The 144,179-nt window shown below is 41.4% G+C and overlaps 3 protein-coding genes and 2 long non-coding RNA genes across 10 annotated transcripts; 2 read left to right on the forward strand and 3 right to left on the reverse strand.

Moving 5' to 3' along the window:
• The first annotated feature begins 2,487 nt into the window (after positions 1 to 2,487).
• On the forward strand, positions 2,488 to 22,054 carry KDM1B (lysine demethylase 1B). Its single transcript, XM_082234981.1, has 20 exons — positions 2,488 to 2,935; positions 3,628 to 3,752; positions 4,425 to 4,514; positions 5,637 to 5,748; positions 7,094 to 7,210; positions 8,797 to 8,835; positions 9,437 to 9,641; positions 10,105 to 10,283; positions 11,047 to 11,223; positions 11,686 to 11,760; positions 12,404 to 12,541; positions 13,253 to 13,424; positions 14,931 to 15,058; positions 15,141 to 15,272; positions 16,292 to 16,366; positions 16,841 to 16,957; positions 17,479 to 17,604; positions 17,972 to 18,094; positions 19,056 to 19,208; positions 20,134 to 22,054. The coding sequence occupies exons 1-20, from the start codon at positions 2,816 to 2,818 to the stop codon at positions 20,173 to 20,175; spliced, it is 2,445 nt and encodes an 814-aa protein (XP_082091107.1). The 5' UTR covers positions 2,488 to 2,815; the 3' UTR covers positions 20,176 to 22,054.
• Positions 22,055 to 22,689: 635 nt separating this feature from the next.
• DEK (DEK proto-oncogene) lies at positions 22,690 to 37,681 on the reverse strand. Its single transcript, XM_082235026.1, has 11 exons — positions 37,544 to 37,681; positions 35,750 to 35,884; positions 34,152 to 34,253; positions 33,612 to 33,721; positions 31,525 to 31,619; positions 30,082 to 30,202; positions 28,416 to 28,601; positions 27,550 to 27,685; positions 26,497 to 26,645; positions 24,726 to 24,794; positions 22,690 to 24,345 (listed from the first exon to the last, which is right to left on the reverse strand). The coding sequence occupies exons 2-11, from the start codon at positions 35,871 to 35,873 to the stop codon at positions 24,334 to 24,336; spliced, it is 1,104 nt and encodes a 367-aa protein (XP_082091152.1). The 5' UTR covers positions 35,874 to 35,884; positions 37,544 to 37,681; the 3' UTR covers positions 22,690 to 24,333.
• Positions 37,561 to 113,008, forward strand: RNF144B (ring finger protein 144B). Of its 6 annotated transcripts, XM_082235032.1 has the most exons (10): positions 37,561 to 37,674; positions 39,260 to 39,379; positions 41,195 to 41,323; positions 81,544 to 81,731; positions 96,615 to 96,719; positions 103,959 to 104,019; positions 104,762 to 104,966; positions 106,262 to 106,406; positions 107,643 to 107,732; positions 107,843 to 113,008. In XM_082235032.1, exons 3-10 carry the CDS (start codon positions 41,308 to 41,310, stop codon positions 107,981 to 107,983), a joined length of 951 nt encoding a protein of 316 aa, XP_082091158.1. In that variant the 5' UTR covers positions 37,561 to 37,674; positions 39,260 to 39,379; positions 41,195 to 41,307; the 3' UTR covers positions 107,984 to 113,008. The 6 variants fall into 6 exon arrangements, with proteins under 6 accessions (XP_082091158.1, XP_082091160.1, XP_082091163.1 ...); XM_082235034.1 differs by lacking the exon at positions 37,561 to 37,674 and having other exon boundaries at positions 41,195 to 41,292; XM_082235035.1 differs by lacking the exons at positions 37,561 to 37,674; positions 39,260 to 39,379; positions 41,195 to 41,323 and adding exons at positions 79,801 to 79,937; positions 80,050 to 80,280.
• LOC309539177 lies at positions 75,332 to 79,643 on the reverse strand. The gene is made up of 2 exons (XR_014222739.1): positions 78,781 to 79,643; positions 75,332 to 76,153 (listed from the first exon to the last, which is right to left on the reverse strand). It is a non-coding gene; the product is annotated as an uncharacterized lncRNA (long non-coding RNA).
• LOC309539185 lies at positions 82,329 to 91,834 on the reverse strand. The gene is made up of 3 exons (XR_014222753.1): positions 91,763 to 91,834; positions 83,997 to 84,051; positions 82,329 to 83,284 (listed from the first exon to the last, which is right to left on the reverse strand). It is a non-coding gene; the product is annotated as an uncharacterized lncRNA (long non-coding RNA).
• Positions 113,009 to 144,179: the final 31,171 nt, after the last annotated feature.

Raw genomic sequence — 144,179 nt, forward strand, 5'->3', positions numbered from 1 at the left:
ATTTTCAGGTACAGGAGCACTTCTAGAGTGGACTAAGCCTTCCAAATTGCAGACAAGTAGGTCTGAGGCTTTTAGTGCAGGAAGTAAAAGGGATTCACTTTTCCCCAATCCATTATGGGGTAGAGAAGTGGGGTTTATCTCTTGATCTCTCTTGAAATAATTTGTGGGTAAACATGGCATATTTTTGCCTGTACATTTTTTAAAAAGTCTGTGGCTTCACACATCTCTCTCTCTCTCTCTCTCTCTCTCTCTCTCTCTCTCTTTCTTTATGGTGATTGCTTGTGTCTGTGGAGTCCTGAAGAGTTCTGGGTGTGTTTTGCTGAATAAAAGCAACTTAGGAATAGTATATATATTTATATACATATATAAAAACTGCACCAGCCAATCCTTTTTTTAACAAAGCAAGAAACAAAAAAGCAATTCAGAATCCACCAGCGTTCCACAGGCAAAATTGTAGGACAGCCTCACTTTTTGCAAAGTCCATGGATCTAGAGAAACACAGAGATATAGGAAAAGATAGAGCTATATGGGGTGGAAAAGCAGAGTGACATGAGGCTTTTGGGGAGCCTTGATCTGGCTTGGTGTTTATAGACATTGTGCTTCAACTTGGGAGGGGAATTTATCTCATGATCTGGCCCCCACTTGGAGCCAGTGTACACCTCTATTGTTTGCCTGGTTATACATTAGACAACTCATGTCTAGTGGGAAGCCTCAGATCTCAGATGAAATGATTATATATGTCCCTTATGCAGGATTTAGTTCTTGACACACATTGGTACACACTGGGGGGGGGATGTGTTTTTATTCATGTATATGCTGAATTTTGCCTTATATGCATGGGTTGGAGAGTTGTGTGTGCTTTTCAATAGCTACTACCATGTGTCCAGAACCTTGTTTATCTCACTGGTAGGGCAAACCTCTTGGGTTAGTATGTTAATAGGTTAATAGTTGCAGTTGTTCTTAACTTAAAAGCAAAGCAAAACTAGTAAAACCTAAGGAATTAAAATGTTTAACCAGAATAAGCAGAAGCAAAAAGAGAAGTGAAATGGAATCTCAATGTACATTGTTGTTGTTGTTTTAAAATCTGCTGTGATATTATGCTTATACTTTGTTTTTACATATGTAAATGGTTTCCCTAAATTTCAGTATCATTTTCTATTTGAATATTTTTTTCTTGAAAAGTCCTGCATTTCAAAGTAAAAAATTATTGCTTTACCTTCTACGCTTTTCAAATGAGCCCTTCCTAGCACGTGAAACAAAAGTGCATTTTAATGGGTTCAAATGATCCACTATCCTATGAAATATACCATCAAACGTGTTAGTTGCTGCCTTTTGGAATGAAGAGATGTTTGCTCTTCCTGTTATCTGAAACCACCACTAACTCCACCCTGCAAGTATTAACAGCCGTTTAGTAAAGATGAGCAATTTAGGCAAGATGGCAATTGTCAGCAGATCTTGCATGCTTTATAGTTTTGACTGGTTTGCATCCCTTCATTTTCTGTGTGTGGGCAGGGCAGCTCCCAGGCTATTGACCCTTGTAACTTCTTTCTGGGAGGGAGTTTCATATCAAAATTGTTTATTCCCTCACCCATCCTCTTCTTTCTTTTCTGTTTGCTTCGCCTTACCTGCATTCATAGATGTAGCACAGCCTGTATTATGTTTTATTTCTTTTGATTTGTATAAAATATTTTAATGTCGTGCTCAAAGTGAGGAATGGAAGAGGGTCCCGTCCCCCCCAATATTTGATCTGTATGCTTGGAAATGTAAACAGCTTGTTCTCACTTCTCACCAGGATGGATAAGCAGCCGTGGGAAGGTGTGCTGAAACTGAGAGACAATTTGCTCACATATGTCTGCTGCAGCTGTGCTGTTAAGGTCCCAGAGCTACTGTTTTTACTATATAGTTCATTTGAACTATCAGAAGCATAGCTGAATCATGGCCTGAATTGTGCACAGTTCTGGGAGGGGCAGTTTGGCTAAGTTTCTCACAGTACATACCTATGCACATTTACACAGAAGTCAGCCTCTGTGTGTTCAGTGGGGCTTGCTCCGAGGTCAGCATGCATAGGATTGCAACCTTAAAACTGTAGGGTTGGAACCAGGGAAGCACATAGGGAAGGGGGCTGGTGGAAGATGACTTTCTCACCCATCCCAGTTTTGGGGGGTTGCTCTCAGCAGCCCCTGCTACAGACCATTCAGCAGGACCCCTCTGGGGTAGCATTCCAGTATGGGAGGCTGAGGGGATCCCTGAAAATCGCCTGGAGGCACTTTTGGTGAGTAGAGTGGAAGCTGCCTCTGATTGGGTTTTGGGGGTCCCCCCTTAGCTATCCTGTATCACAACGCCGTCCTCTTCAGTAGCATCCCCTGAACCCCAGGAGATATATTTTGGAGAACAAGAGGAATGCTCGGAAAGGAGACGGGGAGTCAATTTTCTTTGGCTCTAACCCAGGATTATTTACTTACTAAATTTATATCCCGCCCTTCCTCCCAAAAGAAGCCCAAGGAGGCAAACACACAAATGATAAAACTGTTAAAATCATCTAGAATATTAATGAGCTGTTCTCTCTTCCTCCTTTCCCTCCCTCCTTTCTTTCCTCTTTTTGCCTCTTCTTCTCACGTCTACCATTTTGTCTAGTTCCTCACTTTAATTTCCTTTGTCCAAGATCTGGAAAGAGAGCTGGTTCAAACAGTGAAGCCACTAGTCTGCATGGGTGATGCTGGAAGGTTTAACCAAAGGGAAGCTTCAAGCTTGTTTATTTCTCCACCCCTCTTTGTGTGGGGAGACTCTCTGAACTTTAGTGTTGGAATACTGCCTAATGTCCTCCTGGTTTTTATCCTGCAGCGCCATGTCAACTGGGAGGGTCCGAACAAAGAAAAAAACACCTCCTGTTGACCATTCTCCCGATCATCTTCCTCTGAGAAGTTCAGGGAGACAGGTACCTTTCATCCATTTCATTCACAGGGTTGCAAGCAGGGTTGTGTATTATCTACTTAGGAAATGAAGAGTATTGCAGTCCTATGCATATTAGTCTGCAGTGTCCTGTTGATTTCACAGCCAGGCAGTGATCTTACTTACAAGTTGATGTGCATGACATTTCAGCCTTAATGTTGAATGCACTGTTGAGTTTTTCCAAGCAAAATTGGGGCTCATCTTTGGCGCCATGTAATGGGCTGTTGTTTTGGACTCTTCCTTGTTTTGGACTGTTCCCTGTTCTCTGTGTGAAGCTAGTTATGACACTTCCTTGGTTTTTATTTTTTTTCTGCATTTCCATGTGAATGCAAGTTGCATGCAATATTGCTATCTTTTTGAAGGATTTCCCCACCATCCCCGGGTCTAGATTTATTTTGTACTGGAATACCTTTCTATCATGGATTGGAAATCCATGCCTCTCCAGAAGCTCAAGTTTCCATCAGTTCCAGCCAGCATGGCCTGTCGCTCAGAATTATGGGAGTTGTAGTTCAGCAACATCTGGAGGGCCAAAGGTTCCCCATCCTTGTTATGTAGGAAAACACAATCAGTGTAACTGTCCTCCATCACTATTGCAACAGAAAGCCTCACCAATAAAGACTGCTGAATATATCATAAATCTGTTGTGACCTTTTTGTTCACATAGTTGTGTTCTTTTAGGTGAGGAGGAAAGCTGCAGAGGCAGCCGAGGATGATGAAGATGCCTCAGAGAAGAAGTACAGAAAATGTGAAAAGGCAGGATGTACAGCAACATGTCCCGTTTGCTTTGCCAGTGCTGCTGAAAGGTTTGGGCTCCTCTGTCTTCCCCCTTCACAGTCCCAAGGTTTCAGAAAGTGATCTTCAGCTTGGTAGATTTCATTTCTGGTTTGTCTGAGTGAATTCTTGTGACTATTATTAATGGAGGGAAGTGGATGTACGCTCCTAGGGGAAGGTACAATAAAAGCAGCTTAAAAAGTCGTTAGAAACCAACCAAACAAAAAATCCCAGATATATATTTTAAACCACACACAAAAGATACAAAACAGGCGGAGACCCATTTATCCTCCTGGGAAGTCTTGTTGGAACATTTTCCACCCCCATCAATCAGCCCAGACACTGAGGTCCAGCTCCGAGAGCCTTCTGGTAGTTCCCTCACTGCCAGATTACAGGGAACCAGGCAGAGGGCCTTCTCGGTGGTGGCGCCTGCCCTGTGGAATGCCCTCCCATCAGATGCCAAGGAAATCAAGGAAACAACTATCTGACTTTTAGTAGACATCTGAAGGCAGCCCTGTTTAGGGAAGTTTTTAATGTTTGATGTTTTATTCTGTTTTTAATATGTTGGGAGCCGCATTATCATCATCATCATCATCATCATCATTATAAACTGCTGACGTGTGGCAGTCTACAGTATTTTCAAATTGCAGGACAAAGCGTATCCTTTCGATAAATGTAATCTTTTCTGATTTATTCTGTTTTAGGTGTGCTAAAAATGGCTACACATCAAGATGGTATCACCTCTCCTGTGGGGAACATTTCTGTAATGAATGTTTTGATCATTACTACCGAAGGTATTCTTTCTTTTTTTTTTGAAGTAATTGCTTTTTTTAAGGGGTGGGGACAGGATGCAACCAAAAGTGTGTTAATTCAATGGCAAAGCATTTTAATCTTGATCTGGTTAAAGAAATAAGATATGGAAGGTAATATACATAATTGCTGTGCTTTGCTACCCATTGTAATTTAATTTTGAAATGAGGCTGAAAACAACAGTGCTGCATTTATAAAGGCTATAAATTGCAGGGGTTTGAATTTATCAAGAAATGTCAATAATGTCTGGGGGATTGATACCCGCACAATAACCTAACAGCTTCCTTTTCAAAGCAACTCTGGGCAAAGGCAATGAATGCTTGAAAAGGCAGGGATGGGGGAGTGTATTCTTTTAAAAGGATATACAGTCGTGCCTTGGTTTTCAAATAGCTTAGTTCTTGAACGTTTTGGGTCTTGAATGCTGCAACCCCAGAAGTGACTGTTCTGGTTTGCGAATTATTTTTGGAAGCTGAACATTCAACAGGCTTTGTGTGGCTTCCGATTGGCTGCAGGAGCTTCCTGCAACCAATCAGAAGCCACACTTTGGTTTCTGAACGTTTCGGAAGTTGAACGGACTTCCGGAATGGATTCCGTTCGACTTCCAAGGTATGACTGTATTGGCTGTTTGTAGAAAGCTGGACCAGCTAAGTATCTCATGATGACTTTAATAGGCCTTTCTGTCTGTTGTGAACTGCTGAACATTTTGACAAAATGCTCTTAGCTAGAAAATATGCAAAGCAACATCAGTAGACTGGGCAAAAACGGTTTCTTGGAACACAGGCTGTCTGCTAAAGCCAGGTTGCACAGGGAGACCAAGTTTTGATGGAGGGAGGGAAGCTATTCCAACAGTGAAGCCATTGTATAGATTTGGGTATCCATAATAAGTACACCTAATGTATCAGATTAAACAAAATAAGAATCATGCACAATATTGCCTTTAAGTTGAGCTTTGCAACTTCTATGCTTGCTTAGGAAAACAAATACTGTGGCCAGGATCATGTTGTCTTAATACCTATGTTTGGGATGAACTGTCTATTAAAATATACCAAACCACGTGTAGGCGATTCCTTCCCTCTACTTAACATTTCCTTTGTCCCTCCTTTTAGTCATAAAGATGGCTACGAAAAATACACTGCCTGGAAAAGGATTTGGACCAGTAATGGAAAAAGTGAACCTAGCCCTAAAGCTTTTATGGCTGATCAACAGCTCCCTTACTGGGTGAGGGCTTTATTTATGATGACATAACACTGTGAAAGTAGTGCATGTTCATTTTTTATTTCCATTCGCAGTAAGTGTGTTTGAAGGAAGTGTTAAGCAATGGATTTGATTATTTTTGTTATTGTTTCAACCTTGGGGTTGAAAGTGAAAATAATATGAAGGAAGCATACAATATTTGGCGGCAGGCCACATGTCTTGTGTATGCTGAATGTACAGTGGTACCTCGGGTTACATACGCTTCAGGTTACAGACACTTCAGGTTACAGACTCCACTAACCCAAAAATAGTACCTCAGGTTAAGAACTTTGCTTCAGGATGAGAACAGAAATCACGTGGTGGCAGCAGCGGGAGGCCCCATTAGCTAAAGTGGTGCTTCAGGTTAAGAACAGACCTCCGGAACAAATTAAGTACTTAACCTGAGGTACCATTGTACCAGGTTCAAACCCTGGCATCTCCAGGTGAGGCTTGAGAAAATCATCTGTCTGAAATTCTGGAAAGTTGCTACCAGGAGACGACACTGAGCTAGCCCATGAAAGAAACAAACCATACCTGGTTTAGCATTATGCCTAAACCAGGGATTTTCACTTATTTCAACTCCAAACAGACCACAGAGATAAGCAAAGGTTTTTCTGGCTTACTGATTGTGATATGTTTGGAGCAAAGTGACCTCTAGTCTGCATGTAACTTTAAGCCAGAGATTGTGGTTCATTTCTCCCCGGTACTGGTAGGATGGACTGAAGCAGTCATGATCAGGTATAGATGAAGAAATATAGGTTATATGCTGATTATTAGAAAAGAAGGGGTTTTTGATTGGTTGTGGAGCTAACAGAACCTCAAAATGATTATCCTTCTTTCCTGAGATGGGAGTGGATCATGGGGTTCCAAGAACAGTTAGGATTTCAGTTAGGGCAGTTGGAAGCTACAGGCTGAGGAGAGAGAATCAGAAAGGTGAGGGAAGGAGTACAGTACTTGCTTAATAACCTATATGAATGTAGGATCTGTGCCTTGCAGTTTAGGGAAGAAAGGCTTTCATAAATTAGAAGGCAACGTTTTGTCTACAGGCTGATCATCCCAACAGTTAGCTTTTCACTTCCTGCCGGATGAGCTGCCATGCAGTCCCCCCTTTTGGGGGAATCAGTTGGTTCTGATTTACCTCTCCTGAGAAAGGAAGGGTAGGTCAGCTCAAAATGCACACTCATACGAAGCTGATGGGGGAAATGTAGGCACGCTTGCATGTCTGCTGCTTAAGAAAGTCTTCCTGAAATCTTGAGAGACCTGTCTCTGATCTTATTAGTGTGCTTTTGTTTTTTGGATGTACTGAGCATCTTTGTCGTTTTATCTCTAGGTTCAGTGTACAAAGCCAGAGTGTGGGAAATGGCGGCAGCTGACAAAGGAAATCCAGCTTACCTCGCAAATAGCCAAAACGTACCGCTGTGGCATGAAACTGAACAATTCCACCAAGGTACCTTCAACCCTCAAATGTACTGAAAATCCAGGTTGTTTTGGTTGTTTCTAGAGGCCACCGGGAGCCCCAGGCTTAGAACAGTTGTGCAATGTTTGTCTGGAGACACCCTTGTACTGCTGCAGTACACACAAAATATTTACATGCATTTAAAACTCTATTTAAGGTAGATAAGGACAAGATGAAATTATACAATTGAATATAAACATAGATGGGAAACGGCTATGTATTGTGAGTACTTATCTACTTTTAAAAATTTCCACCTATGATCTTTTTCTTTTACTTCTTTATTCTTTCTTTGTTCTTTTTTCTGATATCTTATCTTTCATTTCACTGCTTTATTGTGAATAGCATTTTATAGAGGTATAAATAACTGCAAATATGAAAAGAGACAAAATATTATCTGTTGTCATGGGCTCAGGCACTGAGCCACAGGGGAAGGAGGAGATGGAGAGCGAAGGGGAACAATCTGAGGGGAGTTCAGGAGGGTATGCCAGTGATCAGAGAGATTCCATGAGTCTCTCCAGCGAATCAGAGGATTCCCAGAAAGGGGCCCCCAAAGGCAGGGCAAGGGGGGCCAGTGGGGAGTCTCCAAGCGGCAGCTGGAAATCAGGGGTAGCTTCCCCACCAGAGCGTAGCGGGGGGGAAGAATCCCAAGGGTTAAAACAAGAGCCTCCTGCAGAAGGAGAGAATGAGGCTGGACTGACCACGCCTCCGTCAGAGAGTGGAGGGGCGGAGGGAAGAGCAGGTCCGGCCAGCCTCCCTGAAGGAGAAAGCAGTGGGGGGAGCAGTGTAGCCGTTAGGAGGAAAGTAGGCAGCTGGGCGCGCGCGCCAAGTTCAAATGTGGAGGCGTGCGGGCCAGCAGAAAACCCGGATTGGGAGCCAGGTCCTAAAGCCCGCCGGAAGGGTGGGGCGGAGTCAGAAGAATCCGCTTCTGAAGAGAGTAGGAAGGAGGTAACCCCAGAGGGCAGGAGGACCCGGAGGAGAAAGGAGCAAAAGGAGGAGAGGGATAGGTGGAGCAAAGCTTGGCTCTTGAACTGGTGTATGAGCGGGGAGGAGTCAGACGGAGCTTCGCCGGTCTAAGGACTCAGATGTAGCGCTGAGCGCCACGGATGTCAAACCAACAATGAACCACAATAAAGACTTTTGTTTATAAAGAGCAACTGGCGTTGGTCCTCTGTGAGCTAGGACCTGAGGCAGCGCTGACATCTGTTTTTTTTCCCCTTGGTTAGATGTATTTTCTTTTTCTTTTGCATTTTCTTTTGTTGTGAATATGTATGTTGTCTAATTTGTACTTAATAAAAATATTTTAAAAAGAAAATAAAACTCTGTGAGGATGGCACCAGAAAACTGGCAGGTGGGTGGAAAAGCTTGACACCTTCTTCCCTGGCCACTTTTCCACTCCACCCCTTCCCAAAGCTGCCTTTCTCTTGGGGTTTTTAAAACATGCCATTGAGTGGAATGTGTAGTTTGGCCCTAAGTGTCATGGCTTTTATTAACAGAAGTCCTGTCATTTCTTCAGTCTTCCTCTTACATGCAAGTCAGAGAAGCTACCCTGTTGTCTGAAAGTGTGGTATTTGTTTCAGGTGGAAGGCCCAGACCATTGCTCCATGCCTGAAGATCTGGTAAGCAATGTTTTAGGAAAGTCCTGCATGTGGTATCAGAATGAATTGTAACTATGAGAAACACAGAGGTGCAGGCTTAGTAGTAAATACTATTTGGGTAGCATTCTGACTTCAGAACTGAAGACTTTAAGAAAGAGCCTAGCTGTTGCCTAAGGAAAAGGCCAAAGACATCTCAAGCTATTCAACTTATTACGGTTGATGTGATTACTGGTTTAATGATTGGTATATTAGGGTGTTTGTGTGACTAGAATTATTGAACTGTGTTCAAACTGTGAGGAGCACCTGTATTTTATTTCTTTTTTTAAAAGGGCAAAACAGAAAAGCTCTACCTACCTTGATAGTTGCCCTTGCAAAATCTCAGCTCTCAGACCTACTGCTGTTTTGTTAGAGCCACATCACCTAGTCCCATATTAGACTTCTGACCAATTAGAGTAAGCTACATTGCTATGGGAAAGGCATTTCCATGTAGAAGCTTCCCTACACTCCTGGTACAGCAGTCAGAAATGGCCTGTGTCTTTTAAGTGTCATTGGGACCTGAGAGATAATATGATAACAAAAGCTTTAATTCTTCTTCCTGATTCTTTCCTCCACTCCTTCATAGAGAGTTGCTGAAGTTTCAGATCACTGGTGGTATTCCATGCTCATCCTTCCACCTTTGCTGAAGGACAGTGTGGCTGCTCCTTTGCTGTCTGCATACTACCCAGACTGTGTGGGCATGAGCCCCTCTTGTACCAGTACTCACCGGTTGGTTGGTGAATCCAATGCAATAAAAATGGAGCACTTAAAGACTCCACCTACTATAGCTGGTAAGCAACGAGTACTTTTCTGCCTTCTTCTAGTAGCTATTGATAGCCTTATTTTCCATGGTACGAGAGTACTTTTTCTATATGAACATTAATTAGAATGTCTTGTCTTCTCAAGAATGAGACTGACCATCAGCCATGTATACTTTATAACATTTGTGCCGTTTATATTTGTGAGCATGCAGTATAAGCATATTCTTCCTGTAAGCAACACTTTGGTGCATATGCTCAAGGTCCACTAAGGAGTTTTGGGCACAGAGGAGATATGTAAGCACCATAAATAATTGTTGTAAGCAGAAGCCACGGTTCTTATACCCAGTATTATCCTAGTATATGTTGCAGGCACCTGTAATTGAGTTCACATTTGTTTACATGCCCTAGAGCTTTGTGCTGTTTTATTAAGCTACCGTGATGGTTCACGGAGATGCTACACGCAGCTCATTCTGTGTTGTATGTTGCCTTCCAGGGATGAACAAGTACTTCCAGCCTTTCTACCAGCCCAACGAATGTGGTAAAGCACTGTGTGTGAGACCAGATGTAATGGAACTAGATGAACTCTATGAGTTTCCAGAATATTCACGAGACCCCACCATGTATCTAGCTCTGAGAAACCTCATTTTGGCTCTGTGGTACACAAACTGCAAAGTAAGCCTGGCTGAATGTTTGCCCCCAAAAGATTATCATCTTACTTTAAAAATATATCAACCTAAACTTCCCTTGTCCTGGTTTCCTTCTCCCACTTGCTCCATAGACAAGACCTTCCCAGTCATGATGGTTTTTGCTTTTCAGTGGGGGAGGACCCCCCAAACCCATCCCATTTCAGTCCTGCTGGCCCTGCAGCAATTGGGATTTTCTAGAGCAGGGATGGGGAACCCGTGGCTCTCCAGATGTTGGACATCTGTCTGTCCAAGCCAGTATGGCCAATGGTCAGTGATGATGGGAGTGGTACTCCAGCAACATCTGGTGGGCCACAGGTTCCTCATCCCTGCTCTAGAAGTCCTGCTGCAGCGGGAGGGTGGAACTCTGCTCATGGTAAGACAAAAGGTTGCAGTGACTGACCAGGCCGTGCCTTTGGAGCAGATGAAATAAAACATCACAAGAAACCCTCCATCTGCTGAGGAAAACAAGGCTTCATGGTGAGGCCTGTGTTCCTTTCGTCCCTCCTTAAGTACGCCTTCACAATGTGATCCAGATTCCCAGGTGTGCAGATGGGGCTTTTCCATACAAAGCTGCCCTGCTTCATGCTTTTCAGTACACAGGTACATGACTGGAATGGTTCTCACTTTGTTGATCTGGGAGATGTAAATTTGCTGTTGAGCTTCACCATCTGAAGGACAGTTTGCTATATTGTTCCAGCAGCAGTCAAATCCTTGCCTCTCCTCCTTCCCCCCAATCCTTCAATGCACAGGAAGCCCTAACCCCTCAGAAATGTACGCATCACATCATTGTTCGAGGCCTTGTGCGCATTCGCTGTGTGCGGGAGATGGAGCGAATACTTCATTTTATGACCAGGAAAGGTCTGATTAACACAGGGGTCTTGTCAGTTAATCCCGACCAACCTCTTCTGCCCAAAGACTACCATAATGTAAGTATTTTAAAATACAGAGTACTAATAAACTGGTTCTAGGAGATTCTGATGGGACAAGGAGGGTGAAGGGAGAAAGGACTCCTTTTAAGAGTAAAAAGTGAAAAAAGAATAAAAACTTTTAAGAGTAAAACTTACTTTTAAGAATAAAAAGTGAAAGAGGGGTTGGCCTTCTAGGACCTCTTGGTCAGTGTCAAAACTCTTCTCAAGAACTGTCAAAATCGGCACAGACAAAATCATCTGCTGTCGTTCAGCTCAGGCTAGGATACTTTCTCTTCCCTGTCCTCATTTTTGGTTGATATTGTAGCCCTTGCTCAGCTTCTCCTAATGAAACCCTTCAGCAGTAACAGAATTTTATCTGAACAATGTTTCAAATTGTTCGGAGACTTGCTTAGAAAAAACAGTCTTGCTAGTCTCAAAAGAATGCTAGCAACACTAGTTTACTTTTCTTCTTCATTTAAGAAATCTGTCGTTGTGGTTGGGGCTGGCCCTGCTGGATTAGCAGCTGCAAGACAGCTCCAGAACTTTGGAATTAAGGTAAGACTTTTTCAAATAAAGTATAGCATTTCAACATTTCTGTCTCCTCCTCTTCTGGCAGATCTACACTTTGCTGCTGCTACCTGAGTAAGAAAAAGAAAGGGCCTGTTCTCAGAGTCCAGATGTCCTGGAAAAGTGCCTTAGTTTGTGTCAAGGCTGAGCTTGAAATAATTATGAGGCTAGGGTTTGTTGCATGATTTGTTGCAGCTTATACACAGTGGAACGCCCTCCCATCAGATGTCAAAGTGATAAACAACTACCTGACATTCATTTTTCATCTTTGTTGGAAGCCGCCCAGAGTGGCTGGGGAAACCCAGCCAGATGGGGTACAAATAATAAATTATTATTATTATTATTATTATTATTATTATTATTATTATTATACAGTATTTGGGCATGGAGAATGGTAGGCATAGCTTGTCTGCTCACAGTATCCACCTTTTAAGGAGGAACTTAATGTCTTCACTTGGTAGATGGATTTTCTGCCTCTGAGGTTTAGGATTCACCAATTAAAAACTTGGTGAACTCCTAGCATAATGTTCTATTATTGATTGACCACCTTGGCATTATTTGGTTAACTGTGGAAAGATTTTTGTTCCATAGCAGTGTTCCTTATCACCACTGCTCCTTTTGTATGTTGCAGGTTCTTGTGCTAGAAGCGAAGGACAGAATTGGGGGCCGCGTGTGGGACGATAAGACTTTAAAAGGGATCACTGTGGGAAAAGGGCCACAGATAGTGAATGGCTGTGTCAACAATCCAGTAGCGCTAATGTGTGAGCAAGTGGGTTTGCATTTTTATTCATGAAAACATTGTCCTTCTGAAGCTTAATATACACTGATTCTTGTAAACTTAACTTTCTTATTAGAGAGGTTTTTCAGGCAGCTCAGAATCCACATCCCACTCAAGCTACAGGTGTATTGGGTCACTTTGGGAAAGTGACTGTTCTTCAGCTTTGTTTTACTATTTGTGAAAGAGATACATTAAAGGTCTAATTGTAGGGTTGTAAAGAGGAATGAGATAATGAAATGTGGTTACCATCCTTAGGAGCAGGAAGTTCTACAAATAACATTTGAAAACTTTGCTAAGTGTTTCAATCAGGCTTTATGTTCATACATTTTTCTTCTTCTCTCACATGATACTTTGCTTGAAATAATACAATGAGTTACCTCACATATTTAGGGAAGCTAGCAATTTGATGTAAAGAACAGAATAATAGTCTTTTCAAGCGCTAGTCCACTTACTACTTAGAATGGTGATTCTTCAGAGTTGATGCTTACTATAATAAATGAAATAATTCTGAATCCTGTAATATAAAACCCTCACTGAAGATGTTTAGCTTTTATTGGTTGGTTGGTGTTGACATCAATGAAAATTGCGGTCCTTTGGGAGGGATAGAAATTTAACAAATAAACAATAAAAATTAAGGTTTGCATCCCATGACAGTAACTGATTATCTACTTCCCCCACGTTCAAAATCCCTGTCTTTTAAAGCTGGGCATTAAAATGCATAAAATTGGAGAGAAGTGTGATCTGATCCAGGAAGGTGGAAGAATAACTGACCCTACTATAGACAAGCGTATGGACTTCCATTTCAATTCTATCCTTGATGTTGTAGCAGACTGGAGAAAAGACAAAAATCAGCATCAGGATATTCCTCTTGGAGGTAAGTAGAAACAATGAAGAGCCACACGACACATAGTGCAACGGGGATAAAGGAGCACCTGTAGAAGTCGTCTCAGATATTTGTGCCAGCTCAGCTTTCAGTTCTTGTATTTTGTTGCATTTGAATGACCTTTGACAGAAGATTGTGGGCTGCTCAGAGCAATTTCATTAGGCCCAGGGGGCAAACAGGATTTCCTGGGCCTAGTACCCTGTATGTCGCTATTGGCAGTGACTGTTCTTCTGTTACTAATATGAACAGTTATTTTTAATACATGGAAATGATTTAATAAGCATTTATTTAACAGATTTTTAGCCTGCCTTTCTGAGTTCCTGCCCTCACAAGGCATTTTGCAGCAATTGCAAATATTTCAAATACCATAATTATATAACAGATAATTATGCAGTAAGTTTAGAACATTTATGTAATGTTAACAGACAGCAGCAGCAACTCAAATGGGGGAAATAGCTTTACGTCCTTTATGAACAATATCTCCCTGAAGAACAATAGCCAAGTGACAGCAGTAGATGTAGTGACATCATAAAGTGAATAAATTACTTGGAATACATTTTCCTCAGTCCCTGTTTTATTAATATGCAAACTAATTGACATTTTTAAAACTACAACCAACCAACCAACTTGGATTTCTTTAACCAAGTGACAGTCCCAGAAGAGATTATCCCAAATTGCACACAATTAGCAACATGCAGGAATTATTTCTGAGTATAGAATCTGGGAGAGTTGTAAAGAGTGTGCTGAGCCCTGAAAATAAAGTGTCTTGCTGTGGCCTAGCAGTGGTGAAGTTAATAGGCTGGTTTGCAGTCACTTTAAACCATAGTTGTGAATGAATGTGCAATGTGCTGGTGCACAGAATGAAAATCATTGCTGCTTAGCATTATTCCTGCTGCTGCTGCATTGCTGGCAGCTAATTTGACCAAGCATTTTGTCCAGATACTCGTGGTTTCTCTCTCTCTAAACAAACAATGAACTGTAACCAAGGTTTGTCCTCTACTTACCATTTAAGTTTTGTTGAGGAGGAAACAAACCATGAGCCTAGGTTCAGATGCTAATGTTAAGCCAAACCATGGCTTAGCTTCCAGCAGTTCAGCAGAAACAGGGGAGGAATGAAGCAGTCATGTTTTTGCTCCGTGCCCCATCACCCTTTAAATCACAGTGATGTGCAAACCAGGCCAGTGTATGAGTACGTTTGCTGGTAGCCCACATGTTTGTGAGAAAAGTGCTGCCCGACAATTAAGGAAGGACAAGGACTTTAAAGTGCTATCAGTTTCAGTGGAAAATACGTTAAGCATGCATTCAACTCTATTTTGAAATAGTTGTCACTTAAAAGTGTGGAACTTCATGCCCATAATATTTATATTTTGACAGGAGCAGCGGGAAATATTCTGGTAGAGCTTCATTTTAAAATTTAACAAGAACACTTAAAAGTAGGGTGAAATTGTAAGGAAAAAATGATTATTTATTGATAACGATTGGATATATTATTTGCAGATAAAATCCAGGAGATCTATAAAGTTTTTATTCAGGAATCTGGTATTCAGTTCAGTGATCTCGAGGAAAAAGTCCTTCAGTTCCATGTCAGTAACCTTGAATACGCCTGTGGCAGCAACCTCCATGAGGTGAGCATGGGATGGACTTGTGCGACACTCAGGTGTTGAGTGTTCAAACTGTTCAGTGAAAAGAATTCTGTTCTCCTTACAGGTTTCTGCGCGCTCCTGGGATCACAATGAATTTTTTGCTCAGTTTGCTGGAGATCACACGCTCTTAAACTCGGGATACTCAACAATAATTGAAAAAATGGCTGAAGGCCTGGACATTCGGTTAAAGGTTCCAGTAAGTAACTAAAAATGGACGAGAAGCCAGTTTGCTTTGATGTACCTTGGAGTAGTTCATCTTCCTAGTGTTTGGCTTGGTTCTCTTTGTCTTGGAACATACAGATGGTACTTAACCGCTTGAATTTTCCAAAGTTATTTCCAGTGGTGTCTCATTTATTAATCTGCTTTGGAACATATGAATGTTTCTTCTTATTGCTTATGCCTTCACACTAGAACATTTTCCACATTCAGCATACTCAGTGTGTATTACAATATATCTATTGGATTTTTTATCTCAGGTAGTCAGAGAGAGATATGCCAAAGATGACTGTATGAACTAGGTAGGATTTAGAATGCAGGAGCAAAACTTTAGAATCCATAATGCATAAAAGCAATGGAGTGAGTTTCAGCAATGGGGTGCTCAGATTCCCACCAGTACATAAAAATCTCTAGTGGAACATTGCTTGCATCATTCTGATTGATCCTTCACATAATGCATTTACTCATGAGCAGTTAGCTTAACACTCCTTCCCCCATGTCTTTCATTGAGAACTCTTCTACTATGAAGCTTACGCTAATGTCTTAGTGTTATGGATGATATTCAACACTGTGCAGGTGAAATTGCCCTTCCTGTTCTTCCACATGCACCCCCATCTCCTCATCTGCTCCAAAGGGTCCATCTTCAGAGCTGATTTGAGGAAAACGCAGGGGCTATAGGTGGAAGGAGAGGCAGTCCTTTTGTATAAGCAGAAGTCTGTTCCACTTGTAGATGAGGCACCACCATAGACAAATACAGTGGTACCTCGGGTTAAGAACTTAATTCGTTGTGAAGGTCTGTTCTTAACCTGAGGTACCACTTTAGCTAATGGGGCCTCCCACTGCCACTACACCGCTGCCATGCAATTTCTCTTCTCATCCTGTAGCAAAGTTCTTAACCTGAGGTACTATTTCTGGGTTAGCAGAGTCTGTAACCTGAAGTGTCTGTAACCCGAGGTACCACTGTGTGTCTTTCACAACTCTGAATTGTCTTCTTGTCAGGTTCGCAGTATAGACTATACGGGGGAAGAAGTCCAAGTGACTGCAACCGACGGAACTCTCTGGAAAGCACAAAAGGTGACGTGTCTCATCTTTCTCAACTTCTGCTATATATTTTCAAACATCACAGTAAACATCTTGTTCAAAGTGTTGTGTACAACTGGCTTTTTAAGGACTTGATGCCTCATGTTAAGGGATAGCTTTCGCTGCAGCAGCTAAACAAGGGGTGGAAGTGAAGTGAGTTTCTCAACTTATCAAGCAGGACAGAGCTATTTATTGTGTTTCAGATGCCATATCACCAGCATACCTGCTTCCCGCATCCTTACAGCTGTAATGTGAATTCTTGACACATCTTTACATTTGTGCTAAGGAGCCGGTTGTGGGCTGAGTGCTGGGCAGGCGGTGAAAAGTGTGGGACAAAGTATCAAGTTGTCTTAAAAGCATGAAACTGAGGTTTTTATTACCTACCTGGTGCCAAACCTTCCCAACCTGCCTGTGTTATGTTGAGCTACTTCAACTGTAGTATAATTAGGACTACTTTTCTCCCACCAGGTTTTAGTTGCTGTACCTCTGACTATTCTTCAAAAAGGCGCCATTCTGTTTAACCCAGCCTTGTCAGAGAGAAAAATGAAAGCTATCAATAGTTTGGGAGCTGGAGTCATTGAGAAGGTAAGAGTGCAACTTTTATATGACGATGTGAAGAGCAGTATGAGTGGCATTTGGTTTGTACCCTATCAGATTTGCTTTCCATAATTGGATCTGCTCAGAAATAATGAGATGACAAAGCATGGGTACATAGCAGTCCTTCATAAATTGAAATAAATAATCTTCAGGGTTTGTGATGGGTAACCAAAGTCTGCCTGTCCACCAGCTCTTGCAAAACAGATTAAAATTATGCCCCATTAAAACTGAAAATTTCCTCCATTTTGCCAATTTGAATCTCGGGTCTTCCATCACCCAACTCCTCATAGAAAGAAATGCAATTTAATTTTGTTTCCTATGATTTGCACAGACTATCTTGACCACAGTCTACCTACTATTAGTTTACAACAATCAGTAATAGCCCAATCCTATTTATGTGCAATTGCAATTATATCCTACTAGGTTCACTGAGGCCTACTTCCAAGTAAGCGTGCATAGAATTTCAGCCCAAATCAACAATGAGGTCATTCTTGTCTTTTTTCCTCTAGATTGCACTACAGTTTCCATATAGATTCTGGGACAGCAAGATTCAAGGAGCTGATTACTTTGGCCATGTTCCACCTAATTCCAGCAAACGTGGACTCTTCAGTGTTTTCTATGACATGGATCCACAGGTACACATTACCTGAAGACTTAACACTGACCCTAATTGTTCTTCAAATAAGGAAACATGATGAGCTTTAAAATCACTTCTCTTCCCCTACCACCCTAGGAATTCGCCACCATTTCATAGTGCGATTAGTTTAAGATATATTTCTGGCAACTTTATCATTTTTTTTAAAAAAAACAATTGCTCATTACAAGACAGAAGCTTTGAAGAGTGATTTGATACACTCAGTCAAGGAGAAACCTAAAAGGTGCCAGGAATCTTTCTTGTTCCATGGGTTGGCTAACATTAGTTTCAGAGAGGCTGTTAGAGAGTCATTTAGCAGAACTACAGTAGATAAAATGTAAGTGTCCATGTTTGTGTCTTGTTCTCAGCGTAAATGCAGTGTTCTAATGTCTGTTGTTACGGGTGATGCTGTGGCAACTATGAAGAATTTAGATGACAAGCAAGTGCTGCAACAATGCATGATTGTGCTCCGCGAGTTGTTTAAGGAACAGGTAGGTCTGTTTGTTTCTATTGACTCAAGCATAGATGAGACACCAGTTTCAAGTCTTTCACACTTAACTGAATTTATTAATAGTTGTAAATGGCTCTGATATTTGCATTATGTGGATATATTTATTAACTAATAAATATAATGTATAATAATTATAGTAAATAACAGATAGCAACAAAAAAAGATTCATGATGCGACTAAGCGTATTGTCAAACTAAGTCATAGGAGTAAAGCAACTGAAATAGACTTTGTAAATGACTGTACTTGGTATACGACTAACATTGGATATCACTCTAAATGTCATTAAATAAATCCGGATTTATGTATTCTAAACAAGAAATAAATATTAAATAGGATGAAAGAAATGAAACAGCAGCTTGCTGAATTTTCAATAGTTTGCCTGGGAACCATGTTTGTTGTGGCTTCCATACACGGAAACATGCTTAATTCTGCATCAGACCACTGGTGCATATAGAAGCAGTTTTAGAATAGAATCACAGATTTGGAAGGGACCCTGAGGGTCATCTAGTCCAACCCCCGCAATGCAGGAATCTTTTGCCCAACATGAGGCTCAAACCCATGTGCCTGAGTTTAAGAGTCCAATGAACTGAGCTTTCAGATAGGAGTTTTTTTTCCAGTCTCTGGAGAAGCCAGGAATTGAACTTAGAACCTGTTGCATGCAAATTCATGACACAGGATTCTACACGAGGATCTACAAAACTGACTACTTAAAAAAGGAGAGAAAACTGTCCTGACATGTTTCACATGGCTAGGCCCCCTAACCAACACTTTGATTCTCTAGCTGTTTATAATGGGACTGTCCATTGACTTTAACAGAACAACTTCAGAGCATGTGACCAGTCACTTAGAGCATCTGTGTGTGTTGACCTGGTGAATATATGTGTTCACAGATGGGTTGTATGCATTTCATAAGTAATTCTTTGCCTATTGTTGTAATCCAGGAAGTGCCAGACCCAGTCAAGTACTTTGTTACACGATGGAACAAAGATCCTTGGATCCAAATGGCATATAGTTTTGTGAAGACAGGGGGCAGCGGTGAAGCTTATGACATCCTAGCAGAAGACATACAAGGAAAAATATTTTTTGCTGGAGAGGTGAGATCTTGATTATGTACACTAAAAAAATTGAATTAAAATTCTTCTAAAATAAGATACAAGCTAAAATAGGATGGAATGTATTCAGGGGTATGTTCAACTTAGGTTCTATTCAGAATAGACCCACTGAAATTAATAAGCCTAAATTAACCGTGCTTACTTCAATGAACCTACACTGAGTAGGACTAGTGCTGGCTACAATCCACAGTCTCTGAGGAAGCATTGTAGAAAACCAGTGAAATCCAGTTACTAGTGTGCTGATCTGACTTCAGATCATTTAAGAATATAAACAGCTGTTAGACTGGTTGTTCCGTCATCTGAGTGGCAGCAACTCTTCAGAAAAAAAACCTATGTAGGGGATTATACCTAGGACTATTATTACAGAGAGAGAGAGAGAGAGAGAGAGAGTGCGCGCGCCATATCAATCTCACTTCAGGCCTTGGTTGTGGGGTTGAAACTGGTTTTGTTGTGCTGCTGATGACATTCACCATGATGTTCCTGTTACTTCTCCTGGAACTCTTGAGGCGCAGGATACTACATACAGTGGTAGTATGTGACTGGGCAAAATAATAATCTCTGTTACAAAAATTCCCCAACATGGAAAAAAACATCATCATGGGCCGTGATTTATTTTTAAGGTATAGATACGCAGACTATTTCACATGTATCCTTGGTAAAATATTGACACTTCCTGTGTGGGTTTATACCAGGCTTCCTCAACTTCTGACCTCCAGATATTTTTGGCCTACAACTCCCATGATCCCTAGCTAGCAGGACCAGTGATCAGGGATGATGGGAATTGTAGTCTCAAAACATCTGGTGGGTCAAGGGTGAGGAAGCCTGGTTTATACGTATTATGTGTCTGATGAGTGTAGTTCTATGTTCATATAAGAATCCCTCACATTATGTTTCTCTTTTTAAATAGGCCACAAACAGACATTTTCCGCAGTTACTGGAGCTTACTTGAGCGGTGTTCGAGAAGCAAGCAAAATAGCAGCATCTTGAATACTACACTACTGTTTACAGATTTTCTTTTAACTACTTCCTCAAATTCAAAATTCAAGTTTCAGGGTTACTATTATTGCTCAAGTGGTGCTTAATTCTTTGGTACCTAGAGACAATCCTTTTTTCTTCCACTTTTTTCATCTTTTCCATGATGCTGATGTTTTATCAGCACAGCATGCTAAAGGAACTGTTATTTAAAAACACTACCAGCAGATATTCAAGCTCATTAACCTCAGAACTTCATTTTTGTGACCTTTTTGAGATAGATGATTTATATTGTCAAAGGGTAAACATGTGCTGCAAGGACTGTTAAATAACCCATGTTTTCAGATAGTGGGTCAACAAGATGGCAGGTGACTCCAATCATGTTTTGAAAAATGTATTCTTTTTAAACTAAATTGTTGGAAGTGTTCACAAACAATCATTGGGCTTGCTGATTTTTTTTTTTTAAATGAAAGAAGATATAGAAAACCAACCCTAACCATTACTTACCCAGAGGAAATGTCACAAAAGCATCTCTTAATGTGTATACTAGGATGAGGGCTTAGTATTTGCTGATCATGTAGATGAACCAGAAAAAAATGTTCGTTTTGTGGCTATTTCCTTTTTGTGTGCAGTGAAATTTCTAAATCATAGCAGCTGTGTAGGTGCAGTCATTTATATAATTGTGAAAGCATGTTGAAGGTCAGGTAGTTGAGCAAACCATTCAATTTTCTTGCTTAAAAATGAGGTCAAATGATTACTTTTTATGAAGGGTTAAAATTATGTAGCCTCATTTTAATGGGAAAGATTTAAGTAGACTCTGAAATCAGTGAGACTTGAAAATACTTAATGAGGCTGGGTTGTACCCATAGTTGTGAAAAAGATGATTTAACTAAATAATTCAGTTTTAAGTAGTTGAAGATACTAATGTATACACATAGTTCATTCATCAGCTAACTTTTGCTTTTCATTATCAAAAAATAAGAGTGAGAATTTCAATATGGAAGCATGGGCAGTTTTACTTTCTAAAGAAAGCCTCAGAAGATGTGTGATTACTACCCCTGTGTTTTGCTATAATGATGATATATGGCCCTGAATATCTTACTTTGTAACATCATATTGAGAAAGATTTAAAAGTTATGCTGTTAGGAAATCATCAAGCTTTTCTTTATAGTTGCACTGCTATTATTTCACTAAGCTGCTTAATAGGAAGTATAACTCTGAGAGCTTATAGTAAGAAATGTAAAGTATGAAAATGGAATGCTGATTTCCCCCCATCATTTACTCTTCTTTTCAAACACTGAAAACATGAATACCTAGCTAAAATAAGCCAATTGGCCCATAGCTAGATGCACCAACAAAATTAGTTTTAGATGTTGTCTGAAGTGCAATTTTTATTTAAAAATGGAAACTTGTGCTTGGGAATAGTTGAAGGCATGAGTTTGAGCAGAGATACTAGTCATGACTGTAAGGATTTTGTAGTAATCAGCATTAAGACAAGATGAAGAGTCATACTGTAAATGTGAAACCATTTACTGTATAAATACCTGTAAATTATTACATTACAGAAGTGTTTAAACAGCAGGACCTGTTGTCCATTAGAAGAAAAAGCTTAGTTAAGATATGGAAACTACTTTTTTTACATTTATTTAAAAATGTCAGAGTTGGTGGGTTCACTTTGAACAATTGATCCCAAAGAATTAAAAAATAATCATGTCAAGCTTATTTTTTAAGCATGGTCATTTTCTATTGTGTATATACAACTTATGCCTTGTACATCTAGGGGGGGAAATCTCCTTGCTGTGGAGCATGATGTTCAAAGTGACTTATTGGTAATGTAATAAACTGGAAAATGCTAAGTCAGTTGTGTTGCTAATTTCTAATCATACTGGAAAATGCAGAGGATGTCAATCTCAAAACAATTACTTCAGCATGACAAATGTCTACTCCACTGCTTCTTTCTGACGATCCTTTCAAAGCAATAGTATTCTGCTAGAGGGAACAGACTTTAGGGCCAACCACATTTCCTGGAACAGGTGAAGATTCTATGTCAGATGGCAGCAATATTCCTCAGCAAAGTTCACTTCCTTCCAATCTGATGGAAGAAGGTGGCAATAATTCTGAAATTGCCTTCCACACTTGTTCCCAGCCTAGCAGGCCATCACTTCAGGCCCACTGGGCCTTAAATACCATTCAGTCACATCCATTGCCACAGCTCATCTGCCACTTCTGAGAGTTGGCAGTGATGAGCATGTGTGTGACTGTGCGTCAATCGGACACACCTAAAACGGTCACTGCCTGTATAATAATCCAGCCATACATCTGCTCAAGGTTAAGTAAGGGTTTGATGTGTTCACACCTCTAGCACAGATTACGCCTCAACATTTGGGTTTGGAATACTCTTGTATCTTATAAAGCAAGGTGATACACAACAGGCACCTTTGTTTCTGTATCATTTTTTTACTGTACATGTATTAAAATATCAAAATATACATTTTTCTTAAAGACATTTATTGAATACAAAACTTAGTTACACTCAGCCTTAATATAAAGGATCACATGCAAAGAAAGCAGTAAAAATGATAGATTGATCAGCTTACTAGTTGCCAACTAGTTTCAGAACATAGGTCTGTGACTTTTGACTCCTGAACAATACATTAGCAGAACTTATAATCAATACAGTAATGGAGGGGGTTAGTTACATTTCACATTATGACACATACTTGTTTGGCATTTATTGAGAGCTTTAAGTCATGATCATGTGTGCACATTAACAAAAAGTTTCATGAAACTTTTCATTAAATAAAACTTCATGAACAATTGTCTGCAAAACTGAGGTTTTAAATTTCAAAGCTTACACTGAATCAAAGCAGCAGGTGTCTATTAATACATTTAAACACCTATTCATTTTTCAATATAACCTAATTTTGGATACAGACACAGGAAACCTATCCAGTGGATACCACAAAGATCATGAAGTTATTCCTTACCATAAGGGAGCTTGATTTTATAGGGATTCTAGAACAGCTGAACACCAAAAATTGCATATGAACTTAGCTCATACCTTCAGAGAAGATTCTTATACTTACTGCAATTCTCAAAGCTTTTTTGGTTTTTCCTATGTATTTATTTCAATATGCAGGCTCAATAGAACTGTTGGGAAATGTACTTCAAAGTGAAGGCTACACCTTTACCTGCCTCTCACTTGACATCAGTTATGTGTGGGGCTGGGCCAGTGGGCATAATTTGGAAGCAGTCCCCTGCTGGGCCTAATTAGACCCACAGGGTAGAGGTTTGCCACCCTTTGGTGTAGGGTATCATGTCAAGCCTTTGGAACAAAATTAGCTGTAGTCCACTCTAGCAAGTTAAACACTGAAAAATATGAGTGCAATTATTCCCTTATAAGGCAAGAAACACCATCTTTTTAAATGCTAGTTAAACTTGTTTCCTAATTAATTTCAGCCTCATTCCTGAACACTGACACTGGTCATAAATCTTCTAAAACACACTGATTTTGTTTAAAAAAAACCAACAACCTGTTTTTAAGCATATATATACAAACAGAACGCTTTTAAAAGTACAAAAATAACAATTTGCAAGTTACTATGCTCTTCACAATTCTTAGATATCTTACACATGCAAGATAGTATAACATAATTTAGAGCATTCATGATCAGGACATGTGACTTCTTCCTGAATGAATGGTATGTATTCAAATTAAAAGTAATGCCCAATACTGCAGTATTTGACAGTCTTAGCATGTGTACATACAGATACAACAGTTTTCGTATCAACTGATTTTTAAAAAATTCTCTACATTACAATGCACTAAAACCTACAATAGCTATATTAAATCTGCTTGTACAAAGAAATTCCATGATGTACAAAGTAAAAGCAGGGAACATTGATGGCCATGCAGAAACCTAAGAATTGCATTAAATCCAATTTTTAAAAGTTAAAGTAATTTCCATTAACACTCAGAACATTAAGCCAGTAGAATCATCCCTGACTAAATACTATGTTATGCCCACCCAAAAGGGCGAAACAAAACAAAAATTAAAAAAAGGTTTTGCTGGTGTTTGTAAAATATTTAAATCCACGGGAACAAGTCTGCAGCATTCGTTTTCTTCCCATTAGATCATGAAATGAGCTAAAAAGAGAAGAGTTTGTGTACTTTTAATCTTTAACCTACTTTGTAAATCCCACTTCCCACAAACACATTGCTAAGGCTGCCATTTTAACAGCTTGCTTGGAAGGAAGTTCCAGGGGAATTGATGGGACTTACTTCCAAGTAAATATGGCTAAGGATGAACTACAGGCCTTTAAGGGTACACTGTGAAACGTTAGATAAGGGGGACTATCTTAAAGTTACTTTAAATTTACTGAGTTGAAACTAAGCATAATAAATGAGTAAAATTTGGGTGGAATTTCAGGAACAGAGATCTTCCTAGGTACCCAACATTTCCAAATTTAAAGAGCAGCTTTTAATATTTGGTTCATCACATGATATTTCATGGATCAAGTATTTACCTCTTTCACAGTCTTTTTGATGAAGACTTTTCTGTCAGACAAGTCATAACTGGGATAGCTTTCATACACCTGTAACAACCAATTTAACACAAAGGTAAGTCAAATAGTACATTCCGAACATTCTCCCAATGACTAAGGGTCAAACTGGTTGTACCACAAACAGTATCTCATTAGTTTTTTAAATACATTGAGAGCAGGCATGAAAGGTATGAATCTGGATTGGGACTACTGCATTTGGGGAGGCTGCTTTTTAAAGACTCATTAAAATTGTTCCCTCCCCCAGTTTGCACCACAGAAGTCAAATATTCAAAGCATAGTTAACCATATCCTTTGTATGTCGTGTCTGACTCCACTCCACTTTTCCAACATAACATAAAGACTTATATACTGTACTTACTTGCAAATATTTCTATTCTCTAACCTGACTCTCGCCATGCATGTAGAAGTGTATAATACACCTTTTGCAATTTAAATGTGAGTACCAGAATGGAGAGATTGCTTGTTTATTAAATTGAAGCATCTCCCTTACCTTTGATATTGCAAGGGAGGTATAAAAGGTAGATATAATATCCAAATAGACGTTTTTGTGTCAAAATTAGGACTGAGAAGACCCAGAGTCAGTTCTCTGGTCCATCTTGAAGAACCCTTAGATCACTCACAGTTTTTCAGTCTACCCTTCAGAGTTTTTTTGCAAGGACAGACTAGGGATTGTTTATTGCCCTGCCCTGAGCCCCTTGGAGGCAAAACAGGATCTGGAGAAACTAGGGGGTGACATGGGACCTATGCTAGTTATCTTTCAGGGGTTAACCTAAATATATTTTACTATGTTTAGTATAATTATACCATACTGTGATAATGGGATTATGACTGCCCCCAAGGAAAATAGACAGCATAAACTGAGTTCACTTGTCTTTTCCTGCACCAACAAGAAGCATAAGAATTTATGAAATGTGCATGCATTTTTACATTTGACTCTAAAGGTTTCTAACTGCAAACCAGTGATGGGGGGGGGGGGAGAGAAATCTTCACCGCTTCATCTTTCTTCAGATAATTAACAATGTGAAAGTAGCAAATAATGGATACTAACTGCAAATCAACGTTAGGCAAGGTTGGCAGTTTCGTGTCTATATAAAATGCAGTACAGTGGTATCTCGGGTTAAGAACTTAATTCATTCTGGAGGTCCGTTTTTAACCTGAAACTGTTCTTAACCCGAGGTACCACTTTAGCTAATGGGGCCTCCTGCTGCCGCTGTGCCACTGCCACGCGATTTCTGTTCTCATCCTGAAGCAAAGTTCTTAACCCGAGGTACTATTTCTGGGTTAGCGGAGTCTGTAACCCGAGGTACCACTGTACAAGGAAAACTAACATGGCAAATGAGATCACTCCCCAGGTATCTCCAATTTACTCTCCCCAGACCACATCTTCCTCTAGTTCTTTTGAATGTGTCCTTGAAATGTTATAATGTCCCTTGCTTGCCTGGATCAAGATATATGAGCAGAAACATTTGAATTTTGTTTGGACAGACTGTACCCTATACTTCTGTACAAATATAAAATTACATCTATTGCACCATCCACCACTGGCAAGTGGCCCCCAGAAGGGAATATGGCCCTTTGCTGAAAAAGGTTCCTCATTCCTGCTTTTAGGGCCACAGGGAGTTTTCCAAATTTCCCTAATTTGCAAAGGAAAACTTTCCAGAAAAATCCACATTACTGCTGTAAGCTGCAAGCAAAACAACGAAAGTGGAAAAATAATGTCATAAATCTGTACCTCTTTACAAATTTGTTTCATCGTAACTTCCTCTAGGTTTGCATTGGCCAGAAGCTTCTTCACTGTTTCTTTCAGCTCTTCATCTGTAGGTGGCTTTTTCAACTTTTTAATTAAAGGCTCATCATCCGAACTATCCTCTGACTCACTTTCTAAATGTAAAGATATTTTCCAATTAAAATGTGGATAATGATTTCTTTCCAATTAAACATTTTCACCTGGACCAAAAAACTGAATGACTTAGTTGTGTTCAAGCACTTTTGAACTTGGGCTTTTCAAATGGCAGCTGCCAAGACCAGCTAGCAAGCTTCTTTGGAAATGGAGAGAAGTTTCAAAAACTATTTATGGGGTTGTGGTTTCCCTTCTCTCTGCTCACATATCCCAGCATATCCCCTATTTGTTACATTTGATCTCCCAACTCTACCTACCACTAAAGGTCTCCTGCTCCCTTAAAACCATTGGCCATTTCCCTGTTGTTGCTGCCACCTACCTCCTCCCTGGGGTCCCTACAAAGCCATGTCCCAGGGAGGTCACTAGATCAGTCACTCAGCTACTCTACTGAGTCCAGGCTTTCTATGACTAAGTGCATGCACACAAGGTATGTAGGGTGATGTGTATTAACCTTAAAATCCAACCAGGCCAGAACAGGCAGTTAAAACACACATATATTATGGAACATAACAACTAGAAAAAGCAGCCACTTGATATAGAACACTCAGTTCTAATGCCCTATCTTAAGAAAACTCTCTTCTCCTTAAAAGCCATGCTAACTCTAACCATTTCTTTCCTCTCATTTCCCCCTTGTCTCTTCAGCCACTCTTTTTAAACTGTTGTTCTCAACCGACGCTCTTCACCTGCCGCTTGCTCTCACTCCTCCCAACATTCTACCACAATGCCCTGCTGTCAAACATTCTTCCATTCACCTTTCTGTCTTTGTTACAAAGCATCCATCTTTATGGCCCCCCACACTTTATGTAAGTATGTATAATTGTATTTGCATATACTCTTCTGTTCTTGTCCCTGTCTGCTTGCAGGACCCCAGAAAGATAGGTTCACCTTTTTTGGAATTGTTCTGATTCTTCTTGGTTGTGCTGCTATCTGCTTTCTTGACGTAAGCATTCTTTGTGCCCTTTTTGCTTTTCACAGCTGACTTTTGCTTGGGTTTTTCTTTTTTGGATGACTTTTTAGGTGGCTGTGGTGTGATAAAGAGAGCATCAAAGTCTATTACAATATAAAACACTCCTAACACTATGAAGCTTCTTGCTAAAGCATAGTTTATTGCTAGAAAGCACTCTTTGCAGCAAAGCCAAAATACACATGCAAGCTATTTGTAACTGCATTATTTGTATCTAGTTCTAATAATGCCCCTGCATTTTAAGAGAACATGCCTTTCTGCTTTTGCAGGGATACAAAAAGTTACCTTGTACCTTGTGAAGGTGGTGAACTGGCTATGTTTGGCCTGCTAACCATTTTTTTGTCAAACCCCCCCCCCCCAAGCCATCAGCAGATAGTGACAGTGTCCCATTGCTAGTATGCTGTCACTGTAAGGTTGCAATGGGTGATGAAGGTGTGAGGCTGAAAGGCGTTAGCTAGTTCTGTTGAGAACTGTACCTTTGTTTGAGGCGAGCACCAAGCATTTTTGTCCCTAAAATAACAAGTAATTATGCGAAGAACAATGAATCTATGGTACATTCCTATCAACACTTCTAGCAAACAAGTCTTTGTACTTTATCAGCATCTAGTCACTACTTTCAAGTTTAAGTCTGTTGATCACTAAGCAAATATCTTAAAAGTCAATAGGTCTATGGAATGAAAATATTTTTCTCTATAACCCTATCATCTTCAGCTCAATGCCCTTTAAGCAAATCAGAGAGCCTACTGTAGCTGGCCTTCAACATGGATAGTTTGCAAATAGATCCTACCTCCTCTTCACTTTCTTTATCTTCTTCAGATGATTCTTCTTTCTCTTTCTTTTCATCTTCCTCACTACTGGATTCATCTGACAGGATCTCAGGACATTTAGTGCGCTTGCCTTTCCGTGCTGTTCCAGAGCTACTGCGTTCCTTTTTCCCACTTTTGTTAGGTGTTCTCTTGGATTTTGGCAATGGCTATTAAATATTAAAAATTGAGGCAAACAAAATAGTTTTAAAACTCTCTATTTATAAGACTCTATAGGGGATAAGTAATTGCTTAGACCTTAACCACCTTCAAAGTGTTATCCTTTACTATGGTCATTTTGAAAAGGTACCATGAGATTACAGGTTTCTTTTAGAATGAAGTTATAGACATTACATACATGTATTATTTGAGGGTAATTATTCAATTGAAGGTATTTCTTCTATTAAAGATGGTCATACTGTGAGTTCTATTTCTTACGTAGCCAAAACAGTATCATATCTGTAGAATATGAGGAAATAGCAGATCTGGAGGGACTCCAAAGTTTGCATAAGTTAAAGTTGCCACAAAAGTTGTTGAGTTTTTTATGGGGGGGTTTAAAGTTGTTTATTTATATACCATCCTTCATTTGAAGATCTTTAGTAGGGGAACATCCTCCCAAAATAGCCCAATGAGGGGGAATGGAATTGCACAACAGCACTTGCAATGTTTTCTTGCAGATTCCACTTTTTATTTTAGCTATCAATCAGCAGCTTGAATATGGAAGACTGGCAAGTGCAATGCTGCCATTGAGTTTTTGTTTCCCATGACAGGAGCCATGTTTGATGCCAAATATATGGGTAATACCTTCCATAAATGTGGTTCCAGAGGAAAATTCTGGAAAGCAGTGACAAACTCAGGAAGGATTTCACTCCCCATTTGAAGAGTCTTATTGCAGTATTCCTGGCAGTGCTATAAATAAAGACATCTTTTTCTCTGTTTGTTTTCAGATGCCAGCCTCGCTGACTGTTGGTGTCTGTCTTTTCCAGAGAAGCAGAAACACAAAATTCAGAGACATTGCTTTTCCATTTTTAATAAATTGTTAGGTAATATTGCCTAATACTGTAAGGCAATGAGAACATAATTTGTTATTGAGCTTTTTACTCCAGGTTGAATGCCTCAGTCTCAAAACTCGTGGAAGAAAACTTGTGTTTTCATATACACAGTTCAATAGAAATGGCATATTTGTTTTTAAAAGGGCCTCCGCTGTAACAAATGTTTAATAGCTGCTGGGCATGGTCTCTGTATAAAGAACCTCAGAAGAGATACTAACGTGCAATCAAACCCTAGTGCTCTTGTAGTACTCCTTGTAAGGAGAATGCTACGGTTCATTTTCCCCTTGAGCTCTGCCTTTGTTCTGTTTCACTGTCTTCTTCCATCTCTCTTATTTTCCACAAGAACAACATATAATATATAATAAAGAAGCTAATAAGATGTTCACTAGTGGCTTAATAGAATTGTGGTCATATTACTTACATCTTCAGGAGCATATATGAATCAAGCAAAGCATATGTGTGATTTTGTGGTGGCGCAAGCCACACAAAACTCAACAACTGTTTGACATGGGACAGCAATAGCAACTCTACATAAAAAGCATGATCACCACAAAGATGATAAATGTAATCTAAATATAGCTTCATTATTATGTCTTACCTTGCCTGAAGGTTTTGGATGCATTAAGAAGTTTAGGATTCTGGCTACCAATTCACTATTAACTCCTGATCTTTCCAAATCAAGAACTTCACATATACTTTTCAGCATTGCATTTCTGTACCTAGAGAGAAATACCCTTTATTAAACATAGCTGATAAAAGTTGATCTTAATACACAGGAGCAAAGAGATAGTTTAGTTGACTATCTGAGCTTTCAACTATATCTTACAAGCATACAATTGATGAATTTATTATTTATACTCCACTTTTTGATTTTTCAAAACTCAAGGCAACTCACAAAAATTAAACAAACCACAGAAATGCAATCAATATTTTGACAATATTTCTTCAATGATTGCATGTCCCGTCTTATTAAAACAGTACTTGTAATAAAACTAGAAATACCAACCAGGCAGGTAGGAAATATTTTACAGCTAAGGACAGAATTCAAAGACAGAGTTCAAAGGGTATAGGGATTCATTTATTTAAACACCTTCTCAAATTTTTGTCAGTAGAAAGAAGCCACAGTATAGCTTTTATAGTTTACGCAAAGATCAATGGTGCAGCAACTGAGAAACCTGTGCAGGCCCTCAGGGAAAAAAATCACTCTTCAGAAGTTACAGCCAACCCCTATTTACCAACATGATTATACCACCATTGTCTAGAAGAGTCTGCGTGATAATGGAAGGAAGGGCAGCTTTTATGGGTTGCCATCTTTACCATAAGTCAGCCTAAGTACACTGGTAGCAGCTTATGCCCTCTCCATAGAGGGAAGTGCTGGAAATTGCACTACACTGGAAATTGGAAATACCAACTGCCAGGAGGAAAAAGACATTGCTACATGTGCAACCACAGATTCTGAATATCGTAAAACACATCACAAAATACAGTATTCCTTGTATACTTTTTATAACTGCAAATTTATTTTGGATAAATTTAAGTTCTACAAAAGTTCTGCACAAATATTAAGGTGGCAGAGAATTTTAAGTTTGAATTAAATGTTGGGGGCACAATTTAGCCAAAGGTATGCAAGTTTAAGTGCTTTTCATTTCAAGGGGGAAAATTAAGTATGTGTAACTCAACTATTAGAAAAATCACCAATATTTATGTGCTTAACTTTCACAAGACCATACCTCAAGTTTGTGCATGAAAATAGCAATATTTTATTGAACAAGATACTCACTTGTATCTTCAACTAAGTAAATTAGAAAAAATTCAGCACCAGTAAACCCATTCATTTTAGACATAAAATGTTCACATGTGTAATATAAAACTATCCTTCAGTAATGTTTATGGATATGGTTTGAAATACACTGAAGTTACTAACTCAAATGTGCAGGGATAGCAAACAGGGCTTAAAGCAGTTGCTCTGCTCAAGATTTAAAATGCATGTATTAACATAAATAATGAAACTTGATCATACTAAAAAGTTTTAAAATGTTACTTTTTCAACATCTCTTCCTTTTTCTTATATTGGTCACTTCCTTTTTCAAATGGAAAGCCACTGAACTGGCCCACATTCTTCTTTAATGAAGCAACCTAAAACAGAACACAATAACATGCATTTTAGAGTGGTATTTGCATTATACCAGGCAGGTCTTGATCCAAAGCAGTTCAACTAGGGCTTAGAATAAGTTTTCGTCAACAGAAAATTCAAGAGAAACAGGGTGCAACATTTCCCAAAAACAAACTGAGTTTACTGTCAAAGGTGTTGCTTCTCTGCCTATTTGCAGCTGCAATGATCACAATTTTTCAGAAGAGTCTTCCAGTTACCTAGGCAACACTTTTCTATCTTTGAAGACCACAGTGCAGTACAGTAAGGAAAGAGAGGAAAGTGTCCCTGCATTGTTGAGGCAGTTGTGCTGATCTTCTGACACATGATAATTATGGAATCAATTCAAAGGTAAAGCTGGGAAGGGTCCTCAGCCAGATAGCACAGTGAACATTAAGTTGCCGCTGAAGGAGCACTGCAAATTTGTAGCCTATAAACAAGGCTACAAGATTAGCACATAAATTTTTGCTCACCTTTGAATATAACTACCTAATTATGTATGAAATAAATAAGAGCAAATGTTAAAACCGCTCATATACCCTTATTTGATAAGGAATTTTTCAGGAAGAACCTCCCTCAATTTCTGTAAGACAGCAAGCTGCTACATACTGCAAATAATCACATTCATGAGAAACAAAAGGTACACTATTTTAAAAAAAACCAAAACACAAGTAAAAATATGTACTGAAATATTGGTAAGTTTGTATGGAATATGTTGTATAGAAGCTGTTTTCTATATAGACAAATTTGGATTCAATTGACAAATTATACAGGTAATTAAAGTATCTAAAAAGCAATTCATAAAGTAATTTTGCTCTTCATAACCAAGATAAGCTTAAGCATGTTACAAATAAAAATGTTAGAATAGTAATAGACAAAGTATATTAGAAGGCCTGTTATATCCTATGTATATAAGCCTTTCTATGCATGAGCAAAACAAACTTGCTTTCAACAAGTTCAACTTCTTCTCTCCCCCTGCATGACCTCAAAATCTCTGCTCCAGAGACTTGGAGGACAACCCAGAGCAGATTTTAGGAGGGGTGCAGGAGAGAAGGAAGCTCAAGTGTCCTTGAGGAAGCAGAAGTCCACATGTGCAGTGCTGGATAAAGCCCTTAGCAAAATAATTCTTCTTGTAGATTTTAATGTAGTCAAAATGGTATTATTAATGCCCAAGAGGGAGGTATCAGCGGGCTTGGGAAAACCAAGGTCTACATGCAAACGTGTGTGTGCAAAAGCAAGACTCCAAAACAACCCAGTAACCATAGAATGCTGACCACTGGGAGGTGGTGGTGGTGGTAGAATGCAAATCTGAGGGAGGGAGAATAGAATGGAGTTTCCTGGAAAGTGATGTGGCTGCAACCCTGAACAGGAGCACTCCACAATGCAATATTTTGTTACAGGGCCACTTGTTTTAGCAGCAATTTCAAACAAACCAAGGATGGAATGTGAGAATCAAACAGGCTTAAGGCCCCGAGCAAAGACAGGATTGTGCCAGTAACTTCTAGCACCAGCAGACTCTACATTTATCAATCTCAGGATTATTGAGAAAAAAATGAATATTCAAAGGGGGGGGGGATGGACAAATTAAAGTATAAAGACTTCATTCCAAAGTCCACTGGATAGGATCCAAATGACTACATCCAGCTTTGTAAGGCAAAGAGCTATTTGGATTCACTTTATTTCCACTGTAACCACCACATGGCAGATTGTTTTTGAAGAGATGGGAGTTTCAAGTACCCTTTGTATAGGGTCAAAAGCTCAAAGAAAAAAGATAATATAATTAATAATTCCAGGAAGCACAAGTAAGGCCTGGAAATGTAGTTTTCAAATACAAACCAGCTATTGGAAAGCCCACTCCACTGATTTAAATGGAATTTATTTTCATCTTAGGACTTTAAAGAGTCTCAGCCTTCAGAAACAAGGCCATTCTGTATTTCATGACATTTTCCAAAACAAATTTGATAGTTTTCTAAGCTTACTGTGCCTGGTCTGTTGTATAGAAGTTTGTGCAGATTTCGAAGTTCATCTGTTTTCTTCTTGCTTAAAAAGTACTGTATTCTTTCAATTTCACAAAGTTTTTGTCCCTTTCCTGAAAGGGAAAATGTATTACATTAGTCTATTTAGCAACATTAATACTTACTAATAGTTACTAGATTACACTTATGAGGTGGTTATAGTTATCAGTCAGATATATTTAAATGATTGTTGTATAATTTTTTGACAGGGGCTGTGGATATGTTTTTGTTTTTTGTTTTAAATTGTATGGGTCCTCCTTAAGATTACCTAACATGTTTCTGCTTGAAAGGCCATCAAGTGTTGAATTAAATTTAGACAATAATTTCAACATTTTGAAATAATGGTTCCAATGCAATCCAATCAGATGGGTGGTATATAAATAATAAAATTGGTATTATTTGTATTTGGAATTATTTGGAACAAGATGAGTTCTAAGTGCTTGCTACTTAAAAACATGTAAAGATAACTCATGCTCAATATACAGTATGCAAAAAATAACTTGCCTGGTGTAATTGTAAAAGGTTCTTTCTGTAATGAAGAAACTTGCATGGTCAATCTTTCTACTTTTTTCTTCTCTCTTTTTCCTTCAACAATGAGACTCTTTTCTGAAATAGACAATTATATATAAAATTTTGAAACACAGTTAGTTGCCATATAGAAAAAACAGACCTATAGATCAAAAGTACATATTTAATATTCTAAGAAACATTCTGGGAACACCCAAAACTGTAGCAAATTAGGCTTGGACTACAGATCTGCCATGGAGATCTATAGATCTGCCACCACACCTGTGGCAATTTACACTCTGAAACAGGGAATTCCAGGCTGGAATATTTCTGAAGGTTCGCTAAATGTTGTACTTATTTTACTTGTTAAAATAAATCTACAACAGCCCTTCTCTAGTCACGTAAGAAAACACAAACTCCTCCAAGCACTGTGAAGTATTGTAACTGAGAAGAGTTGTAATGGCAACTTATGAACAAGCGTTCAAGTTTGGCTCTGGAAAGGAGACTTTACATACATACCCGACTGACTCAACTTGATTCCTCATTCTCCACCTAACAAGAAATATTTGCTAGTTCCCACAGAAAGTATATGTTAATAAAATATATACTGACCTCAAAAAACTAGTCCCTCTATGAACAAACATGTCTACAGAGATTCTAATTAAAATTGAGAAACTAGATAGGAATAGTATCAGCAAGCCACTCATCATACTTTTCAATATCTGAACCCTGAAACAAAGGAAGTAACCATCAGAACTGGAATAATGCAAAACACAATGAGGAAGAGAAACAGCCCAGGTCACCTTTATTTATGCACAGAACTATTTAAACTCTAATTATCTAAAGCTTACAATCCAGTAATATATATGTATAAAGACTGTAAAATGACTATCAAACCAGATTATTGATTTCCAAATACTAAACTCACCATTTTGCCTAATATACAAGTAAATAAACAAATCATGTAACCTAGGTGCGTTTAAAACCCTACTCACATGCAACATAAAGTTCATACGAACAGATCACTGTTCCTATATAAAAATAAGAGGAAGGTGAAGAAGTGCTCATTCTCCATCACCTATACAAAACTGTCCACTTTATCCTACTTGTACTTCTTGGCTCTCCTACCTTTTTCTGAGCCCCAAGCACATCTGTACTCTCTGCAGAGCTGCCCATAACTTATTAATGCTCTAAATTACTAGAGAAAAAGCAACCCAAACATCTTCTCAGAAGGTTACAGTTTGATCTCAGTTAGAAGAGCTATCATTTTTTATTATCATTATTAAAAACAGAGTGTGCATATAATTTTACAGCATACTCAAAGATTGTTTTTAACTAATTTTCCATAAATGCATCCGTAAAAATGTTTCATCTCCAGTGTCATCTAATACTGGACATTGAGGGGAAAGTGCTTTTTCTTTCCAGCTGCAGCTTTTCACATTATGTTGGACTCCATTCTAGAGTGTTTTTGCTTGGATGGGGGCAAGGGACTACATCTGGAGAGCTTTCTAAAATGTCCTGCTGCACATACATCTTGACCTAAATATTTAGCTTAGTGCAAGTTCTAGTGTTGCTTCACATTAGCGTTTTTCTACCTTTTTCCTCCTCCTCGTCCTCCTCCTCTTCTTCACTATCTTCAACTTTGTCCTCAGTTTCCGGTTCTCTTTCTTCTGTTTGTTCAGCAGACAGTGAACCATCTTTTTCAGTTACAGATGACATGGTTGGTTCTTCTGCATGAAAACACAGGGGAAATATAATGTCAATATGACTGCTATAAAATAACATTTGACCGTGTGCCCTTCCATCATTCTTGCAACATAGAAAGGAATTCTCCTTAACAGCAAGTTCTCATATACCACATTATTAACAGTTGTGTGACTGTTTTACTATAAGTTTACATCAACAACATATGGCTAATAAATATGCCGCAAAGTAAAAGCTAGGGCTGAAGGACAAATGAAAAAACATTTACGGAAGTTGGGAGTAAGCAACTGCTTCTTCTGAGAAGGAATTTTCCCCCATACAACTGATTATACATAACAGTGTTTAATCCTCTGCAATTTTACACAAATCTAGCTATAGCCTCCTTTGTTAAAAATAAACTTTCTAAAAACTAGTTTTAATGACATAAAAATACAGGCAGCATCTGAAGAAGGAAAGAGTCAAGTTCCTGTGATCTGTATGGCTACTTATTCCTCATGGTCTTCGCACGCTTTTACACCCACACTTATTACCTGTAATCCAGTGAAATAGTTCTGGGGGCCAAGTTCAGAAGTATGCAAATATTGGACACTGACTGAAGCATGCAAGCTGAACACGTGCTTGCAAAATAAACTGTATACACTTTGCATAAATTATTTTGAGCTTCCTAGTTATAAAGGATTCCTAGTTATAAAGGTCCCAAGTGACTTAAACATGGCATGTCTTTTTAACAAGATTTCACAAAAGGAAGGAGGTAAACAATCCAAACAACTTGGAAATCTGCTATCCTACACGGTCACACATTATGTTAATAGTGTGGTGCAGGCATAATTTGATGCCCCATAAATAAGGTATGTAGTAGAATGACAACTTTCTTATGTTTCCATGCACCAACACTAACTTGGATCATATCCCCACTTCAACCAAAAATATCTGAAGCCCACCCAGAGGTCAAAACAAAACATGCAGCAGACAGTACTGTACTGTTTTTCACCCCATTATGTGAAGTTTCTATTTAAACTTTTACATACACCTATAAAAAACCACCAGCACACGGAAGCCACTTTATGCATCCGAACAAGTGGGCTCTAAAATCCATTCAAACTCCTGCTGGTCTTTCTAGGACTGCCGTTCTTTCTTCTTCCTAAAACAAATTAAAGCAGTGACGTTTTTGGAATACGGGTTGTTGTTGTTGGGGGAATGTTTCCGTTGGCTTTTGCTTTAGCACGACAGAAACTCCGAGCAAAACGGAACATTTTGAAAGAATCCCGCTGGCAAAACAAACGCGACTCCATGCTCCAACCATCTCTTCCTTAAGGATTTATAGGCTCCAGGATTTTCTGGACCGAGGCAGAAGAAGACAGAGAAAGAGTGGTAGCCCTCATCCCGCCCCCCACCCCCTCCGTGTTCAATCTGCCCCTCACTATAAGTAAACGGTTAAGCCCCCCACAAGGGCAATAATGTCAGGCGAGAGGATTCCGGCGGGAAACGCTGAAGAGACGTCAAGGCCGGGCGGAGGGAACAGAAATCCTGTCAGGCTCCGAGCAAGGAGGCTCCCTGCCGCCTTAACCGTTTCCCACAGAGCGGGCTGCGCGCGGCAAACGTCGCTTCCTGGGCGTTCGAAACCGCCACCCAGGCCGTTAGGACCTCGCCTTCGACCGTTATCCCGGGAGCAACGGAACACTCACCTCGTCGCGAGACGGACACCTCGGGGCACTTCTGAGAAAGTGTCAGCAGCAGCGATGGCGCACGGCCACGGTTTTTCTTAAAAAAGAGAAAGGAAAGATAAAGGGGGGGGGGAAACCTCACCACCCCTCAGGTAACAAGAGCAGCGGCTGGTAGAGACTTAAGGAGGGGGGCGGGACCAGACGTGAGGCTGTTGCTCACTCTTCCCCAGGAAAAAAAATAAAAACCAACAACGTTTCAAAATGGCGGGTTGTCAAAGGGGAAGAAGGAAGCGGGAAATCTCTGGCCAATCGGCGCTCGGGACGTCGGGCTTGGGAGGCGGGGTTTTGAGAAAGTGACGGGCAGAAAGGAAAGGCCTCGCGCCGCGAACTGGGTGAAAGGGAGGTTTTGTGTTTGGCAGGGGGAAAGCTCCACGGCGCATGCGTGCAACTGGGGGCGGGGGCGGTTCGGAAGTTGCCATGGTGGCGCCCTCGAGCATGCTTACTGCTGTGGTTGGGGGGCCCGTCCGAATGGTTTTTTTTTTTTTTTAAGCGGCCGTAAGACGAAAGCCGTAGGACGCGGGTGGCGCTGTGGGTAAAAGCCTCAGCGCCTAGGGCTTGCCGATCGAAAGGTCGGCGGTTCGAATCCCCGCGGCGGGGTGCGCTCCCGCTGCTCGGTCCCAGCGCCTGCCAACCTAGCAGTTCGAAAGCACCCCCGGGTGCAAGTAGATAAATAGGTACCGCTTACCAGCGGGAAGGTAAACAGCGTTCCGTGTGCTGCGCTGGCTCGCCAGATGCAGCTTTGTCACGCTGGCCACGTGACCCGGAAGTGTCTCCGGACAGCGCTGGCCCCCGGCCTATAGATGTGAGATGGGCGCACAAACCCCAGAGTCTGTCAAGACTGGCCCGTTCGGGCAGGGGTACCTTTACCTTTACCTTTAAGACGAAAGCGCATTTGCAACTCCTGAAGGGGAAAGGGACCAGAGTGCAGCCCAATGAGAGCTCTGGTTCTTCTGCCAGCTCAGGCGCACTAAGCATAGAGAGAAAACCCCGTGTCCATATTGCCACCGATCTGTAAAATCTACCAACAACAACAACAATTTATTATTTATACCCGGCCCATCTTGGCTGGGTTTCCCCAGCCACTGGGTGGCTTCCAACAAAATATTAAAAATACATTAAATACTATGCTTCTCCTACAGCCGCGTTCAGGATTGGAATCAACTATTTATTGTATTTCTATTTAGATTTGTATACTGCTTTTTTACCAGAATCCCCAGTGTGACTCATAACATTAATAACATATTTCCGTTGAAAACCTTCTAGTTTCAATAATAAAAGACTACAATACAGTGGTACCTCAGGTTACATACGCTTCAGGTTACAGACTCTGCTAACCCAGAAATATTACCTCGGGTTAAGAACTTTGCTTCAGGATGAGAACAGAAATTGTGCTCTGGCAGTGCAGCAGCAGCAGGAGGCCCCATTAGCTAAAGTGGTTCTTCAGGTTAAAAACAGTTTCAGGTTAAGAACAGACCTCCGGAATGAAATAAGTACTTAACCCGAGGTACCACTGTAAATGGACTCTCGAGGAGAGATGGGAGCACAAGAGAGAAAACAGGGTAGAATAGATATAGTATATGGGTAGGTTATTGGGTGAATGAAAGGCAATGCACCTGTGTGCAATGTATGTCACTGAGTGTGTCTGATCTACTTGGGCACATGTGCTTTTGTTTACAGGTATCAAAATGATGCAGTCTTCAATATCCCTGCCTTCGAAAGTAAAATTAGATGGAAGATTCTACAATATGTACAGATGCATGAAATATCCTCAGCAGAATTGTAGGAAGTCTGTAAGAGGTACTGTGGGCTAGTGGTCATGTTAAAAACCATGTTAGTAATTCTTTGTAATATTTATTATTTAAATAATAAAACCTATGAAACTTGGCTCCATTCACACTGTAGTCTGATACCTACTTTCTAGGATTAAGTCCCTCTGAACTGCACACCTCTGAATAGGATTGTGCTGTTAGAAACAGTTATTCTTTCCATTCGTGGTGAATTATGTCTTACAGAGAACAACATTGTTGGAATAAATGTGTTTTGTTTCTGTTGACATCCACTAAGTTTATAAAAATGTAATTAAAAATAAATATTACTTCTAACTATTGACGGATCAAGCACACACTAGCGAAAATTCCACTGACCTCCAGCTCCTCCTTCCAGTCCAAAGGGCAAAATACACATCAAGATGGGTATGTAAAAAACAAAACTGAAATCTAAAACTGAACAATTCCAGATAGAGGCTGCTGTTATCTTGAATGCTAGCGTGCAACTCTGTAAATGGAGCTCTGCCTAAAGTAACAAGGACAGTAGATAGTGATTAGGTACTGTGGAATAAAAAGCTAAGCTAATAATTATGTTATCACATCTTCAAAGACTGAGGAGTATTGTGATGAAACAAAAGTTTAAAATCACGATACAGAGACTTCATATATTGTTACGTTGCTGGTCTCACATAATAAGACACAAGTCTAGTTCAGTCATAGCTACAAAACATAAGAATGAGCCTGAACAATCTTTGTGTTCACACACACATGTAATCTGGAAGCCTTTGCACAGTTTTCCATTATGCCTAAACTTTGAGAACTGCTTTGTTCTAATGGTTCATTGACGAGCCAGGGTATCAAATAATGGATTGCTGTTGCATCTAAGAACGTTAGAATGGTATTTATTTCATTGACTTTGATGGATCGGAAATGCTAACCTCTCTTCCAGGCTGGATTCATACAATGGCATCAGTCTTCATAGCATTTTGAAGTTAATTATGTATTTGTATGGTGTTCAAATCATGATATGAATTAAACAAAAAAGTGGCTGGCTTCTTTTATGTAAAAGTTCCTGCAAGCTTTATGCTCTTAATTCTGGGAAAGTTGCCTGTAAAAAATATATACACATTTATTTGTATCAAATCACCTGTGAATTGACTACAATAATATTCCTCTGTAAGTCTGGTCATAATTATAAACTACAGACAAAGAATATTTCAGATTTGTTTCTTTTATTTCAGAACAGATATAACTATGTTTTACAGGTCCATTCTGTTTTTTTGTGCAGTTCTTATGAGTATCCATATATTAAATATTTGTTGGGTATATATTAAATGCAGTGAGTACACAGGATTCCTTTCTTTTGAGGTTGAGCTTCCTTATTCCGCACCCCAACACACAGTAGCTGTGGCAGTCCTTAAGAGACAGACTCTTTCTAACACTCTACTCTTGAAATGCAGAATGAATTTGCCTTTTGTAGGAAGAGGAGGAGGAGGAGGAGGTGCCTTCTGACACAAACTGCCTGTATCAATTGCAGTGAGCAGACCGTTACAGTTGTAAAACCCCTCTTCAGACTAGGCCAGTTGCTGGAGGAGCAATTGCACTATTCACTACCCAAACCAAATATATGTGGCAAAGAAATCCCAGTAATTGGTTGCCTAAGACTGCTGAGGTATGCAGATTCTGAACTGCAGCTCCTTTGGAAAACATAGAAGGGTGATAAGTTAGGGTGAAAGGGAGTATAGAAGGCAAACAAGAGTTTAAAAAGGACTATGTAGTTGCAGAAAGAGATTTTTTGAGACGTTACCTGAAGCTGTCATTGGTTTCTTTATCTGCTGCATGGAAGAAATGGCTGCATTTCTGAAAGAAGAAGCAAGCTGTAACCAGTGAAAAGAAATCCTGGACTGCTTGCAACTCTATTAACTGCAAAAGCACAGGAGAAAAGTGAGATTCCCCTCTATGCACCTGGACAATGGTAAATATTAGGCTTTTTCCTATTTATTGTCATTCATACTGTGGATTTAATCTTCTGTCTCCTGAACATGTCTGCCTGCAAGTTTCCTTCTGCAAACCATCAGCTTTATACCACTATGGCGAGGCATTGCTTTCATATTTGTGGTGATGAGATGTGTGTGTGTGTTAGTTCAACTCTGCATGTTGGGCATGATGCCTTCTAGAGGATCAGTTACTCTTTTACCACAGTTTTCTTGAAGCAGCTACACCCATTAACATAGCATTGCCAGTCTGCAAACACAGTAAAAACTTGTGGTTCAGTTGAAGTTAGTGAAAATTTGCCATTGAGTTAAAGAGATCCAGAAAGTTGTTCGTTCAGCCCTAATCAGGACATCACGGATCTCCACAAGTTAAATACATTTTGGAACATTTTCCAGACCAAGCCATCTCCTTGCAAAATATTATCATACCCTAACATCTGACAAAGTAAATGCATACTGTACATTAGTCTTAAAATCAGGTTTGTGGTGGGGAAACAAATTACTTCTCTGGAGTGTAATGGCATGTAAGGTAATAGTTTCCAAATTTATATTTTCTTGTAGCATGCAAAAATACATGTTCCCGTTTAGCTGTTTATTTTTGTTATGTAGGGCTTGGGTCACACATTTTCAGAATTGTGGAGAAGTTTTCATTTTCATCAGAACTGTTGAGACAAGAATGTTGGTTTCATCGTGGCTAACAGAATGAGATCAGGAATTCCCCACTCAAATCTTGCTCTGCCAAGAACTTGTCTTAGGCAAGCCACTCTTTCTCATCCTAATATTACAGGTTTGTTGTAAGGATTAAACTAGATCCGTGTGCTGCGCTGGTGCCGGCTCGCCAGCTGCAGCTTCGTCACGCTGGCCACGTGACCCGGAAGTGTCTTTGGACGGCGCCGGCTCACGGCCTCTAGAGCGAGATGAGCACGCAACCCTAGAGCTGGACACGACTGGCCCATACGGGCAGGGGTACCTTTACCTTTGTTTCTTATTTATTTGAAGCATTTTTGCACCTCTTCAGTGAAAAATGCACTCAGAGCAGTTTACAGAGATAAGTAAAATGGCAGTCCCTGCCTTCAGGTTCCAAATCTAGACGACAATTCAAAAGGAAGACTGATGGGGAGAAGAAAAAAAGCAATTTTGTGCACTATTCATTGGTTACAAGGTTTAAAGACCAGGTGAAATGGAGACAGTTTAAGGAGAGGAGCAACCAAAAAGTTGCTGGTTGCTCAGCAGGTACACTGGTGGGACTCTTCTTCCCTTCTTTTTGTCCATTCTAGAAATGGAGAGTATGACTGTTGATTCTTCTTGATCTCCCAGCAGCTTGACGGTGGCATCCTTGTGGGGCAAATGTATGAGTTGGGTATTGGGGGTATTGCATTGCAATGACTCCATGTCAACATGATGGCTGGCTCCAGAAGGCAGTTCTTGAAACATTGGCTCCATGGGTTCTCCAGTAAGGTTCTGTTCAATTAATTGGACTTTGGTGTATTTTTATTGATAGGCAGATCTTCTGGTATATCTGGTAGGTTGTTCTCTAGGCTTCCTATGCTAAAATAGCATTCCCACTCCCTGTATTCATTTGGGTTCCTGCTTTTTGGCTTCTATTCTGTTCATAGTTTTCAATCCAAGCTTCATTCATGTTCCCTTTGCTATTATTCAACTGGGTATTTTTATATTCTTTATTTTTATGTGCAAAATTGAGGCTATTTCCTGTTATTTTTAAAAGGAAGTAATTGAATCGCATGATATGTTTAACAGTCCCACGATACATTTTAACAGTCATTAACAAAAATCCAGTTTTCCACTGCCATTAACAATATTCTTGTTGCGTGGTTGATAAGATGCTAATTTCTTCAGGAAATACAGGATCTGTGGCAAACACAGCCATTGTTCCCTGCTGTTCATAGGGCAAGGTTTTCTCTAATCTCACTGAACCTCTACTTTTGTCCTTATTCTGCTTTATTTATTTTTCAAGGCTCCTATAACTTGCCAAATATTTAACTATCCAGGCTAACTATGGAAGGTATCAAATCCTTTTCCATCTAAAAGAAACAAAGTGAGAATTTTTTAAAAAATTTTTTTTTTGCTATCAAGAGGATATTTAAAGTCCACTGTGGTAAAATTTTGGTCAGGTCAATGGCTATTCTCTAATTTTCCTAATTTATTCTTTATTTGTACTGGATTTACCAGACAAGTCAGCACAATCATATGAACATCCACATGGTGGTGTTGTGTCAGGAAGGAGATCACATATACTTTGGTTCACATGCTTGGTCAGCACAACACAAATGTGAATGAATGAATTGTTTATTATGGTCACAAGCAAATAAAATTTGGTATGGAAAGAAAACATATAGCTCATTAAAACAATTAAAAACAGACAAATACAAACACACATTTCTCTCTCTGAAGCCAATAGAAAGCTTTTCCTAATCTGCACTGAAGTCAAAAATTGTTTTTCCAACCCTCTCAGTAACACTGGAGGAAACATCCCTTAAACAGAATGATACAAAATTAGGACATATTCCCAGGGGAGTTCGGAGTAGAGGGAGAATTAACTTCTCTCACTACACAGGCTACAGTACAGCATAACATGGTCAACAGGTTCTGCTCCAGCTCCACAAATACAACCTGTCAAGAACTGAAATCTTGCTCACTTAACAGTGCAGAATGTAGCACATTAAAATAAGCAAGGATAAATGCTCTCCCATTTGAACGATGATTATATAGTTTAGGGGTTTGCTAAACAGTACTGAAATGCAGAGTTTGTTACTGTGAAGATGTAAGACGATTAATTGCTGAACAACAAAAAAACTGGGCCTCCTTTGACCTATAATTGCAGCAAAATTGAGGAGAGAAGCCCAGCCTAAATATCTTCTTCCCACTGACTAATGAAAGAGTATGAGAGTATGAAAGAATATGCTTTGCAGCTACTGAAAAGCATAAATATAACCACAATTTCAGGACATGATCTCAACAATTCAGCTGACTGAATACACACATCCAAATAAATAGCTGTGTTCCCCACACAAGATAGTAAACCCAGTATCTCCTGGAGGAAAGCAGACGGAACTCTTTCCACCCGGGAGTTTAACCCTGAAATCCAAATGGGAATGCTGTAAATTGGGTCATGGACTTAGATCATAGGCTTGAATAACAGGAGATAAAGGGACACTTTGCATAAGGAAGAACCCTGAAATAACATGCCAGCTAGAACTTCACAATGTGACTGTGATGCTCTTACCATTCCCAGCAGCTTCACTGGGAAGGGCAACATTTGAACCAATCTTCTTTCTTGGAGGAAGTAAGCTGTGCCTTTACCAGCAGCTTGACCAGAAGAAATTTAATAGGTGATTCCCCCCCTCTTCATGGACATAAACAAAGGAAATAGATTCCCCAGTGAAGTCCTTGCATATTACACTATAGGTAAAAGTACTGCAGTAGAGCCAATTAAAAGGATGGCAACTCTGTTGTCTTGAAATAAAGGGATAAGGAAGTAAATCTCCTAGTCAGCTTGGTGGATGCAAAACACTCAGTGAACAACTGAGGAGACCTATGGATGTGGCTGGTATTGAAGGAACATCCATTATTTTCAATGACAGTGTATGCTGAAGTGATATTCTCACAACATGTCAACTCCTAGGCTTAGCATACCAGCTGTAAGATGGAGTTGCAAATATATAAAACACCTGGCCAGATTCAAGTTGTAGTCGGCATGCTATATGAAGACCAGAGTCTGTACATGTGAATTTAACCAGCCTGACATAAAATAAGGAATACTGGAAACTCATGGCTCCTCATATTTCCTTGTTTTGAGGCGGCCCACATTAGTGAAACCACAACATATTTTCCTCTTGGAATTCCTGACACTCCTTGAGTCTTCTGGAATTAAGCAAACAGATCAGATTTTTGTGGCATGGCAGCTTTTTCTGACCTTATTAAAAACCCATGTTAATTCCATCCATGTCATTTCAGTTTTACAGGCATGTAGCCTGCGTTAACTAGGATCTTATCTGTGCAGATCATATGCCAAAAGGGCTTGGCATTTTCCTTCAGCAAAAAGGGCCTTGTGTTATTATTATTATTGCAACTTTTAATCCTCATTTGAAGGTCCACAAAAAGTACATCTGTATTACAGCGTAATCCTATACATGTTCACTCAGAAGTCAGCCCCATTAATGTAACTGGCGCTTATGTGTGTATAGTAGAGTTAAACTTTCATCACACTTGCTAGTCCTTTTCTGGTGACACGATAGTGTGCTAACATGCTAGGAGGGGTGGATGGGAGTTGAGTGCACTAACATCATCCCCTGTTGTCTTTCTGCTACTTTCAAACTTGTGGAGGGAGTGGGGAGCCTCATGTGCTCATTTGAGATTTGAGATTTGGGGGTTTTCAGGGTTTAAAATGATTGGGTAGCAGGTAGAGAAAGCCCCCAGCTTCACAAGATCTGTGAGTTAGAGGTCAAATGCAAAGACAATGGCATGTGGGTGGCATGAAGTGTGCTAGCCCCTCTCACAGGTTAACTCAACACATTACTCCAAGACTTGAAGAGAAATTTAGTGTTGAGAGATTGCTGGGGCATGCATGACCTGAGTCGGGGGCGGGGCGCAGCGGTCTACATACAGGGAAAAAATGCTTTAAATAAGTCAGAAATTAAATCATTATAAGAAAAGAAAAAAACCCTATGCAAAAACACTCTAGAAAGGTTTTGTGCTCTCTGGCACCATCTGGTGTTGCATGTTTATAATGTATTCAAGTCGCTGCTTTTTTGACTAAAGTAGCTGAGTCCAGGGTCTGCAAGCAAAGGTCTAGCATATTTGCAAAAGGATTTACAGTGTAACCCCACAAGTAATATATATAGGTAGTATACCTCCTGCCAAATACCTTCAGGATTGCTCCTTTGAGTTTGATTGATGACACCACAGAAAGTTGGGCTCTGGAAGTCCCAGTCCCTATTATATCACCAAATGTTCTGTCCCCTGGGAGTTCCACTCTGGAAGATATGATCCAGGAAACAGAAGTCATGTGTTTCTGAATCTGGATCTTGCCCATCATTCCATGGCAGAGGATGTTTGCAGATTCTCCTTTTAGATATTTGCCAGAAAAGCAAAATCTAGATGTACATTACTTGTGCATCTTAAAGAATCATAATGTGAATAAAAGCCAAATTGATTTGGTCTTACTCTAAAAGCCCTTGCTTCCACTTTCTGCAACACATTAATCATACTGGATAGTAAAACGATGCTCTTACTCTGGTTTTCAGCAATTTTATGTTTATTTTATTCATTTATTCCAAAATATACTGCAATAAAGCAAATTCCGCAAACAGAGCTTTACATAAGAAATACAGAAGCAATATAATACTTTGGTCTTCAAAACAGAAATATTTTAGTGTCCGTTTAGAAATGAACAGCTTTATATAATCTCTGATTTTGCTAATCTAGGAAATAACTCTATTTCACCCAGCGACTTCAGAAGGCGAAGGAAAATGTACATTTAAATAGCAAGTTCTACAGAAACGGCCTGGCATATTTTCAAAAGGGTACAGTGTTACACAAAGACGCAACTGTGAAAGTAGCAAGCTTTCAGACCACTTACTGCAGTTCTCATTTCAAGGAATGGAAAAGTAAACATTAAGCAAAGAAGGTTAAATCTGTATCTAGAATAGCATAATAAACAAAATTTAAGATTGTTGGCTGGCCCATTGCTGTTGTGAATATATTTATTATTGTATAATGGCTAATTTTGCTTGCTTAGCACCTTTTCCCAGTCCCTGCACTGATAACCCAAACAAGCGAATACCATTGTCAGTGTATTAAAAAGAGATTTTGGTCTTGTAAAACAGTTTTAAGAATGCAAATGGCAGTGCAATACAATACGGAAAGCAGTCAACTGATCATGTATGTCTCAATTTCTCTTCTAATTGGCAGACTTTGGTACTTTTGCATCCCCTTCTAGTGAATGGAGTTTTCCCCACTGCTCTTCTCGGCTGTTTGGCTCCACATGGAATCAATATTCAGAAAGGGAAGGGAATCCCATAATTCAGCAGGACAATGCATTTGCTACCATTTGTCCATGGAACATCCTTGCCCTTTATTGGTGCAAACAGTTTGGATGGCAGTTAGAATACTTTTCATAAATCCTGTCAGGTATGTTTGAATGACTACACACACACACCTGGCAGTTGGCAATATACCATAGATAACTGCCATGGTTGTGGGCAAATATATCCACAACTACAAAAGCCTATGGCAATGGATTTTTTAATCTCATGGATCATCCCTAAAACACATTTCCATTCCCCAAAACAAAAACAATCTGTTAATTTATTGTTGCTTGGATATAGGCAAACTGTTCTGAGTAGATTTAGATTTAGTAGATTCCATGATTTAGGTTTAGTTATACCTGCTTTGTTGGTCTTATAGAATATATTGGTTAAGTCTGTGCTATGAACTAATAGACTCTGAACACTAGAGGGATTATTTGTATTATAATACAGCAACAGTGACATCTTAATGCTGGGGCTTGTTTACAACTACTCAGTGCTTTTTTTCTAAAACAAAATGTTTAGGGGTACTCTCCTTTTCCTACTCATATTGAAATACTGCCCCTCAATGAGGCCAAACTTATGGTAGATTCACAAAATGTTTAGGGGTATGCGTCCCCCCAGAAAAAAAGCACTGCAACTACTTAAAAGACTGTAATCCTATGCACAGTAGAACCAAGGCCAACTGAACTCAATGGGACTTATGGCACAGTAAGCAATTATAGAATTGTAATGAATCCTTTTGCAAAAAAAACCCCATACCAATTTAGTAAAGAATTCAGTGAAGATACAATTCACTGCTTGTATTGAAATATAGCAAACATTTTCTCTCTAACCCAGAGCTGGATAGATCTTGTTATTCATTAACCTGGTGGTTCTCACATTGTTTCTCTGATCCACACTTTCAGTATTAAAATGTGCTCATGCAACACCAGTTTTTTTATTGAGAAGAGATACATTGGAAAACAAAAATAAGAAACTCCCAGCAGTGCTTGATTTACCCTATAACATAGAACACAACTACTTTATTATACGGTCATGCTACATCCAGAAAGTGTAAAACAATGCAGCTACATAAGAACATGAATCATTACCTAAATATAATTATAAACAAGCCTCTTAAGTATGTATACAAACTCAATGAGTGGTGCGTCCTTGCAGTATCACCTGATGCTCTTGCTCTCATTTTGAAAAGGTATCCATATTCTGCAAATAAAAGAAAAGAAAAATGCTATGCTATGCTACACTGAAACGTTTCTTTATTGTCCTTGAATCTTCCCGCACACTTGTCACCTCCTCCTGACACACCAGTGTTTCATGCCACACCCATTGAGAACCATTGCTATAAGCAAATACATTTAGGGAGAACAGAAACCTGCTGTTAGATATTCTAGTTCAATCAAGCAAATCCAGGACTTCTATGCCATCTCCTGGTTGCTGTGGGTTCCAAGTTTCCTTCGTATCACAGGGTGTGTTCATATTATCTACCACCTTAGAGTACAGTGAGGTTTTTCCAGTGCATTTCACACCTTGTCCTACCCCACCCATATGTTCACGGCTTCATTGGTGTCAAATTTGTTTCTGCTTGTGTTCGTACCAGGGGGCATTGACAGGCCAGAGATGACTTTACCTTGCATGGCATGGGAGTGGGAATCATCCTGGCTAACCCTGAAACCTGTCACTAGCTCTCAAAACAAGTCGTTGGGGTGGTTTTGTCTTTCGTGTGGAGTTTCTGCTGTAGACAGAGGCCTACCTTGCCTAATGGATGGGTGGCTGCAATTGCTAGCGCATCTCTAGGACCTTGGGACCCTGTAATTACATTCTGCTGATGGTTCCATGTTAAATTAATGAACCTGCTGTGCACAAATTATTTATCATGCATTAGTTAATGAGCTGTCTCCCTATAAAGAGAGAGAAAGAGACGTCCTCACCTCTCTGCGGGTCCCACAGGAGGGTAAACAGAAATGAACTGCTCCTGCTCCAGCCCCATTACTTTCATACACAGAGAGAAGCTTGCTCTCCTTCCACTCGTGCCCAAACCTGTAGGAAGGATGTGTAGAAGTCCAATGTGCTCAATAATCTTATAAGAGCCAGTGTGGTGTAGTGGTTAAGAGCGATAGACTCGTAATCTGGTGAACCGGGTTTGCGTCTCCGCTCCTCCACATGCAGCTGCTGGGTGACCTTGGGCTAGTCACACTTCTCTGAAGTCTCTCAGCCCCACTCACCTCACAGAGTGCTTGTTGTGGGGGAGGAAGGGAAAGGAGAATGTTAGCTGCTTTGAGACTCCTTTGGGTAGTGATAAAGCAGGATATTAAATCCAAACTCTTCTTCTTCTCTTCTATAATCTCATATACAGAAATACGAGAAAAATAGAAAGCAGGTACAGAGACCATAACACATTTCTTTTTTATCTGGGGTTGTAATCCTGAGTGCATATCATGGTTCTTTCTTCTGGCTTTGTTAGATTTGCTTCTGCTGTCCTCAACCACATTCATGGATAGAGTGGTGTGATTTAAGGAGGCAGCCCTAATCCTGTTTACCTGAGAGTAAGCCCCATTGAACTCAGTAGAACTTACGTTTTGAGTAGACATGGTTAGGAATTGCTTTGTAACACAGGTGCCAATCAAAGTGCAGCACCTGGAGCATGTAAATCTCAGCAGTGCAACAGATGTGTTCAAAGGGAATCCTCCTGGCAGGTTGCCAGTAATACTTGAAGAATTTGTTGGGGGGGGGCGGGGAGAGAAAAAGAAACCTACTATTATACCTACCAGCAAGAGTGTAAAGGTTAAAGGAGTTGCATGGAGTTTCACAAGAGCAGCAACTATTAGCATAAAATCCTTAAAAGGTATCTAGAATAATGTATGTTTGTATGAGGACTAAACAATTTGGTTACAGGTCCGCGAGTTTGCCTATAGTAGAGATGATTCACACTTCGATGCTAATCTTTCCAAAGTCATCTGGATGCAGGAAGTATGTGTTGTCATATTAGTGGCTTCGAGAACACTGTCCAACCATCTCGCCCTCTGTTGTCCCCTTCTCCTTGTGCCCTCAATCTTTCCCAACATCAGGGTCTTTTCCAGGGAGTCTTCTCTTCTCATGAGGTGGCCAAAGTATTGGAGTCTCAGCTTCAGGATCTGTCCTTCCAGTGAGCACTCAAGGCTGATTTCCTTAAGAATGGATACGTTTGATCTTCTTGCAGTCCATGGGACTCTCAAGAGTCTCCTCCAGCACCATAATTCAAAAGCATCAATTCTTCGGTGATCAGCTTTCTTTATGGTCCAGCTCTCACTTCCATACATCACTACTGGGAAAACCATGGCTTTAACTATACAGTGGTGCCCCGCAAGACAAATGCCTCGCAAGACGGAAAACCCGCTAGACGAAAGGGTTTTCCGTTTTTGAGCTGCTTCGCAAGACGAATTTCCCTATGGGCTTGCTTCGCAAGACGAATTTCCCTATGGGCTTGCTTCGCAAGACGAAAACGTCTTACGAGTGTTCTGATTTCCCCCCGTTTCCCCCCCTTTTTCTAAGCCGCTAATAGCCTTTTAGCCGCTAATCCGCTAAGCCTTTAATAGCCGCTAATCCACTAATCCGCTAATAGGGTTGCTTCGCAAGACGAAAAAACCGCTAGACGAAGAGACTCGCGGAATGGATTATTTTCGTCTTGCAAGGCACCACTGTACAGACCTTTATTGGCAAGGTGATGTCTCTGCTTTTTAAGATGCTATCTAGGTTTGTCATTGCTTTTCTCCCAAGAAGCAGGCGTCTTTTAATTTTGTGACTGCTGTCACCATCTGCACTGATCATGGAGCCCAAGAAAGTAAAATCTCTCACTGCCTCCATTTCTTCCCCTTCTATTTGCCAGGAGGTGATGGGACCAGTGGCCATGATATTCGTTTTTTTGAGCTTCAGACCATATTTTGCGCTCTCCTCTTTCACCCTCATTAAAATGTTCTTTAATTCCTCCTCACTTTCTGCCATCAAGGTTGTGTCATCTGCATATCTGAGGTTGTTGATATTTCTTCCGGCAATCTTAATTCTGGCTTGGGATTCATCCAGCCCAGCCTTTCGCATGATGAATTCTGCATATAAGTTAAATAAGCAGGGAGACAATATACAGCCTTGCCGTACTCCTTTCCCAATTTTCAACCAATCAGTTGTTCCATATCCAGTTCTAACTGTAGCTTCTTGTCCCACATAGAGATTTCTCAAGAGACAGATGAGGTGATCAGGCACTCCCATTTCTTTAAGAATTAGTGGGGTAGGAGAGCTGGGGGAAAAAAATCATATCTGGCAACCAATGAGCCCCTTTGGTTTCAGATAGCACATGGGTAGACGAGTCTAAAAAGCCAGGGACACAAATTTTCATGGCCCTCTGGTTGCTCATTTACTAGAAGTAATGTATTTAAGAATTAGCTCTGGAAGCGTATACACGATTCTGACCAAACTAAGCCTTCTAGAGCAAAAGCCTCCTAAAGCAAAAGGGTTTGCATTTTCTCTAATGTGTTCTGTGACTTAATTATGCATTGTGCAAGGAAATACATTTACTTTTCTGTTCGGAATCCTTTTTTCTAGCTAATTGCACTTGATTGATTTTAAGTTCTAGTATTATGACTGTATGAAAATTTCACTGCACCTATCACAATTTCATAAAATTACCATGCCTTCCCTCAGCCATCTTAAAAAAGAAAAGGTTGGACCTTGTCCTGAAAGCCATATTATAAATATTTATTTTATTGCATAAAGTTAATACACTTTTGTCAAACACTTCAAAGTGACTTACAAAGAGAAAATATAAATAAAATAATATAAAAAATAGTAAGGAAAGCAGAGGCCCTTGCTGGCTCTTAATAATGGGACCACAGTTTCCATTCATCACCCCCCCCCCAGAACATTTTTCTTTTACGTATTTGTTTCACTACATTTATATTCCTCCTTCAAGGAACTCAAGACAGCTTTTACGCTGCCTCCCCTTTATTTTTATTTCCAGAGCAACCCTTTAAGAGAGGTGAGGCTGAGAGACAGCAATGTCTGGTCTATGCTCACTCAGTGAGCTTCATGGCAGAGTGAGGATTTGAACTCAAGTCTTCCTGGCTTTCTCCTAACATAACTTTTCTTAAAATAACTGAGCAGTAGTATTTTCCGTTTATTTGGAATAACACCTTTGCAGCATTAATGGACACCGGGCGAAACACAATGCAATTTGCTTAAACCAGTTCACAGCAGCTACAAAGTTCCCTCAAATGCAACAGTCACATCTCAAAAAGTTGTTCAGGCATCCTTTTAGCAGGTAATAATGTGTTTGATCTTGTTCTTGTTTGGCAGGCTTCTTTGTTAAACCTGTTTGAGTAGTTCCCCAAACCCCTCCCCCCCCCCGCCCGGCAACAATTACGGTAGTTGTCTGTTTATTAAAACAAATCTAGTTTTGCAAATTACAAAGAACTTTCCTAGAATTATAGAACTAGAATGATAAAACTCTACGTGACCACCTTATGTTTATGACTGGAATAGATTAAGCAGATCAGGAGAAATGCTTAAATATATTTAATTTGTATACTGAATTATAAAAGGAAGACACCTTTGTTATGTTTTATAAGAGAGAATCCACAACCCACCATGGCCACAGACGTGAAGAAACACAAATCCTTGTGTTGTTGTTGTTGTTATTTATATAATATGGGTGAGTCACTACCTCTCATCCTAACCTATTTCACAGTGTTATTGTGGGGATTAATGTGTGCCATCTTAAACTACTTAGAGAAAAAAGGCAGGATATAAACGCAGTAAATAAAGTGGGCTGGGTGTCAGTTTACTACTGCTAATCTGCCCCTTTCAGGGTGGTCACTTTTGGGGAGGGGCTGAGCTATGTGGATTGCTGGACTTTGGCCCTCATGTCCAGCCATAGCTGCGCCAGTGCTGTAAAATCACCTGTTGCCATTAGCCCCATGTTAGTGTGATTGGGATGCGGGTGGCACTGTGGTCTAAACCACTGAGCCTCTTGGGCTTGCCGATCAAAAGGTTGGCGGTTTGAATCTGTGCAATAGGGTGAGCTCCTGTTCCTCTGTCCCAGCTACTGCCAACCTAGCAGTTCAATAGATACCGCTGCAGCGGAAAGGTAAATGGTGTTTCCCTGTGCTCTGGTTTATGCCATAGTGTTCCACTGTGCCAAAAGCGGTTTAGTCATGCTAGCCACATGACCCAGAAAGCTGTCTGTGGACAAACGCTGTCTCCCTTGGCCTGAAAGCGAGATGAGCGCCGCAACCCCATAGTCACCTTTGACTGGACTTAACCGTCCCGGGGTCCTTTACCTTTACCTTTTTAGTGTGATTGCTGATCCTGTAGTTCTTTCAGTACTTGCTTCCAACACTGCTTGCACAGGTACTGATTTATAATCCACATTATAGCACCAGTCATGTCCACATGCCTCTTGGAAGATCTGCACATGACAGCATAGTGGAGTCATGCATTCATCTTCTCAAAGCATCTACACATACCCACTCAGTGTGTTCATATAGTGAGAAATGATCGGGGCTATATATATATTTCATACATCTTCCTACCAGAAGTTCTTTTTCTATGTGGGAAAAATGTTATGTTTTGAAGCACCCCTGTGTCTTAACAGAAGCTTTCAGATGGAAAACGCTGACATGTAACTAGTACTGACTGCCAAGAAATTACTCACAAGTAAGATTTTGGCATTGTGGGTTGCAATTCCTTCCTGGACTTTGAAATGCAAGGGGTGGTGGTGATTGCATAAATGACATTTAAAGGAATTGGCTTATATCTGAAGAAAAACAACACCCCCAAACAAATCAAGTTATCTGTGTCTTTTTTTGTGACCAAATACAAGCACATAACAGCAGTATGTGCTGAAGAAGTTAGAAATTTTCTCAGTGTGCCCCTCCCACACTGCCCAGTGGTACAGTTGAGACAACGGGGCTGTGGCTTGTGAAACCCTCCCCTGCTTCAGGCCAGTGTATATGGAGCAGGAGGGCCTGGTCTGGCCTACTCACACTTGGCTTGCCTGACCAGGACTCCAGTGGGCATAGCATACCTGCCAAGAGACCCGGAAAAAATGGGACATCCTGTTTTTTTTGCTTGAGATCATGGCAGCCATTTTGGGTGCCACAATATCACATGTTCCCATGCCGTGCTCTCGCTTTTTGTGTTTTTTCTGGACTGCAATCTCACGCAGCTCCCCAAAACGTGTTTTTTGACACTGCAGAAGATTGCGCCCGTGTTATGTACTGAGTTGAATAGGATTCAAACTGCAGCAGTCTGATTGGTCCTAGAACAATAGGATCCAAATTGCAGCAGTCTGATTGGTCCTAGAACAATAGGATTCAGAATGCAGCAGTCTGATTGGTCCAAGAACAATGCACCAAGTGTGTTGGTTGCCGTGTGCAGGTGTGTTGTGTGAATGTTCCTCATGCTGCTCCTGGGACTGGAAAGGGATTAGTTTAACCTCCGGTTTGCTAGTAAAACTGAATTACTGTGCCGCGAAATGATGCAAAATTGAATTACTGTGTCGCAGTAAGCACCGCTTTGTAGGTCAAATTATTACTTGTGTTTAGTGCAGGATAGTAAGCAGATGCCAAAAGTAAGCATGCAACTTAAGAAGACTGTACACTGTCCTTTGTAAAACACTGTATCTACAGAGATCCAGTGGAACCTGAGCAAAAATTAAGCTGTGGCAGCCAAAGGAAAAGGAAAAGGTCTGTATTTCAGTACAAGTGAAAGTATCTGTGATCCACCCGCCCTGCTTGTTTTGAATCTGCTATCTTAATCTCAGGAATGTAGCATTTTGGTATTGGGTGTGAGGTACAACATTCCAAAGGGATTATTATTAGGCTTCATCCTTTGCTCTGAACTGTGGAGAAGCAAGTTTGCCACTAATCATTAGCGGAGCTAGGCACTGATACACACCTATATTTTGTACTGCATATCCGTGCAGACCGGAAACTAGATTTTCCACCCAGAAAGCAAATATGTGTTGTGTGAGTATGCAGTGTATAGTGGTACCTCGGGTTAAGTACTTAATTCATTCCGGAGGTCCGTTCTTAACCTGAAACTGTTCTTAACCTGAAGCACCACTTTAGCTAATGGGGCCTCCTGCTGCCGCTGCGCCACTGGAGCATGATTTCTGTTCTCATCCTGAAGCAAAGTTATTAACCTGAGGTACTATTTCTGGTTTAGCGGAGTCTGTAACCTGAAGTGTATGTAACCTGAAGCGTATGTAACCTGAGGTACCACTGTATGTAGCAAACTCTTCTGTTATGCCCAGTGTAGAGCATGTGGTCAAAATGTGCTGCTTTGCACCCAAATGGTGAAAAGAGTGTTAAGGGGGTATATGTGAAAGGTCTTAAGTTCTTACGAAGATGTTTAGTGGGCAATGAGCCTCTGTATCATTCCCACCCAAGCAAATGGGCAAGGGCTATTGCTCAATAGTAGAGCACATGCTTTTCTTGCAGAAGGTCCCAGGTTCAGTCCTTGGCTTTTTTGGATAGGGTGGGAAAAGACTTCTGCCTGAACCTTTGAAGATCTTCTGAACTGGACCGATGACTTAACTCATAAGGCAGGATCCAATGCTTCTGGCAAAGGAGCTACTAGTAAACTAGCCAGATAGCAAGGAAGCTTCACAGTTAGTAGGCCATCATCTTGACCCCTTGAAGAGCTCCCATGCCAATTTTACAATGACTTCCAGAAAATTCAACAGGACAAATCAAACAGATTGTAATCTGGAATACATTTAAGATGGGGCAAAATCTGCCTTTCTCCCTAGCTTCTGAGCTCACCAGGGTCAGATCCAGCCTGTACCACATTGGTGCCTCCCAGAGCAGCCCTTTATATTCTCCATTAAGTGAGCAGCTGAGATTCCAAAAAAGAATAATAATAATGAAGGACTGCACTCAAATACAGTCCTATAGTTGAGCTGAAGTCCATCTACTGTCTCTGACATTGAGCTGTCTTGCTTTCATTGTCAGGTACCACAAATAAGTGTAATGAGATTTTTTGAAAATGAGATATCAGAAGTAAAGATTGGCAAGATTTTGCTGTTTCCTGGTAGCTGTTTTGTGTGTGTGGAGGGGGGTTGTACATTTATGCTGTCAAATGCTGAAAAATAGAACTGCTGAGTGTCAGAGCACCATGACTCACTTGTACTGAAGCTGAAATGCACTGCACAAGAAAGTACATTTCGGTTCTTCCAAAATAGCTTACATTATTGTTTTCATGAATGGCACCAGGTTCCGGAAGGCTGTATGAAGGGGCTGATGTAGGTCGCCTTTGAACTATCTTTCTCAGGAGGCTCTGTAACATACAGGAACACCCCCTCAATATACCCACCCAGTCCATCCTACTGATGAATATTTTGCTAGTTGGATGTACTACTGAAATATAATCCCCATCATCCCTCGTCATTGGCCGGGGTGGCTGATGGGAGTTGGAGTCCAAAACATCTGGCTAGCACCAGATGGATAGGCTATCTTAATAGTGTAAGATTATTGTGTCCTGTTACATTATCAGGGGTCCCTAGTCCGTCTAAAATTCTTTTCAATATGTGACAATTTGCAGGAGTTGTCCAGGCTTACATTTATATTAGTTCTGTTTGGGCCAAGATATAATAATTGACACAGTTTGAGATACATTCTGAAGTAATATTTAAAAGTTGGGATCAAATCAATGCTCATACTAAAATATGGTCAGCAATATGCATAAAGTTATATTGTAATGTCATTTAGAGAGGTGTAGATGTGTATGTAGGACGCGGGTGGCGCTGTGGGTTAAACCACAGAGCCTAGGACTTGCCGATCAGAAGGTCGGCAGTTTGAATCCCTGTGACGGGGTGAGCTCCCGTTGCTCGCTCCCTGCTCCTGCCAACCTAGCAGTTCAAAAGCACGTCAAAGTGCAAGTAGATAAATAGGTACCACTCTGGCGGGAAGGTAAACGGCGTTTCCGTGCGCTGCTCTGGTTCGCCAGAAGCGGCTTAGTCATGCTGGTCACATGACCCAGAAGCTGTACGCCGGCTCCCTCAGCCAATAAAGCGAGATGAGCACTGCAACCCCAGAATCGGTCACGACTGGACCTAATGGTCAGGGATCCCTTTACCTTTTAGATGTGTACTATTTAAATCTGAAGTATGGAGCAAGCAACAAGTGGAAACTCTACTGCATTTTAATGTGAAACTATTTTTACACCCTAGCATTGAAGTGAAGGGACGCGTGCTTAATTCACTTAATTTAAGTGCTGTAATAAAGGGGCAGCAAAAAACATCTGAAGGCATTGGTCCCAAGAAGCTGACATCTGTGATCTGAGAGTATTTCCTCTCCCCTGATTACAGGACTGTGTGTTTGTTCTTTATTACAGTGAAAATGATCTGTTTGCCCAACTCTGTCTTCCTGATCTTCCAGTTTTCAGTGCAATGTGTGCAATGTAACTTGACTGCCTAGAATTGTTGCAACGTTAGGTAGGTCATTAAGGCATGTAATTAATTGTAAAAAGATAGCATCACTTTCGGCACACAGCCAAAGCCAGGAAGTTATAGGCATATACAGTGGTACCTCGGGTTGCACACGCTTCAGGTTACATACGCTTCAGGTTACAGACTCTGCTAACCTAGAAATATTACCTCAGGTTAAGAACTTTGGTTCAGGATGAGAACAGAAATCGTGTGGCGGCGGCGCAGCAGCAGCAGGAGACCCCATTAGCTAAAGTGGTGCTTCAGGTTAAGAACAGTTTCAGTTTAAGAACAGACCTCCGGAACGAATTAAGTACGTAACCAGAGGTACCACTGTAATCTGAGGACTATTCAAATTTCTGAACATGGCTAATAATAACCTGTTACGATTTAAACTGCCCAACCCTGGTATTGATTCTGCGTTCTTTGCTTTGCTGTATTCATTTGCCCTTATTCCCAAGAACAATTAGAACTGTAGCCTAATTGTACTGCTGTTTGTACAACTCTTACAGAGATAACTACCTTCCCCAAATCTGAAACAAAACAAAATGCTAAATGCTTCCATATTGTGCTTTCTGAAACTGAAATGCTTTGGAATGAGTTAAAATGGTGTCTAGGAAAAGGTTTTAAGTCCTTTTGAGAATTTACAGTGACCATGTGGAAAGTTGACTTCCTGCACATAATCTGTGAATCTACCACTCCTTTTTCTGTTTGCAAAATACTGAAAAAACACACACACACTGAGAGAAAACATACAGTGATGCACAGGTGGGTTCTCTGTTTCCAGTCAACACATGAGGGAGGGGAAAGAAGAATCACACATCCCTCTTCATGGGTTTATTTATTTATGTATTTATATATTATGTATTCAAAGCCATTTCTAAACAGCTTAATGTTTTCAAAATCTCTTTAGTAGTGCATACTATGTACAATGTAAAAATATCCATGTGACTTGTGTTAAGTGTAGAATAACAATATTTTGAATACGGGTATGCAACTGGGTGTTTGATTTGGAGGTCTTCTTGAAATGTCACAGAAGCCTTCTTCAGAAATAATTAAATAAACACATGAGGAGGACGAGCAGGAGAAGCAGAGAAGCAGAGCTCCTGCCCATTGCTGTTTTTGTTGCCCTCCAACTCGCGGAGGGTAATATCACCTATGTATGTTTTGGAATGAATAGAGAAGGCACCCTTTGCTCTCCACTTAGAGCTGCCTTTGCCAGCCTGGGACTCCAGATGCTTTGAACTAAGGCCAGGGCTGATAGAAACCATAGTTCTAGATATCTAGAGGGCATCAGGCTGAAGCAGGCAGATTGGAGAAGGGGAATGGCAGCCAGGTGGGAGGGCAGAGCTAGTGTGTTGTCCCTCCCCCCCCCTTCTGTGCTTGCTTGACTCTTGATGGTGAGACTTGAAGAGAGCTAAAGACATAATGCAATGAGGGTGGTTTTTGTTCAAGAAATTGCAAGTTTCCTTGCATTTCAGGATCTCTATGAGGCACCTGTATTGGGGTTTAGGAAGACATGCAAAAATTGTGTTCTTTTTAATTAATAAATAATTTGTAAGGCACATATTTAATTGGCCAAATACCTCTTGATAATAGGCGTACAGTTTGACCTGCTTTTGATGTATGAAAGCATTCCCTCTCTTTGAAGATGGATGTTAACACCCTTCCTTTCTTGGTCAGCTCTAATTCATGGCTTGAAATGTTCCAAAACTATTAGCTATACCAGTCCGAAATACACTAAAAGACATACGCTTGCATATAGTGATGGAATAAATGCTATATTTAAGGTTTAAGAAATTTGTAGCTAGTATATGTCTGGTAAGATCTACACTTTAGAACTATGAGACCTGATTAAACAATCCTGAATAGAAGGCTTCTCTTTAATCTTAGGCTGCAACCCAATATTATACACACCTCCCTGTTTGGTAGAACATCACATTGGAGTTTACTTCTGAACTGACCTTTATAGGATTACACAGTTAGCTGGTTGGATTACATATGTATTCATCTAAAACCAAATTGGATGAGGCTGCTCCCAAGACCAACTTTGTGCTCTTTTTTTTTTTAACCTATCATGTGGCAAGCACCCCCAGAATGACCTGGGTGAATGGTTGCAAGGGATGGACTATTCTTAAATCAGTGTTAATCACTTTACTTTTACAAAGTGATTAAAGGTTCTTAAGTATTTGTACAGCATCTTAAAAAGTAGAGACATCGCCTTGCCAACAAGGGTCCGTATAGTTAAAGCTATGGTTTTCCCAGTAGTGATGTATGGAAGTGAGAGCTGGACCATAAAGAAGGCTGATCGCCGAAGAATTGATGCTTTTGAATTATGGTGCTGGAGGAGACTCTTGAGAGTCCCATGGACTGCAACAAGATCAAACCTATCCATTCTTAAGGAAATCAGCCCTGAGTGCTCACTGGAAGGACAGATCCTGAAGCTAAGGCTCCAATACTTTGGCCACCTCATGAGAAGAGAAGACTCCCTGGAAAAGACCCTGATGTTGGGAAAGATGGAGGGCACAAGGAGAAGGGGACGACAGAGGACGAGATGGCTGGACAGTGTTCTTGAAGCTACCTGCATGAGTTTGACCAAACTGTGGGAGGCAGTGGAAGACAGGAGTGCCTGGCGAGCTCTGGTCCATGGGGTCACGAAGAGTCGGACACGACTAAACGACTAAACAACAACAACAACAACAAGTATTTGTACAACTATTTTGTGAAATGAATTAGTCAGGCTACTTGATGTGGTTGAGCTGGTGCCTGAATCAATCTCTTTGAAGTCCAGAAGCTCAGTCGTTGAACCTTTTGGGACATCTATTTACAGATTGTTCAATGCCCCACGACCTATCAGATCTCAGTTTTAACACATGTGGTCAGTGATGGCATTTGACACATAATATATATTTGTTTAAGGGCTATGCTGAGCTAGTTCAGAGCTAACAGAGCTATCGACATTAAAAAGTTATTTCCTTTTCTTCATTGTGTGGACTTCAGCGACATTGGATTGTTCATTTCATTCATCTTAACTATTTTTACTTATCTTATTTTATTTATCTATATCAGGTGAAGGAAATGTTTAGAGGAGCAAAAACCCACCAGTAACTTCTGTACAGTATTTGCTTCTGGTATGGGAGAATGAGAGATACCTGTGGTGACATGGTTTGTTGCATTCCTTCCCATATTGAAGAGCCCATGTTAGCACTGAAGCTTCTTAAAAGAGTTTTATTAAATTCTGTTTGATAGGCTATATTCACAGCTGAACACCTTACATAAGATAGTTTAATTATGGTTTAGCTCAAGGGGATAATTAAAACTTCAAGTCTGCAGATCAAGACTGATACGTGAATAAAAGTAGACTGATTTTGATTTTTCTGGTAGCATGCTGAAATGAATCTTATATTTCAGGAGGTATCGGATAGCAAAGCAAGGATATAAAAAAACTGCATATAGAACCCCTGGGTTGTAACACAAAACACCACTTCTTAATCTTCTTCATTCCTTAGAAAAAAATCACTCTCTTGTCTCCCCATGCCAGTGGCCTCATGCAGCACATACATTCAGCATGAATTCATTTCCTTGTCAGTCCTTAGACTCTCTCTTCTCTTTTTCTTCCTTCTCCTTAACCTCCTCCTCACAACCCAACCTACATTCCTCAGGAATTCCCCTTCATGCACAACTTGTAATCCCTTTCCCTTTCTGGCTCCTGGACTCCTTTTACTAGAGTATGCAGCTTGGGGTGGTTGCAAAGGACAAGCCTCTGAGACAGTGTCATAGGTGACACAAAAAAGCGCCTTCAATCTGGCCTCGTGCTATTCCACAACTTGCAATTATCACCAATCCAGCACAGGGTGATGAGAAATTTGCTGTACATTCTAGACAAAAAATTGATTTGATCCTTACTTTTGTATAGTATAGTAGGTTACATTTTGCCTCTGGCTGCACCAACTACTGCCATCTGGTTCCCACAGAGTTGTCCATGGGGGAATTGCTGCCTCATGCTAAACAAAGATTTTCCCACCCTGGTTTTTTTTTTTTTTTTAAAAAAACCTTATGTGATATAGTAGTATAAATACCGACAATTGGGAAACACTGGCCTGTGAGTGCTCCAGTTGTAGAAAAGCCTTTACCAAAGGTGTCATGGACTTTGAAGATGCTCAAACTCAGGACGAAAGGGATAAACGTGCTAATCTTACTCGGCTAGGAGTGATTGCCAAAGAAGAGTGTGTGTGTGTGTGTGTGTATACATATAACATACCACCACCCCTTTTCCAGTTACAGCCAGATTTGCCCTCCAGTGCCATATTTTTAGGAGTGTGCTCTAATTTTTTGCCATTATCCAAAGTAGTTTCCCTCCTACTATTCCCGGATTTTGAGGCAATTCTTAAAAGAGAAGTATTAAAAAAATACTACCACCATATCATATATATGAAGTGCACAATCAATCATTTTCTCCCTGTCTCTGGATGGGGTTGCCACCTCCCCCCCCCAATTGGGTTCCTGTACCTTTAAACAGATTTGTCACAAGCAGAAATTAAACAGGTGCAGACCTTTAAGGCACCGCTGTTGTTTTTCTGCCTATCCTGCAGCTGTTAAAGGCACAGGAGCCTGCTGGAAATGAAAGGTAACAATCCTAAGCTGGCTATACGTGGCTTTCTGCCATATGAACAATATTGGGTGCATCTATCTGTATTTGAATATTTAGCCACACCTAAAACTGGGAGGTTGGGGCGATCACTCTCCTGCGTTTATCCACTCGGAGTTCAGCAAGAAGTTGTTCATTTTAACAGCAAAGGAAGTTGTGCTATGTAGCATCTGGGTTCCTGGAGGGTTAAAAACAATCACCTGCATTTGAAATGAGACTTGGAAGTAGGAAGTGTTGCTGTGGCTTGAGCTTCCTGTATAAATAAGTGTAGCTTTCTTACAGCTACTGCATATGTGCGCGACGTGCATTTTAAGAAATAATGGCAACATGCTCTTAATAGCTGGGAGGAGATTATTCTTCGGAGCGACGAGACGGTTGAGAGATGAGCCTTGCTCCAGACCTATAACGTGTGAAGCTTTCAGATGCTGGGAGAAGGAAGGAAGCGGCGAGAAATGAAACGCGTTTCTTCAGACTCTGAGCTTTTGCTGGCGGTGACATGTCTTGGAGGCGCTGAAGTGTGAGTGAAGCTATTGAAAAGTCAAACGTTTGGGAGCGAATCCTGCTCTCTTTTGGCAAGGTATGCTGGGACGATCTGCATTTCTTTATAGCGGGGGCAATTAAGTAAGGGCTGTCGTTTTCCTTTCCAGTTCCTAAAGAGGAAAAGGAGGTGAAACCCAATCATTTTGGGTACTTGGTTTTTTTTAAAACATACACAGCCAGCACTGTAGTTCATCTGAGGCAAAAATGGGTTTCTTAGAAATTAAATGCCAATTAACTGCAGTAACTTATGCACTTTCTTTGCTAGGGGTGGTGAACTATGTTGGTTTTATCAGTATAGCTTTGCAGAAATAAATGCTCACTTGTGTGGGGAAAACACTGAAAAGTCTTTAAGATGATTTCAAACCAAGTGATCATTTTAAATTTGTTCAGTCCTAATGGAAACTTCAAATCTGTTCTTTAAATAAAAGGACGATCTGAAAGATGCTAAGGAGAGGATCTATTTGAAAAGATACATACTTTGTGTTTGTGTCATGTAATTTGTAGCACAAGTCCATAAATACCTTGCATGGTGGAACTATGTCTGACTATAGAGACATAGTTTTTTGTTTTCTCTAATTGCTTTTTTTAAAAAATATTTATTAATTTTCAACAATTTAAACACAACACTACAAAAAACCAAAGAAAAACAATACAACAATACAATACCGTACAAAAAACACTACACAACACTAACACAAACAATTAACAAAACAAAACAAAAACCATTCAAAACACAATCCAATTTCAATATCTTATCTTTCATTCACATGTTTCCACGACCTCCTCACACCTCCCTTTTTGTCTTCCACTTCTATTAATTGTTTCAGCAATTCCTCTCCATCTTCCTCTATTTTCTATCCTATAATTATCTTAACACATTCTAACCTTATTTTTCCCTTTAATACCCTATTAATCTATCTATACCTAATTCCTTATAACATTTCTACTAAAGCCATATAACTTCATTCCAACATTTTTCTAACATTCATTGTTTTCTCTAATTGTTTTTAAACTTCAGGAATAACATACAGAATATACATATTTTTAGTTCCTATTGTAGTTTTACTATTCTAGGCAGAAAATGAAAGCCACATGCTTATGTGTCTGCATATTTATAGTAATTTTGGATACAGTGTCTTGTTCCATCATCCTAGTGTGAAGTGCCTTTTGCACTTTTCCTGTGAATGACTGTTGCTTTAAGAGTTTGCTTCACAGAGTGTAAGTCAGTTATAATGCCCTGAACTCCAGTTAAATATCTTGGAAGGTTTAAAGAAATGGTGTAGTATGATTTCTGTGTCTTAATATGTGCCAGATATATCTGAAGATGCGGCTTCAGTATCTGTGAAGTTTTGGGGATCTACTATTGTGGAATTTCTGTTCTTCTTTATGCCACGTTCACCTTAGCTGATAAACTGGGAATAAATGCAACACATGGGAAGAGGAGAATGATTATCATGCCTGCTGGACTTACACCTGCAGGGACCAGGAGGTCTACACCCATAGGATCTGAATGTATGATTCCTATTTTCCTTTCCTGCAGGGTACAGGATATGTGTTCATAGCCTATGTCAGGTTTCCTCAAACTCGGCCCTCCAGATGTTTTGTGACTACAGTTCCCATCATCCCTGACCACTGGGATCATGGGAGTTCTAGGCCAAAAACATCTGGAGGGCCGAGTTTGAGGAAGCCTGGCCTATGTGCATTGGAGGTATGCTTGTTTGGACTTTTGCACATAAATTAGTATCGGTGTCTGAGGTTCAGAGGCAGGATCTGCAGGTGTAAGCCCCATCCTGTCTTCCATGTGTACATGTATATTGAGCTTGGACACTTGGACCAGGACTCTGAGTGGATACAGTCATGTAATCATAGAATCGTAGAGTTGGAAGGGACCCCAAGGGTCTCGGCTAAAGCATCCATGAAAGATGGCCATCCAACCTCTGCTTAGAAACCTCCAAGGAAGGAGAGCTCCCAACCTCCTGAGGGAGGGCATTCCACTGTCAAACAGCTCTTACTGTCAGAAAGTTCTGCCTGATGTGTATTCGGAATCTCCTTTCTTGTAACTTGAAGCCATTGGTTTGAGTCCTACCCCTCCAGAGCAGGAGAAAACAAGCTTGTTCCCTCTTCCATGTGACAGCCCTTTAGATATTTGAAGATGGCTGTTGTATCTCCTCTGTTTCCTCTTTTCCAAGCTAAACACACCCAGCTCCTTCAACTGTCCCTCATAAGTCATGTTGCTTGGGCAGCAATCCCTTTTTAAGCTGAATGCTGTGGGTTTGGAGTTGTGATGAAGAGCGGCTGTTTCCATTGGGTGGCTTGAGCAAAGTTTGAGCAAATGATGTGACAAAGTTTCTGCCAGTTACACTTTACAACATATCCAAAAGGTTTTCTAATAGCATCCTCTTTCACTGTCGATTCAGCTTCTTTTTATTCTGCAAGCAACCTAAAGAAAGCTGGGCATGACTTCTGTGATTCCAAAGTCTTTATTCATCAGGTGAAACCTTTGCTCTGAGCTTGTTTACCTTTGTTTGGTGCTCTGAATGGAGCGAGCTCTTAAACTTGTGGTGCATTTCTGTTCTTCTAATAATCTGATAGCTAGAGTCAGAGGAGCTCTGGTTCTCTACTCTGTCTCCAAAACGACCAGCATTATGTTCTTCATTTCTAAACTGAGCTCTTGGGGATGTGTCACTTAGTGGGTTTTCCCATTAACTACTTTGGGCAGTGAGTGTCTTGTCTTCTCCTCACCTCAGAATGAACTTCTGGTTTCCTGGAGCCTTGTTTTCAGTGGAAGGATGCCAGAGTTAGTCAGTAGGTACCAAACCACATGGTGACCAGAGTGAAACCACAAGGCGAAGCAACACGATGAAACCACAAGGTGCAGATACATTAAGGGCTTTAGTACACTCAGACCTGAAACTCTGCCCCTTTCTTGGCAAACAGCATGCTGATATTATGTGGCATGCGAAAGGTGCTGATCTTGGTTCCCAGTCAAGTTAAATGAGCTGGAATTGAGAATTGGATCAGGTTTGCCAATTGTATATATCAGAGCTGGATAGCTTTTCTTTTCTTTCTTTCTTTGGTACTGTAATTTTATGTTGTGAACCACTGTGAGATCTATGGGTATAGGGCAGTATACAAACAAACACATTGTGATGGTGGTGTGAAGAGTTCAGTCCTCCCTCTACCTCCCAACCCCTCCAGCAGAATTAAGTTATAGGATGAGTAAAGGGGAACATGGCAGAAGGCCATTGGGAGGACTAGACAAGAATTGCTTCCGGGAGCCACAGAGTAACCATGATAACTGGAAGACATGCCTGGATGCCCCTTTGCATACGAGCAATAAACCTGAAATGGTCTGCATCACCTTTCCTGGCTGTGCCCTTTTACAACCACGAGAGAAACTTGCTCTGTTTTTTAAAAGGAAAGTTGATAGCCTTGTTATTTTTTCTAAAAAAAACCTCCCAGTTCTACTGTTTGCTCTATTGCTTGCTCACCTAGTTTATAAAGTTGCTAGGTTGGTCCTGTATATATGCGTCTGAGCACTGGACTTTGGCATCTTTGGGAGAACATTGTCTACGTTTTGAAAATAAACTGTAGTAGGCAAATAAAGAGAAGCCTGATGCGTTGACCATAGCCAAGAAGGCAGGTGTTCTTAGCAAGGAATGCATTCAGTGGCAGCAAGCTCTTAATCTGTACTGACTGAAATTTAGTAGAACACCAGAGTTTCTGACTGTAAAGATTGACTCCTACTAAAAATGCAATTTTTGACTGCTATTGAATCACTGGGGTAAGGTTACAGCATTTACAAGCATTTACTTATCTGCCAGTGCCAAATACCTTTGTTCTGAGTTTTCATTGTCTTTGTGTTGCACATTAGCTGGGCCTTGCGTTAACAAGATATCATCATCATCACAATAATCATTTTGAATTTATACCCCGCCTTTTCCCCTGACAGGGACTCAAGGCAGCTTACGGATAGAAAATAATTAAAACATAGGAGGAAAAACCATTAAAAACAATTAAACATAGATAGAATTAAAAACTATCCATCCATCTACATAGCATATAGATATTTACAGTAAAACCCACATTAAAGGTAAAGGGTAAAGGGACCCCGACCATTAGGTCCATTCATGACCGACTCTGGGGTTGCGGCGCTCATCTCGCTCTATAGGCCAAGGGAGTTTATCCACAGACAGCTTCCATGTCATGTGGCCAGCATGACTAAGCCGCTTCTGGCGAACCAGAGCAGCGCACGGAAAAGACGTTTACCTTCCCGCCGAAGCGATACCTATTTATCTACTTGCACTTGACATGCTTTTGAACTGCTAGTTTGGCAGGAGCAGGGACTGAGCAATGGGAGCTCACCCCGTCACAGGGATTCAAACCGCCGACCTTCTGATCGGCAAGTCCTAGGCTCTGTGGTTTAACCCACAGTGCCACCCACATTATCAGCTATATAATACGAAATTGATATTGCTGAACATTGCCAAACTTGGGCACACCTGCTTGTTTTTATGTATTCCAATACACACAATTTCTGTGGTTTCATGGGAATAGCTTGATGTGTGTGTGTGTGTGTGTGTGTGTGTGTGGGAGAGAGAGAGAGAGAGAGAGAGAGAGAAAGAGAGAGAGAGAGAGAGAGAAGGCGGCGGGGTGTGTGTGTCTCTTCCAAATTTCATGTGATTACTAGGACCCTAAGCTGAAGCTCCAATGACCACAATAAAAACAACCAAGAAATGCAGGAAGGAACCAATATAAGCAGAGTAACATGCAAAGTTTAGAGAAACTAAATTCCTTTATTCTGTTTGGGTCCTTTTTCTGTAAACAGGATCTTTAACTGTAGCAGCATTGTTACTTTTTGCTTTCTAGAACAGTAGTTGTATTGGTGTGTTGGACCAAAAAAATCCCTTGTATGCTTACTTGGGAGAGTAAACTCACTAGGGTGGGAAAGACCCCCATCTGAAATCCTGGAGAAGTACTGCCAGTCACTATAGACAGTACTGAGATTGATGGACTAATGGTCTCGTGCAGTATAGAACGTTGGAAGGGACCCCAAGGGTCATCTAGTCCAACTCCCTGCAATGCAAGAATCACAGCTAAGGAATCCCTGGCAGGTGGCCATCCAACATCTGTTTAGGAATCTCCAATGAAGGAGAACCAGCCACCTTCTGATGTAGTCCATTCCACTGTTGAACAGCTCTTACCATCAGAAAGTTCTTCCCAATGTTTAATTGGAATTTCCTTTCTTGTAATTTGAATCCATTGGTTCAAATCTTGCCTTCTGGAGCTGCAGAAGACAAGCTTTCTCCATCTTCCACATGACATCCCTTCAGGTATTTGAAGACTGCTATCATATCACCTCTCAGTCTTCTCTCTTCCAGGTGAAACATACCAAACCCCTCAACTGTTCCTCATAAGGCTTGGTTTCCAGACCCTTGATCATCTTGGTTGTCCTCCTCTGCATGTGTTCTAGCTTGTCAATATCCTCCTTAAACTGTGGTGTCCAGAACTGGACGCAGTACAGGTGGGGTCCAATCAAGGCCGAATAGAGCAGCACTATTACTTCCCTTGAGCTGGCCACTAGATGTCTGTTGATGCATCTTAGAATTGCATTAGCTTTTTTTCTGGTGCATCAGATTCATGTTAAGCTTGTGGTTTACTAAGATCCCTAGATCCCTTTTTTACATCTACTGCAGTCAAGCCAGGTGTCCCTCATCCTATATATGTCCATCAGATTACTCCTGCCTTACAAATGTAGAACCTTACATTTGTCCCTATTGAAATTCATTTTGTCAGTAGAAGGCAGATTTACATGTTCTAAATCAAGTAGGGTTTATGTCTAAAATAATATATTTATACCATATATTTAAATATGTATACAGTGGTACCTTGGTTTAAGAACAGGCCTTAAACTGTTTCAGTTTAAGAACTCTGCAAAACTGGAAGTAGTGTCCTGGTTTGCGAACTTTACCTTGGTCTAAGAATGGAAGCCGAACGGTGGAAGGGCACCGGTGGCGGGAGAGCCCTTGTTAGGGAAAGCATGCCTCAGTTTAAGAACGGTTTCGGTTTAAGAACGGACTTCCGGAACGGATTAAATTCATAAACCGAGGTACCACTGTATTATGATATATATATTCATGTTATATTTATATAAATACCTCTAAGAAAATCTACACGGGGTTGGAAATTCTAATTTGAGGTACTCACTGTGGAAAAATTGAAGCAGGGTGGTTGTTATTCCAGATTAGTTAATCTAGAGCACTTTTGTCTCTGTCTCCACACATTGTTGGCTCTTACTCTGCCCACCATTGTCTTGTGACCCTCAACAGAGTATTATTACCCTCAAGAGAATTCGGACCTTGACAGAAAGAACTTTTTGCTCTAAGCTTTTTTCTGGGGACATTGGATTTTGATATCTGCAAGATTTGGCACTGACAAGTGGATGGCCTTGCACATGTTTCTGCCTCCTCACTACGTGTCCTTGCTTTCAGAAAACCTGGTCCTCATGTTATACAATATTTTTTGTTCCATACCCTTCAGTTATCTCCACTGCTCATTCCACTGAAGTTGCATCAAGGCTCTTTTTAATGGAGGCAAGCTTCCAGATTACTGCGGAGGTCTTTACATGGCTTTTGAGATGACAAAGTGAGGCAGGTTCCTTTGTGCCTTTTTGAGGAAGGAGGAAATGGTGACCAGAGTGAGGCACGACCACAATGCAGCCTTATTTTTTACAAGCTAAAAATGAAAGCGCTGGCCGTTTGTGCCCACACTTACTCCCACTTAACAGTATTGACTTTTCAATGCTAGGAAGCTGAAGGCTAGTTTTAATGCTTTGCCTCTTTCCTCTGCGGTAGTCATGGGAACAATGAAAAAAAGCATTTATAAGTATATGGTATGAGTCACGTGTGACCCATGTGATCAGAAAAGAACGTAACTGTGTGCATCCAGGGCCGGGGTAAAGTAAAACTGAAACTATGGGAGATGGCAGTCTCTGTGTGAGAGGCATAAACATTTCACTGGAGTAGCTTTTCAGCCAGATCAAAATGGAGTTGTAAACATGCTTAAGGATCAGGTAAGTGGTCTTGGATGCCCAGGTAGCAATGGTGCCCAGAAGAGGAGCCTTTTACCTCTTAGTATGCCTTCCATGTCCTTTTCTGGGTGCAGAAAGGATCTGGCTGTTCCCATATGAACTTGCACAATTGACCTGGTCAGTTTTGTTGAAGGCCCTGCTTTCTGTGTCTTTACCGAAAGAGGTACAGTAAGTGAGTATGAAAAGCAGGGCCTTCTCACTGGAATTTTCCAGGCTGGAAGTCCCTCCATTAGGAAACTCACCTGACCTTTTCACTCTTAGGAGACTGATTAAGGCTGTTCTTCTGAGATGGAGAACTTAGCTTTGATTCCCCCACCCCACCCCACCCCACCCACTGCTTTTCATAGTTTTTTGCTGCTCATTTTGTTCCTACTCCAGCTGCTTTGCTGGTGAGTGCGACCTTGATTTTCTTAAAACATAAAACATATTTCATATCTGTTGCAAAGCACTTTTGTTGCAGAATATTACATGGGTCCAGGTTCTCGGGCACAGTTCTTTGCCAGACCTGCAATCTCAGCTTTCTGGGAAAGATTAGATAAAGTCTGCCAAAGAACTGCAGGAAAGGATGGAGGAGCTGATCACGCAGAGGCCAGGTGTGTGACCCACGTGATCAGAAAAGAACGTAACTGTGTGCATCCAGGGCCGGGGTAAAGTTATGGCAGCAGAAGGACTCAAGAGTCATGGGCTCTTGGGTGTGAAGGTGAGAAAACAATTACAGGAAATCAGCAGGGGGTGACTGAACAGCAGGGCTGTTAGAATGGCCGAGGTGAGCTGTCATGAATAGAGGAGTGCCAAAGTGCATCAGTATCAACTATGGCCCTGAAAAAATAGACCAGGTTTTATTGTGGCTAAACCCTATATTTTGCTTTGTTTGCTATTCACCTATCTAGAAAATACTTGAATTTTTTAATACACAGTTGATGTACTTAAATGGAAGATAGTGGACCTTATTACAGGAGATGTCTCAATCCTTTTAAAGATGAACATGGGATGATAGGAAATATGTATCTGGGAGGAAAAATGGATGATCCTGTGACCCACATGTATGGCACAAATACAGTCATAAAATAATCAGCTGGGTGCCTGAATTAAAAAATGTGGGGCCAAATTCACCCTCCAGCAGGAGAGAGCACCCAATAGAAGAGTAGTTTGGCAGCAGCATAATGTGAGGATATAGGTTGCTAGACCCTTTTATCCTGCTTGATTCCATACAACATTTTCCACTTTCTCCCCCTCTTGCAATGAACAGACCACACACTGTTAAGTTTAAAATGCTTTACTTACAAAATGTTCCAAAGGTCAGATTTGTGCATTTATCCAAGCAGCAGCAAGGAGAACACATGCAAAATATCTTGGGTAGAAAATACAGAAAGATAGTTCCAAACACCTGCTCTAAGCTTGCAGCTTGCTTGGACCCGTCTTTCTTGGTCAGTTACATGGTGCAGAGTGAGTGAGGAACAGGAAGAGAAGGCTTCACTTTCCCTTTTGCTGGAAAAAGGGGGCGTAACCTAGCTGAGTCTAGGAATCCAGCTCTATTAAACCCTTCAAGTGCTAACTAGCACTCATGTATAGTTATGCTTGACTGCACTATCCCACAATATGTGTCCTTTGCTTGGTTGTAAGTTAATACAGTGGTGTATTATGAAGAACCACCATTACCAAATGTGTGAACAAGCGACTTAATAGAACAGTGGCTTTCACATGTTCTGTCTTCAGGATGTGTCTGTCACAGAACCTCTGCAGCGACTCCTTCAGACATTGAATTCTGTGGCATGCTATAGGAGGCACAATGTAAACTGCATTTGCCCCCCTCAGCACTCTTCTTTTGCATGTAGAAGATGGAAAGCTTCCATCCAGCCAGTGTGGTGTAGTGGTTAAGAGCGGTAGTCTCGTAATCTGGGTAACCGGGTTCGCGTCTCCGCTCCTCCACATGCAGCTGCTGGGTGACCTTGGGCCAGTCACACTTCTTTGAAATCTCTCAGCCCCACTCACCTCACAGAGTGTTTGTTGTGGGGGAGGAAGGGAAAGGAGATTGTTAGCCGCTTTGAGACTCCTGAAGGGGAGTGAAAGGTGGGATATCAAATCCAAACTCCTCCTCCTCCTCCTCTTCTTCTTCTTCTTCTTCTTCTTCTTCTTCTTCCTAAAATGAAGCTGGTCTCTGGTCTCCCTTTAGATATATTTTTCAGGAACCTGGGGGTTTCTCGGAGTATAGTTTGAAAACCACTTCTATAGACTGAAACTACATACTCTGGCACAGAACAGCTATATACACTTTGTGAAGCATTATTGCTCTCTTCAGTTAATCAGATGTTGAATTAATAAGAACTGAGTTCTATCTTTTGCTTTTAATGTCATGTGGAAGTATCACAACTGTCAATGAGTATTTTTTGTAAGAACCCATTATAGTTGAATGTTAACAAACATCTGCTCAGTTTGCCAAATAAGAGTTTAGCCTCATGAAATGTTAATCTTGATACTCTCTGTCTTGCATTGGGGAGGCGGGAACTATCCTGTTCAAAACACTGGGAAATGTTATGAATCTTGGCATACAAAAGAGGGTTTTCTTTTGTCTTGTTGGTTAATTTCACTTCCATGGTTGTTTCTGTCACTTGAAAATATAGGCCTTACTATGCAAAAGTGAACTAGTTCAGTTGCACAAATCTGAACTACATCTGAAAACAATTATCCAAATTTCCAGTTGAACTAAAGATGAATAAAATTCATTTTGAAATAGAATTTTGAACAATTTCTAGTTCATCTTCACATTGATTCTTTCCCATCCACCCCCAGCCAAAGATTCAGATTCTTAGCTTTCATTTTAAAAAAGCAAGTCAATTGAACATATATAAAAAGTCAGTAATAAAAGAAGCAGCAGCAAAATTCTAAGGCTTATTAGGCAGATATGGAGGTGCTACCGTTTCTACTGTCACTTAGTAATCAGGAATGCAAGGCATTTCCTGTATCTTCCCTGCTGAAGAGATATTCTATCTTCCAACAGGAGTACCTTGCCGCAAGAAGTACTGGTACAATAACAAAGTGAATCATGCCTTGTGGCTGGCACATATTAAACTGGGCAAGCCTTTTCTATTATGGAGAAAGTGTCACCTGTTGACATTTTATCTGTCAGATACCTTATTACTCATTTGTGGTCCCTGATTTACTTTTGGACCCTATAGTTCAACACAGCAGTTTGCAATGTTCTGAATGTTGGGGGGAGGGAATATTGGGGATGAACTTTTAATGAACTTGAACTGAAGTAGTTTGTTTTGTAAAAAAGCAGCCTTGAGATGGAACTAGTTCCTTATTAAACAGGATGAGCTTATACTACAATTGGTACACACACACACACACACACACACACACACACACACGTCTTGATGGCAAAATAACATCAACACCTTGTACCGTAGCTCCTCTTCCACCTTAGTTCTTTTTCCTGTCACTTGTGTTGAATTGGTTGTGAGCAATATAAAAGCAATCTGTGCATTTGGTTCTTTTAAACAGATGAAGCACTTGTTTATCTTCCCCACGTATTCTATGTTCCGTTGGCAGATTAATCTTTGAACATATTTTCTTAAAGTGTATACGAGATGATAATAAAAGATTAGAAGTCTGTTTGTGGTGTAGTGCCATAGATAGACAGGAGAACTTTTAAAAGCAAACAAAGTAAAGGTTTGCTAAGTATGAATACTGTGCTTGCGTGCTTTCTAAAGGTTTCTGGTCTAATAGATTTTAAAGGTTAAGTAAATGTAGTCCAACTTTAGTTTCCCCTCAACATTAGTCTGATATGTTTTTCTCTTGCGAGGTCTAGTTTTCACTTAACATTTGTGGTACTTAGAATTTCACCCAGACAGTAATCTGAAGATGCTTGATATTGTTCTGTCTCTGATATGAAGCTAAGCTGGACTGGTCCAAGTAAACCCCTCATTGGGGACCATCACATAACTCCATGTGTACTTGGAGAAAGGGCTGGATATAAATGTTAACAGATTTAAAGTTAAACCAAACTATTCTTATCTAATACCTTTTCCTGAGGAAGAAGATAGGTAGTCAGTCCCTAATGCCTTGATTTGGCCACAAGATGATGATGATGATGGCGATTACTATTTGCACATATAGTCTACCTTTTTCTCCAAGAAGTTCAAGTTGGTGTATGTGGTTCCTCATCCTATTCAGCTTATTTGCACAACCACCATGTGCGGTAGGTTAGGCTGAGAGGCAGTAATTGGCCTAGTGAGTTTCATGGCTGTGTGAGGATTAGAAGTCTATTCTCCCAGACCCTAGTCCAGTACTCTAACCACTACACCACAACTGGCTCTAAAAAATTGGTAATGGCTAACTAATGTCCCTAATTAACCCTGATTGTGAATTCCACTGTGTCTGGAATAATAGTAAAAATGTATTTAAGCCTCTTTATTCTGTTGTGTTCCTGGTTAACAGGTTTTTGGATGAAACATCTTTTTGTGCTTGGTGGGGTGGTTGTGTTTTTGTGTGGAAGACTGTGGATTTGCACTGACATGCAGCATGATAACTTTTAAGTGCACTATTAACTTCTTTTTAGTTATTACTTCAATCCCGGGAACCCTAGTTCGTGGTCCTTCAATTAGATATTATAGTGTATTATATTACAGCAATCAGGCTTGAGACCCTTCAGGTAAGGAAAGATCAACAACTTCAGTTGGCTGGCAGTTCTCTCAGCAATAAATCCTTGTTTGTTTGAAGAGGCTACTCCCAGTAATGTATTATGCAACCTGAACTTACGTGTGTGTGTGTGTGTGTGTGTGTGTGTGTGTGAATATTCACTTTGAAAAAATTCTTTCCTTGTTTCTGTGATTGTACTATGAAGTCTCAGGGCTACCTCCCACATCAAGCTTTAAAGATATAGTGGGTGAGAACAGATTCTTACAGGGAGTGCTCTTCGCTCATTTTGTTAATTGTCTAACATCCTGTTTCCTGTGGCAGCTAGCTGTTATTCCTCGAAACTGCAAGAAAATAATAAAATATGGATACTTGGGCCAAGATCCAAAGGAACTGTGCAGCTAGTTTTGTGAGTCCAAAGCTGTTTTGGATTTGATTTCTGGAATAGCCATCATTAATAGCACATCGCAAGCCATTTTTTTAATTGAGGGGACATTAAAAGCAACTTATATGGTGCCAGAGCCTGCTTCGAGAGAAGAATAACCCTTCAGGTTTGCAGCAGCATTTGGCTATGCCCAGAATAGATTTTTATATTATTTCATGAAAGCCTTACTCTGTGTTGTGTCAAAACAGCGGCTTGCAACAGACACGTGGTAGGCATCTTAAAGCCAATTTATGTGGCATCTGACATTATTATGGTTTGGTGGTACACTCAAGGGCATGTTGATGTTTTGGCTGCTTGGGAGATGTGTTAGGGACACTTTACCCGGGCCGGAGACCACCAAGACCAAAGTAGCAGAGCTTTTCCATCGAATGGAATAGACAGAAATGCTGATTATACTGTGGACAGTGCTGAGGCTCTGCAAACTGAACTTGCGACAACGCTTCTGTTTTTTCTTCACCTGAGGCTGACTCCATCTTCTATCAAAAGTCTATTTAGGTTGAGTCAACTCTGGACATAATACTGTGTTGTGTTATTGTTTTGCTGCTTTCAAAGTCCTGTAGTAATAGTGGATAGCTTTATAATAGCAGACAGAGGAAGAAGAAGAAGAAGAACTACTTTGTAAGACAGTCTTTTAAAGGACCCTGGTCCTAAGCCATTTACTTCCTTCCATGGGTGTGTGGTGCCTTTACATTGATTATTTGTGGTGGCTGTTGTAGGGAGGTAGTTTTCTTTTGGCCTTTCCAGCTGGGGCTGTTTTCCCAGCCATTTCAGGCAGCATTGAGACATTCTCAGCCTGCAGCGTTCCCTTTTGTTTTGATGCTGAGAGCCCCTGAATGATGACCTAGTTGTTGTTGACCTTTTGTGGTATAACGTAGTCAAATGGCATTGTCTGAAGGACAGTCCTTTTGCTTCTCCTCTGTGTAAACCCCGAGTGAGCAGAGCGTTTCCTGAAAGGAAAGAGATAGCTATGTTGGGAAATGAAAGGATCTGTCCCATACAGGCATATCCTACTCTTTTTACCACCTAGAATTCAGAGATGCCTGGGTTTACTGAGGGCCCAACTGGGCATACAGTGGCAACCGTATCTCTTTGTTCATGTGTCTCCCTCATTCACACACAAAGCAGTGGGTAGGCAGAACTAGGGGGGTATAGGGGACATAACCTGAGCCGCCTCCCTCCACTGCCTTAACTTCTTCAGGGCTTTTGAAACAGACACCTTTCCTTTCAGGCTGGAATGCTGAGTGAGGCTGGGGGAGAAAAGACTCAGGGATGATGGACTTAAGGGAGGTAAAGTGGACAGGGAAGGAAGTGTTCAGCTCCCTTCTGTCCCTTTGATAAAATTGAAACCTCCACCTTTTCACTTGAAAAGTGAATAACATGTGGTTGCTGCTGCTGTAGTGCCTAGGCCTTAAGCCTCCCTAAACTTAAGGAGGCTTACTCACACTGAAACGCTCATAGTACAGCCCATCCCAAGCAGAGATGTCTCCTGAATACTGCATTTTTGATACTTGAAATAAATTCCTGTCTATTTGACACAGGCTGAAAATATTTCTCTGTAAATACTGGAGTGCATTATTATTATTGTTACTAATTAAATTTGCATCCTGTCCTTCCTCTGAAGATCACAGGGTGGTTCTCAAGATAAAAATGCAAAATGAGAACACGAAATACATAATAAAATAAAAACAAACCAATAACCACCACCCCCAGCCACATTTAAAAGGCCATTGAAGGTTAATCAGCCAAAGGTTACGTTTTCGCCTGCTGCTTAAAGATAGGTGCCAGGCAAGCCTCCTGGGAAGAACATGCCACAAACTGGGAGCCACCACAGAAAAGACTCTTTCTCTTGTTGCTACCCTCCAGACCTCTCATGGAAGCAGCGCACAAAGAAGGGCCTTAGGTGGTGATTGCAGGGCTTGGGTTGGTTCACATGGGGAGAAATGCTCCTTGAGATATTGTGGTCCCGAGTCATTTAAGACTTGTGCCTGATGTGTATCTAGGGAGGTATGCAGAAGGCCCTGCCATTTAACCTGGAAAGGAAGCTCTACTACTTCATGCCAAGTATACTAAAAGGGGCCCTAATTACTCAGTGCTTCTTTGGCGATCACTCGTAGCTGAGTAGGATTGTCTTCCATAAACACGGTTTTAACAATGAGTCTGTGACTGTGGAGGCCAATTCTGGATCCACATGTCCTTCCACAGTGGGGACATTGGTTTCCAGGTGGGAGTTGATCATGGTGTGGATTTGCCAAGTGTGCCTTCCTCTTAGCACGTTTCTCCCTTGCGTCCTGAGTTCGAGTGTCTTCAAAGCCCATGACACCTTTGGTAAAGATTGTTCTCCAATTGGAGCGCTCACAAGTGTTTCCCAATTGTTGGTGTTTATACTACATTTTTAAAAATTTGCCTTGAGAAAAGTCTTTAAACCTCTTTTGTTGACCACCAGCATTACGCTTTCCATTTTTAAGTTCAGAATAGAGTAGTTGCTTTGGAAGACGATCATCAGGCATCTGCACAACATGACCAGTCCAACGAAGTTGGTGTTGAAGAACCATTGCTTCAACACTGGTGATCTTTCCTTCTTCTAGTACACTGGTATTAGTTTGCCTGTCTTCCCAAGTGATGTGTAAATTTTTTTGGAGACACCGTTGATGGAATCTTTCAAGGAGTTTGAGGTGGCGTTTATAAGTGGTTCATGTTTCACAAGCATTCAGTAAGGTTGGTAGTACAATAGCTTTGTAAACAAGCATTTTGGTTTCCCTGCGAATGTCCCGGTCCTCAGTACCTTGTTTTACTGCGGACTTCTGTTTCATACTTGCCTCAGCCATTAAGAATACTGAATGGGGCGGGGGGGGGGCGGGGTTGTAGCTCTTCATGTTCATGAATGTGTATATAAGTGTGTGCGACCACCTATGTTTAGGGCAGGGATAAGAAGGGCCAGTGGAACTGCAGTTGATGTTGCCGAGCCAGCAAGGCCAATGGTCAGGGATGATGGGGATTGTAGTCCACCAGCACCCAGAGGGTTACAGGCTCCCTATCCCTGCTATTGGGCATAAGCGGCACACTTTGGCTGTCTCTGCACCACCACATTGTCCTGGCATAGCTGTGAGTTGAGTCATAGAATTGTGGGGTTTGAAGGGATCCAAAGGGTCGTCTGGTCCAACACCTAGTGCATGGCCACCCCACCCAGTCTACATTAATCTGCAGATACTCTTTGCCACCAACTTTGCAGGGGCAGTCCAAGTGGCAAAACATTAAACCAGTTTTGCTGCTGGCAATATACAGAGCTACGTGGGGGAAACTAACCATGTAGCACTTCTTGGCATATGGTGGCAGCTGGACTTTGTCGCAGTGCAGCTGAAAACAATATGTATATTTATATTCTTAATGTAGCAGATTGAGAAGAAAGGCATAGACGTATGTAAAGGTAGCCCTAGATGCGTCATTGCATTGTTGATGATTCACTGATAACTATAATTGCTGCAGCAATTATGAAACAGCGCACTGTGGGTTCTGACTTCGCTAAAAGATATTGTTCCCAAAGCTTTTGGTAATAGCAGCATATTCCAGCTCTTACCCATAAGGAATTATTTGCTGCTAATGGCATGTCCGGGGTAGATGGTTTCTTTTCATAACTCTTCAGAAGCAGATGGTTAGTTACCTTCCTGGGAACAGACTGTGCAAGTCGATAACCCTTTGTTGTGTAATTCATTGTTCAGCTGCAGGTTGAAGTACATGTGTCTTAGAGTAGATGCTTTTAGGTGACCGACTTACACCGGAAAATAAATCTATAGGGCAAATCGAGAAGAGCCACTTCACTCGTTGCATTTTGGTTACATGAAAATAGTTCACAATGCAGAAGTGATATGTGTTTTGTCTCCCAGCCCTCTTCACATAGGTAGAAAACTGTGAAGCAGTCCTGACATGATGGATTAAATAACTGAAACTGAACAAGATGCATTTACACCAGTGTGTCCTGTAGAAGAGCAGCTTCTGTGCTCTTGTAGCATTTCCCTGCCTTGGTCCTTTGTCTGACTCCCATTCTCTTAGCATCAGAAGAAGCTGTTCCTGCCCCCTTCCCACCTTTCCCCAGATATAGCTGAAGGCATTGTGTCCAAGGTGCATAGCTCTGCCTTGGTGTCAGGCCTTGAGCTTCAAAATTGGTTTGGAGCTAGATGGGTCTGTTAGCAGGTCCAGGCTCATATATGACCTATTAGCATTAGGCTTGCAAATTATTAGTTTTGCATACCAGAGAAATAAACAGCATTCTAAAAGTAGAACAGCAACAACCACACACATAGGAAAGTACTATCACATGAAGGCTCAATGAACTGAGTAAATTGCCCTTTCAGTTCTTTTCCCTTGGAGAGTTGCTTCATCTTCTGCTAGCTGCTACTTCTGCTTCCTCTGATGTTCTGGCTTAGGTGGACTAAAGTGCCTCGCCTTGCTTCTCATCAACCAGATGATCCTCAATTCAAATGACACAATTATGTTATAGATACAGGTCATACCTGTGCTAGGCAACTTGCTGCAGCCTATTGTGATCATTCCTATGATCAAGTGATTCAAGATCTTGGTAACAACATGTACTGGTGCTGCTTGTTTAGCGATAAAGTATCCTTTAAAAATCTATCTGCTTCTTATGTTGTGAGCAATTCCTGCAGTTAGAAAAAACTCCTAACACTTAATCTAAATCTGCCTTCTAGTAGTTAAAACCCTGCTGCTTGTCAATGGGTAAGATGGTGGGGTTTGCCCTTCTTTTCGATACCTTGCTAATAACTGGAATTTTGTCTAATTTTGTCCAGTTTTCTAATCTTCTGTTTCCCCCCTTCCCCTTGCCTCTAAGTGAAAAATGGAGTCCTTGCACCTAGTCCAGGGTTGCCATCAAATGCAGGTGCCAAGTTTCCTGCTGTGACTATATCTTTGATTATAACCGACACCTGTCCATCCCTGATCTAGTACATAGCAAAGAGAATTTGGAGGTAGCAGGAGTGTCTAACGCTTGGGGATGGGGAGGAAAGAGAAGGAAAGGCACCTATCCCCTGTGTGCCTCTGTGTATCAGGTTCTGGAGGAAAGGTGAGTCTTGTAACTAATCTCTTGGGGTTTTAGAGTTGGTTGGAAGCAGAAGTCCTTTCAATGATTCCAAGTACTTCTGAACCTTGGTGGAGAAATTGAGAGTTGTGACACCTCCCTGAGGGGTGCCTGAGAACTTAAGGGGAAGAAGGGTCATACCACAAATACCGGTAATTGATGGTTACTATGGCCAGCAAAAGAAAAAAGGGGAAATATCCTGGCCTGTTTCTTGTAGTTCTGTTTGATTCCCTTCTCTGATAAAATCAGCATTGTGTTTTGATGTCCAGAACTGCACACAGGGCTCCAGGCAGCATGGTATGCAGCCTGACCAGGGGTGGTCAATACTACTTCCTGTCTCTTGACAGAATTCCTGAATCTGTATCTGAAGAAGTGTGCATGCACACGAAAGCTCATACCAAGAACTAACTTAGTTGGTCTTTAAGGTGCTATTGGAAGGATTTTTTTTATTTTGACTATGGCAGACCAACACGGCTACCTATCTGTAATCCAAACATATGTTTGGGTTCGGTTTTACAACGTGCCCCCTAAACTGTAGTGTTCACAATATTGCTATGGCGGTTCTTTGCAAGTTCAGCTAATGTTTATTAGGTACTTTGTACATGCTCATTTTGGTCCTTGTAGTTGTGCTTCACTTTGGTTCTTCCTGTTTGGCTTGATGTCTTGAATGTTTAACTTAACTGCTAAAGATGTTTGCAGGTCCTTCCCAGCTTAATATTGCCCATTAATTTGATAAGCACACTGCCCAAGCAATTATTCAAGTAATTAAATATACTGAGCCAGCTCATGTTACCTGTTTCTCTAACATAAGGAGTACAAGTAGTTCTGTTAATGCTCACATACCTGGGTCATCTCCTCATTGTGACTGGCAGGCTATACTGACAGGAAAATTTTTATTTATTAAATGTATTTCCTGTACCTTCCTTCAAAGGAGCCCAGGGCAGCAAGCATGTCTATACTAAAACAATTTCTTAAATACTTATAAAAAACAGTTAAAAATCCTAAAAAACAATCACCTACTCACAAAACTAAGAATTTCAGGGTTGCCAGGGACAGAACTTTCAACCATCAAATGCCTGAGAAAAAGGGACTGTTTAAATTTCTCTTAAAAGTTACTAGTGAATATAAATTAGAAGCTAGACCTGTGCTGGAAGATGGTGACATGAGATTGTTGAAAAATTCTGTTGTGTTGAACGTCAGAAAGGAGAATTATCCTCACTAGCTTACTCCTGTTTTTATCTTTTGTAGAACTGGTGAGCCTGGTTGAGCTGATGGCATCTGCTGCTGAGATTTGTTATCACACCATGACGACCAGAATATCAGAGGTTGGGGAATTGTCCTTGGAGCCTTTGATTACTTGCAAACTATGCCTGTCTGAATATTCACTGGATAAGATGACGACTCTCCAGGATTGCAGCTGCATCTTTTGTACATCGGTAAGTGTTGACCGTGACTTAAGTAATAGTAAGGAACAGTGTTGAGAGCAGTGATGTTGGAGCAATCTGTGAAAAACAGGTTGCCAACTGAATTTCCTTCCTCCTGGCAATGAAAGTTTTTTTGCCTTAACTCTCTACAATGAAAGTGTTTCTCCCCCCCCCACAACATGTACACATTATACATAAATAGAAAAGTAAATTGTTTTGCAGTGTACCTTATCTGCATATTCTTCCTGCTGCAGTCCTGACAGACACCTAAATGCTTTTCTTTTTTCTGAAGTGGTGTTTGACTTTGTGTGTGTATCTAAATTGTTTGTTATGCCCAGGTGTAAATATGTATAAAATAAACCCATTTCTTAAAGATGCAACAGTCTCTGCTGCGCCTTGACTCCCAACGGAAACATTATCTGGATAAGCTCCTTGTTACCACTCGGCACAGATTGGGGGTGGTGTGCAATCTTCGTAACAGTATTTAAGATGCCCACAGGAATTCATACAACCCAAGACACAAAGAGAAGCTATCAGCAGGATTCTAAACTGTCCTTTCCTTATGCCTGAGGTAGGATTACAGTGGCACCTTGGTTCTCAAACTTAATCCATTCGACTCCCAAAACCATTCAAAAACCAAGGTGCGGCTTCTGAGCGGCTGCAGGTGCTTCCTGCACTCAAGCAGAAGCCACGCTGGATGTTCGGCTTCCAAAAAACATTTGCAAACTGCAACACTTCCAGGTTTGCGGTGTTGGGGAGCCGATTTGTTCAACAACTAATCCGTTTGAGAACCAAGGTACCACTGTAATTGATACTGAGTTATAGATTCAAGGGAGTGAAACTGTAGGCCTAACCCTGCTTACTTGGGAGTAATTGAATTCAGTGGGACTTACGAGACATGGTAAGAGTTGCAGCCAAACATGGCCTTGTGATGGGTCACTGGTCACTTCATTAGCAGCTTTTAAAGGCACTTTGTTGTTTTTACTGTAAAAGACTAACAGGGCTCCCTCTCTGGAAATCCATTAACTTTGAAGGGAGCATCCAGGGAAGGTAATTGATTTGTACATATCTGTTGATGGCTAAGACATACATGCTGGGATGGCTGTCCTACAGTTTTATTAACCTTTCTTTAAAGGCTAACTTTTCTGCTTTGCAGGGCTAGAGTGAATATCTTTCCTTCATTTTTTTTTTTAAAAAGTTCTGGGAACAGGCTCTCCTGCACCACCATGTTACATAGGGATGAAGTACTATGTTAGCTATGTTGGGTTTAAGAGCATTGGCACTAAAGTCCCCAGTTAGACTCGTTGTTTGGAAAAACACCAGGACATAGTAAATCTATGTCACCAAGTTCAAAAGTCATTCACTATGCAAGGATAAGCGGGTGCACCATATTGTGGAGACTTTATTGCATCGGGTGTGATGATAAGGATTACTGCAATTTCCCAGAGCGATATAGGTTTGCTGTCTAAAGTACACAGGGCGCTGTTTGTTTTACTCGGTAAATATTAGTGTACTAACCTTTAGCTTTGTGATTAGGAAGTGGTCTAAGAATAGTTTGTCAGCATCTGTACATTAAGAAAAGAATTTAAATATCAGTAGTTTCCAATCTCTCTTGCCTAGAGTACCAGGGGTGCAAACTTGAATAAGATATTGTGGGAGCCCAGGTAAGCCCCACCTTGCATAATTGATCACTTGACACAGTGCGCACACACCATTTGAATGGGAATGCCCATCAACTTTGTGGGAGCCTGCCCCCTCAAATATTTTATTGTGGGGGCCGAAGCCCCCATGACCCCAAGAGTTGGCTCCTCTGTACAGTACTAATCATCTAGCATGGTGACGGAGTCCAGTCTGTACATTCTAGCCCTGAGTGCACTCCATGGCACATATTATACTACCAACTAAGTGATTGGCAACTGCAAGGTATCTGCTGGAAAGTTTGGTGTGACACCTGTCACTGCATGAAAAGGTGATCAGAGAGAACCTATAATCGGCACTATTTTTCTAGAAAAAGAGGTGCTGGAAGTCACCACGAACACCTCCCTCTCTCTCTCAGAATGGCAATGGTGCCCTCCTGAGTGGTGCCAGAACTGAGTTCCAGCAAGTTCCAGCTGACAAAAGCCATGCCTGTAATGTATGCTCAATGTTAGCAGCATTTCCTACTATTGATAGAGATTTCTATGCTTTTTCTTAACTCTGTTAGTGTGTCTGTGGCTACCTTTTAACCACTCCCCACTAAAACAGACAAGCAAACACAAACAAACTGATATCTGATACCATATGATAAAGTTATGATTACCACATCATTCCTAGTCTTCTTGTCTTTACTCTTCTGCTGAGGAAGAAGAAGAAGAAGAGGGGTTTGGATTTGATATCCCACTTTATCACTACCCTAAGGAACGGCTAACATTCTCCTTTCCCTTCCTCCCCCACAACAAACACTCTGTGAGGTAAGTGGGGCTGAGAGACTTCAGAGAAGTGTGACTAGCCCAAGGTCACCCAGCAGCTGCATGTGGAGGAGCGGAGACGTGAACCCGGTTCACCAGATTATGAGTCTCTTAACCACTACACCACAGTGGCTCTAGGAAACTAGGTTGATCTCAGGGTTGCATAGTTTGAGTCTAGCCTTCTTTCTGGTGCTTCCAACATCTCCCTGTATCACCTCTGTGTGAAGTCAGCAAGTGGAACAAAAGCACTTTTCTACATGAGTCATCATATTGTTGCATGCCAATCTCCAAGTGTTGCAACATTTCAGGCACAGTGGAGACTATGGTGTCTTTATGATATATGGTTTATTTACACATATATGATATGCAACCTGAATTGAGGAGGAAGAGTACAAACATTTATTATTATTATTATTATTATTATTATTATTATTATTATTATTATTATTAGTAGTAGTAGTAGTAGTAGTAGTACCATTATCTGATTTCTGTGTTTCACTGCCTGTATGCATACTTTAATAATAATAATATCCCAGGAAGTGTGCAAGAATTCAGATGGTGGTGGTAATAATAATGTTTGCCCTCTTCCTCCTCAATTCAGATGGTTTAGCTCATTTTTATGCCATATGGACAACTGGGCCCTGATTGGCAGATATTGGGGGTGGGGAGGATGCAGTTTTGGGGCTTTGTAGGTCTGGCCATAGGTGTAGCTGTGGGGGGGGGGCAGTTGCCCCCCTAAATCCTCAAAAACTATTGAAAAGCAATAAAAATACTAAATTAACCTAAGTTTTGCCCCTCCAGCAGAAGCCTGTCCCCCCATAATGCCCTCTTACAGGGGGGATTTTTTACCCATGAGCTCTCCCCAAAAGCTCAACTTTTAGGGGTGATCTCCCCTAAAACATTTTTTTGCGCCCCCCCATGGGTCCAGCCCACTGATAACAACACTTAGAGCCTTTCTTAGCCCATGGAAGTATCTTAGAAAATTTTAACCTTGAGATATTTCTCTTCTTTCCCTGGTAGAAATTTCTAGTGTATTTGCAAGTGGGGGTAGCAAGTTACAGCTCAGATCCTCTAATCTTAAAATTGCGTTTGTGAATCTGTTTTTAAATATAACTTTATTAAATTTTCTGTTTTGCAATTTCAAATAAACATTTTACAAAGCATTTGTGAATCTGTTTTGATAAAGGTGAGTAACATTTGTCATTTTCTCCTCACTTGCTTGGTCATCATCCACCAAGTTGTGGATTTTTACCCCAAGAAAGAAAAGGAAAAAAGGAGCCCTTTCTACAGAAAGTTGATGCACGCCATTAGCTTGTCTTTGATGCATTTCCTCCATCTAGGTTTTGTTGTTGTGTTTTGAAGATTGCTTTAGGAAAGCCTTGTTTACCACTTTCTGAGGAAATCATTTGCAGAAGTAAAACTGCTGCAACAATATGTGGTTTGGGGTATTGAGACACCCCCTTGATTGCCACATACTTGAGGGCAATGTGAAGCAAGGCAGTTGGATTTTGTATATCACCAACCGCCTGGTTGTGAAGTTAAAATAGAGGATTAAACTGGCCTTCCCATTCCAATGTTTCTGATTTCAGCATGCACATCCCATAATGCCAAGGCAGCTGGCATAGGCAGCTCTGCTTTCTTTGAACATATATTTGCTGCTTCATACTGTGGGGGGTGGGTCAGTAGTTGTCAGCAAAGGTATTGATATTCAGCTTCATCCTACCATTCCTGGCAACAGGCATTTGTGAGGAGTGGTTGTAGGAATCATTATTAAAATTTGTATATGGCCCTTCACTTGTATATCTCACGGGAGTGGGGTTCACAGCATAAAAATACAAGATAAAAAAACAAAATGCATAATAAAAGCAAGAGAACAAACCAAACCAATAACCCCGTCCCACAAATGCATTTAAAAGACATAGAACGTTAGTCAGCCAAAGGTCTGGTTGAAGAGGAACATTTTCACCTAGTGCTTAAAGATATGTAATGAGAGCGTCAGGCTAACCTCCCTAGGGGAGTAGCTGGGGAAACCCAGCCAGATGCACAGTAATAATAATAATAAATAATACAAAAAGGGGGAGCCTTCAGAAAAGGCCGTACTCATGTTGCCACCCACCAGACATCTCATGGAGGAGGCCCATGGAGAAGGGCCTCATATGATGATCTAAGCGTCTGGGTAGGTTCGTATGAATACTCCTTGAGGTATTGTGGTCCTGAGCTGTCTAAGGATCATTGTGGCCGATGGTCAAGGATGACAGAGATTTCCGTCCAGTAACACCTGGAGAGTCAAAGGTTCCCCATTCCTGTTTTTCAGGCACGTATATGGTCATCTTGAAAGGGACGCGGGTGGCACTGTGGGTTAAACCACAGAACCTAGGACTTGCCGATCAGAAGGTCGGCGGTTCGAATCCCTGTGACGGGTGAGCTCCCGTTGCCCGTTGCTCCTGCCAATGTAGCAGTTCAAAAGCACGTCAAAGTGCAAGTAGATAAATAGGTACCGCTCTGGTGGGAAGGTAAACGGCGTTTCCGTGCGCTGCTCTGGTTTGCCAGAAGCGGCTTAGTCATGCTGGCCACATGACCCGGAAGCTGTACGCCGGCTCCCTCGGCCAATAAAGCGAGATGAGCGCCGCAACCCCAGAGTCGGCCACGACTGGACCTAATGGTCAGGGGTCCCTTTACCTTTACCTATATGGTCATCTTACTGATTCCTGCACTCTATGGCTATTACCAACAATTAAAAGAACTCCTTTGTACTAGCTGAAACAATGTGATAAACACTCCTCTTGAGTTTGGATCAGCAACGGGGGAGGCAGTCATGGAAAAGTGGCCCTTGCATAACATTTTTTGAGTGACATTTTATTATTTGATTATAGCACCAGAGCCAATTAATTTCATAAGCTGAAGCTTAGAAGTACCATTAGAAAGGATTAACAGCACCCAAGGTGAACAATGAATGGTTTTGCAGCTTGAAAAGTACCTGTTGCATCTAGAACTTCATTGAAAATATGACTCCACCTTTCCAATTTAATGAATCTCCAAGGTGGCTTCCAAACTATCATTTAAGATAAGAACATTAAGCAATTACAATAACAATAGGAATCCTGGGAACAACAAGGAAGAACCCTTACCTAGAATGTGGTTTTTAAAAATACCATTAAAAAGTTTGCACAAATAGTGTGGGCTTGACCAGGTGCCCAAGTGACAGAAATGGTGGCTCCATGTGAATCTTTCCAGTGAAGGAACTCCAGAATCCCACCACAGAGAAGGCACCCGAGTCATAGGAGCAGTACTTACAGCATTTCTAATCCCTATATGGGACAAATAGTGGTCTGCAAATCTCAGCTGCAAATCCTGAGAAATCTCTACCATATGCAATTTATGTCACTCTTGTATTCCTGTTGAACTGGTGACCTGGCTTGCATGCCAAGGCACCTGAGCCACAAAGTTCCCAGGAGAACAAGAAATCACACACTGACATGGGATGTTTGGTTTATGGGTTCAAATAGGCCTCAGCTTTATTGGTTGCAGATGTGAGTGGTTTGGCTTAGGCCTTGGGAGAAACTGGACTATATCTTGGCTCCTGTTCGTCTGCAGGGAGTCCACGGAAGGGTAAATCACCAATAGGAGGTGCCCTATAACTTGCGTCAGATAGTGGCACCCCAAGGATTCCCCGTATGGGCTGTGACATAGCTCTAGCCCACACCCAGGCTTTGGGCAGTATTCACATCCCGGATCCCTTTAACAGGATACCCTTACTGAGGAGGGGCAGGCAAGGCAGCAACCTCCCTTCCAACCAAACAAAGGCTTACCCAATGCCTAACCTCACGAAAGTTGTGACGATTGCTACTAGGTAGGTGAAAACCAAATGGCCAGTGCCAATTTGCCAAGTGGGAAAAAAATCCTACCCTGCCCCAACAACATGGCGACCGACAACTGCCATAGCAAGGTCATATGAAAGGAGGGTGGGTGGGTAGGGTGATCTGACGAAGAGGCAAGAAAGAGGGAACCAGCTGGCCACGCCGAAATTACATGGACCACGGCCACACCCACTCTGGTCGTAGATTGGCTGGAGCTGTCACCGGGGCACAGATGACGGCAGCGTACCTCCCCCTACGCTGGAAAACTGTTGAGGCTCGGTTGACTGGCCGCAACGCTGTACACCGGATAAAAGGTGAACGGACTTGCGCATCACTCTAAGCCAAACTATGGTTTAGTGCAAACAAGCAAATTTGCGGGTTCCCAGAAAGAGGTTTGCAGCCCCTTTGCTCTTCCTCTGATCTTGCTGCCGTCAGCTAATCCAAAATTTGGCTTAGCATGGCATTTGTTCAAGGTTTGTTTTGCTCCAGATAAACAGCAAGCTGTAATGAAAGGTTCTTATTTACTGCTTATGGTTTTTCTGGGGGAGACAAAACAATGAGCCTGGATTCAGATGCAGGGTCATAAATTAGCTCAAAGAAGCAGGACCAGAGGTACAGTGAAGCAACGGTGATCTTCTCCCTGCGAACCTATGCATTTGCTTATTCGCACCAAGCTACAGTTTAATTTAGAATTGTGTGTAAGCTGGCCAATTGTTGTGCTGCCTCCTTTCATGCATAAAACAGTAGGCCAGTCTCATAACAAATAGGCAGTGGGTTTATATCTACATGGCAGTGGAATGATTCAGCATTTTTGGAATGGTCTGGGTGCAGTAGGATTTTAGAAGGTTGTAAAGTAATTGCAATAAGAAATGTGGCAGAGAGGCAATTATGGTCAAATTGGTGAATGCATGTTTGTAAAAAAGCATGGGTTATTTTCCCCATTTGCTGAATTTTGCCCGCAATACCTAGATGAAAGCACCATTGAGTTCACAGGAGTTTATTTATCCAGGTCACGACTGGACCTAATGGTCAGGGGTCCCAACAAAACAAAACAAAACAAAACAAAACAAAACAAAACAAAACAAAACAAAACAAAACAAAACAAAACAAAACAAAACAAAACAAAACCCTCCAGGGATTGCACTGATACTCTGTGGGTGGATCCACACCATACATTTAAACACATTCAACACATATTTTAAGCACATGACTTTCTCCAGAGAATCCTGGGACCTGTAGTTCCCACCTCACAGAGCTACAATTCCTTGCTGTCTTATGTAGGGAAAATTGGATGAGCAGGACCATATAAGATATAGGCACTGGGTGAATCGTGTATGTAAAAATACCCGAGCCTCTTTCAAACACTGTGGGCCACGGTGCTGTAGTTAACTAATGTAGCAAATATCAAACTACAGCTTGTGGGTATTGTGTGCTGCTACCTTATAAATAGCCATTGCCATTTGGATAAGCTGTGGAGCTGGTACAACTTTTTATATGAGCATCAGCTTTCATTCAAAAGCTTATGGAAATAATGTCAGTAAAGGAGGAAGATTGCAGTGGAGCAAAGCTCTGGGACTTTTTTCAGAGCAGGAGCAGTGATGACCTCTCTGCTGGAGTGCCAAGGTAATTGGCAAGTGAATGAGGTGATGAGGTTTTTAAGTTTTGCTGCTGTGACAGATTAGCATAGCAGTTTAAATAGTAACATGTCCTTGCAAGATTGTTTTGCATTTCTAATTAAAAGCTAGAAGTTGCATTTCAACTAGCTGATGTTCTTCAGTTAAAAGCTCAGCTTCCTTTTCAATACATCATCGTTTCCTGTTTATTTGTCTTCCACTCACCCACAGAGTTGGGCCCAGAGTGGCTGACAGCAAAATAGTGTTCATTTGATAGAAATTCAGAAATGTATTGGGAACCAAATTGGAAAGAATTGTAGTATCAGTAAGTAAATTCAAAAAGATTGCTCCATGCACCATTATATAACATAATACAAATAAGGTAGCTTACTAGGGTTAACTAAACAGAAGAAAAAATAATACCAACACAACAATAAAATAGAAATAAAATATCACCTTGTTCCAAATAATGCACCTATTTCCTACAGTCTGGACCTACCGTTCAGTCTTCAACCACTCAGAGACCACATCCAATCTCACTTGTGGTAGTGCAAAGTCCAGTCCTGGTTCTCACCCAGAGAAGTGGGAACCCATCCAGTCAGAGGCAAGCCCCAATGGGTTCAGTGGAGTTTATTCCCTGGCATTGAGTTTATTTGAGCAGGAATTGTGGTCATCTTGATGCTCACAAATTGGGTCTTCAGCTATGTACTGTTTCCCCCCGCCTGGCGGTTGTCTACAGGGGCTGTTATGAAAACTGGTCAACCTGGATAGCCCGGTCTGGCCATAACAGCCTTTTTATTTAGGGACTAAATACCCAATACTTCTGTTTCAGTGCTTGACACAGAGACCACTCTGCAATGTTCCTTATGGGGAAGCCGGCATAGCTTTCCATCCCTGCAGCAAAAGATGTTTTAATAGATATCTGTATATGTGTGCATGCAAGGAACAAATGGAACAGAAGCAGGTTGGTACAGTGAGCCAGAGAAATGATGGTACTGTATTGGGAGGAATTCAATATAGCACTATGGCAGTCCTTTCCTCAGCGCAAGCGTTTCAGTTTGCCAGCTAACATGTTGCCCCCTCTCCTTCCCTTTGTTGTACTGACACCCCCACCAGCCAGTTTGGAGGGGTATGGGGCAGAGGGAGAGAGCGGGAAGCCCTGACGCCCTAGTAGAAGTCCTTGCACAGCCTTCCACTAGCAGGACTTGCAGAAATCTTTTAAGTCTCCACTCACCTTTCCTTCCAAAGGGAAGCAACCGCAGCTTCAGTCTTTAATTGTACTGTACTGATAATTCTCACTAGGGCTAACATTCTAGAAAACGTGTTTAGGTTTGTAGCTAGAGATGGAGGAGCAATTCAATTCAGCTTGCATTTCATCATCATCATTTTTAATTTGTATACTGCCTTTCTATCTTACAATACTCAAGGCGGTTTACAAGCTGAAGAAACAAAAGATGTACATCTTATAACAATTTAATACAATACAAAAATGTGATAATAAAACATAACTTTAAAATAGGCAGCCTACATCAAAAAAGTAACATTCAACAATCATTAGAATAGTATCAAATAATATCACCATATAAAAGTTAAACAGAAATCCACTCAACAGTTACAATAAATAATATCTAAACTATAATCAATAAAACAACGGCAAGCCACAGTACATAAAATAATGCAATACACATTGAGAAGCAGAGACTAGAGGATAGAGCAAGGCAGGTGGAAGGAGGCTGAAATATACTCAGTCGCAAAGTGATTTCATGCTCTTTATTCAGCTCAGTACATAACAGAGGCCTTGCCTGACAAAGTCTCTCTCAAGGCAAATTAACTTCCTCCACTCTTTCCAAAACAATGTTTAAACCAAAACTTAGCGAATAAGTAACAATGTTCTGTGTAATGGTTTTTCAGAGATCTGAAAGGTAGCTTGTAAGAGGGGTTTTGGCTGTACTGTGTACACTCAGTACACAAAAGCAGGTTTTACCTCCCTTTTCAAAAGCAGGTTTTACCAGAAGCCTGTGTGTGTGTGTGTGTGTGTGAGAGAGAGAGAGAGAGAGAGAGAGAGAGAGAGAGAGAGAGAGAGAAGAGAGAGAGGGCTGGGGGGAGAGAAATGAATTAATGTATACCTTGGGAAACCTTGCTTTGTCTTCAACCACTTTCAGCTGTTCAGAAAACATTTTCTTTCATTTCGAACTTCATATGGATACGTCAGCCCTTGACAAATTTTGGAGAGGCATCGAGATAGTAAGAGCTGTAAGTCATAGTGAGCTTTGAGTTTCTTTTGACCTGGTTTGTAAATTGAGAACCTGGAGTGTTTATCGCTGAATTTCCTACAAGCAATAAAAACCTATAAAGTTTTGATTTCCCAGAGACTGCAGAAGTGGCTTGCATGCTACAGGCAGGTTACAGAATGTGAAGAAGTCACCTTTTTCCTTATTAGTGAAGGTGAAACCAAGAAACGGCTAGGCACCAGTATTTCCTGAAAAACATGCCACCTGGATTCTGGATTAAGTGTGTGGTCTAGGATGGACCTTGTACCTTTTGGAGATGAATAACCTGATTTTTGCGGGGAAAGGTCTCCTTAACAAAGAATGTGCTATTGTCTTGGGCAGACATCTCTTTCCTGACATGTTGATGCAGGAACAAGCAAGAGCTATGCTCCATGTTCCGACTATTGTTTGTTCAAAGAGCTTTCAGGTTAGCCTTGAGGACTTGGCTGATAAGTTGTTTCCTTAGAAACCACTCTTTTGTCCTGAAGATAGCAACAAGACTGAGGGGTGAGGGGGAGAGAGAAACTAGTCCGAGGAAACATAACTATCTGCAAGGAACTTGCTATGTTTCTACCTGTGCTTACATTGTGGCTTTTCAAATGAAAAATCCTGGTCCACACCAATAACTATACACTGTACGCTCATGTATAATCATAGTGCAATATATGCTTGCATTACTTTGTTACAGATTACAAGTCTGCATGGATGCATAATGTTTCCCTGTGTAGGGAAACCATGTGCAGCTCAAAGCCGTAATGGCACAAACACACTGTCATACTGCTTCAGTGATTTTAAATAAGGCTTATCCCAAATTCTTTTCCCCACCCCCCTCACTTTGTTGTTGTTTAGTCGTTTAGTCGTGTCCGACTCTTCGTGACCCCATGGACCAGAGCACGCCAGGCACTTCTGTCCTCACTTTGTTACAGGTAGTCAATTGCCACATTTGCGTAGCTTGAGCTTAGATTTTGTTTTTAAAAATAAAACCTCTCATCTGTAATACGACTTTATAACTTGGAAATGTGCATTAGTAACAAGTGTAAGGAGCACACCCGTTATATGCTGGCACAAGAGGATACTAGTGTTTATGGCCTCACGGAAAGGTGTATTTTCAAGACTTTAAAAAAAATATGATGGAATTTTGCCCTAGTGTGCTTCAAGAAGTTAATTTAATTGTCACTTACCTAGATAGCTATCTTTGATTAACTTGTGTGTGTTCACAAGCAAATTATTCTTGGCCTTTCATGCAATCTCTGTAGGAGTGGGGCTATTAGGCTATAAGAAGGAAGAAAAGCTCCTTGAGGTCTTTCCATGTACAGTCTACCAATGAAGGACCTAGTGATGGAAAATCATTTGAAAAATAGAGGGTGTGGCCTCTGAAGTGTCAGCTGATACTCAGTCAAGCAGGGGAGGGCATCCTTTTTTAGCCTTTAAAGTGTGATAGTTCAGTGAAGTGCATGTACCTGAGAGGTCTTTTGCTGAGTTCCCTTGCAGTTTAAAATAATCTCTGCTTAGCATCACATCTTCACTTCGCCTTGTTTACAAATGAGTTGGGAATCCTTTTTACAAACAATGGTTAGTTGCTAAACATGTAAATTTCACAACCCAGGGTTTGAAGTTTGCTTGTTTAGCAACTAACCATAGCTTGTTGTAAGCCCAGAGGCTTTGAAACAAAAGTAAATTTGACAGAAGGCTCTTCCCGACTGCAAGTGGGAGTGAAGTAGCCATTGCACATGCTTGCTGATGTCCATATAGTGCTAAAACATGCTTTAGAATTGCCTACAAATCAGAGCAGTGACTCCTGGTCACCTCACAACTCCCTGTGCATACGCTATGTATTTATAACCACCACTTTACAGAATTATATTTAGCATAATGAATACTGATATGAATCTGGGGGTTAGTAAGCAGTGTGCTGGAGAGAGCGATGCTGATGTCTGTTCTTGGAAGCAATGCTATGTGTATGAGAGGGACAGAATCTATTTGGCAAGAATGCTGTGGACCCCTCCATTGTACGCTTAAAGTTGTATACATGTGTAAATAAACCATCTAGCATAAAGACACCACAGTCTCTGTTGTCTTATTGTCTCAGAGGAAACAGAGACGCTGGTTTAAAATGTGTCTGGTACTCCTGGAATCTCACACCGCTGGAGTGTTTTTGCCTAAGCTGGAAGATGAAGTTTGCTGGTGGGATCAAAATTCTTGTTTCAAGTTCTGGTTATCAGAAGATCCCTTCTGTCAAATATGCAAATATCAGCTTGATTGACTTTGATTTAAAATAATGTGCTTTGGATTACAATAATGTGCTTTTGTAACATATAACGCTAGACACCCTAGGATATTTGTTTATAGTATGTATTGATTTTCTATTCTTGGCCTATGTTTTACTCAAACTCCCTCTGCCTTTCCTGGCTAAAATCTAAAATTGGTCATATTTTTCGTTTAGTCATTTGCTTTCCAAATAATAAGGGTTGCAATTAGTCAGCTGGAAACCTTTTAAAGTATTGAAGTAGAGAAGGTGAAGTGGAATGTGTTGAATAAGGAGGGCTGGGCGTCCTTGGGAAAAGCCATGTGCTGTACTGTGATCAGCTTCCTTTGCTTGTGGATGTGGGGAGAAATTATCCACAAGTGGTCTTGAATAATGGCGTGGCCTTGCAGTGAGAGGAGCACAAGTGCTTCGTTGAGCCATTACCTAGCAACGTGAGATCAGAACAAACTTCTTGACTGGCAAACTATAGAGTTACACACACGTGAATTCCCAAGGCTTGCTGTAATGAAATTTTGAGCAGAAGTGGCAACAATATGTGTCTTAACACTTTCCTTGACAGCCGTTCTTCACACTCTTAAGTAGCTGCCCAATTGCTTTCCCTTCTCGTAGCATTCCAGATGCATAATAATTCGTGTAAACGTGAACTTGGAACCCCACCAAAGAAAACACAGCTTGGAGAGTGGGGTGGATTTCTGGACAGAAAACAGCTAGGAAGGAAAAAGGGCTAAGCACTTTTCAGGGGCTCATCTACAGGGGAGCAGGCATCTTGCTCCAGATCCACTGTTCCCCCATTTGAATTTGATCTTAGAACACGCATCCGCATTTGTGTTTGTATTTTAGTTTACAAAACTGCTGCTTCCTGCCCCTAGTTGTGGGCATTTCCATGTGGTGGGTCAATTCACGTTGTGCAATTTTGACTCCACCTTCTAATTTGCTATTTCCATTCCCTTTGTCTGAGCAGAAACTGAGCTTGTATGAAGGAAGAAGTCAATGAAACAACCCCACTCCCACCGGAGTAAAACGGGGGCTCGCCAAGCCACCTGCCCGGCCGATACGGCCCTTGGCGTGTGGAGAGGAATACCGGGCCAGGCCATGCTGCAGCTGCCTGCTTGGGGGACCCAGTTCATTCCCCCTCAAAAATTGTATGCATGGGGACACAGCCCTCCTGGCACCCCCCACACTACGCCCCTGATGCAGAGTCCTGATCAGGGACGCGGACTTATAAAAAATATTGGGGGGGCCCGGGAAAGCTCGTGAAATGTAAATAAGCTCATGAATATGCAAATAAGCTCATGAATATGCAAATAAAGTGGCGCCGCCCCCTCGTGAGCGAATAGGGGAGAGCGTGCTGCTGCCTATTAATCAGCTCCGGAACAGCTGATATGCGGGAAACCTGGGGCTAGAGGCAGAAGCCCCCGCCCCCGGGGATTCCCCTGTTCTTGCGGGGGACGGCCGGGGCTCTCCAGCTAGGGCGCGCGGCTGGCTGGCTGGCTGGGGAGAGAGCAGGTGGGGAGGAGGCGGGGGATGGCGGCAAGGGCGCCCGAGATTATTGGGGGGGCTGAGCCCCCCCCAAAATTTTTTTGAGGGGGCTCAAGCCCCCTCAAGCCCCATGGAGTCGGCGCCTATGGTCCTGATGAGTGTGGACCGGACAAGCGCTTGAAAGGGAACACTTCTTCCCTGGTCTGCAGCTGGCCTATTGTAAGACCACACAGTCTGCAATGTTGGCAGTGCATTGCCAGTGTGGTCGCTCCCCTCCTGCCACTCCCTTAGCTTTAATGGTTCTTGCGGGCCAATGGCTCCCGCTGTGAACTCCCATTGGTCGCTGGTTAACAGGACTGAGAAGGATTGTACATCACAATTGGCCTTTGGCGGTCAGGTTTTTCCCCTTCCTCATATCAGGGGTACATGATTTGATTTCATTTGTTCATTTGTGGCCAGGGAGAGCATAGGGCAGGATCAATAGATAGCGAGGCAATCCCCATAAGGGGTCTTGGGGTGGCACCTGAATGTTTAGGTTCTAGCTTGGGGGACTGGGGCAGGCTGTTGCATGCTCACGGCACTGGTATCAAGAGTCTGGCAGCTGCTTCCTGGGAGTAGGTCCAGCGGGCAGGCTGGGCCTGGTATCAGACAGCAAGACTTTCTGTCCAACAGATCCTTGCTCTATGCGATGCCAAACTCTGATATATCTGTAACCAATAAAGCTTTGACCCACACGCTGGTCTCATGTACGTTTGTTGCGCCTGGTTGCTGACTCTGAGCCTGTGTGCTTCTGGGACACAATGAAGGTTTTTTGTAGTCAGTTGTTTAATCTTTGCTTTGCAATCGCAATTGCAGTTCTTGGAGTACTGAAGCTCAAAGAGAGCCACTTAAAGAAGTGAAGGTATACTGTTAGTTAAGATACAGTTTGTAACTTACGTTTTCTCCCCTTTCTTCTTCTTTTAGTGCCTGAAACAGTATATGCAGCTGGCTATTCGTGAGGGGTGTGGTTCTCCCATCACTTGTCCAGACATGATGTGCCTCAACCATGGGACTGTGCAAGAAACTGAGGTATCTCCATTTGTCACTTCTTTTTCTTTCTAATATTCTTTGTTCATTTACATAATGAATACATTAGAATGTTTCCTCCCCTTAATTACTCTAATGACTACTTGGCAGGAGGCCCACTTGACAGGAGAAACTAGAAACAAGCAGATGGTTTTCTTCTTGTTTTTCCTTTCCTGGGGAAATGTTTACTTGGCATCCAGGCGGTCTCAAAATTGTCTGCTTAAAAGCCAGAACATCCCCAATCTGAATGTCACCAGCCCTCCTTTAGAAAATGAATGTTGGAATATGTATGGCATTCCAGGTTGTAAAACACAAATCGTAGAGAGTTTTACACATGTTGCTTGCTGCTTAAATTGTGAACTGGGGGCAAGTGTGAATAGAAATTAGAAGGTAATCATTTTCAGGAGAAGTGATGGTACTTATGTATACATATAACAGTTTTGTGTGTGTGTGTGTGTGTGTGTGTGTGTGTGTGTTGGTTGGGACACAAGCTACTTATTTTATATTGACAAGATTTGTGAAGAAAGGCTGGACAAACAGCAGGTGAAATTAGAGGTGAAAACATGAGCATTGGTGTACCTTAACTACCAAACTTATTATAGCCAAAGCTTTTGTAGACTAGACTCCATGATCCCTGTTCACGTAATGTCTTCAAACATTTTGCAGTCTGCTCCTTTACCTTCCCTGCCCTTCCTCTCTGTCCACCCCTTTCTCCATCTGTGCCTCCCACCACGACATCCCAGCGCTTCCTCCTTAATGCTAGAAGGAACATTTGCCACAACAGCAACTTGTAAGGTGAACTACAATTAACATGCACAGCTGCAACACTGCCAGAGTCTGTTGAGCAAGTGTTCTTGGTGAAACTATCATGTGACCACTTTACCACAGGTACAACCATGAACTCTTTCCAGTGGTGGTCACCTCACATTTTTCACCACATCTATGAAAGCACTTAATTCACCAGAATGTATGCCACACAAGAGAGGGACCTGCGATTTCCCACAAGATTCATATGATTTTTAAGGCTACATTTGAAAATGGTGCGAGTCAGGTATTCAACTCGGATTTCATAATTGGCAAATACGTGTGGGTAAGGCCACTTGGTCTTTTGCTCGGATAACATGAGCCTGGATTATTCATAAGCTTTCACTTTAATGTTTTGTCTTGAGTGTGTGACTTCAAAGTTTGCACAGAAAACACAAAGCAACACTGGAATATGATAGTGTTCATAAAGCTTCTGAAATCTAAAGATCCATTTCAATTAGCTAAGCAAGAGGGCACATGAGGGTATGCATTAATGGGCCATTAATGTTTTCCTCTGTACTCTGAGGGGCAAAGAATTGAATGAATAAACAACGAAGAATGTATTTAATGGTCCATGAATGATGGAATGCACTAAATTCTGTTCAGGGTGATTATTCATTATATATTTATGATTTTCACTGAGCACATAAGGAATAATATCTCCTGAACAGAATAGGAGCAAGGACAAGAAGTGATCTTAATTGCATTAAAGTTTTAACAACCTGATGCCTCTCTTGATTAACATATAGGGCAGCTTCACAGCCCTTCCTACTGCTGCCTATTGCTTTGCCAACAGAGTTCTGATCACATTTCCATGCTAATCTTTCCTTGACTACATTAAAAAACAACAACAACCAGAACCATGACCTTAATAGTCTGGGTCAGGCTTCCACCTCCTACCGGGAGCTAGCCAATGATTTTTGGCATATATTGTTCCAGACTGAGTCCTGATATTAACTTAAAAGTGAGATATGTATGTCCTTTTAGGCTGTTTCTATTGTTGGGCTATTTGCTGGGCTATGGTGAATACAAACTCATAAGCGTACTGAAAATCATTGGAATTTCTGGGCTCATCACTTGTTTTCCCATCATGAATCTGTTACCAGTGGTAAGCACCCACTATCTGTGCCAGAATAGATTTGCAATAAAGAATGGGAGTCTCACTTAAAAGGGCCAAAGGTTCTATTACATACAAGGACATAGCTATGTTACTAATAGCCCACCTACAGATAGCAGGTAAGTTAATGCAACCCACACTTTGGGTAACCTAGAGAGGAAGAGTAACCCAAAGCAAGGAATGACTGGAAGGGGGAATTCAAACTACCTATAACCAGCAACCTTGGTGTGTGACTATTGACAGTTCCCGATTGGCAACTGACCAATGTGCTCAACTCCTTAAGGCCTCTTAATGGTGAGTTTTGGTGAGCACACCCTTACTTATCCCCTTAAACCAAGGGTGAGAAACTTGTAGCTTACTCTGATGCTGATGTTGTAACCAGTTCTAACTAATCTAAGAAGATCATGACATTGTATGACGGAGGCTTGATGTGAGGCTGAGAATCTGACAAAAAAACTCTTTGCTGTTGTTTGCCAAGATGATTTCCTGACATTTGCTCTGTCTGAAGATATACCGTTATGAAGCATATTGATTCCTTGCCTGGGAAGAATCTGTAATTGAAATGAAGCTAACCTTATTCATGGCAAACAAGGTTGTCTAGGCAACTTCAGGAGGAGAATGACGAGATGTAGAAAATGTTCTGTACACTGTGCATGTATGGAGGAGATACTTGAAGAATCAAATTAATTTATCTGCTGTTTGTAAAAAGGATCTCATATTCATGTGTGTGTGTGTGCACTGAGGATTTGCTTAGTTTGGTGTGTATGTGTGTATGTATGTGTGTGTGTATATATATATATATATATATATATAAACATAACTGCATGTCGGTAATGGAAGCAAGTTCCCATCCTGTAAAAAAAGAAAAAGAAAACGTGGGCGCAAACAAGCCACTGTCTCTTAGAGTAAAAATGTAATTAAATCTGTTTATTTCCCCCCATCTTTCTATCCTGACTTAACACTGAGTCTTAAAAGTCAGTCCAAGTAGGTGGCCTCATTCAGCATGTTTCAAAAAGATGTTCAGCCTTTGGCCACAATTTGCCATTGGAGTGAGTTGCATAGTGATTTGTAGATGGCCACAAATGGAATATTTTAAAATAAATTGTAATGGGACACATAGGAGGAGGTAGTCTATAAGTGTTTGTGTTTCAGAGTGCTGCATTTCACAAATTAAATTTGAAACTATAAACTTGTGGTACATGCTTTCTTGTCAACACAACAGTCTCTCACATGGTAGTCCTCCTAAATTCCATTAAATGTTCGGGATTTGTTTGTTTTGTTTTTTTGAACATTAGCCAAATATGTTTACTTTTGAATATATAATCATTTCATTTCTCTCCGCATACATTGCTGTTTTTAATAAAAACCCATAAAGACTTGTTCTAAGTGGCAAGGGAGTTCCTTAATGGAACAAATGAATATTTTATGATGGATATAATGCACAGGCTTTTGTTAGAATAGGGGCGGTAATAATGTGACCTGCTATGGAAGCCAAAAGTAGTGGGGATATTGGAGGGAATATAAATTAAATCTGTGCTCTTGATTTATAGGAATGTGTTCCCTGAAACCATCTTCCATTATGTGGTATGCAACATTACTAGCACTTAAATATCTACAGCATGGACTAGGTGAATTATCTATAGACCATATATATACATGACAAGCTAAAAAGACTTGAGAAATTATTGTTTTAAACTTGCTGCAATAAAAAATGCATGGTACTATTTTTGTCCCAGAACATTTACTAGCTAACATTTACTAGCTTTTGTAAGACAGTTCTGTTTGTCATACAATGTACACTATTAGAGTACACCCAGAAAGTGGGTATCGATAAGCTAACTTATCTGTATTAGTAGCTGAATAGGTTAATGGAGCAGGAAGACTCTTTCTGAGCTGCATTAAGAGTAACATGTGAGAGGGCTTTCTTTGTGGCTGTGTCCTAGGTGTGGAACTGCAAGCTTCTGTATATGTTGATAATGTTCCTCTTTGCTTGTGTTCTTCTGCAGCAGAGCTGCTGTGCTGGCTTCCCTTCCCTTCCCATGGGTCACTGTTGCTTATCAAGAGGGAGAGGGGGAAGGTGTCTGAGAACTCTGTTGTTGTTTAGTTGTTTAGCCATGTCCGACTCTGCGTGACCACATGGACCAGAGCACGCCAGGCACTTCTGTCTTCCACTGCCTCCCACAGTTTGGTCAAACTCATGCTGGTAGCTTCAAGAACACTATCCAACCATCTCGTCCTCTGTTGTCCCCTTCTCCTTGTGCCCTCCATCTTTCCCAACATCAGGGTCTTTTCCAGGGAGTCTTCTCTTCTCATGAGGTGGCCAAAGTATTGGAGCCTCAGCATCAGGATCTGTCCTTCCAGTGAGCACTCAGGGCTGATTTCCTTAAGAATGGATAGGTTTGATCTTCTTGCAGTCCGTGGGACTCTCAAGAGTCTCCTCCAGCACCATAATTCAAAAGCATCAATTCTTCGGTGATCAGCCTTCTTTATGGTCCAGCTCTCACTTCCATACATCACTACTGGGAAAACCATAGCTTTAACTATACAGACCTTTGTTGGCAAGGTGATGTCTTTGCTTTTTAAGATGCTGTCTAGGTTTGTCATTGCTTTTCTGTCTGATAACTCAGCGCAGTGCAAATGCACCAGCAGAGCCAATTCAGGGCTACTGCCAGTGCATTTGTACTGCACCAAATTTTGCAATGTGGTTCTGCAGCCAAGCAATGCATGCCAAAATGCATGCACTGGGGCAAAGTGTGCATAAAAATCCATAGATTAGCAAAATAACATAAAATGCATTATATTACAGAAAGTTGCTTTGCAAAACTGTATATATTAGGCGAAATGGCATACAAATATTTATGTTAGAAGTGATCAGCACTAAAATGCTGGTGAATTTTCATTATTTTATTTTTTAAAAATGCAAACGGATGTGGAAAAAGACTAGAAAAATAAGGGAAAACTGAAATTGGCAGATTCATCCATCCCTACTGCTGACCACACAAGGGATTTCTTGGGACTCCTTTTGCATTTTTGAGTTATTAAGTTTATTTTAATAGTTTGGCTTTTCATATGCTAAATTTTTCAGCTGCAATGATATGCACTAGTAATTGAGCTAGTAGAAAGCCACCCACACCTTCCATTGCTTCTCCTCCCCCAGTTCGTTTATGACAGTTATCATGTTGTATCTGACAAGTTAATGAAAGATAGAATGACCTGAGAAAGAGTGACTGTTCCACCACCATCTTGACTGATGGCTGGTAAACTGAGTCAAGGGTTTGAAGACAACATGACTGGATTCGACAATCTAGTAGTTTTTGGTGACTGCTCTTGGTTTATTTCCATCTCCAAGACCTGGCGGCGGCATCATTGACATAGGGAACTGGGTGGTTGTGTTTCTGGCGCACAGGGTTATGAGCAGCAAACAGGATTGGATCAGAGTTGTTTATCCTGCTATTTCCTTACCGCAATCTGTAACCCTCCATTGCAGTGATTTATGATGTGCCAAAATTCTCTGCTTAATTCAGTGTATCTAGCAGTTATGAGCTAATAAATTTCCTAAAAAGAATCATTTGGGTTCATCTTAGGACAAGAGGAGAAAAAATAGGTCTCTTTTGTGCATGCTGTTCTTCTATGGCTGTTCAGCCATAAACCTAGTACCTTAGATACGGGAGAGATCCTACAGACATTCCACAACTATTTATTTATTTATTGAATTTGTATCCTTTGCTTCCTCTTGAAGGAGCCTGGGATGGCAAACACTTCTCTTTTTTTAAAAAAAGAAAGGTATTCTAAAAACAGTTGCAGTTAAACACATTATAAAAACACGTTCTCAATTCAATGATCTCAGGGTTGCCAGGAACAGTGTCCATTTATCAGATGCCTGGGTGAACAGGTATGTTTTCATTAATGATGGAGAAAGGCACATTTCACCAGGGAGGGCATTCCACAAATGGTGAACTACCACTAAACAGGCCCTGGCATGAGACAACACCAACCAGAAAGCCCTTGAAGGCACCACCAGCATGGTCTCACATGCCGTTTGTAGGGTCTGAGATGGTTTACAGTATATTGGGGAAGGTGCTCTTTTAGGTCAATATGTAGAACATGGTTATTCATAAAGAATGCCTGGCATATGTTTCCTTCCTTTTTTTAACATCCTCTTTAAATATTTGAAAAGTGCAAATTTCCCTGTAGCCTAATCTGTTCTTGTAATTTTTCTTTATTAAAAAAATCATTGTTGTAAACCTTTCCTGAATTTCTTATTGTCATCTTTTTGTGGATTGTCTTCTGAAACATCATTCAGCATTTGAAATATGAGCTGGACTGGCTATCTGGAATTAAATACAATGGTACAAGTACTTTCCAAATAATTTAAAAATATCAACACAAACTTATTAAGTAATATAAACATCAACTTTTTTTGCTACAGAATCATATCGTTGGTTTATAATCCCATGATCTAGTGAGTCATACTGTCTTCATATTATTTATTTTTGTTTTGTTTTGTTTCCTGTTCTCCCTGTAGTCTATTTTTATTGGTATTGGTCCAATATTATCAAAGTTGCTTGTGAATTCAAAGTTTGTGCAGTTGAATGAGGAGCACTGCAAACCTAAGATTGCCCTGGATGTACTGAGTGGTGTGAATCTATATAGTAGTGGCAAGAGACTGTAAACTTGGCAGTAAAGTTCAGAGAAAGTGCTTTTTATTTTGAGAAACATAATTCTAATTTACTCTGTGTCAAATCTGGGTATTTGAATAAAGGTTTTATCACAATGGGTTGAAAAGTGGTTTCTGTGATGATATGACAACAATTCAAAAAAACCAAACAATTCATTGGAAGGTGGGTTTTTTGTGTGTGATTTTTGAGCATTTCATTGCATTGCCACTGATGCCAAACTTAGTGTGGATGCCCGATCAGCATAGCCTAAAGCAGCTCCAACAAGTTAACACCACTAATTATTCATTTCAAACTATGCTGGCAGTTGTATGATGAATTGTACCAGAAATTTCTAAGCTTACTCATATTTGTTTTAGCAGAATAGAATATTGTTTGCAGTTGAGTTCTTGTAAATACTAACCAGCTTTGGCTTTGGCAGTTTACCTTTTAACATTTGTGTCCCTCTTAAATTGCCAAATGATCTTGAATTCAAAATTGAAGCCTTGTTGTGATTGCTTTCTCTCTTCCCCCCTCTCTGAACTTATGAACCACGGGAGAAATAATGGAAGCAAATGTCAACAGACATTCTCGTTTGACTCATTTTTCGGATTAGTTAATCCCCCATCTTCCATCTTAACATCTTGTCTTCTTTCTTTCTTTCAGATCTCCAGGTTGGTACCTGCTGATCAATTTCAGTTATACCAGCGATTGAAATTTGAAAGAGGTGTGGCTTTTACATTGATTTAGGGGGGTTAATACCAGATATACATGTATAATTAAACTCACAAAACAGTTTGAATAATAGTTTGAAGGACTTATTAGACTAAATAAATGCCTTTTTTAAAAAAGGAAGTGCAGGAATATGAACACAGCCAATGCTTCTGCATTGAAAAAGAAAGCAATAAAATACCTGGTGAATGTTATCAATTATGATGCCTTCATACTTTTATCGCAGATATGGCTCACAGCCCATTGGCTGCACCTGAGCCCCCCTCAAGTTTTTTTTGTGACTGTCCAAGAACTCCTCCAATTTGCCTTTGTTAAGAAAAGTGGATCCTCCACTATGATGGTGCCCCCTCATGTTTTTTCTATATAAAAACACATGCACCCATTTGATTTTTTTTTAAAAAAACCCTTGCTGCTCCTATAGGCCTGCTGCTATGATACTAAAATATTTTTTTGTCTCCCTATGCTCTCAAACCCCCCGCTTAAAAAAACAACTTTAAGAATATTTTCATTTTTAAAATTGGCTGTGATGCTGAAAGGTTTTATATGCCCCCACCAAAGCCTTCAGAATTTGACATTTTGTGGTTTATAAAGAGGTTTGTCAGATACTATTGACCACAGTACAGTGACTTGGTTTCTGAAGCCAATGACAATGGAGGCTGAATATGAATCAACAAATAGCAAACAAAGTACATAATTAAAAATGTTGTGCTTTTGGATTTCTAATAAACATTTTTTAGAAGTGCATTTGGATCCCCTGAGAACCTGGTGTCCTTCTGCTGACTGTCAGTCCGTGTGCCAAATTGAACCAAGTGAATCTGGACTACCCGTGCCTGTAAAATGTCAGGCTTGCTATTTGACGTTCTGTTCATCATGCAAAGAGCCTTGGCATGTGGAGAAGCTATGCCTGGAAAACCATCTTATTGTGGGACCAAGTGAGCATGGGTAAGAGAAGGATTTGCTGAGGTGCTGCAAATCTTCCATATCGTAATTGCAATAATTTCAGCTTTCCTTTAGTTGGAATTTGTAGATGTAGAATTAATTCATTGCCAGTTGTCAGGGGCAGGGAAGCATTTTCAATAGATTGCCAGAACATACCTGCACCGTGCTTTGAAAGCACTCTTGCACCACTCTAAACAGTCATGGTTTCCGTCAAAGAACCCTGGGAACTGTAGTTTACTCTTCACAGAGCTACTGTTCCTAGCACCCTTAACAAACTACAGTTCCCAAAATTCTTTGGGGGAATCCATGATTCTTAAAGTGATAAGAGTACTTTAAATGTTTTCTGTGGCTGTGACCCAGGTGCAGTGTCTTAGTTACAGTGCTAGCTGCCCCCAAAGTGTACTGATGTCTGATGCCATTGTGATATTGCACATGTATGTGTAGATGGATATTGCACATGTAGATGGATATTGCACATGTATGTGTAGATGGATTAAGGATGCTCCACGTGCTACTTGCCCAGACGCCACAACCTGAACGACAGTGAAATAATCTATTACTATCCTTTGTTTTTATTATTATTATTAAATATTTTCTTGATTTACAAAAGTGTGTGCAATGTCTCTCTCTCGTATCCCCCCCCATGTAACATTTTTACAAATCAGTTTCATTTGTTGAGACATTAGGAAGAAAAGGGGGAAAGAGGTGGCGGGGGGGAAAGATGGGTGGGGGTGGGGTCGGGTGGCGATGTTTCTATTTTACTATATGTAGGGTTTGGTGTCAGCGTTGCTTGTGCAGGTTCTCTGCTATTCACTTATGTTCCTTTGGTGGTGAGAGAGGTTGGGGTTGGCCTAGGGTGATCTTTGTTTTCATGTGTGAGTGGGGTGTGTGTGTGTTTTGGATCAGGTTAGCCATATTGATTTGTATGCTGTTGGTGGATTTTTGTCGTTGTCTTGTTGGGCTGTGTGTGTGATAAAGGGGAGCCATATTTGGCTTTGGAGGTCTTTAAGCAGGTCTTTAAGCAGAGGCTTGACAGCCATATGTCAGGAGTGCTCTGATGGTGTTTCCTGCTTGGCAGGGGGTTGGACTCGATGGCCCTTGTGGTCTCTTCCAACTCTATGATTCTATGATATTTGTCTCCATGTCAGTTTCAGTTTATTAGTTAATTTTTCTAGTAAGGCTGTTTCCCATACTATTTGGTACCACTGGTCCATGCTTACTCCTGACAGGTCTCTCCAGATTACTGTCCTTTGTTGAACTACCATCTTTCACAGGGTTTTCCCCCTCTACTTTTCTAGAGTGCTTATCAAAACCACCATAGAAGCTCCAATTAAGCAGTGCCCGGTTTGCCGGATCCATATTGAGAGGAATAAAGGCTGTGCTCAAATGATGTGTAAGAACTGCAAGCACACATTCTGCTGGTACTGTCTGCAAAATCTGGATGTAAGTGACCTGTGCCAAGGGCTTTGGGGTGGGCTTGTCCAGGTTTTTGCCCTCTAGTTCCTTTACAATCGCTTGTAACTAGGGGAGGGAGACACCTTATTGGCAACTAAGAATTTTAGAAGAGCATTGCTATATCAGATCAAAGATTCACCCAGTCCTGATTCTCAGGTTGCCCATTTAGATGTCTATGCGAATCCTACAGATGGGGCTCGAAGGCCATACCCTTCCCCTTCTCTTGCTCCCCCAGCAAATTGGTTTTACCCTGTCCTCCATCCTTACTTGAGTAAACCTCTCTCTAACTGAGGTTAGATTCACTTGTTATGCTACTGTGGTAATTGCAGCTACCACCAGAAATTCTACCTGTCTAAGTTATTGGGTGATGAGCTGTCATTATCTTACTGAGCCGCAGGCTGTCCTCTGTCACATAGTAGCTGTCGCTTAAACAGAACGTGTGCACTCAACAGGGAGTGTCTCTTAATGGCATCAAAGGGGTATTGTGCTAATACGTTTGCCTTGCCTATAGTAGCAATAAATAGACACTGCATGATATGTTTTGGAAGAAACTGTCAATTGAAAAAGCTGCTGATTTAGTGAGGAGTCCCCATTCATCACTTAATCTGTCTCTGATTGTTCCTGTTTGGCTACTGCCCCCCCCCCCTATAAAAGTTGGGTTCAAATGTTGCAGTTCTCTTCCCAAGCACCTCATCCTGAAAATACCTGATTTTGCAATCATTCACCAATAACTTTCTCTCTCTCTCCCTCCCCCCCCCCTCTCTGGAGAGTAATGTTACTGGCCTTCACATAATTTTCATTTTTCATGATCACAAATCTGGTTTCCCCCTCCCTCTTTTTTGGCATGTCTCAAAGTTATAGATGCAACTCTCTTTACTGCAGCATTTGATCACATTAAGTGGGTTTGCAAATGCTGATGACTCCTTTGTGTTCAGTTTCATTAGCTGACTTTCCACATTTGTGGGGGTGTTTTTCCATGTCCGCTCACATGTCTCCCTTTCTGTAAAGCATACATTTTGTAGAAGAGCAAGAGGTGTCATATTTTCTGTGGCAATTGCACTTGAGAAATTCCCATTTTCATCAGTGTACTTACTGCTGGAAGAAAAGTTTTGGGAGCCAAAAATACCCACCAGACTTTGCACTGGGCACCTGGGCACCTATTTCAAGGCAGGCCCAATGTATTCGTGCAAACTACTAAACACACTCTTTTCTTTCTGCTTTCAGAACGATATCTTCCTAAGGCATTATGACAAAGGCCCTTGCCGAAACAAACTGGGTCATTCCCGTGCCTCAGTTATGTGGAACAGAACACAGGTAATGCGGGTGACCCAAGCTTGAGTCTATATCAGGATTTGATATGTTTTCCATCTGCTCACACACAGCTTTCCCGTTCCTTATCACATTTCTCCTCCTGCTTTTTTCAGGTTGTTGGGATCCTTGTGGGCCTGGGTATCATAGCCCTGGTAACATCTCCCTTGCTGCTCCTAGCCTCACCGTGCATCATCTGTTGTGTCTGCAAATCGTGCCGTGGCAAGAAAAAGAAACATGACCCGCCAACAACCTAAAGCTTTTCACCCTATTGTCTGTGAAGACCTGCATCTTGTATGTGATGGAGAAGACATGAAGGCTGACCTCTGGTGCCAATGCTTTCCCAACCAATTCTCCTTCTCTTTGCCAACTTCTGCAAAAAGTGCCTACAGTTTCATGGGACACAGTGTTGTTTGCAAGTTGCCGTTCCGCAGTGGGATAGGTGTCTGTTGTGGTGTTTTCAGTTCAGCTCTGGCTATTTTCTTTTTTAAAGGAAAAGAGGCAGGGGTTCTAAACATAGTTTCAAAGGTTCTTCAAAATGACCCACCTCTGTTTGGTTCTACAGTATTTTCCAGAGTCTGGATATGTGCCTGTTTTTGAGCAACTTTAATTTTGCAGCTCATGGAGCAGTCCTGCAGTTATGTGAGGGAAGACAGGGGAACAACGCAACCCCGTTGTAAGAGATCTTTGGATATTATTGAGTTTTCACTTTCCAGGGGCAGATTTCAGAGTTACTAAAAAGATATCCTGTAAAAAAAAATCATATACCTGAAAAGGGGAAGGTAGTGGAAATGAAGTACAACTGAAATGGGATATTGTTAATATACATTTGCTAAACGCCCAATCAAAACTGGACCAACGACGAGTTGAATCAGCCTTGGTACAGCATCAGAAAGAATGGTCTGGAGCAGCTGGTGCAGGTACATAGCACTGACACCATATGCCAAGTAAATCGCTCTACCTGAGCCACTGATTAGGACTGGGTGTGAATTATTGTCAGGCGTTTTGCAAAACATATGTTGCACTGGTGCGAGAAGTGGCAAGTGTAGGGGAGATTCGTGGTATGCAACAGGATCCAGTTGGCCTGGTATAATAACAATACTCCCCTACTCTGCCCCGAGCCTTGTATTACAGTGGCACTAGAGTGCTGTGCATCCTTTGGCTTCACTTCTGGCAACTTGTGGTGCACTTGCCAAAAAGGTTGGCCATCATTGATGCAAACTATAATTTCAGGTGAAAATTGGAGGGTTACATGTACACTTAAACACACGCACAAACATACACAGCACCAGCAATTTGTTCAGGTGTATTACACTACATTGGGCAAATACTGCCCAATTAAATTATTTCACTGAGTTAGTGAGGAGTTGTAAAAACAGTACAGAGACCTTGAGCAAGTCCTATATAAAAACTTAGCTAATGGCTGCAAGCTTTAAGATGAACAGGCCTCCTTCCCCCAATAATGAATTCTAGTCTTCTATAAGACAAGCCCATAGCTAGATTGTGACTGAAGGAGCTGCATAATCTGGAAAACAGTGGATGAGGTCGAAATGGTGGGATAACCACTTTATCTAGTGCTGGATTACAAGACAGCGTAAGAGGAATTGTGGTGAAAAATGGTGTTGCATAACAAACATATAGCAACACTTTCTTGAAATATTATGCTTATATACACCACAGTCTTTAGCTTTGGGCTGACTATCTGGTTGTGGCCTCATGTTGTTCTGTATTGAGTACTTTAGAGGTAGAGTACAAATGTAAATAAATATGATTCTTCAAGGCAAGGTGTGTATGTTTCATGGTATATACTGTGTGTGCACATTACATTCACACACAAAACAAATATGCATTTGAGCGTGTACTATAGTATAGCCTTTCCCAGCTTGGGTTGTTGGACTCCAACTCCCAGTCAGCAAATCCAGTGGTCAGGGATAATGAGATTTGTAGTGCAGCAACATCTGGAGACTGAAAGTTGGGAAAGGCTGCTAGTATTTCAGCTAAGCAAATTCACTCCACAACAATCTGAAGTTGTTGGACCATCTAGTTTTGAAAGGTGATTGCCATCTTGGCAAGGAATTCCTTAGAATTCTGCTAAAGGATCCCTCTATCTTATGCAGTCCTCTTTAATCAGCAATATCTGGTTCAAAGTACAATGGACAGACATGTAGTCAAGTTTATTTTTCTCTTGCCATTTTTAAAAGAAACAGGCTTTCAGGAGGCTTTAACTAAGTAAGTTGAACTTGGGTCCCATTAAAAAAAGTTAATGACTTCTGTTTTGTAGAGCCTAAGTTCAGCTAACTTCATATGGCTACAACTGTATGACCTTAAGCAGAGAAATAGAAAGGAGAAGGGGCAGATAGATACTGAAGCCGAAAAGGTAAACAGATTTAATTTAAGGAAGCATAGTTCTCATGAAAAACTATTGGAAATCAAGCCTGGAAATTCCGTCTTTTCGTATATAAAAAAACAACAAAAACCTCATACCTAAGGGTTTCTAGAGAACTTGGAGAAACAGCCAGGACACCTGAATTAGGCTCTACAAAATGGACAGCAATGATGGGTGTTTCCTTTTCATATCTGAAAATTGTAGTCCAAAGTGAAAATTGTAGTCCAAAGTGGATAGTAAAATAGCCTCATTAGAGTCAATAATATGGGTTGGGGTGTGCTAAACTGCCAGCTGAGCCTGCTTAGCTTTGCAGTGCAACTGTGTCCTAACCCTGTACAACCTTGTATGCTGGCTGGGACTGGGGGGAGTTGTCCGAACCCCCTGAAGGGCACCAGGTTAGCGAAGGCTTCTTTAATACCAGCCAGGGCTGTCACCCAATTAAAAACCAAAAAACCCCTTGGTTGTATTATTTTCAGTTGACCCAAATCTGCATACATTAGTACTGAAGAAAAAAGAAGTCTTATTTGGGGGTCTGGGTGGAGGAGAAGGAACAATGACGAGCATTATTTAGCTATTCTGCAACCAGGATTTTAAACTGTTGCTCATATTCACATAAAGTAAGATTGTGGATGATGTGGATTTTCATCCGTTTTAGGAAGAGAATTGTGTGTTAGGGAGGAAATGAATGCCGACTTGCCTTCTGTTTCCCTTTCTGGCTGGTTCAATTCTTAACATACTTTTTACTCCCTGCTGCTCCCTTTGAATGCTGGGTGTGAGCTCCTCAGGGCGAATGGCAGGATGTTTATTAAAAAATCTACCACCCTAATTGCTCAGGGGCACCTTCTTAATCAAACTGATTAGTCAGCTAAACATTGTAGCTTGACCTAACCACCCTCTTTACTTTCCCTAGCAAATGGAAGGGAATTATGTATGTCTATGAAGCGCCTTTTTATCTTAGTCTACCTTTTATGATGGGAAGCCATGCGTGATGATAACGTTGAATTCCGTCCATGTCCTTGCCAATAAGAATTTCATATTGTATGTTAATTGTATGAAAGCCATCCCCCCCTTTCTGCCAAGGTTGTGTTATTTAAGGTTTGCTGTTTTGTTGTACAAACATTCACTGTATCAGACTAGAAACCAAATCCTTAATGGACAGTCAATGAGTAGAAACACAGGAACTTAACCACAGTTTCTCTGTTATCAGATTATCATCACAGTTCTGAAAATCAGATGTACATGCCCTGTCATGCTTTACCACTGTCTGCTATGAGATCAGAAAGAACCAAATTGCACCACTTGGATGTGGTAGTAATAGGCTTGTGCGTTTGTGATCTTCCTCGTTAGCTCCACTGACTTGCCAGACAGCCAAATTTACTACTCTTGATTGGCTACAGGAGAGGGATTTGGAATTGTACAGCGGTACCTTGGTTCTCAAACTTAATCCGTTCTGGAAGTCTGTTTCAAAACCAAAGTGGTCCAAAACCAAGGTGCACTTTCCCATAGGAAGTAATGCAAAATGGATTAATCCATTCCAGACTCTTAAAAACAACCCCTAAAACAGCAATTTAACATGAATTTTACTATCTAACGAGACCATTGATCCATAAAATGAAAGCAATAATCAATGTACTATACTATAAAATAAATAAGACAGTATTGTAGATTATAAAAAATAAAATTATTTCCTCCCCCCCTTGCCTGCACTGATGATGGTAATTGTTTGGATGGGGGGCTTTTACCCATTTCTACAGTCACACAATCAATCAATCAATCAATCAATCAATCAGTAGCTGAACTGTGTTCCACACAGTCACAAAAACAAATTAACTGAAAAAGCCTCAAAAACGAAAACGCAAAATAAATAGCAAAAACAAAAGGAACCAAACTTAATCTGTTCTGGAAGTCTGCTTGACTTTTGAAATGTTCGAAAACCAAGGCACAGCTTCTGATCGGTGCAGGTGCCCCAGAAACAATAGGCGACAACCACATCGGACGTTCAGCTTCTGAAAAACATTCGAAAACCAGAACACTTCTGGGTTTTCTATGTTTGAGAACCAAAGCGTTTGAGTACCAAGACGTTTGAGAACCAAGGTACCACTGTAATTGCTTTCGTTATTTTCCATGGCAATTTTAATTTATAATAAGACCATGAAGCATCACTTGGAAGAGGATAGGAAATAATCCGTAGATCATTGTATCACTGGAAATGTATTAGAGAAGAACTTTTTATTTTGGAGAACTGGAGGAAAACCTAGGCCTCTGAGCCCTATTTACATGCACCTACACATTTGATAAGAATTGCACGAGGGGTGGAATGAGACTGGGCTCAGTGGCTTCACCCCCTTTCTTACAACTCTGTCGGCTTGGCTCTACTACTCTCCATGAATTGGGGCTTCAGGTCTGTGAGCTGCTGCACATGTGTCATTTAGAGCTGATTGCATGATTAAGAATGTGCAAATGGGACTCTAGTACATCTTACATAAGACTTCAAAATGATGTTGATGTAGGGCTTCAGCTACCCCCTACTCAGGTAGTCAAGTTATTGGATTGTCTACTGGTACTTTTTAGTTCTTGGTATTAATTCATTTTCCATGAATACATTTTCTTCACCACTTTCCTAATACGGTGAAGGGTCAAGGCTGTGATCTTTGTAAGATTTAGTAGAAACTCTTTTCTGTATGTGTTCCAAAGAAAGCAGATGTGTATGAAGAAATTTTAAGTGCTCTTGTAAGTTTTATTTAATGAACCAAACATTTGGAAATGTACTTTGCTCTGTGTGTATATATTCATGCAATATATATTTTCAGCCTCTGAGATTTCCTTCTCTTCCCCCGGCTTTCCCTCCTAACATTATAATATGCAACATGTGCAAAATTAAAAATTCAGCAAAAGCCGTTTGTCTCTGTTTGTCTTCAGCAAGTTGCTTTTAAAACAGATTGCGGACGTTTAGTAAAGCTTTGTTACCAACAGAGGACAATTCAAAGCCATATGTCACATTTTTAAGGATCATTGGGGGGCGGGGGGGGGCGGAAATGGCAGCGGAAAGTCTGCATTCAGTTTGGATTCTTAGTGGACTTAAATAAAATGATGCTGTTATCATTTTTTTGTACAATGCTTCATAACATCATTTATAAACTCTTGTGGAGCCATTCATGACTCTTCACAGCAACAGCAGACTAATAATAAAGGTAAAGGGGCCTCTGACCATTAAGTCCAGTCGTGACCGACTCTGGGGTTGCGGTGCTCATCTCGCTTTATTGGCCGAGGGAGCCGGCGTACAGCTTCCGGGTCATGTGGCCAGCATAACTAAGCCGCTTCTGGCGAACCAGAGCAGCGCACGGAAACGCCGTTTACCTTCCCGCAGGAGCAGTACCTATTTATCTACTTGCACTTTGACAGGCTTTCAAACTGCTAGGATGGCAGGAGCAGGGACTGAGCAATGGGAGCTCACCCCATTGTGGGGATTCAAACCACTGACCTTCTGGTCAGCAAGCCCTAGTCTCTGTGGTTTAACCCACAGCGCCACCCGCGTCCTTAGACTAATAATAGCACCCTGCAAAAACAGGTAAGTGTTTACCTGGTGCTGAGATGCCAAAACATCAGCACCTGTCATGCTTCCAATAGAAGGTGTTCCATAATTGAGGTGCCACCACAGTGAAGATCCTGCATTGTGTTGTTACATGACGCATCTCCCCCAACGGTGGGACCAGAAGGAGGTCCTCACCCCTGGATCTAAGAATCTAGGCAAGCTGATAACAGAGAGTTGTTCCTCAGATTCTTGAGTCTTGAGTTGTTTGAGGCCTTATATAGGTCAACCCCAACACCTTTAATTCAGCCTGGCAGCATATTAGCAGTTAATTAAAATGTTTCAGGATCAGTGTTGTGTGATCTCTGCCCGCTGTCCCAAACAACACACTGGCAGCTGCATTCTGCACTAATTGTAGCTCCAAGAATGATGTTAAGGACTACCCCACATAAAGTGCACTGCAGCAATCCAAATGGGACATTGCCAGAACATGGGTCACTGTAGCCAAGTTTCGCGCGCTCTCTCTTTCCAGGAACAGCCATAGCTGGCAAACCAGCCATAGCTGGAAAATAGCACTGAGGCCACCTGTGCCTCTAGTGACAATTATGCTGGATTAAGGTGTATCTGAAGAAGTGTGCATGCACACGAAAGCTCATACCAAGAACTAACTTAGTTGGTCTTTAAGGTGCTACTGGAAGGAATTTTTTTATTTTGACTATGGCAGACCAACACGGCTACCTATCTGTAGCTGGATTAAGGAGTGCACCCAGATGACACACCTGCTCTTTCAGGTGGATAGCAATAAGCAGCAAACCCAATGATTGGATCTGAGAACCACCTATCACCATAACTCCAATCCTGTTTGCAAATATATGCGGATATTACAAAAGCAGCCCAAATCTTTTCTGTTTGTTTAATAATAATAATAATAATAATAATAATAATAATAATAATCCCTAAGTGTGATAGAGCAGGGGGCATATGACAAGCTATTCCTTCACTATGTTGATGGCAAAGCAGGTATTTGGTACTCTGCCTGAGATCTCTTGGAGACAGTAAGGAGACAATGATGCTCTGGGTGTTTGTACAGTGGTGCCTCGCAAGACGAAAAGAATCCGTTCTGTGATTCTCTTCGTCTAGCAGTTTTTTCGTCTTGTGAAGCAAGCCCATTGACAGATTAGCGGATTAGCGCTATTAGCGGCTTTTAGTGGCTTATCTGCTGATCGGATCAGCTGATAAGCGGCTTAGCGGCTTAGAAAAAGGGGAGGGAAGGGAAAAAAACCAGGAGGAACTCGCAAGACATTGTCGTCTTGCGAAGCAAACCCATAGGAAATTTGTTTTGCGAAGCACCTCCAAAACGGAAAACTGTTTCGACTAGCGAGTTTTCCGTCTTGCGAGGCATTTGTCTTGCGGGGCACCACTGTATACTAATGATAAGGACAGAGTAAAATGTTCTCAGGTTATCATATATGTAGCACATTTCAAACCCTATTAGCAGCACAACATTCATTTATATTCTAAAGTAGCTAAAAGCTTGTCATTAATTTGAATGGTTGCCACTTACCGTATTTTTCGCTCTATAAGACGCACCAGACCACAAGACGCACCTAGTTTTTGGAGGAGGAAAACAGGGGAAAAAATATTCTGAATCTCAGAAGCCAGAACAGCAAGAGGGATCGCTGTGCAGTGAAAGCAGCAATCCTTCTTGCTGTTCTGACTTCTGTGATAGCTGCGCAGCCTGCATTCGCTCCATAAGGTGCACACACATTTCCCCTTACTTTTTAGGAGGGGAAAAGTGAGTCTTATAGAGCAAAAAATACGGTATATTTCATACCATGTCTTTAAACGAAGGCGGCAATAAGCTTGTTGCTTGCTCACAGGAGAGGTTCTGCTGTTCCTAATGGCCGAGTCAGAGTCTGGACCAACAGTAAGAGCAGAAAGCTGAGGATAAAAACATTAAAACAAAATGATACAGTGTTTATCGTGTGCCTCAATTCTCAGCTGCTTGCCCTGTCCTAATGTACAGCCTGATTTTGTATTCCATTGATGTTTGCATTGATGACATCCAGATTCCAAAGTACTTTGGATACAATAATAGTCTCTTTATTGATTCTGAGTCACGAAGAAGCCAAACTATATTAAGTCCTGTGCAGAGGGACTCCCGAACCATGGTTTGTAGGGCAACTTTGCTTTTCACCTAGCATTTGTCTCTATTTAAACTCAAATTAAATACCAAAATAAAGTATGGTGTGGTTAAGAAAATGAGTTATGAACTAGAAGTCTCAGGCATCAGATTAACGGAAGTATCTTTTGGAAACCCAGTAAGTGATGGTTTTGATTACCTTTAGTATTTCATGCATGGCCCTTTGCAAAATTACAGAGACCACAAGAGCCATGTGTGCGCTATGGTGGAAGTCATTCCTTCTCATGGAATTCTGGGAAATGTAGTTTGGTGAGGTGGATGGTAGATCTGTCCCAGAAAATTCTCAGCATTGCCATCAAACTATGGTTCCCCGGATTCTTTGTGAGAAGCCTGACAGTTAAAGAATGACTAGTATTATAATAAAGCCAATATAGACTTGGAGTCTAGATATACCCAAGGCAAAGTATGTGCCAAAGGTGTGTGCGAGTGTGGTTGGTTTTGTGTGAGGTTTGCTATTTTGAGGTATTTTTCTGTTTGCTTCTGTGTTTACTGCGGGGAGAAGGAACAGGACTGGAAGCCTGGATGGGCAGCTGCCAGTCGGTGTGGACCATATGGAACTGGTCGGATCCATACAGCTGCTACCAGTCAGTGTGGTCAATTGTGAGTTGGATTTGCAAGCTGGGCTGCTGCCTGTCTGTCTTGGCAATAGTGAGTTGGGCTGCTGCCAGTCAGTGTAGGCAATATTGGGTCGGGCTTGCAGCTGGGTTGCTGCCTGTCAGTGTAGCCACTATAAGGCTAGGTGACCTGACTGTATAATGCAGCTCCTTCATTGCACCATCTAGTGGCAAGGTATTGTCACTGCTGTTTGGTTTTCTTGTGATTCAAATTAATCCTCCCATACATTGATAATAGGATGCGGGTGGCGCTGTGGGTTAAACCACAGAGCCTAGGACTTGCCGATCAGAAGGTCAGTGGTTCGAATCCCCGGCGACGGGGTGAGCTCCCATTGCTCGGTCCCTGCTCCTGCCAACCTAGCAGTTCGAAAGCATGTCAAGTGCAAGTAGATAAATAGGTACCACTCCGGTGAGAAGGTAAATGGTGTTTCTGTGCGCTGCTCTGGTTCGTCAGAAGTGGCTTAGTCATGCTGGCCACATGACCCGGAAGCTGTACGCCGGCTCCCTCGGCCAGTAAAGCGAGATGAGCGCCGCAACCCCAGAGTCGGCCACGACTGGACCTAATGGTCAGGGGTCACTTTACCTTTACCTACATTGATAATACTACCTGAATGGCACTTATGCCGCATACCAATCAGCCCAAGCTGTATGTGGAAGGGCACATCCTGCATACCATTAATAGCACACGGGCAGGCAGCAAAGCTGCTCTTGCCTAGAATGGCAGAGTCAGACCAATCCCACATTTTCATGTCCCCCCCCCTTCCCCCAGATATCATCATTCCTTCCTTCTGCTTTCAGTCTTGGATGCGATGTGCAAAATACATTGAATGAGAAATGGTGCATACAGGGGCTCTCATCTCACAGTGATGAAATCTTCTTATCTCGGCAAACAGCAGTTTTGTAACTTTATATGCCATCTGGAAATGGTCCTGGAAGCCACTGTGCTCCCCAAGCCACAAAATGCAGTGGAAAGTAAACTCATTAATTGGTTCCCTCTGCTTTTGGGTGCCCAAATCATGTTTTTGCTGTGCATGACTCAGAAAGGATGACTACCCTTATTTTATCTAGCCCATGAGAAAATCTTGTGATTTTGTTCATTGCGTGACTGAACAACATTGCTGGTATAGGCTGGTTTCTGAAAATTAAAGCATGCAAGCAGCATCTTAAAAATACACCAAAATTATCGGAAAGCTCTTGTCTGGGGTGATTTGTCTGCAATGGCAGTTTCACACATGCAAACCATTCCTTGGTAGCAGAATGATCATGGATTTGGAAACTTGCCCTGAGAGAAAATTTAAAGGGTGGGAGCAATGGGAATGTGGATCCCTCTTTAAAAAGGACCAGTGCCTTACCTTGCATAACCTGCTCCTGAAAGTACAGCCACATTAGGCAGGGTGAGGCAGTGATCTCTGGGTGACAGATGAGAGGGCAGAAAATTTCCCACTGATTTCATTAATGGTACAGTGGTGCCCCGCAAGACGAAAAACTCGCTAGACGAAAGGGTTTTCCGTTTTTGCGTTGCTTCGCTAGACGAATTTCCCTATGGGCTTGCTTCGCAAGACAAAAATGTCTTGTGCTTTTTTTTAAAAGCCGCTTGAAGAGGCGCAGTTGCGATGGACTGTGCTTCGCAAGACGAAAAACATCGCAAGATGAAAAGACTCGCGGAACGAATTCTTTTCGTCTTGCGAGGCACCACTGTATATATTTACCACGAAAAGGAAAGGCCATGTGGATTTTCAACCTCTAGCAACAAGCTGCCTCTGTTTACCGCAGAAACAAAAATGGAATATCTCTGAAGGTCAAATAAGATGCAAGTGCATTTAACCTTTGCATTTGGTGTGCAGTTTTAAAACACACAGAAATATTGACTGGGGGGGGCAGGGGGGACAACTCTAATAATTATTGGGATGACAACCCATGTGGACAGAGTGCTTAGCCCTTTGCTTCCCTGCTGCTACCCTTAAGCAAATCCCTCATTTGAAGCTGGAGGGTGGAATCTAAATGGTGAAGAAGTCCTGGAAACTGCAGCCTTTTGCCCACTCCAAAGTAGAGCAAAATTGTTTCTTTCTTTTCCCATTTTGGCCCATTTGGGGGGAAATGTTCTTTTAGTTTCAAGAGAGTACAGTGCCAGACATCCTTCTGAGCAGCACATGAAGTCCGCTCTGCAGTTCATGGTGCTTTCATTTCTGGTATCCACCATTAGCGTGAACTGGCAGGATTCTTGTACGGGGTTTGGATGACAGGGATCAAAGTAAGTGCTGAGAAAGTGTACCTGATCACAAAGATTAGAGCTGATGTAAAAGGTAAAGGGACTCCTGACCATTAGGTCCAGTCGTGGCCGACTCTGGGGTTGCAGCGCTCATCTCACTTTATTGGCTGAGGGAGCCGGTGTACAGCTTCCGGGTCATGTGGCCAGCATGACTTAAGCCGCTTCTGGCGAACCAGAGCAGCACACGGAAAAGCCGTTTACCTTCCCGCCAGAGCGGTACCTATTTATCTACTTGCACTTGACGTGCTTTTGAACTGCTAGTTTGGCAGGAGCAGGGACTGAGCAACGGGAGCTCACCCCGTTACGGGGATTCAAACCGCCGACCTTCTGATTGGCAAGTCCTAGGCTCTGTGGTTTAATCCACAGTGCAATGCTGTTTTCTACCAACTGTATTATCAGAGTTGATGGTTTTTATTTCAAATATCTACAGCTAAATTCCTGCTTCTGTTGGAAGTCAACTGATGCCTTCCAGTTTAATTCAAACACAAAGGGCCCCTATTATTAGATCTGAACACCTGAACATTAGATGTGTAGACCTAAACACGACTACGAGATTAGATAACTGTCACCGTAGTGTCTGCAGGATACTGAAGCAAAGTGTGTTTGCATCACCTAGTGGCAGCACTATGGAAAGTCAGACAACTGCATGTTTTTTGTTTTTTTCTGTTTGAATGTACGTACACAGAGGAGTAAGAATCAGGCAGAAGCAGGTTTTCCATAGGTCATCAATATGCTATATTCATATTAGGTCCATGTACTGTTTCAGTTTGCTATGTTCAGTAGGATTCCCATCATTTAATGTCTGTAAAAGTAACGGTGTGCTTATATCTCATACACAATTTGGGATGATCTTTTATTACAAAACCAACTTCAGAGTGGATTGCTTGAGCCAAAACATTGTATACCTCCCTTCAGTTTTAAGAAACCTACACTATAGTAAAACAATTCTACAAAGTTTAAGCAATAACAGTGACACCGCAGGCTTGCGTGTATAACATGAACAGAAGAAGCAGGATCAATGCAACCAAGTAACATGCTGGAAGGCCTAGACAAAGGGAAATGTATTTACCCTGGTGGCGAAGAAGTCTGGCACCAGTACAGCCTCCGCATAAAGGGCATTCCACATGAGGAGGTGCCACAACTGAGAAGACCCTGCTCTCAGTCACCATTAGCCTAATTTCAGAAAGCAAGGGGAGGAAGGGTGTCTAAGGAGGGACAAATCTATCAGTTTTGCTTTCCCAAGTTTTTCATCTTCCAATCTTTAATTCAATTCTCCAGATTTCTGCAGCAACTTGCAGATTTTGCTTTTCTTTTAAAATCCTCACACAAACGTAGTAGCATTTCAGTGCAAAGTTCTCCTGATAAACACATTTCTATGTAGTTTTGACCAGCGCACAAGTTTTGCAAGCAATTTCCCCTAATATAATGTATTTTCTATGATATTTCCACTTATATGTGTTTTTCTGCACATCCACTCCCCCCCAATATATGCATTTTAAAAATATATTGTTTGGTTGGAGAACTGCATCGTAAAATTCGAAGAAGTGCAAATTTTGAAGGATGGCTGGGCGTCACTTTGGATAAATTAGGTAGTTTCTCATTAAAATGCATACATAATAGATTTTTATCCTCCCACGACTATGTAAGACTGTGGTGGCTGTATGCCATGCCAAAAATCAGACGTGATATACCTCTGAATCTGTAGCAGTCAGTAGGGCAGCTAAGGCAGGGTGATGTTGTACACCTGGCTTCGGGATGGTGATTATCACTGCTCTTACCGAGGCAGAGAGAGAGAGAGAGGGAAAGGGGCAGGGAGCTGAGCTCAGTGCAGGCACAACAGCAGAGTGAATCTGCTGCTCTTGCCACTGCTGTGCCTACCACATCCTGAGCTCCCCGTGTCTCTCCCCACCCCTTCTTGGCAAGCGACAGCAATGACCACCATTTAGAAACCATATGTGCAGTGTAGCAAGTCCTTCGCTGGCCCACTGACCGCCACTGCTCTAAATATCAAAGTGTTGGGAACACCAGGCTATTGTTCTTATATCCCACTTCCAGGCTTCCCAAGATGCATCTTGTTAGCCACTATGGGAATCAGAATGCTGGAAATGGATGCTGGAATGGATGAAAATAGGGACGTTTCTCACTCCCCCACAACTGACTCTCCTCAACCCCCCCCCTATTTTTGTCCCTCCCCCAAGAGCATTTCCTATCAGAAGAAGGGCAAGTGCTGCCATCATGCCACCAACAGGACACAGCACACACACCCTCCACCGCCCTGAGAAACCCCCAGTTTTATTTTATTTTATTCTTTGGTAGATTTACAAAAAGAAAAAAACACATCAGTAAATGCATTTTAGAAAGGAGCAAGATTAGACATGGATGCACAAAGCAGTCTTCCTTTTTTCTTTTTTTTAAAAACCAAGACTCTTCTTGGTTTTGGCAGATTCTCCCTCTCCTCAGCTGCTCTCCAGCAACCGCTATGAGCTGCCCAAGGGAGGAGGCAGGGGCATCTTTAGCCGGGGTGCAAAGATCCGTCCAGTGCCCCCCAGTTTTTGGGGGGAGATCAGGTCAAAGTTGTTGAGCTTTTAAGGAGGGGAACAGCGAAAACTGCTAGCATGAAAAAAAAAGCAGCAGTGATAAGTCCGTCTTTCCGTTTTTGCGATCATGCGAAAATGAAATACAGCACTAGGCGGCGGCGGATATGTTGATTCTGCATCTCTTCCGCAAAAGACAACAGAAATGACCCATTGACTGCAATCCCCCGGGGATCGCGATTAAGAGCTTAAGCAGCTTTAGCAGCGGGCGCCCCCCAGAATTCGGCGCCCAGGTGCAACGCATCCCTTGCATCCCTGGGTAAAGATGGCCCGCAGCAGTGGCCATGGAGAGGCCATGGGATGCTCCTTTGCAGCCACTGCTGCCATCGCTGCCACTCAAGACAAACGGAGGCTCATGCAGGAGATGGGAGTCTCTTCATAACTAGGTCCCAAGCTGTTTAGGGCCTTAAAGATTAGTGGTGCGGAAGCTGGTCTTGCTACTGATTTGAAAAAAGTCACGTCCAACCTGGAGTTTCACACGAAGCCCATCCAATGGAATTTGAAGAAACATACATTTCATGTGCTACATTACTATTTTTATTGCAACAAAACACACACACACACACACACACACACACACACACACACACACACACACATATCCTAGCCATCTTATAGAGTTAACAACTGTTCTTTCCCTTTCCCTTGGGGGAAAATGCTTCTTGGTGATGGTCACTGCTTCCATTTTTGTTCTCCCCACCATAATTCATGGTTACTTCTATCCTTAATTTATCTTGAGTGGGTACCGCAAAGCGAGATGCAGCACCATACGTCATTTTGCCATTGTGTTGCCAGGAGAGCTCTAAAACAAGGTTAAAGAACAAATATGCACTTGTAGGATTTTTTTTCCCCTTAAAGAAAAGGTTATTACTTACAAAATCAATGCTTGTCCCTTTAGAGAACTGGGCACTAGAGACTATTTTTTCACATATGCTAGAGACATGCATGTTTGGAGGGGGAATTTATAAGACACTTCAGCGGAACTGGGAACCATGTATCAGGGATGTTCTTTGAGCAGATAGCCTCATAATAAGGCAGTAAAGCAATCTTGAGAGTCTCCAAAGGTGTATCCATCTTCTCTGTGATAGGCTTCTGGTCGCTTTTGGATGCTGGGAGTATGCAAAGCTTGGATAGATTCTCAAAGTCAAAAAGTCCCTGTGCATTTCCGCAACGACCCTCAGGAGGTTAAAGCCAGTGAGCGAGCGAGAGAGCACAGTCTAATAGTCTTCCCTGATGGTTAATACCTTTTGTATTGTTGTGTTCAAGCCTTCTTTTGCATTTAAAACTTCTGGTTAGATTTTGCCACTAATGGCCAGATCGTCCTTGTCACCTCCAGGAGACAGCCCCTCAAGGTAATATACAAATAGACAAGGCTATTCTGGCTTGATGAATTCCTGCCTTGGCCTAGTTTTCCTCCCCCAGCAACAGAAATAGCACAGTATGGCAAGCGCTCCATCCCTTACGTTCTGCCAATAATGTCTAAGTAGATAAAATTTAGCACATCTGTAATCAGTTGGAAAAGAAAATGTGCAGGAAAACTTGAATCCCTCCAGGTATTTCAGGTGTAGGAAACTGTTTCCTGGCTGAGGGCCACATTTGCTTGTAAGAAACCTTCTGGGGGCCACATACCAGCAGTGGGTGTGGCCAAAGTGAGCATGAACAGACACACACTAGTCTCCATCCAGGCCAGCAGAATGCATTATAATTAGTTTCTGGGCTCAATTCAAAATGCTAGTTTTGACCTATAAAGCCTTAAATGGCTCAGGACTGCAATACCTCAAGGACTGCATCACCCTATTTGAACCAGCCCGGACCCTGCAATCACCACCTGGGGCCCTTCTTCGTGTGCCTCTTCCAGAGGGTGGCAACACTAGAATAGGCCTTTTCTGCAGTGGCTCCCTGCTTGTGGAATTCTCTCCCAGGGAGACTTGCCTGTCACCTTCATTATACAGCTCTAGGCACCCGGCAAAAATGTTCCTCTTCACCAGGCCTTTGGCTGATTAACACATAAACTATTGTTTTTGTTTGCTGCTATGGTATGTATGTTTGTGTTTTTATATTGCAAACCACCCTGTGATCCTCGGTTGAATGGTGGTATAGAATTGTTGTTGTTGTTGTTTGTTGTTGTTGTTATTAATGTTTACTAAGGAGTAAGTCCTGTTGTTTCCAGCATGTGTGTGTAGGATTTTAGCCCAAGTTTTTAATATACAATGACAGCCTGCATTGGATGGGATGTGCATCAATCTCCTTTATTGCCAACTGTTAGCATGAATCATAATGAAAAGGTTAAATAAATAATAATAATAATAATAATAATAATAATAATAATAATAAATTTTATTTATATCCCGCCCTCCCCAGCCGAAGCCGGGCTCAGGGCGGCTAACAACAATAAAACAGTACAAAGGTACAACATAAACAACATTCTAAAATCATTCATTATAAAAATTAATTAATTAATTAATTAAATGTACAGCAGAACTTCATGCTCTATATGCATGCAAACACAAAGGCATTAATTTATTTGGAAAGTCGATTTCTTTCCCCACCCCACCCCCCGTAACAGCAAGGACCCCATATTATGCTGAAATATTTTTTAAAAGGGGAAAAAGATCCTTCAGACAATTTAATGAGATATCCATCTGGAATAAATAATCCGTATTTGGCTGCTTACTTATACAGTTGAACAGTGTTGAAAGTCTAAGAAAGTTTTAGAAGTTAATGGCAAAAACCCAGGAATTCCAACTGGCAGAAAGCCTGGTGACTTTGTGTCCAAGGACTTAACAGCTGTAGCAACATTAATACACATCATAGTAATGAAGGTGACTTATTTGGGAAAGAGAGAGCTGAGCTCAGAATGGGGAAGCCTGATGAGCATATACAGTAATGATCAGAGAGTTATGGTGCTGAAGTCTGAAGAGTTGACTTTGGGAAAGATCTATACACTCATAAGTTCTCTGAACCCCTTATCACACAACTGAGGAGAAAAATAGCAAAACTGGGCTTCGGCAGGGTCATTCCTCCCAAGCGTTTTTTGTTTTTTAATGGAAACACTCCCTTCCTTAGGCGGCTCATGCCTTTGCAGCTTTGATCTCATTGCCAAACACAGCCATCCAGGCATGAGTGGTGACCCACCAGGGACCAGGTCCCTTCATCTGCCCCAGCTGCAACAAAACATGTCTCTCCTGTATCAGGTTTCTCCAGCCACAGCAGGAGTTGCAACCTTCCAAAAGTTTGACTTCAGCCCTAAAGGCACACTCCTCCATCGCTTCCTGAGACAGACAAGCGCCAACAACATACAGAGATGGGAGAGAAAGATGAATGATGGGAAGAAACAATGTGTGTGGTACAGTCACAACATTTATTAAGAGTTTCCCCAGCATTCACCAAGAGTTGAGAAGTATTTGTTTCACCTCTAATTCTCCCACATAAGCTAATGCATTTGGATTTTTGCTCTTTTCAACATAAACTAGATTCCTTTAATCCATTTAGGTTGCAATGGACTAATAGATTAAAGGAAGCTACCTTGTTTAGGTGGACATTGGCTGCAATCCTATACATATTTATATGTTGTCTACTGTTTCAGCATTCATCCTGATTTATTTGCATGGAGTTAAACGCCCTCCCACCAATTGACCCTTGTTCCATCCTTTCTAGTGTATTTTCCCTTTCCTTACAGCAAAAGTCCAATTAGTTCTTTAACAGTAGGTTTGTTGCATCACAGCATTTCAATCCACTTTAATTGCACCAACCTAAATTTGCTGGTCTGTGACTGACTCTTTCCTGCTAAATACGGACAGTCTGATCGTGGCCCAAGAGACACACAGAGGGCATCTATCTAGGGATCTGTTGTGGGGCAATGGGGTTGGTCAGCGTCTTCAACTCTGTCACCCCCTCTGCTCAATTGGTATATTTGTAAATAAACTCGAATGTCACAGAAATGCCACAAAGTCTACAGGCACCCTTCCTTCCAAAGAATATCAAAGCCAGGTGAGTAGTGCATCCTTGGAACTTCTCACAGCTAGCTTGAGCATGGACCATCAGGATGAAAGACTATACCAGAACATTTAAGCCAGGAATGGTAGCTCTGTGGGAATCCAGATGTTATTGTGCCTTCCAACATGGACCATTGCCCACGCTGTCTGGGGCTGATGGGAGCTGGAGACTAACAACATCTGGAACAAGTTCCTGTTCCCTTATGTAAACTCATATTATTCCACCAGACCTCCACCTTGTTATCTCTTCCCATTTACAGCTATTCTGTAACATGCCATTGACATGGATGGCATTTCAAATTCCAAGTCACTGTTGTCATAGAAGTGCACAGAAATTAAAAACGCCCTGCTAATTAGGTAGAGGTAGTTGGCAAAATGTCACCCCATCATCCATTCTGCATCTCCTTATGGATCTTCTCCAGTGGCCTCAGCAGAGGGAAGAACATGTCTCTTCCACCTTGCACAGGAAGGAGCTCATTACGCCTTATTAATTAGGCTTTCAGTCCCTAATCTGTTTGTGTGTGTCTCCAACAACTGTTTACGGATAAGTGTTGTAGGATCTAATTGATGGGAGATAATTAGCTCCTCCCTAATTAGAGTGAAGTATGTTCCCTTCACTCTGTGGATTATCACTTACGGATGAAGGGCCACAGAGGGGAAAGCCAAGGATGTACAATATGTCTGATCTTAATTTGTTCAACCTGTTTTCAAAGGCATATTAAATTGCTAGTGAAGTAGCAAGCTCGGACATGGCTTGTCCACCCTCAGAACAAACACATTCCCCACAAAGACTTGCATATATATCTGCACTATATATTTAAAGCAGTTTCATACCACTTTCAACAGTCATGGCTACTTCCAAGATCCTGGGAACTACAGTTTGCTAAGGGTGATGAGAGTTGTTAGGAGACACCGCCGTTCCCCAGAGAGAGTTACAATTCTCAGAGTTCCCTGGAAAGAGGGATCAACTGTTAAATCCCCTCTGTGAATTGTAGCTCTGAGAAGGGAACAGAGGTCACCTATCAACTCTCAGCATCAATCATAAACTACAGTTCCCAGGATTCTTTGGGGGAATATGTGTTTAAAGTGGTACGATACCGCTTTAAATGCATCATGCGGATGGGAAAATAATTCTAGAAATTCTATAGCAACTTTGCACTGAACATTGCCGTGAAGCTAGCTGCTCAAATCCTTTCAAAATGCGTAACACAAGAATTTAGGCTTCCTAGGTCAGAAAAACAAGAGGGAGCAGAATGGAGATCTTTGTTTTACAGAGAGTATGCATGACTTACATTAGTCCTGAATTGGACTATCCAGATTCCCATCTCACTATCACCCTTGCCCAATTCAGGAGCCTCAGATCTCCTATATTATTGATGTCTGTGCTGCTTCTTTTATTTTACCACACAGGCAGCTGTACAATAACTTAATATGGGTCTGAGTAAGATACTTGTCACAGAGAAGTTAATGTATATGCTGGGACCCTTCAGATGTTGTTGGACTCCAGCTCCCATCAGCCCCAGCCATTACAGTTAATGCTGAGGCATGATGGGAGTTGTACTTTATTCAAAAGACCACTGGTTCCCCATCTCCGATTTAATCCATGAGATTATCCAAGGAGAGCAGTTTTCCTTGCATTCCAGAGGCCCAGCTGGCCTCACCTAGAAGTTGGACATTTAGTGTCATCAGTCCAGTGATGTGGAACACTCTCCCGGCAGAGATTTGGCAGGCATCCTTGCTTTTGACTTTCTGATGTCTCTTGGAGTCTTTCACGCCAACAGATCTATGTAAGTTGTTTAATATTTTCTTGAGTACTCAGTCATTTTAATAATTGTTCTGTAGTACTGCTTTTAATGGGTTTCCAAGTGCTTCTATAGTGCTGTGCACCCCCCTGATATTTCACGAGAAGATCATCATATAGAAATACTTTAACAAGTCAAATAAACAGGACTTTTAACAGAATTTACTTCAAGGTAAATGTCCATAGGGTTGCAGCCTATACAAAATAAGAATGCTAATTTCTTTGCCTTGAAAAGCAAGTGGAATCACAAGTGAACTCTGGCTAATAATAATAATAATAATAATAATATATTAAATGTATATATTGGTCTTCATCTGAATATATCAGGACAGTTTATAAGATAAAAATACAGAGGGGGAAAACCAAAATAAATAGTTAAAGCAAAACAAAACAATAACTCCCACTTCCCACAAACACATTTAAAAGGCCATAGAATATTAATCAGCCAAAGGTCAACGATCTGAATTATTCCTTGAGTATGACTTGGGTTCTTTCCTAGTGATAGCTGATATGGATGTAATATTCCTCCTAAGCAACCAGTCACCTGAGCAATCTATTCAATGTACTCTTTGTAGATTCCCTTCTTGAGCTGTTAGAGCTGAGGCAAACATTTCAGTTGGCGGAAAACACAACCCCCAACAGTCTCATTTGTTATTTCTGACCCAAGATTTCCCTCACTCATTCCACCCTCCTTTCTTTGTGACATACAGTTCAGCCTTTAGTAAGTTATAGGATGCTAGTTTCCAGAAACAAGATACGCCAACAGGGATGATAACATAAATTTCCCCGTCTCTCTCATGCCATTAAAAAGAGAAACACTTCCCCACCTCACAGGTTCCTCTTGGCTCAAAAACACAAATCATGACATAAACAAGAGAAAAGCCCAAGTGGGGATTCCATTTTTTTGTGTATTAAATAACTTATGACTTCTTCCGAGAACCATTGGGAGTCTCTGCAGTGAAAGGTAACACCTTTCAACGCTTTATTCATCCCCTGCCACACTGGGGGAGCCTGTTTTCTTAGCCTCCTGACTTCTTGATGTCAGTGTAACCAAACTAATTGGGAAAGGTTATGAACTTGGTCACTGTAGTAAATGCACCCCCCTCTCCCTGCTGTCTGCTACATAACTATTTGCAGAATGGAAGAATCCAGATAAAACTGCAGAGCTGGTAGAAAACGAATGCTTAAAAACAGAACAAAAGAGAGATTAAAAGCCGGACCATTTTTGTTTACCCTGAGCTTCAATATCCTGTCACTTCCAGACTGCCAGTATTTTGCAAGAGGGATACCAGAGAGCATATGGCGAACTTAGGTTTGCTCAGTTGAAGTGCTTTGTCACCCTAGCACAACACACCCACTTTTTTTCTGTAAAAGAATTTTTGTAGTTAGGAAAGTGATGGGGAAGATGCACTGGAAATTGTGGGACAGGTGAATGATTAACAGGAAGATGTATAAATGCTGCACATGTAAAGCAGGATGAATGCTCAATGTTGTTTAAACCAAACAATTAACTTTAAAATACTGTACACGTGTCTAGAGTTGGGCTAAATGATACATATCACCAGGAACGTATAACAAATCCTCACATATATATAAAATATAAACATCTTATTATTTGGGCTATGAAAGAGAAGGAGAGGAGCTGGGAACAAACAGTATTTTATAGCAGTTTTGTTTTAATAATAACTGAAATAATTAGAAGTTTAAACTTGCAGTCCTAAGCACACTTATGCTAAAGAACAAATCCCACAGAGCTCACTCAAAGATTGCAGCTCATCAAAGTGGCTGCTCATTGCCATTAATTTGGGATGCTTTTGGGTTGCAGAAATCTGACTCATCTCTTCCATACTCTACATAACAATTTCTCCTTTTACCAGTGCACAGGGTGTTTTGTAGTCTGGAGAAATAGGCTGAGGAACACTGACTTGTCGGAAAACCATCCACACTAAGCACTACACAATTTTTTCACTGCACCATACTGGTAGTTGGCTGTAAATATGCATCCTGGTTAAGAGAAGAATAGTGAAACATGGCTTGGTCTTCTAACAGTTCATAAGCTGATCCCACAATATCCCCCAAATTGCAAATAATTATATTTGAAGAGATGACTGCAACAGTAATTTGCATTGGGGCTATGCTACATAGTCTCCAGTTTCAGTGGAAATGGAAATTCCTAGCAATTTCAATGGAAATTCCTAACAATTTCAATGGGGTTTACTCACAGGTAAGTGGGGTTAGGATTGTGGCCAAAAATTATGTCTTGGTTCCACTAAACTCCATTTTATTGCTTTAGCTAGAACATGTCCTGCTGGCAAAACAACTCTGTGATCTGAATTGTGACAACTCTGCCATAAGAACATCCTTCCAGGACTCAGCAAAGTTTAGATGGCTCTCTTTGGTCTTAGCAAGATAATTGGCTTCTATTTATTCGTCTCCGAAGCTTTACTTTTAAACATGCAGGCTACCAAACCGAAGGCAAAGAGGGTGGTCAGGTGTGTTGTAGTCTTGGATAATTAACAGCTGGAAGTCATTAGCTGATAGATACCAGCAACAGAAATGATGGCTGAGAGGAAGGAACAGCTGCTCCAGGCCTTGAGGACCTTTTGGCTGTCTTGAAGGTAGCATATAAATAGAATGGAAGGAAGAATGAGAAAATATCTGCAGGAACTCTTCTGTGGCTGCAGAGTGTGTTTTGGTGAAGATTTGGTTACAAAATGGTTTCTGGAATAGCATTCCCAGCACTTATGATCCCAAACACCTCCTTGCTTATTGTAACTTTCTAGTTGCTTTTTTAATTTTAAAAATGTGCTTTTTTAAAAAAAGAACCAATCTGCCTATTTTCATGTAAACATAGATGTTATTCACAGTATTTTTTCCCTACACTCTGTGAATGCAGTTTCTGTATTAGTCTTACAAGGAATCTATAAAATGAAGCAACTCACCTGACTGTACCTTGGGAATATGGGGTTTAACAGTTTTCTTTTAATATATATTGTAGCACTGGACATGTGCAGTATACAATTTTTCTTAATATTACTGTGGAAAGCCCATTCAGAAGTATACTATTGCTCTTGTATATGCAGAATGTGTACAGCATGGGTGAATGACAGGCTTGCTCGTAAGTGGGAGAAAACAGCCACCTGTGTGGAGCATCTAACACCCTCTTCTTTACTGCTATTGTATTTTATTCTTTGGTAGATCTAGAAAAACACACACCAATACAGTGGTACCTCTGATTACGAACTTAATTTGTTCTGGAGGTCTGTTCTTAACCTGAAACCATTCTTAACCTGAGGTACCACTTAAGCTAATGGGGCCTCCCGCTGCACGATTTCTGTTCTCATCCTGAGGTAAAGTTCTTAACCTGAGGTACTGCTTCTGGGTTGCAGAGTCTGTAACCTGAAGTGTTTGTAACCTGAGGTACCACTGTAAATAAATTTGAGAAAGGGACAAGATTAGACACGGATGCACAAAGCATTTTAAAATAAAAAATCAAGACTCCTAGCACTCCGCTCTCCCTTTCATCCCGCCCAGGGCAGACTTGCCCTCCCTCTGCCTGCCCCTCAGAGGCAGTGCTTCATGCAGGAATGGGCCTCTGTGGTGACAGCCTCTCCTCTTCCTCCTCAGCTCTCCTGCAGCCACTATGATCTTCTCAAGGGAGGAGGCTGGTAGCAGAGGCCACAGAAAGGCAATGGGATGTTCCCTCCCTGCCACCATCGCTCAGAACAAGCAACCTGCTCATCCTCCTCCCCAGGTATGGTGGTGGCAGCACTGGCAGGGGAAATAGGGACATTCCGGGATCAAATCAGAAGCCAGGATGGCTTTCCTAATTCCGGGACTGTCCTCGGAAAATCAGGACACTTGGAGGGTATGCAGTCTCCAGGATCTAAGGCAGAAGTCTTTGATACTTCATCTTCACTGTCATTTAACTGGCAACTGAAGCTGTTCTGGGCCCTACTTATTGCAAGGCATGTGATGTTCAGCCACTGAGCAGAGGCAAAAGAAGGAATATCCATCAGAGGCAGTGGCATGCTCTGAAATAAAGGCCATCCCCTTAAAAGAGCAGGAGTCTTTTTATTTCTTCTAAGTAGTTAAAGGATATCTGGAAATGTCCCTTTATGTTCAGTGGGATTTCTATCTTTTAGGGACTGTGCTCTAACAGCACTTCAGTCTGAAAGAAAAAGCAAATGGTCGGGCTCCACAACTTTGCCAGCTGATTTCTCTAGACTGTGCTGGTGTTCAAAGTCCCAGGCCGGCACTTTGCTTCTGGTCAGCTGGCGCTGCTCCTCGCAGTCACGCGTGGAAGAGTTTTCAAGCACTGGGCCAACAAATTTTACTTCGGAGCACACATCTTCCAGCTTGGACATTTTTATATAAAAAAAGCTTCTGGATGTCATTTCTGGAAAAGCATGGGTTTTTTGGGGGGGAATCACTATTCACCTCAAACACAGGAATTTCCCTAAGCAGTAGGTCACTGATGATCCCAGGGACCGGTTCCCCTTAAATAGTTAAAGGGCTGTCCGCCTCTCTCTCGCCTCACACAATGTCACATTGAATTTGAAACAGGGAACTTTTTATATCTCCCCTCCCCCCTCCAATTGTGCTGGCACCTGGCAGATGCCTATTTACCACAGGCATCAATACACATAGTAATCAAAGGAAATCAGAGGCACAGATTAGCAACAGCTGCAAGTCATTAGTGGCAGACATGGGAAAGCACAGCTCTGCACCCAACTTTGAAATAACTAATAGGAGCATTTCAGAGCACAAGGGTTACCGCAGGGCACATCTGAACATGAGAGGCGGGAAACAATTGCTTTGCTTGTCTGGCAAGAGAGCCCCTTTCCTCCCTTCTGAAAAGGGGAGAAAAAGGGGGTTTGATTTGCTCTCTATTGTAGGGTTGCCAGATCAAGTTTCTTGGTGGGGGGAGAAGGGCACAGAGTGGAGCTGGTGGGGATCTGGTCTTTGGCATTTAGCATAGTTTGATAGCAGAAGCGTTGGAAATCAGTCAGTCAAGCTGTATTGTGGATTTCAGGATGGGCTGCTGTGCCAAAGAGGCTTCTCCTTTGATATGGCCTGTCTAGTTACCTGGCTAGATGCCTCTGCAAGCGCTCCTGGGTTTCTGCAAGGAAGGCGAAGAAGGTGGGCTGAGAACCAGCAGGATTCCCCAGAAGTCAGTCAAGGAGCAACAACAAGAGGTTTCCCCCTTCAGTGAGCCTCAGTTCAAGCTAGGAATGGGTGAACCTGTCAAATTTCAGTTCCTCATTTTTCCAAGCTTAAGTTCAGTTATCTGCATTTTCATATCAGTTTGTGATTTTTAAAAATCCTCCTGAAGATTCATTAGCATTTTAGTGTAAATTTCTCCTAATATATGCAGTTTTGCCTAACAGACATTCTCCCCACAACACAATGCATTTTTGTATGTCATTTTCACCAATATATGCATTTTTGCACACATTGCTTGGCTGGCAAACTGCCTTGCAATATCTGGAAAAGTGCGAATTTTGAAAGACTGCTGCCTTCTGGTTTGTCTATGCCCTCCTAGTTCAAGCTGTGCTCAGTCTTACCTGGGACTCTCTACCAGCTTTTGACAGCTATATCTAGCTTGTTGCAGTCCAGTAATTTGGCCCATACCTTTAAAATGAAAGCAGGACGCAGGGCAGCTGTGGCCATTGCTTCCCCAGCCCTTTTGCCTGCCTTTGTCTGCTTGGCATCATCCTTGAAGTCTGGTTTGCTTCAGCTTGCGTGAGAGAGGACGGAAAAGCATACTGGGATGAGCCTATGAGGTCTCAAGACTTATCTGTGACTATTCAATGCTCCCAGGTTCCTGACACACTTCTGTCTTGATCATTGTGTTGGAGAACATGACCAGTAAGTCAAAACTCTCTTTCCTTCCTCTTTTCTCCAACTTTTGTCTTTTCTTGACTTCTTATAGGATTGTTTGGATTTCTACCTTGGCTATCACTTGTATAACAAGGAGTATGTCTACCCCCAACCCCATTTGGAAAAGGTTCCACTTATGTCATTGGCAGCCATTTCCCCAAATAACCCTCATGAGGGAATAGCTGTGCATGTATCCTGGATCATGATAGCTGCACAGGTGAGTTGCGCCCATTCCCAGTGTCTCACATTTGGCAATGGTGGCTGTCCTTTGTTTACTGGTGCTGGTGTGTCTTGCTTTGCCAGAATGATGTTTCTCAGTCACCTTGCAACATCAGCGAAGACACAACAGTCATTATGTTCCTAGGCAAAGCATTTAGGTGCATAGTTTAACTCTTTCAATGCAGCTTATTTTTCTACTAACAGATTTTAACAATGTAATGTTCAGTACCTGTTCCATATTTGAGCAAAGCTTCAGCAAAGTGACCTCCAGTGGGCAGGCCTTCTCCTAATTGGTTGTTATCCCTGGTGGGCTTATCTGGTGGGCAACACCACCAGCAGTGCACTGATTAGCACTGGTTGGCTGGGTTGAAATGGTGCCCCACAGACGCCCACTGGGGGCTGCCATTTTAATTTCTTACAGTGATCCATAGCCATGCTATGTCAGGGGCATTAAAGGGGCAGCTCTAAGGCTCAGCCACCCAGTGTTTATTAAAGAACAGAAATATTTGTTTACAAGTAAAGGTGGTCCCAGGGACGCGGGTGGCGCTGTGGTCTAAACCACAGAGCCTAGGGCTTGCCAATTGGAAGGTCGGCAGTTCAAATCCCCGCACTGGGGGTGAGCTCCCGTTGTTTGGTCCCGGCTCCTGCCCACCTAGCAGTTCAAAAGCACGTCAAGTGCAAGTAGATAAATAGGTACTGCTCCGGCGTTTCCGTGTGCTGCTTTGGTTCTCCAGAAGCGGCTTAGTCATGCTGGCCACATGACATGGAAGCTGTCTGCGGACAAACGTCGGCTCCCTCGGCCTATAGAGCGAGATGAGCGCCACAACCCCAGAGTCGTCCGCGACTGGACCTAATGGTCAGGGGTATTTACCTTTAAAGGTGGTCCCAGGACAAGTGTCAGTGGAAGAACTTGCAGGAAATTGGGGTGCCAACAGCTGTTCTAGGATGTGACACGATTTGGACTTCATTCCAACGCGTGGAATTGGTGGATAGCAGAGCTGCAGAAGCTTGTTTGGAGTGGATGTGTATGGTTCTTATTAAATCACACAAAGTTCATTAGCAAAAGATAAACTGTTTACTAAAGGTTTTCCAGCTTTGTTACACACAGAGAGAAAATGCTTCAGAAAACTTAGCAGATGTGTGAAGGGTTAGAAAACAAAAGAATGAGAAACCAGTCCACTAAGCTCACAGATTCATCTTTCTAGCCCAGCATGACCTTGAGATAGCAAAATGTAAATCATAATATCTCCAGCTGCCTCAGCAGAAAAGAACAGAACCTTCCAGAATGAACCAGTATTTTCCTGTTTCTTCCCTCAAATACTTTAGCCACAACAGGATGGCAGGAACTTATGCCAGCGCTGGTTGTGCTGGATTAAAATATGCTTTCCTCTCTGCTCTTTAAATGTCAGCTTATAGTTGAACTAGGAACTCTTAAATTATGGCTGTAAAGCCTCAAAGTGGTAGCCATTTCACTTTAACTAATCTGAAGTAAAAGAGCGTATTCTCCCATATGTGCCATGTTTTGCAGTTGCACTGATTCGTAGTCCAGGGCTGTAAAACAGCTGGGGAGACCGATCATGGCTTTGCTGTGTTCAAGGCTGTGGGGGAACTTTGGACGTCACACTCTGTTCTAAGTCAGGGTTTCTCTGCCTGCATATGTGCGCCATTAGAAAGAGGCTATATTTCTGGTGGCCCTAGAGGCCTCATTAAATTGTGATGTGTGGTGTCACATTTCAAGCCTTGGCAATTTCTGTTGTCCCTTGTTTAGAATGAGAGATACATTTGCCTTAAGTGTGGCCCAGAAGCGGTTTTTGACACTACATGAAAACAACTCCAAAAATTATCAGCAAGTTTCAGATAATGATGTGTCTACAGCACCTTCTGTCTGAATGTTTAGACAAGCTGAATATGCTTTTCTTCCCACCAACGCACCCATTTTTTACTTTTTAGTTTTTAACCGTAAAAAAGCAAGGACACAAATCTTGAGCAGTCAGTGGATAGTATTAGTAGTGATTGTAATTCCATATTTTCAAAGCTCTTTCTGTAGTTGCATCAGCCACAAAGAAGGAATAGATTGTGTCTTTTAGTTTTGTGAATGATTTGACTAAACAAACACGATCATAATTTCAGAATAATGTTTGGATCCTTTTTTTTTAGTGAGTAGCTTGTTTTATTTCCTTTCTCCCATTGTCTTTATTAAATTTGCTTGTATTTTAAAGAGCATATACAAATCTCTTAATTATCAATAATCTCATTTGCATGAATTGCATATGCAGGCTCACCTTTTAGAGTCAATAGTATAGTAAGAATGATAGTTGGAACTTTCCTTAAATGAAGTAACTTGGGCAAATCCATTGTAAAAATTTATTCGTTTAGATGATTTATTCCCCACCTTTCCTGAGATTTATTTTCCTGCCTGAGGTGGAATCACAAATGATGTCCCATGCATGGCCCAAGTTAAAGCTACATAGTGCCCAGTGCTGGCCAAGTTATGTATCTGAGGAAGATAATGCACCTTCCTGGGAGTAAAAAAACAGCAAGAATAAAGTAACGATGCAACCCTATGACCCTTGGGAGAGCATCATGGGGTCATGGGATTTTGTGGATCTGAATCTCTGCAGGTGGAGCAGGAGGTCCATCCATGGAGACCTCCTTGATGCAGCCACTGAAATGCCTGCAGAGGTTGCTTCTCTGCTGTCAGTGCCCTAATGATGGAAGGGGCAAAAAGGAAGCAGGGGGAGGGGAATGTTAGAAGCAGATCAGGGGAGGTTTTGTATCTGCTGGATCTAAAGCCATCCTAATACACCACGAACACAATGGGGAAAGTACTCCCGTCCTGATGCTGCTGTACTGACTTTCATTCCAGATTCTCCCGCATTTCCCCCACCATAAAATGGTACCATGGGGAAGAGAAATACTTATTGGAGCTAAGGCCACCTTTCCCCCTGCAAAACACTGACAGCTCTGCATTTTCAGACCACGAAATAATTTTTTCTGGGAGAAAAAAACCTCTCTGGGAGAAAGAGCTGTTCAACAGCGGAACAGTCTCCCTCAGGAGGTTGTCGACTCTCCTTCCTTGGAGGTTTTTAAGCAGAGGTTGGGTGGCCATCTGTCATGGATGCTTCCAACTCTACGATTCTATAATTTAAGAAAATTTCCCTGGGTAGAGGGCACCATACACTTGTATATTATACTGCAAACTGTATGAAAACACATAGGCTAAAATATGTAGAGAAACATTTTGTGGTAGTTGCTATCCTCAGTAATACGGATAAGCTTAAATACCTGTTGTCTTGCCCTCTTTGGGCTGATCTGCAATGTTTAAAACAGCTAAATTCACAGTGAAGGATGTTCAGCTTAGACAAGGTCATGTAGCCTCTCCTGAGATTTATGATTCTGTTTTTTAATATATGTTTTATTTATTGTATAGGTCAAGGTTCTATTTTTTTGTATAATTCTCATCTTTTACTTTATGTTCATGTGTTTCTGTATGGCTGCAATGTGTACTGGGTTGCCTTGTTAAAAAAATTGTCATTTTGCTCCTTCACCTTCCTCTCTGCTTGCATGTACCTGGCAATCCTCTGGATTTTGCCGTTCTCTGCCTTTATGTTCCCTTCTTCACCACAGCTGATAACTAAGAATTTGCTCACCCTTTTGTGATACCCAAAATCAGTTGCCTGATGGAGCCACCCTCTCTCTTTGGCTAATGGTAACCCCACATATACCGACATAAGCCACTTAGATAAAGGTGTTTGAAAACAATAGATCCAACGCAGATCCAACTAGCATTCCCACTCTGTTGTAAACAATTGGCCTGTAGTTCTCATGTCCCTTCTGAGAGGTTCCTCATAAGCTATGAGAGTTCCTCTGAATTCATCACATAGAGGAGAGGAGAAACATGTAACTTGTTTCCTCAGATGTGTCCAGTACCATCTGCTTCAAAACTGTGTTAGGCCTTGGACAGATCTGCTCCGAATTCTGCTTCAAGTTGTGTGGCAGTAGCATATCTGAAAGTCAGAGCAGCAGCTTCTTGAAGTTTCTGCCTGTGACTTGAGGAAGAAAGCAGGAGTCAAATTCACAGACTTCTGGTACACAAGATAAGGAAAAATATCTTTGAAATATTGGACTGTTGGGTGCAGATAGTCTTTCTATTCTCCCTTGCACATCTTCCATTTCCACATCCACAAAGAAAAAGGAACTGTCTGGAGATAATAGAAGCCTGGGGTTGGGCAGAGAAAGTTGCTTGGAAAATCTGGAATACTTGAGAAGCATCTTACTGTCCCTTTCTGGCCTTGAATTGGGCCAAGAGGTTGTGTGGGACCAGCCATGTTCTTCAGAAGAGCCTTGCCTTTTAAAAAACTGAATGATTTTGAGAGGATTTCTGTGAGTTTATCCAGAGGACTGTGTTATTTATTAATTAATATTTTATTCAGTTTATATACCACCCTTTATCAAAAGATCCAAGGGCAGGGTGCAACGTCAAGAACACATTTTATGTAGCACAATAATCAAAACATAATAAAAAGCATAATAAATAAAATAATCATAATAACAGCCCCCCCCCAGCACAGAGGTAATAGATTATTGAATAGCCAAAGGCCAGGGTTAAGAGGAATGTTTTTGCCTGGTGCTTAAAGACATGTAATGATGACGTTTTGGGAGAGCATTCTGCAGACGAGAAGCCACCACTGAAAAGACCCATTCTTGTGTTGTCAACCTCCAAACCTCATGGGGGGGGGGCGACACAGAGAAGGGCCTTAGGTGACAAGCCCAGGGTCTGGGTCAGTTTGTATGGGGAGAGGTGGTGTTTAAGGTCTTGAGGTCATGAGCCATATAGTTAGGGATGAGTGGCTTTCCCCCATTCCATCCCTTCATTGTTGTGTGAATGTGTTCTAACTAGGGTTGGCCCTATCCTTTGGCAAGGTAAGGTGGCTGCCTCAGGCAGCAGATGCAGAGGAGACAGGTGTGGGAAGGGCAGCAGCAAAGAGTTGGAGGTGTGCATCAGTTTCCCGAAGTCAGCCTGTTACCCTCAGGTGTGCTGTCCCATAATAACCTTAAAATGCTGCTGGTGGTAGGGCTATGACTGCTGCTGAATTTATGTCCAGCCCCCAGAAAATGAAATTAAGTAAAAGGTTCTCTAATACTTAGGACTGCAGAGATCCAACTTCAAGGAAGAAAAAGGAGGGCATTGGTTTACATAGGCCTTTAGTTTTGCTTTTTATTTTTTTAAAAGTGCTTAAATGATACAATTATTATAATATTTATAAATTATGTATGAAGCCTTTTTTGTTGATTTTTTTAAAAAATAGAATTTACTGAGTAGTGAATTTCTCTTTTCTCCAGATTACTCTTGCTGTGAAGAGACTGCTAAAGGAAGGGTTCTGTTTTTTCCTCATTAGCCCACTCTTGAGCATCCCAGCTCTTGAGAATCACTGCTAATTGATACTTTTTCCATTTTAATTACATATAATTTTTCTGTTTTGCTATTCAGGGAACAAGAAGAAGAAAACAATACTCTGCATGCAAATATTCCAATCAACAGTTTAAAACCCTTTTGCTCTTGAATTTGCTCTTTATATTTTAGAAATGAAAATGAAGTGTTTATACGTGCCCTTTACAAGTTTTCAACATTTGGGAAATCTTTGCAGTTTAAAATGCCTAGAATTAGTTCAAAATGAAGGGAGGGGACCCTCCTTCCTTTTCTCTGTGCTTAATGGGAAAACGGCACATTTACAAAAATGCCTTTTGTTTCAAACTTCCTCAGTTTTTTGGTTTTGTTTTTTTTAAAGGAGTGAATTAAATAACACCTGACTAGCTGGTACTGGTGCTGTTGCTGGGAGAAGACATTTGATTGAGTTCACATTTAGAGTTGAACCAACCTCTACTGGAATTTACCAGAATAAGATGAGAACCAAAATAGAGCCATCCTTTGAATTTGCCCGCCTCCGAATTTTGCAATGCAGGTCTCCTATTAAGAAGTGCAAACAAAGATGCATGTGTTGGGGGCAAAGTGTGCCTATAAATGCACGTGCGAAAATGCATTTCAACAGGGAAAAACTGCTTTGCAAAAATGCATATAAACAAACATGTATATTAGGAGAAGTTTGCATTACAATGCTGCTGAATTTTCACAGGGACTTTTTTTTTTTTTAAAAGCCCACTGATGTGGAAATGTGGAGAACTATGGAAAAATGTGTTTGCCCATCTCTACCTAAGGCTCCATTGCTCAGTTTACAAAACTCTGTTGTGACTTCCTTCCAGGTAAAGCGTGGGCTCTCCTTACAGAGCTGCAGATCACCCTTTTGTGCTCCAGGTCAAACTACGTATTCTGAACGGTGTTGTCAAATATCTCCTGTTACAAGTTGCCCCTATTTTGTAAGAGATGCTCATTTTTCTAGCTTATCCAGACTTGGAAGAGGGTTTGCAGGTTATCTAAATAGTCTAATCCCATGGAAGATGAGGGCAGGAGAATTAGAGAAGATAAAGGGCTGGATCCAGGGAAGATCAAGTGCCTCTTGTGCAATGGGGCTTTCTTCGGTTCTCCTCCAGCTCCTTAAAAGCCGTGACTAGAGAACAGCATGTGAAGGGATACAATGGGCTGGAGCTGGAGCTCAATGGGGAACTCTGGGACATCACTTCCTAATCATGACATCTTGGTACAATAATTTGCAAAGAGTGGAGGGAAGATGCCGCAGAAGTACATTGTGGAGATCCAAGTGCTAAGGCCCATAGGCTTTGTTTAGCAGCTTGCATGTATGATTATGGTTCCACAAGGCTTTACTCTGAAGGCAATGGCAGCCACTGTCAGATAAAATCTGTGTGGGGCAGGTGTTCTTTCTTTGCCAGAAATTCAGAACAAGGCAGGGTTGGAAGGTAGTACATCATTTCTGGCCACCTGCTTTGGCTAGTGGACGTCGGAGCTGTCCACTACAGGTCCATAGCCCCTCTCTTTCCTCGTGGAGAGGGCAATGAGAATGAGCACTAAACAGTTGCTAAATTTTCAGACTTCAGAAGATGAGCTCTGGTCACCTTTACAGAGGAATCTTTCCACACCATGCTGATGTGAGATGTATCATCAGAAATTCTCTGTGTACAAATGCATTTCCGCTATGAAATAGATTAATGGGCTAGTCTGATGAGACTCCAGGCATTGCTCGAAATGTAATTGCAATTATTCCTTAGCAGGTTTGACTCCATTTTATGAATCATCATGACTTACTGTAGCCCCTGCTGAGCACACAGAATTGCCAGTCCGGGGAATGTGAACAGTAACTTCATCATATTTTTTTTTAGTGTTATAATGGCTGGACCTAAAGAACAACAATAACATAAATACACACATGCATGGAAGCTTTCTCTTCCTCTGGTCTCAGTTAGAACAAAACATTCCTATCCTATTCAATTGGCCAGTGCAGCTGTCCAGCTGGCTGAAGCTGAAATGTTAATGTCAGCAAGCAGATGATGAGCCACTTTGCAGAACTTTTTTAGGACTTTTCCTTCCCCATTTGGACTCATCTATTTCTGGTGCTTTTGCTGTTCCATGCCGCTAGCACATCATGCGGGGCCTTCAGGCAGGAGGGGAGCCCTTAGGAATAAATGGTGGCACATATAAATGGTGGAATTTCAGTGTCTAGTCTACAATTCCTCCCCCTCCCCACGACTTATTCAAGAGAGTGTGCAGGACTGTCTCTCCCCATATGAACCAACTCAGGACTTGCAACCATCACCTGAGGCTCTTCTTTGTTCCTCCTTCTATGAGAGGTCCAGAGGCATGGGGGCAGCCAGGATTTTTGTTACGGGGGGCAGGCCTTTTGTTAGGGGGGCAGAACCTCAGTTTGCTATGTATTTTATTGATTTCTATTGATTGGGGGGGCAGCTGCCCCTCTCTGCCCCCACTTGGCTATGCCTGTGTCCAGAGGGTAGTACGACTCATGCAACATGCTGGCGACTAATATACATACAATAATTACAATATATATATATACATTCTTTATCAATCTGTGGCAAAGCCACAGAAACTTGCGAACTACCCAGTCTAAGATGAATTTATAATGTCTGATTTCAATAGATTTTTCAAATGCTTAATTCAGTCTTTTATTTTCTTTATCTTTTTAGGTAAGTTCATGAAGATACCAACCAAAGGTATGTTTGGTGTTGTTCACAATACTGAGAGATGCTAGTGAAGTTGTAGATGGATGCTAATAAAGTTGTAGACAGGGTGCCAGTGTTTTGCACCTGTTTTGCCCTGGCAGTCCAAGTAATCAAGAGGCGGCTGTTTGCCCCTGATGGGGCCCTTTTACTGGGGCTTGCAGGTAGCACATCCCAAGGTAGTTTTCTGGGCTGCTTCAGTGGTCTAATCTCAAAACTTTGATACGTATATTGATATTCAGTTTCATAGAGAATACTATTTCTTGGCTTAAGCTTAAGAGATGGATTTGCTTAGCCTTTTTCCAGAGGATGTCAACACGAGAACTGGCCTTTTCTGCAGGGCTCCCCTCTTGTGGAATGCTCTCTTCAGGAAGGCTCGTCTGACACCTTTATTACACATCTTTAGGTGTCAGGTAAAAACCATCTCTTCTCCCAGGTCTTTGGCTAATTAAACAATCTATGGCCTTCTAAAATGTGTGGGTTGGTGGTTTTTTTTGTTTGTTTGTTACTATGGTATGTGTTTTGGGGGTTTTGTATAAACCTCCCTGTGATCCTTGGAGGAAGGGTGGAATGGAAATTTAATACATAAGTAAAAAGAAATAATAATTACAGGATCATCACACCGTTTTCTCTGTCTTTGTATATCCCTGGGACCTCTCCACAACATTCCAACATCTTGCTTTTTACACAGTATGTGTGCAATGCTCCACAGCTGCTGCTGTCCTGATGCAATATTTCTGGCTCACCTGTGTCTTCATCTGAGCTAGCAGGGAGAGAAGCACCATGGAAGGGAACTAGCATGGCAGCTTGATTATATTTCCCTTGCAATTGTTTTTCCCCCCTTCCAGATCATGTGCTAGGAAATGCACTTAAAAAAACCACCACTTTCCCAGTGTTTCTTTCCAACCTTAAGAAACAATAAATTAGCAAATTTAGGACACAAGAAACACACTCTGTGCTGTAATCAATAGGAATTTATTTTACCTTCTATGAGATTTATTATTGCTTTCCTGTTATTGACTTTGTCTGCTATAAAGCAATTTCTTGCTCGCGTTTCCAAATATTCTAGAAATTGCATTGTTATGTATTTCATTGGAGAGACATTGGTTTTTCTGACATCTTGAACTATTTAAGAATAGTTTGTGCAAAAAATAAACAGAGTTTGTTTACATTGCTCAAGTGGCATGAGAATAATCCCCACCACAAAGACTTCCACACCACAAATATATTGCGAGAAAATGCAATAGTTTTGATTGCTTTATGCTATCCCCAGGATCATAGGTGGATTGCCTCTGAAACCAGTTGCTGGGAACAACAGCTGGTGAGAGCTTTTGCCCACTCCTCTTGTTGTGGGCTTCTCATAGGAATCTGGCTGGCTACTGTGGGAAGCAAAATTCTGGACCGGATAGGCCTATGGTTTGTTCCAATTGGGTTCTTATGTTCTTAAAGAGACTATAGAAGCTGAGTACTTCCATTTTATAGTACCACTCCAGATAATAATACTGTATTATTATTTTTTAAAGCAGTGAAAGCTCACAAGCTCATTCCCTTCTCACCCTTTCCAGCCAATGCCCTTCTATTCCATTACTCTTCCACTTTTAGCTTTCTCTTTAAAACATAATGTACCTTTATTTAGTTTTAAAAAGATGTCGTGCTTAACTTCTCCAGTGCTGGAGTGCGCATCAAATAAAAAAGGAAAAGAATTGGCACATATCTGTTACCTTTCACTCCCTGCTTAAGTACGTATATAGTAGATTGAATACCACACCATTTGATATTGAATGCATTTGCAGGATTAGTGCACAAAGGCTAAAGTGTGGTTAGGACAATGCTCTTCAGGTCAAGCCCTTTCCTGAAATACTAGGCTAAAGTTGCCTTGCTGGAAATCTTTGAGAGAAGAAACAGCTAAAGACTAAACCCTACACAAATCCAGAATTGAGACTCTGAGATGGGTGGAGGCCTCTTGCAGACCTCCTTCTGGCAACTCCTGTAGCTAGGTTAGTGCCAAATGTACAGTGAAACCTCGGGTTATGTACCGTCCTCCTTACGAACACTTCGGGTAACTAGCTCCGCTAACCTGGAAGTAGATGCTCCTGGTTGTGCACTTTGCCCGGGATGTGAGCGAGGCAGCGGCGGCGGGAGGCCCTGTTAGCGAAAGCGTGTCTCATGTTAAGAATGGTTTTGGGTTAAGAATGGACATCCTGAATGAATTAAGTTCATAACCAGAGGTACTACTGTATTGCTTTCCTATCCTTTGGACCAGATCAGAGAGACCGATAGGGGGTGTATGTGTCTTGTGGAATGCCCTCCCATCAGATGTCAAAGAGATAAACAACTACCTGACATTTAGAAGACATCTGAAGGCAGCCCTGTTCAGGGAAATTTTTAATGTGTGATATTTTAATGTATTTTTAATCTTTGTCGGAAGCTGCCCAGAATGGCTGGGGAAACCCAGCCAGATGGGCGGGGTACAAATATTATTATTATTATTATTATTATTATTATTATTATTATTATTATTATTTGTAATCTGGATCTCCCAGGACCTCCAGACACACTGCCCAGGCTTGCACCCCAGAGAGGTCACTTTAGTGCTGCAAACTTAGCATAAACAACACGGGATGCAGCAGTTACGAGTTATTGGTCTCTGCAGCCACTGGAGGCACTGTGATTCTCCAGCAGTTTGACTCTGCCCCCAGAGGTGCACTCCATTGTCTTTTGAGGCAGACGGATGCCAACTCCAACAACAGGCCAATGCTTTCTTAGCCTTTTTAAATCTCTCTCTCTCATCAGCGTGACACCTAGCTAGCAA

The sequence above is a fragment of the Podarcis vaucheri genome (assembly GCF_965113315.1).
Source record: "Podarcis vaucheri genome assembly, chromosome: 8".
NCBI lineage: Eukaryota > Metazoa > Chordata > Lepidosauria > Squamata > Lacertidae > Podarcis > Podarcis vaucheri.

Coding starts and splice junctions, on each gene's coding strand:
- RNF144B (XM_082235032.1), top strand. Junction 81,732..96,614: donor GCTGCATCTTTTGTACATCG/GTAAGTGTTGAC, acceptor TTCTTCTTTTAG/TGCCTGAAACAGTATATGCA. Junction 104,967..106,261: donor GTGGGACCAAGTGAGCATGG/GTAAGAGAAGGA, acceptor CTACTTTTCTAG/AGTGCTTATCAAAACCACCA.
- KDM1B (XM_082234981.1), top strand. CDS start 2,816: ATGTCCTCCTGGTTTTTATCCTGCAGCGCCATGTCAACTGGGAGGGTC. Junction 15,273..16,291: donor ACATTCGGTTAAAGGTTCCA/GTAAGTAACTAA, acceptor TCTTCTTGTCAG/GTTCGCAGTATAGACTATAC. Junction 16,958..17,478: donor GAGCTGGAGTCATTGAGAAG/GTAAGAGTGCAA, acceptor TTTTTCCTCTAG/ATTGCACTACAGTTTCCATA.
- DEK (XM_082235026.1), bottom strand. CDS start 35,873: ATGTCATCTGTAACTGAAAAAGATGGTTCACTGTCTGCTGAACAAACA. Junction 27,686..28,415: donor ATAAAGAAAGTGAAGAGGAG/GTAGGATCTATT, acceptor ATCACACCACAG/CCACCTAAAAAGTCATCCAA. Junction 26,646..27,549: donor TCAGAACAATTCCAAAAAAG/GTGAACCTATCT, acceptor CTTTACATTTAG/AAAGTGAGTCAGAGGATAGT.